Genomic DNA, 125,038 nt, shown 5'->3' with positions numbered 1-125,038 from the left:
GAAACTAAATAACGTGTAAGTTTAGATGAAAAATTATTATTTTGCCATTATATCAATAATTCATTCTTTGGCTACTTCTTAGGAGGAATTTTGTATCTGAAAATGAATCCACAAAAGTATATTATTACCACAGGGACATGATAGACTTCCATGTGTCCTGCACAACCAATTCAGACACCCTCCTATCAGTGGGTTCCTTTGCTGAGATTACATTCATTCCAAGTGTGTCTGTTTTTAAAACACCCAGCATGTCCTTTCTCCCTTTTCTTGTTGTGGAGCCTCCTCCCAAAGCTGTGCTGCTGTGAATCTTTGGCCTCCCTCCTCTGTCAGACTGCACAAAAGGTGGCAATTCCTGAGCTTCCTGGACTGGTAAGAATAGGGGCACAGTTCTGAAGCACTGGGAAGGAAATTTCCTCTTCTTTTTATGGAGAAATGAAATGCATCCCTCTTGTCCCCAGTCACTGATGGCCTCCTAACCTCGTGTCTGCAATCTGCAGGTGTGCTGCACACCAGTGCAGGTATTTGAGAGCAAACCTACAAGTCTGCACAGTAAGAGCTTTCCTTTTGAAATTCAGAGTCTGATTTAGAGTAGCTTACTTTTTTCTGGAGAAATTCTGGTAAATGATGGCAGCATGGTATTTAAAACTCTGAAATTAAACTGCTGTCAGAGGTGTTCTAAGCAGAGTAGCATTCATCAAATACATGCTACAGCTGTGTTTTCTGGGTTCTTACTTGAAATTACCTGTGTGAATCATCTGAGGCATGTCCTGACAATATCACAGAAATATTATCACCTCTAGGGGATGAAATAGGACTGAAGGAACTGGTGCCAAAGAATCCCCAAAGGAAAAGTTGCTTTGCTGGTGCATTGTCAGCAGTGGTAAAGGGAAGGTTACAAAACTACACCTCAGACATCCCATCACAGCCCTGGATTTCACAGGGAAGCAAGCAGGGAGACAGGAAGTAGCCTGTGTTAAATTTCTAATTGTTTATTCTAAGATGTGTTTCATTACCTTCTAATCTGGTTTCTATCCCAAACCCAGTGTAGCAGATCTAATTGCAATTGTGTTACTCCTTATTTGTATTAATATAAAACAAATTAGTCTGGTCAAAATTTATGCTGGTGGTGTTATAGGAGAATTCCAGCATTGTTTATTCTGATGCTGAGAAAGAAGGAAATCAGTTACCTCTGAATCTCCCAGGCTCAGAGCAGCTAACACAGAAATTCTAACACATGTATCTATAATTATTTGCTTGCTACCTGTCTGTGGCACTGAGTGGATCATAGCTCTGTGCAGATTTCATGCATTTCTTGCAAAACCCAGCTGCACACCAACTTGAGCTCTGTCTTTCTCTACAACTTCTTTTGTAACATCATAAACACATCAGATGCGGTGCCCCAGTAAGGCTTGCTGAGGAAACACCACTTTGTATTTTCTATATTTGAATTTTCAGATATACTGCAGCAGTTAGCAATCTCATGAGATGCATTTTAAGCTCTTGGATTTTCAAAAGGTAAAGAACACTGACTTTACTGCTATTATCAGGTGCATATTTTTTTATTGAGACTTTTTTCCCTCTTTTTAAAGAACAAGGTGTTTCATGGGTATTTTATAGCCTGCAGTGACACAACCTTCACACAAAAAGAAAGTGTCTCCTCAGTAACAGCTGCCAAGGGTAAGTTCTTTCTGATGCAGTGATGGTGTGGTGATTGATGTTTGAAAATGTGAGACTCAAACCATTTTAGGCAACAGAGGGGGGAAATTCACACTGCCAACATTCTGCTGCCTTCAAAGAGCACCAATATTTTCCATTTTCTCTCACCTCCCTCTGGTGGTCTTCTGTCCCTGTTTTAAGTGGAGTCAAGGGCTTTGAACCACTTTCAGAAGGGTTCATTTTTCTAGAGTAACTCAGGTTAGGTGTCCATATCCTTTTAGAGCCAAATAAAAAAAGTTCAAACAGTGGAAGAATTTCGTCTTCATGTTCATCTCACTCCCAAAGCAAAGTGGATCTTCGTGAAGTGGTTTTCTTTTGTCCTGCCCAAATTTGTTTTTAAAAGACTGGGGTAGCTTCTTCCTTTTACCCTGGAAATGTTTACCCTGACATGCCCAATGCCAGGCTGAATTACCTCCCTGTAGCTGTGAGAGCTGAAATGTCAGCATTCATTTGTGCTTTGCTGAGGCCAGGCCGAAGGGAAGGAGAGGTTTTGGATGTGTGTGGACAAACCTCTGATCACAAGAACAGCCCTGGGGCCAAGGGGGTTCAGATATTTCCTGAAATTTCAGATATTTTCATCACCCACCTTGGGAGGATGAGCACAACAAACTGAGCTTTGCTTAGCTCTGGGTTCAGAGCCAGGTAAGGGAGGTGAGGGAAGCAGACCCTGTGAGGTGGGATGATGCTTTTCACCACCTCAGTGTCCTCCCTTACACACCTGGCTCAGGTGTAAGTTAAACTCACCCTGGGGAAAGCATCAGGATATTCACATTCACACCTAGGCCAGCTTGAAAAAGCAATTTGTAGGAATGGAACTTTGAGGTTTCCTCCCAACTCAGCCCCACACTGGTGACTGCCAGGGCAAGAGATGGACCCTGAATATGAGACTTTAATGGGAACAGCAGCTGAGGTAAATGCTAACCAACCTACCTGCCTCTGCAAGGTATGGCTTGAATAAAACTGTGCCTGAGACACTGGCTTCAAATCCAAGTTCACATAAAGCAAACCAAAAAATAAAATGTGTTCTCTATAGAAACTCAATCCTCAGCAAAGATTTTCCTGGATGGAAAAAAAAGTGTTACTTGAAGAAACATCTTTTCCCTTGCCAGTGAATTGTGCTCCTCTGAGCAGGTGTCAAGATGGAGTTTAAGCAATTCCAAAAGGCCTGAAATCCTAAAATCCAGCCACTGTAGAGTGCAGCTGGACTCTATTCAGAAACCAATGGGAATCAAATCTACTAAAGCCCTGTAAAAAATAAGGCAAGCACTTTGAGATATTCTAGCAAGAGCAGTTTGCTTAGGAACATGTTTTATTCCACTCATAAGTGACATAATGTGTCTGGTTTGTCCAGAAATGTTGCAAAAACTGCAGAGAACACTTAGGAGACCTGTCTACTCCGGAAAGACTGAAAAAAAAATGCTTGCTAAGCCTGAGAAAGGGAAGTTGGAGACGAGAGAAGGAAAAAAAGGAGATAAACTTTGTGACAACTGGCAGTCAGTTGTTCTCATGAGCTGTGAAAGGCTCTGCTAACCAGAAAAGCTGCTGCAAGCTTGAGAAGGAGGAATTGGGGACTGAAGAACTCTCCTGCGGTACTTGGGCTGCTCAGTGCAGCTCAGTTCACAGGGTCAGCTGTCCTGTGACACAGAAGGGACCAAAAGGACACCTGGAAATGTTCTGGTTTGGGCATGACCCTTCTGAACTAACAGTGCCTTCAGGTACAGAGCTCTGCCAGTGAGCACACTGGGGCTGTGCCTGAGCTCACCAGTTTGGTGGAGACATTGGAGCTTAAGGTAAAGATGAAGCACATTAAAAGCACACCCTTTTGTTCCCATGATATTTTGTGAAAAATCCCTTTGCCAGGATTTCTTCTCCTGGGAAGATGAGAAGCCTCAGCTTCTCCATGTTTTGCTCCTCTGGAATGTGATTTGGAGAATTGTTTACCCAGCATGTGACCTGTTTTTAATTAATGGCCAATCACAGCCAGCTGTGTCAGACTCTCTGTCATGGGTTTTTATTCTTCATTCTTGTTTAGCCTTCTGATGTATCCCTTCTCTTTCTTTAGTATAGTTTTAATATATCATGACATGATAACATAACATAAACATAAACATAACATAACATAATCAATCAGCCTTCTGAGAACTTGGAGTCAATTCTCCTCTCTCACCACCTCGTCCTGGGGACCCTCCCAACACCACAGCACCCTTTAGTCTGGGCTGACTGCTCAAACCCTCTCCAGCTGTGCTGTCTAAAGCAGATTCCCTCCCCCAGCTCCAGGCCAGCCCGGGGAGAGCTGCCAGCACCTCGGCTCTGCAAGGCTCCAGTTGCCCCCGAGGCTTTTTTGCACCAGCCCAGCTCCCTTTTGCCGGAACAGCTCCTGCTCTGGCTCCCTCCTGTCCCCACTGCAGGATCGGGCTGTGCTGGGGAACCTCCCAGCCCCACTGGAAACCAGTCTGTGCCAGCTGCTGTCCCTGGGTGGAGGTGAATGCCCGAGGAATTCTCATTCCGTGCTTCCATAACATCCTTTCCATTTGCTTTGCCTTCTTTTGAGTTTTGGTAGAGTTTTTTGTTGGGTTTGGTTCGGGTTTTTTTGGGGTTTTTTTTGGTACAGGTTTATTTTAAAAACTCAAAATTGTTCTCTTTCAGCAATCATGCCGGAACAAAAGTTATGATTTTTGTTTCATTTAAGTTTTTTAAACAGAAGCATTTCAAGTACATCCAACTATTCTGACAGCTAAAGATATGATGATTATTTTAATTCAGCCTATTTTGCTATTTTAATCAAATGAACTATAGACAACCATAAGCAGCTTATTGGTTCTGATATTGTTTCTAAGTGATCTCCTTTTATTCAGTCAGGCAGTTGTTTTCTAAACAAAGCTACTTTGTAGCTTCAATTCTATAGAAACTTGCAGAATTTATACTGTAAACTGGTTGCCAAGGTGGGATTTTGGTCATTGTTGCAGTTGCAATGTTTCTGTCCATATACAAACTCAGAACTGGATTCTGATCCTAAGAGATTTCCAATTCTCTAAATATTTCAATAGCTTGCTGACCAGTAAGAAAAGCACTTGTGATTTTGCAATGCTGTGAAAAATAAAAAAGTTTCTACAGCTTTTCCACTAACATATACTCATTTCAGATCTTCTCAGGAAAAGATTTTGTCAGTCCTGAAAGTTTTCAAGAGTGAATTTCACAGACCAGAAAATACACAGGTGACTCGGAGAAAAAAAGCTGCTGCTAGCCAACATCATCTTGGGTATAGTTTTGGTTTTAATGTTAGTTTTGTTTTCAATCTTTATGTTCCTCTCTATGACTGGCTTAGAGTTTCCAAGGAGTCGAATTGTTGAACACCCCATGCTGTTCAACTTTTCATTGTTATGTTCAAGATAACATGAATAAGAGGTATTTTTTGCATTTTGCATATATTTTAAACTGCACACATGTATTGTACTATAAGTGGATGCAAGACAATTATTTTTATCCCCTGGCTCATGATGAAGGAGGGCTAGCACAGGCCAAAACTCCTTGTCCATCGGAGCAGTCCTGATCTGTCAGGGCTCTGACCTTGATCACATAACACACCTTCCCATTCACATACTGAATACCTGCAACTGCTGTTTTCCAGACAAATGGCAGAGGGCTGAAATGGATAAAAAGATATTAATGTTTTTCTCTTTCCTCTCCATCCAACGAGTAAAATATGAGATTGTGTAGGAGAGAAGATTCAGTCTCATTTTGCCATCTAGTGGCAACACCTTGGCTTGCTGAGATGCATCCCGGAAAAGCAGGCTGACGTTAGAGGTGGGAATGAGTTACTAATTCTTTGGAAAAATCAGTCATTTTTCTACTCAAAATACTAAGAAGCCTAGTTACATTTTATAGAAGCACTGCACAAATAGCCACACTGCTAGAGTGAGTTTCCATGTGCAGGTACTTGGGTGAGCAGAGCCTATTTCAGCAGCCCACTGTGTTCCATCATTTTTATGAATCTGGATCACTAGGAATTTTTTGCCTTGTGGATATGATTCATTAACTTCCCTTTCTACTTGGTCTTGGATTTTTACCAACTCAGTGGTATAGCCAAGCAGTTTATCTTAAGAAATATAAAGGACAGCTCAAGGCAGAGTGGCTGGATGAGCTACTTCTTCCTTCTTAAGGAGAAAAACAAAAACTTTAAAACTTTTTAAAAATCATTACAATTTTGTATTCAATTTATATTTCTTTGATGCAAGTTTTTGTGCATGTCTATATTTCAAGGTTTATAGTATTTTTCCCCCTTTCCCCACAGTTTTGTGAGATATTGGTCATTATCTGGACCTGCAAGATCCTATGGTGCTGCTTTGGGGCCTTATGGAATAAGTGAGTATAGCCTGGCACGTGACAATGCTGCAGAGGGTTGGAATTTTTCTTTGGGGTCTGGAACAGTGGGGCTGCTGAGCTGCCACAGCAGGAGTAACCAGAGTTCTGCTTAATAGACCCATTGGGGAGCATCCGAGGTGAAATGCCACTGAATGAGTGTTGTTTGTAAATAAAAATATGTAGGGTCTATCTTGGAGCCGTTTAGAAGCAGTGGAAAGCAGAGATGTGGCCACTGTGGTTGTTATCTATAGTAATGCAATAATATAAAAGCACAGGAATTACAGGTAAGAAAATGTGTGAGAAAGAAAGTGGAGGGAAGGATAAGAGTGGAAAGAGCTCATAACCTGTGGATCCAGTAGCCAGACTTGATTGAAGAGACCTGATTGTTGCAATTTGGATGTCTGGTGGTCGGAGGGATGGCCACAGTCTTGATCCATCAGGGGTGGGGGAAAGCCCGAGGAACACCAGGGCCAGTGGGTAAATGCACATTTAGGTTTAGATGGAACACGCAGGTACCTCCCCTGGGGAGGGGAATTTTACACTGTCTGAAGGGTCTGTGGTGGTTTGTGAGCCCTTTTAAGTCGTGACCCTGCCTCTCACTTCAGCAACGTTAAGCCAGTTATGCCCCACCGGAAGGGATGCGAGCCTTCAGCCCCAAGTGGGTGAATGTCCCTCACCCTTCCTTGCAGGCAGGGGAGCACACTGGCATGAAAACAAGCACTAAGGTCTGTCTGGCCTTCTCCCTAACCTGGCCCAAATCCCAGAGCCTCCGGTGCTGGGTGTGCACCCCCTCTGGCTCATGCAGATCGGGTTTCACCACCACGGCTCCAGAAGGTCTGGTCCTCACCCCGGAGCCGGCACAGCAGAGCACGGGGTGCCTCCACAAACGGAGGCAGGAGCCATGAACAGCTCAGAATCTCACACAGGTGCACTTCATAACACAGTGGAGATTTAGGCTGATGCACTCTCCTGGGCACCAGACATGGTTTGAAGGATTTTTTTCAGTAGATGTTTCTGACCGCCCTGTTAGGAAAATTAATCCACAAACACCAGAGGTTTATGTCCAAAAAGGAGACAGAGGAGTCCTTTCTGGCTTTATTCGAATAAGGGAGAGGCCATGGGGCATTCCCCTGGGGTCTCTCGAATTTTTGGAGGACACAGCCTCCTTTTTATCCCAATTTCCTGGCTGCATTTCCCTTCTCTCTTTCCTCACTGGCTGAGGTCCTTGAGAGGTGCAGACTCTCCGATACGCCTGATCCCAAAGATTTCCCTCTAATGTGTAACCCTCCCTTTTCATTTTTAATTCTTTCAGCATTTAGAGGTTTTTCTTCCTCGTTGTTTCTTTCATCCTTCAATGTCTAATTTCATTTATCAGCAAACCTAAAGTTTATTTGTAAAAGCAAATATCTTTTTCCATTCATCAATCAGTGAAATCCTTCCCATTGTTTCTTTTATCTCCCAGCGCTAGTTTTATCTACCAGCACACCCACAGCTTGTTTGGAAAGACAAATCCACTATTCCTCTCACCCCCAAAATTTGCCTTTGTGAGCAAGTATTGGAAAAAGCAGCACGAAGCTCTGCAAGTACGAATAGGTTCAAACCCGGCATATGTTTTCAGGACAGGTTTATCTGAGGTTTAATTACACTGATGATTGGACTAGGTGGTCTTGAAGGTCTCTTCCAACCTGACGCTTCTGTTATGAGAGTTTGGTGGTGCTCTCATAACAGAACCCCTTGCCTTCCCTCGCGTACAGGCGGACAAGCACAAGGAGAAGCAAAGCACGGCAAAGCACAGCAAGGCCAGACCCCCGCGGGTGCCGCCGAGGGTCCATCCGGGGTGGGGCGGTGTGGGGGGCGGTGCTGCCTCCCTTCCTCCCCCGGGCCGGACGGCAGGAGCGGCCAGAACGGCGGGAAAGGCGCGGGCAGGAGCGGCGGGATGGACGGGAAGGTGAGCGCTGTCGGGGCTGCGGGGAGCGCCGCTGCGGGCACGGCTCAGCTCGGGCGCCCTTCCCGCGGGGAACCGAGCCCCGGCCCCGGCTGGGAGTCAGGCAGGGCTGGTCACGGTCACGGTCCCGGCTGGGAGTCAGGCAGGGCCGGTCCCGGTCCCGGTCGGGAGCGCAGGCAGGGCCGGTCCCGGTCCTGGCCCCGGTCCCGGCTGGGAGCGCAGGCAGGGCCGGTCCCGGTCCCGGTCCCAGCCCCAGCGCGGAGGTGCCTCCCCGGGGTCAGCCGGGGCCGGGGTTGCTAACGGAGCCCCGTTAGCACTGTGGCTGTGCGAGCAGAGCCAGTCCTGCCTCTCCACACAGCCCCTCGGGCCGGTTCCCTGAGCTGGGACCCATCGCGGGAGCCGTCGGGCCGGGCCACGAGGCTCCGGGGAGGGAATGCGGCTGGGGTTTATCCCGCTCCGAGCACGTGTTTCCCCAGGCGGGATTCCTCACGCTCCTCCGAAGTTGGTTTTTAGTCGTCATGAAAGATGAAACCCCTTGGAGGTGGAGAGGTGCCGCCAACTCGTAGCATTCACTATTAGCTGGTGAACTTTTATCACTGTTTATCACCATTTATCACTATTTGCTGGTGATCTTTTATCTCCATCCTTTCCCGTTGAGGTATCTGATGAGGGCCATTGGCCAGTTCCTAATGCTGATAAGGAAGGTCGGAACGGATCTTTCAATTAGTATAAATCACTTGTTACTGAGTTTATTTTGTTTGCTAGGAGTCCAGCATCCACAGTACTTATTGCTCCCAGTTCTGTCCCCAGGACAGCTCCTACCCCGATGGTTTTGGAGGGATCGGGATCCTGCCATGCCACCCTGCCCACCACCGTGCACAGGACTAGAGAGAAATGGCAGGTTTAATTGCAGAGATATTAACCTGCATTGATAATTCCACTGCTTTGAGGACCGTGAAGGATTTAATAGCACTTGTTTTGGCTGGTGTATTTGACGGCACAGCGTCCAGTTTTAGGAATTTGTGGAGATAAGATTTCCCAGGAGCCTGGGAGGTAGTGGAGTGTATTGTGAGGTTTAAATTCGTTTTTGCTGTGCCAGTATGCATTACCCACTTACAGCTGTGGATACATTATATCTCCACCAAAACTTCCCTTTCATATTTTGTGTCAGTATTGGAAGCTGAGTAAATAAATTTCCTCCTTTTTGATTGAAATTTGTGCTTCACATATTACGGTTATATTTCCCTCTGCCAAATTCATGTTATTAGGCTGAGCTCCTAAATTCGTACAATTAGCAATGCAAATTGTACGAATTTAGGAGAATAATTATTCATTAGCAGTGGTCATCGAAATGCATTCAGGCTTAAGCATGATTACAGCCATTAGCACAGTGATCATTGCAGATGGAGAAAGTGAAGGTTTCCATCCGGTGGGTCAGGTTTGGTGATTTATGTGCTCAGTCTGCTTTATTCTGCTGCTGATTCCTTCTGCGAGGAGAGTAAACAGTCCTTCAATGGATAACTTGATTTTCAATAGAGGCATGCTGGCATCATTTCCAGTATCATGTTCTGAAAAAGTGAAATAATAGAAGTCTCGTCGGGTTTTGCCCGAACAGGTTAATTATCCCATTAAAAACAGGGATAATAGCCACGGTGCACTAATTCTGTTTTGTACTTTTTTGAGACACTGCTATCCAAGATTACCAAGTGAGTGTGCCTCGAGGTTTAGTTAGTCACAGACATTGTTCTGTGCTACTTTTACCGTAAAAATGTTAGGCTGCACCTGTATAAGCATTTAATGACTATGATAAATTATATGATTGTTTGGTAATTGGATATAATTATTGTTTAATCGTAACAAGAATCACGAGAAACGATGTTTGGGGGGTTTGATGGAAATTACAAAATCCATGCTTGGATGAAATCAATGTAATACAATAGAACAAAATAAGTTTAATAATTAATATGTAGTTATATAAGGATAAGGGTATAAAATGTGTTCATCCCAAACCCGTGGCAGAGTCAGATTTGGGTCTGTACCCCTGACACCCAGAGCTCCTCAATAAAAGCACCTGCATAGAATCATTCTGTGACTGTGCAGGTTCCTGAACGCTGTAAAGCTGTCAGATTCCCCTTGAATGGAAGGTGGAGCACCTCATTCAGGGTTTGCATAAAATGCCACAGTGATTATTTACCCCTGAGTATCTCCCCCAGCCTTGTGTGGCTTCGGGCTCTTTTTCAATAGGCCATTAGCCCAGTCTGTGCTTCCATTTGACTGGGGTAATATGGGCTATGGAAAACCCATTGAATTCTGCTTTTTGGCCCATTGTACCTACATATATGGAAAATGTGAGCTGTTTCACTGCTCAGACTAGAGATAAAAGTCGCTTTTCCAATTCAGAACATCTCTGTTCTGCCTCCTGAAATACAGTCGAGCAGTGAAGATGTCAGCGTTCAGCCTAACATTTTCCACTCTCCTTCCTTTCTAACTCCCCTGAATATTCCATGATTTTAGAAATATTTTATCCCTATCCTATCAAAGGTACCGTTGGTCAGGGCCAGTTTGAAGCAAGTTACATTTATGTGCCATGCTCAGAAAAAACCCATCCTGCTGTGACAGGATCGTGGGGTGTACTGTTCCTGTTGGAAATCATACAGCTTTTATATTTTCTTGCTAACTTTAGTCAGGGGTTTCTACAACTGTCATTTTTTGAATTCTTTAAAACAATGCTTGATTATATAATTCTTTCTACCTCTGTTTTCTCGATGGACAACCTGTAAATCCTAGCTCTTGGGAATGGTCAGTTAGTCTGACATTACATGTAGAATTCTTGGTATCACCATGAAAATTACCCCATCCCACATCTCACCCATATTACTGAGTTGTGGGATGGAATGAATTTCGTGGTGATACCAGAAATGCATGCAGTTAGTGTTGCACAGGTGGGGATTTCCCCATGTTCTAAAATTTTGGTAGCACTCCCGGGCAATTGTTCATTAAAGGCTGTGTCTTTTCTAATTTCATCTCGTTTTGTAACAAGGCCAAGGATTTTGCCAATCTTCAGGAAATGCAGTTAATTTTGTAATCTGCATCATGTCAGGAGCACTTGGACCCCATATAAGCATTAGCTAAACTTTTTCCTCCAACTTTTGTTTTCCTTTCTGTCCTCCTGTAACTGTCTCTGCAGCTGTTCTATTTTCAAGGACAGTAATAATAACTCAGCTACTTTCCTACTTTCCAGTTCAGTGGTCAGTTCTTGTTTCTCTTTAATATTACCTCTTCTGTACTGGCAGGCAGCCTTCCACTAGCCCAGGTTGCTCCAAGCCCCTTCCAACCGGGCCTTGAACACTTCCAGGGATGGGGCAGCCACAGCTTCTCTGGGCAACCTCTGCCAGTGCCTCACCACCTTCACAGGGATGATTTCCTTCCCAGTATTCAATGTAACCCACTGTCTTTCCCTTTAAAGCTGTCATGATGCAGTGGGTCACATTGGCTCTGTGCTCCAGCTCCCTCTTGCAGCACCAGGCAGCTGCTGTCTGTGTTTTGGCTTTGCAGGGCTGTAGAAAACTGTTGTTGGCTTTGGGATCTAACAGTTGGTGGACTTTGTGTCACATGGAGCAGGCTTGGACTGTCCTTGGGATGGGAGTGGTGAGAGGCTGCTCAGAGTCCCTGAGAGCAGAGGGGTTCGTTTGCCCCTCCACGTGCTGCCAGCAGTGGATATTGCAGTTCCCTCTAGAGGATGGGATGCTCCCAGCTGGGATGCTGAAAGCTCTTTGCTCACACAATCTCCTCCTTCAGACGTGGACCAACGGAATCAACGAGGCCAGTAAGATGGCCCTGCTCGCCTGGGAGAAGGAGATGGGCATCGAGCTGGTGCAAATCAACGGGCAGAGGCGCTACGGGGGGCCCCCCCCAGGTACGTCAGGAGTGGGGCCCTGGGAGGGGACAAACCCTTGACAAAAATAGGTTAGAAACCGTTGTAAAATAGTTGATAATTGTTAAGCATGTACTATAGTTTGGTTATTGTAAAAGGGGTTAAAAGGGTAGTTTTAAGAAATATGGTACTCAGCATTACACCTAAGCAAAGTGCACCAGCCTCCCAGTGAACCGAGCCAGCCTGGACAGAACTGTAATGGGCCAATCAAGCGTCTTAAACCATACAGAAACCAATCCAGGGGGACAAAAAACAGGATCAAAAGGGCCAACTGACTCGGGGAGGTGGGTGGCCTCAGTGGGAAGGAGGGTGCTGCTCCCCCTGGAACATCGGGGCCATCGCTGCTGAGCAGCCCCAGTGCCGGCACTGCAGCATCCTCGAGGGAACGCTCCTGCTCGGCACGCAGGCGCCCATGCTTTAGGCCTTGCTTTTATTGTAATAAATGCTGAAATCACTTTAGCACCGGGAGCGTGGCCCTGTTTTTAACAGCTGTGGTCCCCATGTCCCCGCAGGCTGGGTGGGCGGCCCGCCGCCGGCCGGCACCGAGGTGTACATCGCCAGGCTGCCGCAGGACATCTACGAGAACACGCTGATCCCGCTGTTCGGCAGCGCGGGGAGGCTCTACGAGTTCCGCCTCATGATGACCTTCAGCGGGCTGAACCGCGGCTTCGCCTACGCCAGGTACGCCTCCCGGCAGGACGCCCGCAGCGCCATCGCCGCCTTCCACCGCTTCCAGCTGCGCCGGGGCTGCGCCATCGTCGTCTGCTGGAGCACGCAGAAGCGCGAGCTCCTCGTCAGCGGCCTGGGCGCCTCGGTGAGCCAGCAGGAGCTGGAGGCCACGCTGCTGAGGGTCACCGAGGGCATCTGTAGCGTCACCTTGCACGCCAGCCCCTCCCAGAAACCGGCCAAGCTCGCCGTGCTGAAGTACAGGTCGCACGAGGCTGCTGCCCTGGCCAAGAAAGCCCTGATGGAAGGTTAGTGGTGCTGAGGGATGCTGCTTGGGCTGGGCTTCCCACCTCCAGACTTGGCTGCAAGGTGACTTCAGCCTTGAGACACCCCTGCTCTCTCCCCATGTCCTGTGGGATGCCAGCTGCCCATGGTGCAGTTGATTTCCAGCAGTCCTACTGGTGGTGGGGTGGAGAGGCTGCTGGAGGTCTCCAGGAAGCTGCCTGCTCAGAGCAGGAGCATCACCAGTTCAGGGCACCCAGAACAATAACCAAGTCATTAAACCTTTCCAGGGGAGCTGCCCAACCCCTCAGTGTCCCTTAAACACTCCTGATGGAGCTGCTCAGTCCCTCTGAGCTCTGTCCCATGACTGCAATGCCCTGATGGGACACACTTCCCAGACACCCAACCAGAACCTCCAGACTCCTGGTTTGTACCCATTCCTGCCCCAGCTGAGGAGCATTTGGCTTTGATAGTTGTTCACCTTGGCCCTAAAATCAAGCTGCCCCTAAAAGCATGGAGATGGATGGGATGGGATGGTGCTGGAGGGTAAGTGAGTATCTCCTGTCTCCTAGGGAACCTGAGGCTCGGGGATGCAAAGATGAGGGTGGAATGGCTGGACCCCCAACTGAAGCAGAAGCTGCAGCTGTGTGAGGAGGAGCCATCATCCAGCTGGGTGCAGGGAGGTGAGAGCCCAGCAGTGCCCCTGCCTCTGTCGCTGCAGAACGTGCTGGACTGCCTGAACACGCTGTGCTGGAAGCATCACCTGAGGACACCCCTGTTCATGACCAAATGTGTCCAGGTGAACCCCAATGGGTGGCAGCGGTTCTGGTACCAGGTGGCCATCCCGGGGTCCCACGTGCCCATCAGTGGCTTCATGTGGATCTCACCAGACAGGCAGGGCCAGAGCAAGCACGAGAAGGCCAAGGGGGTGGCAGCCCTGCATGTTCTCCGGGTGTTGGGTGAGTCCTTGCACAGCTAGCTCCCTGCCTCTCCCAAAGTCTTGGAGGGTCCCCTGGGAGGGTGGAGCTGTGGCACTTCTGGGCAGGGTGGGATGGGGCAGGGAGGGACCCAGGCTGGCTGGCAGGGCTGAAGCACTGTCAGCTCTGAGCTGAGGATTTCTGATTGGAAGCACAGGATGCATGAGAAGGGGGTTAGGGCTGAGGGCACAGCCTGACTCTTCCCTCTCCACTGCAGGGTGCCAGCTGAAGTAGGAGCTGCTCTGCCACAGCCGTGACTGAGCCTGAGCCTGAGCCCTGCTGGGCTCCCAGCCCTGTTCCAGCTTTCCTTGGAGTTGTTTACATCAGTTTTGAGAGCTGGATCTGGAGGATACAGGCTGCTGTCCTGGTCCACAGCAGCCACCCTGTCCCCAGGCAGCCCTTGAGTTGGTTCTAGTTTTGGGTTGTTGGTTTTCCTGTTGCCAAGTTTGGTTCTGTTAAGCTGGTTTGTGTTGCATTGGAGGGCAGATCCTGGAGAAGCAGCAGCAGCTCTTGGAGAGGCTGCCAGCACTGGATGCCAGTGTGGAGGGAATTCCTCCACTGGCATTCCTGGCTCCTGAGGAGCAGCCTCAGGGGAGGACAAGGCCACGCACAGGGGGTGTCCCAGTGGTCACAGACCTTCTGTGGGCTGGTGGAGCTGCTGTGTGGGGAGAGGAGTGCCTGACACCTGTTTGCATAGTGAGGAAGCAGCTGTGGAGTTGGCAGCTGTCCATGAATGATTCCTCAAGAGTGGCAGGTCCACGTGTTGTTCTTTTGGGATTAAAGAGTTCTGGAGAGCACCACCTGGGTCATCTTTTCCTCCTGCATCCTCAGCTCCCTGCCTGTCCAGTGCATCTCAGTGCTCTCCCCACACACCAGGAAAGGCAGAGCAAGGGACAGGGTGGGACCTGGAGCCTTTAGAGCCTGGTGAGCCCATTGTGTAGGAAGCAGCATTCCCTGACACCTTGATCTTTGTTGTTTTCTGCTCACTGGGCTCTTTCTCATCAGCTTTTGATACCCCTCAGGCTCCTCCAAGTGCCTCCTGATGTCCTCCCATGTCTTTTGGTGGTCCTCTGGGATATCTGGTAGCACCTTCTTGGAGGTTTTTCCTTTTCTTTTTCTCTGTCTTAGGGAATTTTCCCCTGTTTTTGTTGCTAAGGAGCAATAACCATTCCAAGGGAGGCTCCTGCCTTCCTTAGCAGACACCTGTCTTTCAAACCAGGACACCCCTTTGTGCTCTCCAGGGACTCCAGGTATCTCAGTTCCATAGATTGCCCACCCCCAGCTCCAGGAATGAACCCCTGGGCCAGCAGCACCTGGGGGCTGCAGCTGGTGCTCCGAGGGATCCCAGGCAGTGCTGGGGAGCCACAGCCGGAAGCAGAAATGCTGGAACTGCACCAGATCCTCCCCATTCCCCAGCAGGTGCAGGCCATGGCTGACACTGTTCCAGGCCCTGCTGCCCACTCTGCCCATCCCCAGGGAGGGACCCAACCCGGGAAGGATCCCTGCCCCTCTCCCCCTCCCTGCTCATGGCACTCTGACCAACCCAAGTCCCATCCCTCTTCTTTTGGAGATCCCTGGGATCCTCCAAGAGCTTTGGGGTGCACTCTTTAGGTTCTTTCTTCCACTCCCTGGAAGTCTGTATGTCCCTCCTGGGGCATACCAGGAGTCCTTGCCTCATGAGGATGAACCATCAGCACAAGGCACTGGGAAGTGAAAGGCACTGAGTTTATTTCTAACAGAGCTAAAGTCTTAATTAATTAATTAACAAAGGGTAATTGACCTGCTGGGACAGCACAGCAGGAAAGTGATGAACCTGTCTGCCCTGGCCAGACCCTCAGACCCCATGTCACCCCCTCACCCCTCCTGAGAAATGCCCTGCCTCCCCCCCATCCCAAAAAAACCCCAAAAAACCCCAAATTCACCAGCAAACCCCAGCATTACTCCCTCCCATCCCAGCACTGCATCCCCCACCAGAGCCCCCCAGCCATGTTCCCCCTTAGGTCAGAGCAGCCCTCTCATTCAGCAGAGCCCCCCAGCCATGTCCCCCCATAGCTCAGAGTCCCCCCCTCATCCACAGAGCCCCCCAGCCATGTCCCCCCATAGCTCAGAGCCCCTAGCCATGTCCCCCCATAGCTCAGAGTCCCCCCCTCACCCACAGGGCCCCCCAGCCATGTCCCCCCATAGCTCAGAGCCCCCCAGCCGTGTTCCCCCCCTCAGAGCCCCTCCCCGTCCCTCACGGAGCCCAGTCAGGGGCTGTTCCCAGTCCCTCTCGCCCCAGCCATGTGCCCCCAGCCCTAAAGGCCTCCCCCGCTCCAGGCCCCTCCGGCCGGACCCTCAGCCTCCCCAGCCTGTGCCCGCAGCCCGGGGCCACCCCCGGCTCCTCCCGCGGGGCTCCACACGCGCTGCCCCTTTAAGAGCGCGCCTACAGCCCAGCTTGAGTGGCAGCCCTAGGAGCCAATCAGAACGCCAGTGTCCAGCCTACTGGCAGTGGTAACATTGCGGTGAGGTCACGCCTTGTAGGCGGGCACTCTCAGCGGCTCGGCTCTGATTGGCCGCGCCCCGTGGGAAGGACGGGCAGAGCCCCGCCCCCGCGCCGGGCGGGGCGGCAGCGCTGAGGGGGCGGCGCCCCCGGCCCCGCGCGGCCTCTCACTCGCTGTCGCTGTCGCTGTCGCCGCTGTCACCGCCCGCCGCCGCCTCCGGCTCGGCCTCGTCCCGCAGGTCGGCGAAGAAATCCTCCCCGCTGCCCAGCGCCTTGCTGCTGAGGGCGCGCAGCGGCCCGCCTTTCTTCTTCTTCCGGCGGTAATCATCGACCACCATGGAGCCGAGCGCCGACACGTCCCAGAACTTCACCTTCTGGTCGTGGCCGCTGCTGGCCAGGAGCTTCCCGTCCGCAGCCACGGCCAGCTGCTCGATGGGCTCGCCCAGATGCTGCCCCACGCAGCCCAACACGCGGTTCGGCAGCACGTTCACCGCCCTGGGCACGGCACGGGGCACTGAGGGCCCTGCAGCGCCCGGGGACACTGCCTGCCCTCCTGTCCTGTGAACTGGGCAAGGCTGATCCCGTCCCACACCCTCCTCGTTCCACCCCAGCCCATCCCACACCTCCCCCTCAAAGGCCTCCCCATCCCATCTTCCACAATTCCCTGTCACCCCCTCCCCATCCTTCTCCAGCCCACTCTTCTCCCCTCCCTATCCCATCTCACCCCCCACAATCCCTCCAGATCCCATGCCCTTCCATCGCTCTCCAGTCCCCATCCCACAGCTCCCAGCACGGCTCTGACCTGATGACTCCGTCCAGGGACCCCACGCACACGATGCTGTCCGTGATAGGCACCATGCAGTCAATGGTCTCTGCCCTAAGCGCAAAGCGGTCGCTGGCAGCCCCGAAGCCGTCCCAGTTGAAGAGGTAGATGGTGCCTTCGCTGGAGCCACACGCCACCTTCCTCCCCCTCTAGGCATGAGGGAGGGCAGTGAGGCAGAGGCAGAACAAAAAACAGCGAGGACAGGGGGCTGTGGGATCCTGCTCCACGCTGGGGAGCGGTGCCAACCTTCATCAGCACCACAGAGGTCAGGTCGCCGTTCTGTGGCTCCGAGAGCAGCTCAAAGCGCCGTCTCTTCACGTTGTAGACGCCCAGGGTGCCATCACCACTGTGGGACGTGGAAGGGACACGCTGTGAGCGCGGGACGTGGCACAGGGCACTCCAGCCGTGAATGGACAAGGGGAGCCCGATCCCACGACGCCCCTCCAGTACCAGGCTGTCAGTAGGATCTTCCCGTTGCCATCCACAGCCATGGCGCTGATGTACTCCTCCTGCTGCCGTGCCTCCAGGATGGCACAGCCCTTGCGCAGGTCCCACACCTTCACTGCCCCGCCGTCGTCACCCGTGGCAAAGATGTGGTTGTCGATGGGCAGCACGCAGTTGAGAGCTGCTCTGCAGACAGCCCGGCCCACGGTCAGGGCTCCCGGAGCTGGGCTGCGGGCTCTCCCTACGGCCCAGGGCTGCGTGGCCGTGCCGCGGGAGGGAAGGAATGCCCCAGCCATTGTGCCCAGAATGAGCCGCCCGCACGGACTTACTCGTGGGCCTTGGGGAAGCGCGTTTCTAGCCGTCCCTCCTCCGCTGTCAGGATGTGGATGGACTTATCCTTGGAAACAGTGAAAAGCTCTGGAGAGCCGCGTTAGTGCCCCCCGCCCGGCGTCCCCGGTGCCGCCCCACGTTCCCCGCACTCACTCTGCCCGTCCTGGGAGAACGCCACGTCCCGGCACGACTTGAGGTGATGTCCCGAGGACCAGAGCTGCCGGTTCTCCCCCTCGGTGCAGGAGTACGAGTACCTGTCGGCAGCGGGAGCGCTCGCCGGGACCCGCGGGCGGCCGGGGAGTCCCGCCCAGTGTGTCCCAGAGGCGGGTCCCCTCCCCAGCCCCGGCCCCACTCACAGGTACACATCGCCGTCCACGTCCCCCGCGGCCAGCAGCGGCCGCGCCGGGTGCAGCGCGATGGCGTTGGCCGTGGCCTCCAGACAAATGTCCTCGGGGGTGTCCCGCACCCGCGGCTCCCGCTCCGCCGGCTCCGGGGACTCCTGGGGCTCCTGGGGACAGCGGGGCCGTGGGACCGGGGCCGGGGGCTCCCGGTTCCCGCAACCGCACGCGTGCTCACCTCCTCCATGGCGGCCGCCATAGCTCCCTGCTGATTTACATGGCCACGCCATTATTTACATATACCACGCCCCGCTTTTTACATGGCACCGCCCGCCCGCGCCTCTCTAGCGCTGCGGGACCGGCCCGGCTGCGGAGCTCCAGCGCCACGGGCTTCCAGCGCCTCGGGGCTCAGCGCCACGGGGCTCCAGCGCCACGGGGCTCCGGCTCCACGGGACTCCAGGCCTTCGGGCTCCAGGGCTCCAGTGCCACGGGGCTCCAGTGCCACTGGGGCTCTAGGGCTCCAGCACCTCCGGGCTCCAGCACCTCGGGGCTCAGCGCCACAGGACTCCAGGGCTCCAGCGCCTCCGGGCGCTAGCCTACCGGCGCCCCCAGACCCCATTTCACCAGGTCGCTCCCTGCCCGCCTCATGTGTTCCTGTTCTTCAGCGCTTCACCATTGGGAGCTCCACAGGCTTCCTAATTCACACCATCATCTCCTCTTTCTGATCCCAAGGGAGGGGGTGGCCAGGGACCAGGTGCCACTATGGCCCCTTGTAAGGTCTGTGGGCTGTAGGCCCCCCCCTAAAGACCCCAGCCCTGCCAGGGACCACCAGCAGCACCCCTGCCTGAGGGGCCATCCCAGCTCCCTGCTGGCCCTGCCCTGAGGGAATGAGCTTTGCCTGGTGCTAGCCCCATCATACCCTTTGCTAGCACTTAGAGCAGCTTGCACCTCCTCTGCTTCAGGTCATTGCTCTTGCTGTACCCAAGCTCAGGCTCCCATTTCTTCCTCCCATCCTGAGGCACATAATGCTCAAGCAGGATTACTGCCCTCAAATTTGTTAATTTTGGTAGGGATGCTGCCCGTAGCCCAGAAGGCTCTCACAATAAATACACTGAGCAACGGTTTACCCTGTCAGCCCCAACCGTGCCTGGTAAGTAGAAGAAGAGTCCTAGCACCCCTGCTGCTCCAAAGGAGGGCAGAATGTGCCCAGGGCCCTCCTCTCTGCACACACAGATGCTCACGCACAAATTTAATGAGGTTTTATTAAGACTACAACATTTACACAGCACAGGCTCTACAGCAAAGAACAGAGGGAGGGAAGAGCCCCCAGCCCTGAGCAGAGAGTGGATGGTGTGTGAAGCAAGGACAGCACACCAGCAGGCTCCAGGAAGGCAGCTCCCAGCAGGCCAGGATTCCAGGAGAGGGAGGAAGAAACTCAGGAGAAATCAGTACTTGGGACGTTTCACCTCAACCCTGCAAGACAGAGAGGGGCAGGAGAGTGGTGAGGATGCAGGGCAGGCAGCTGCACCCCTCCCATCCAGAGCTCAGCACTGACATCCACACTTTCACACCACAGATGGTGGGAGGAGCCCAGCAGGGACCACTGCACTTACCCATCAGCCTCCAACTTCTTCCTTTTCTCAATGATCTGCAGAGAAAGCACAAAGTCCTGTTACCCTCAGGGCATCTGGCTGCTCACAGCTAGAAGAGGGGCTGGAGGGTGCCAGATACACCTGGGGAGAGGTGCAGCCAGGCCAGAGCGAGCTGAGGTGAGCTACAGCTGGAGAAGCTTGGCCTGTTCACCCTTTGCTCCTTTCTGGCCACTACAGATCATTTGTTCTCACCTTCCCCAGCCCATCCAACACTGCTCACCCTGGCAGGACAACCCCCAGCTCTGCCAGCTGGCAAACAGGGAGCCACTAAACATGTCCTGTCCCCTACAATCCCCTTTGGATGGCTCCAAACTAATGGTTTTGGACACATTCATCTGCTGCACAGCCCAGAGCCAAAAGCCCCAGTCTGGGGCTGCTCCCACGACAAGGGTTCCAAACAGAGCTCCATCCACCTCTGCAATACTGAAGCCCCAAGTATTTGGCTGATGCTCTTGGCAAGGAGCAAATGCAGCTGGTAGAGAGCCAGCCCTGGTGCTCACACACCCACTGGCCATGCCAGGACAGCGAGGACAGGGCTGGGTGGCAGCTCCTGGCACAGCAGCCCCAGCCCAGCCGGGCACTCACCGCGCTGATCTTCTTCCACTGGCGGTCCAGCTCCGCCTTGTCGTTGGTCTCCTTGAAGCGGCGCGTCTTGCGCCCCTCAGACATCTTGATGCCGTACTGGAAGGCTGCCCTGGAGAAGGAGCAAGACGTGGCTCAGCACTCACAGGGGATCCACAGCCTGCCACATGTCTCCCCAGCCACGAGCACATGCTCCAGAGCTGGCCTGAGCCCCCAAAAGCAGCAGCTGGGCCAGAGTCCTCAAGAGTGACACTAAGAACAAAAGCAAACCACCAGGCCCAAGACCCACAGCTCCTCCTCAGGTTCTCACAAGGGAGCCCCCAGCTTGCTTTAAGCTGTCCCAGCACGCAGGCTTGGCCAGCATAGCCATCCCACCCAGAACCCTCGCTTGGCCCTTCCTGAGGGCTGCACTCACTTGGGCAGAGCCTCTTTGTTGTTCATGTACTCGCTGTACTCCTCCTGCGTGTCAAAGTCCCAGCGGCCCAGAGGCCCCTTCTTGTTACCCTGCAGGGAGAGAACGACTCAGAGCAGCTCCTCAGTTGCTGGGAGGGCTTCTCACAGCCCTGCACACCCAGCCACGAGGCTCCATCTCCCACCAGCCCCAGATCAATGGCCTTGGTTCCAGATCCCCTCTCCAAGAAGTTCCAGACAGATTTTGTGGAAGAGGAAGTCAGGACAGAGTAGCATGCCTGTCAACATCTCTGGGTCAAGTGCCAGTGACACCTGTGTGCTCCGTGACACCACAGGGAGCAGATCAGCAAACCCCAAAGCTCACTCAGCACCCGGCTCCAGTGCTGCTTTTTCCCCATGGGATCCTCTCAGCTGGCACTGGTGCCTACTTTGCTGGCTGCTCCTCAAGGCTGCTGCCAACATACCTGATCCATTTTGCTGTAGTCCACCTCCTCATCGCTGTCCACAGCCATATCATCCATTCTGGGGAGAAAAAAAGCAAGGAAAGGGTTCAGAGTGGGTCCATGAGATGGATCAGGACCTTGGAGCTGGTGGGAGTCATGTCTCATGGCCTAGGACCAAACACAGTCAGTTCCTGGGCCAGAGGGAAGTGGCCTCAGCTGTAAGCCCTGCAGGTGCCCTGTACCACTGGGCATCCAAGCTTGGAAATGCTTCCAGGATGAAAGATGTTCCCATCCCACTGAGGGAGGCCAGAGCTTCACAAGCACATGGATTAACTGGGAATGCAGCCTCCCCCTGGCTCTGAGGAGCAGCAGGCTCCAGGCAGCCACCTACAGCAGAGAGCAGCTATGAAGAGCCTGAAGCACGGGCTTGGGACGGTTTTCCCAGTCAACTGTTGCCACAGACAAGGCCAGGCCAGCTCCCCAACAAGCAGTGGGGCTGATGTTCAAGTTCTTACTGCCAGAGAATAGCAGCCCCTTGGCAGAGCCTGCTCCCACCCCACAGCTTCCCGCTGCTCCTTACGTGGCAGGATAGCACTCAGCATAGCTGTTGGACATGCCAAAGAAGTCTCCCAGCTGCTTCTTGTCTTCTGGCTTCTTCAAAGTGGCAGCAGTTAAGGAAAGCACCACATGAGCTGAGCCTTACAGCTGCAGGCTGGGCACAGCCAGCTGAAAACTCCCTCCTGCCCCAACACAACCAAACCAGGGGGTGCAGAGCTTTTGTTTGGTGTGGGAGAAGCATTTCCCTGCTACCAGGTGAAGCAGGACAGCCCCCCAGATGTGCTTGTGCCTGCAAGGGCAGCCCAGGCCCACAGGCTGGCACAGACAGTAAAGGATATGCCTCTGTTCCCTCCCAGCCAGCAGCTCCAGCAAACTTCTCATTGATGGACTTGATGAGCTCCTTGGCTGAGCCGGGTCCTGGGGTAAGAAAGCAGCAGGTTACATTTGGGCAGAACAGGTCACTGCAGAGCACTGGGGCTGGGCAGAATCCCTTTGGGACACAGTTAACAGGCAGCATAAGCTGCCTCACATTAGGTACAAGAGGAGGAGCAAACCAGTTTGGCAGTGACGGGATGGGCTGATCCCAGGAGACCTGGAATCTTTACAACAGTTTGTGTTGGAAGGGATCTTGAAGCCTGTCTTGTTCCAACGCCCTGCCACAGCAGGAACATCTTCCACTAGCCCAGGGTGCTCCAAGCCCTGTCCAACCTGGCCTTGACACTTCCAGGGATGGAGCAGCCACAGCTTCTCTGGGCAACCTCTGCCAGGGCCTCCCCATGCTCACAGAGAAGAATTCCTTCCTAGTATCTAATCTACATTTCTCCTCTTTTAGCTTAAAACCATTCTCCCTTGTCCCACCCCTCTCAAGTACCCACACCACTTGACTCACCTTTGTCGATGTCTGTGGGCTGCAAAGAAGAGGGAGAGACAGTGTCAATCACACAGAGCTGAACCACAAACCCAGCAGGCTGGTACTAGTGCTGCCTCACTTGCTGAGGGACAGGACAAGCAACCTGCCAGCTCTGGGGACAGGCAGAGCTCAGCAGGAGCTGGCACTGGCACGTGCAGGGGCACAACCAGAGATACCCAAAGCCCCACAGTCCTTGTGAAGGACTGCCCTTTGTGGGAGATCTCAGGTGGGACAGTCCTTCACGAGCAGAGACTCACCTCATCATCAGCCTTGGGCTTCTCAAAGTAGCTGTGCCTCTTCTTCTCCTCCTCACGCTCCCGGTCCCGCTCCCGGTCCCTCTCGCGCTCCCGGTCCCGCTCTCGCTCCCGATCCCGGTCCCGCTCCCGCTCTCTCTCCCGGTACCTCTCCCGTTCCTTGTCCCGTGGCATCTTGGCAGTGGAGGGCACATAATCCCCAATGTCTTCAAAGATGCTACAAGTGCAAAAGAGCCTGGAGTTACATGTGCTGCAGGAAGAGAGGCCATAACCACCTCCTTGTCACCAGGAGCTAAGGACACCAGATATGGAAGTGGTTTCCACATCTGTCAGAGGTATCACTGCATCTCTGCTCCCTTCTGCTGCAGAACCTGAGTTTTGTGGTCCAGGGCAACAGTGAGCCTGCACCTACCTGCCTCAAGCCTGAAATCCAAACCAGAGCTTGGGTCCAGCTTTACCCTACAAACTGCAGGTCCAGCAGCTCCAAACTCAGCCCTCTCTAAATGTGGTGGGCCAAAAAGCCATTCCCTAAGGGACAGAGCTGTGACCCCATAGCCTGAGGGCAAAGAGGCACTTACTTCATATCAGCTTCAGGAGGCTTCTTCTCATCCAGCTTCCCTGCAAGGACACAACAGCAGTGAGAGGCACATCATCCACTCTGCCCCCTGCGCTTCCCCCCATCCCTGTCCAGGTTCCAAGCTGCAGGAATGGCAAGCCTGGAGGATGTCACATCATACCCAGTCCCCCCAGGAAGCCATTGTGCCCCTCCCCAAGAGGGGGAATTTCCCCAAGGAACTGGGCCCTCATCAGGAAGAGCAGAGCCCCACGAGGTACCCTCCCTCATAGCTCTAATTTCCCAGCAGCCTGTCCAATGTGCTCCTGCCTTCAGGACTCAGCACTTAGGAAATCACTGTTCTCCAAGCCCACTGTCTCATGGCACAGAGAAATACCACTAACCAAAACACATCCCATTCCCTTGGGATTTGCTCCAAGCACTAAAATCCTCTTACTTGGTTCCTTTCACCTCCTACCTTTATCTTTCTTCTTGAGCTTCTTGTTGCGGGTGCCTTGCCTGAGATAGGAGAGGATCTGCGTGAGCTTGCTGATGACGATGTCGTTGGTGGTCAGCGTGGTCTGGGCCTGAAAGGGAAATCCATGAGGAAACATCCCGCTCCCTTGACAGGGAACCCCTCCCAGAACAACCTGCTCTGGCCAATTCAGAGCAGTGAGGTGAAGCAGGTGCAGGCCAGCTGGGTACCTCCATGGTGGGGCAGTCAGCCTTGCTGCGGATCAGCGTGGTGGGGATGTCGGTGTCGGCATACTCATCATCCAGATCCACCACGTAGGCCATCCTGCCCGGCAGGAACAGCTCGTTCCGCTCGTAGGTCTTGTTCTTGAACAGGATGCGGTAAATGTTGCGGCCTGGGCAAAAGGAAAAGCATGGGAAAGCGGACGACAAGCCCAGAGTGAACCATCTTTATTATTTCCCAGCAATGAGATCACTCCTAAGTGCACACTTCCTTCAGTCCTCAAATTCAGGAATCTCCCCCTCCAATGGTTTTCATTCCTACATTCCCTCTCCAGGATTTCTCCCACATTCACAGCACAGACAAGGTGGGGAACAGCCACATCAACACGGTCTTACCCAGACGGGTCTTAAATTCAATTTTGTTCTCAGGATCTTCATCTTTCCTAAACAGAAACAGAAACCAGAACTATTAGAGCCAAGCGAATGGCTCCTCTGCATCCTCCTTTCTGGCAAGCAGCTGCACTCAGGAATGCCAAATGCTCAACCACTCACTTAGTTTCTTTCTGGGGCTTCTCCATCATTTCCTCCTCTTCCTTCTCCTTGCTGGCAATCTCAGCCCGTACCTGGATGCAGAGTAAATCCATACATTACAGCCCAACCCATGCCACTGCTGCCCATCTGTGAGCCCCATCAGATCCCCAGCCCTGAAGCAACCCTTCCCAGGAAGGGAAATCCACGCTGCCAGGACCAAGTAGTAACACCCAGCCTGTGTGTCTGTGGGAGAAGTCAGGCCAAGAGCAGCACTGTGATATCTGCACTCACCTTCTGCAACAGCGCAAAGTCCAGACCCTTCACCAAGTGAGTGTGCTCCATGTCACCACCCAAGAACTTGGACTCCTGGATCAACTGTCTCCTCTTCTCTGCAGCAGATTTATCCCTGTGCAATGAGAACAGAGGCAGGTGAGGGCCGGCCCCCCCAGAGCAGCCCGGCCAGCCCAGGCCCCAGCACAGCCCACGTACGCCTCGGCCGTGGGCCCCACAGCCCTGTAGTTGGCAGTGGTGCTGATCAGCTCTGTCTCCTCGTAGTCCTTGTTCACTCCATCCCTCCTCTCCTTGGCTCGGTCCCGGTACTTCTCGGCCAGCTCCCTCTCGCGCTCGATCTCCTGCTGCCGCAGCTTGGCGTAGTAACTGCGGGTGGGACACAGCTCAGGGTTAACAGCGACCTGCTCACGTCTTTGAGGTCAGGTAACAGCCCCTGAGGCCTCACACACACCCACTCTGCTCCCAATTCCTTCCTAGAAATGCACTACAGCACCATGGGACACAACAGGCCTGGAGGAAACTGCTGTACTGAGGAGCCCCGTCCTCCCTTCCAAAGGGAAGGAGTCCAGTGCAGTCCTGCTGTGCAGACATGTCCCAAAGCACACAGGGATCAGTGCAGGGTCCCACCACTGCCCTGCTCTCCCAGACACCCACAGGGCCTCTCCTGCTTCTTCTGGAGGTGAAGCTTCAGCCCCATCCTACTGCTGCCCTCCCACAGCTGTTCCCACAAGCAGTGACAGTTCCTCAGCCTGAGCTCTTCTCCAAAGCTCTGGAATAATACACTCAAGGCACTCTTTGGGAGCACAAGAGATCAGAACTGCTTCCACGGGCAGGACACGACATATAATGACAAGTCCTGCTGCATCTCTTTCCCCACTTACCTTTTCTTCTTCCTCCTGCGAGCAGCTGGATCTTCATCCTCATTGTACTCCCGGGGCATCCTGGAAAAGGGTGAAAAAACACACGTACAGTCTGCAGAGTGACAGGTGCACACAACAGTCCCTCAGACACAGCAGAGCACTGAGGTGCTCAGAGATGGAACAGAACAGTCTCTCTCCCTTAATTTCCCCCTAATTCTATACTGTCAGCAGAGAGAGGAAGGGAAAAGACAGATTTTTACTGAACCAAATCTGCCTCCTGCACAAAGTGTCTTAACAGCCACAAAGCCTCACCCTTTTCTTTACAGCAGCCCTGAACCACCTGCTTCCCCACTTCCCACACTCACTGGCAAAACCCCTTGTAGCTATTTCCCGGCAGAGTGCATGGGAGAGGGTCAGCTGGGCTCAGAGCCCCAGAGGGAAAGGGGGCATGGACTGTCCCATGGACCTGTGAAACAGAGCCCTACTCACTCATGGTGGCGAGATTTGGAGGGTGGTGCAGATGTTGGCGCAGCCCGCGGGGTCATGAGAAGCTTCCTGAAGTCTTCATTGGTCAGCTTGGACCTGCAAGGGAGGGAAGGAACAGCAACCATCACTCCCAAAGAGCTCTGGAGGAGGAGCAGGTCCTGTGTGACCGAGATGGGCACCAGGTACCCGTGGTGGGGGCCCGAAGGCTGGAGTGCAGCAGTGACTTCCAAGGGAACTGTTCTGGGGTCCCTGAGTGCTGCCCCAGCCCCAGCCCAGGGCCCCAGGGCTGTACTCACTGGTGGAAGGAGTGCGAGTCGTCCACATCGTGGCCCTCGGGGGCCAGGGGGTTGGAGAACGGCTCATCTGGGGGACAGGAGAGAGAGCTCAGGCACTGCTTGCACACCTTCACACCCTGCCAGGAGCCACGAAGGGAACAGTGTCCGCCTGTGGCTCCGAGCTGGCTCCCAGCCCGAACTCACCCGGGCCGGCCTCGCCTGCCCGCACAGGACACGGGGGTCCCGGTGCCACTGCCAGACCCACCGCCCCAAGCCCCGCGACTCTGTACCTTCTAGGGGATATCCCAGAGCGCCCCGCCCCGGGACTGTCCCGTCCCCCGCACGCCGGGACTGCCCCTGCATCCTCTCAAGGGCCCGAAACACGGCACGGCCCCACTCCCTGGATGCCCCCGGTGCCAATCCCCGCGCTGAGGCCCAGCCCCGCCGCACCCCCGCCTAGCTCCTGCCCGCCGGGCTGCCGAAGGGTCCCGCGAGGTCCCTGCCCGGCCTCGCGGGCTGTGGCCGCAGCCCGTCCCCCCGCGGAGCTGTCCCTCGCACCGGGCCGGCGATCCCGGGGGTCCCCCCGCTCCCCAGCGCAGGCTGGGCCTACACCGCCCCCCCACCGGGCCGCTGCCACCCGCCCCGGCACAGGCGCTGCGCCAGCCCCGCGCGGGCCCCGGGGGTGTCCGGGAATGCCCCGTGTGCCGTGTCCCTGTCCCCGGTCCCCAGGCTCACTGTCGCGGTCCGGCATCGCTGCGCTCCCAGCTCCGCTGCGCGACCCTTCCGCTCTGCGCGACCCTCCCAGCGCACCCCGCGGCCGGCGCTCCCATTGGCGGGTGCGATCAGGGCGGGCGCTCCCATTGGCGGGTGGGATCACGGCGGGCGTTCCCATTGGTGGACGGGCCGCAGCGGGCGCTGCGATTGGCGGAGGCGCCGCGGTCCCACCCCCGCTGTTGTCCGGGCAAGGAAGATGGCGGCGGCCGCTGTGAAGAGCATCGGGGGCAGCCTGGGTGTGCGGCTGAGGGAGCTCCGCATCCACCTGTGCCAGCGCTCCGGCGGCAGCCGCGGCGTCAGGTCAGCGCGGGGATGGGCCGGGACGGGGCCGGGGGTGCTCCTCCAGGGGAGCGAGACACCCCCGAGCTGAGCTAGAGGGACCCGCCGCTCCTCCTTCCCTCCGCAGGGAATTTATCGAGCAGCACTATGTGACCCTGAAGAAGGCAAATCCCGACTTCCCCATCCTGATCCGCGAGTGCTCCGGTATCCAGCCCAAGCTCTGGGCTCGGTACGGTAAGTAGGGGGTGCCTGGCGGGAAACACCACGGAATTATCAGGGCAGGGTTGGGGCTGGAAGGGAGCCCAGGGACCGTCAGTGTTTATGGGGAGGATCGAGGGAGGTGCGTGGGGAAAGGAAGGGCACGGGAGAACGGGGATGGGGAGAATCACAGGCTCTCCGGTTAGAAGTGATTGTAAATCTCCTCCGCTGCCCCCTCCTGCCAGGGCAGGCACAGCTTCCACCGGAGCCGCCTGCTGCCAGCCCCGTCCGGCCGGGACACCGCGGGGCTGGGGCAGCCGCAGCTGCTCCGGGCCGGGGCCTGTCCCCCCCGGGAGGGAGCGCAGCAGCACGGCCGTGCTGGGGCTGCAGGAGGGAGGGCGGGGGAGAGGGAGCAGCTGCCCTCAGCACAGGCTCTGGGGTCACTGCAGGGAAGGGACCCAGGGGAGACACAGCAGGGCCTTTCCAGCCTCTGGATCTGGCTCATCTCCCACCCCCACACCAGTCACTACACAGAAATGTGGCTGTTCCTCCTTTATTTTCACTGCCCTCTCAGGGAAACAGCAAGAAGAGAGCAGAAAAGCCCCTCTGGAAAGGATTCATTTTCTTCAAAAGTCATCTGGGCTGGAAAAAATTAATTTAGGACCTGTTGAAAGGATGCAGTGACTCTTTAAGCACAGCCCAGGGGAGTCTCGTGTGTCTGGGTGGGATTGGCAGGGAGATGGAGCCCAGGATCAGCCCAGGCCAGGGCAGCTGTAGGAACAGAATTTTCAGGCTGCTTTCCTGAGGGGAGCACCTTGCTGGGATGAGGCTGAAAGCCACAGGGTTGCTCTTGGATGTGTTTCTGCCCAGCCAGAGCTAACAAAAGGAGACTGGGAAAGGTGTTGAGCTGCTTTGAGTTCTTTCCAAGGGAAAGGAGGAGAATAGGAAGGTGGAAATGTTAACTTGGGCACATGGGGAACACTGGGACGTGGTGATGGGCTGTGACATCAGTGCCTTGCACCAGGAAAGGACCCACACACCTGCCCCCTCTCACCCTGCCTGTTTTCCCACAGAGTTTGGGAAGGAGAAGAGCATCCCACTGAACAACCTGAGTGTGGATGAAGTGGGCAAGGCCCTGGAGAGCGTTGTGAAAGGCCACGCGTGACGGCAGACAGGAAGTACACACCTGCTGGAGACCCGACTGATTATCTTTAATGTCAAAGATGTATCTTTAATTTATCAATTCATAAACACAATGTGCTTACCTTGAGCTTGGTGGTGGCTGAGGAGCCCAAGGAACGGCTGGTGCAGCCATTCAGCTCTCCCTGGCACAGGAGAGTCTGCCTGGGCTGCAGCTCAGCTCTGCCCCTGCTCCAGGCTCTGGGGGGCACCGGGCTGGTGACAAGGACCAGCCCCCCGTGCAGCCAGCACTGGGCACATCAGAGCCCTGAGCAGCCCTTGGCAAGCTGGGCACTGGGGTGAGCAGTTTATTCCTCCCCTGGCAGTTCAGGCCTAGGAGGAGGCAGCCAGTGTGGCCTGGCAGGCACTGGGGGCTCCTGGGAGCTGCCTGACCATGTCCAGCAGTGCCTGTGCCCTCTCCTGCAGCTCTGGGGTGCTCTGGTGCTGCTCCAGGGCTTGGTGCCCACCTTGCCTGGTGAAATCAGCAGCAGCCTGTGTGAGAGGAGAGGGTGAGAGCTGGCTGGGTGCTACAGCTGATCATCTCTGCCCAAGCCACCACATCCCAGGGAATGGGGCTGAAGGAATTCCCCAGAGCTGCATTCCCAATCCAGGGAAATCCCACCATGCTGGGGGTTGGCTGGGAAGGACTTTACAGCCCATCCCATTCCCACCCCCTGCCATGGGCAGGGACACCTTCCACCAGGTGCTCCAGGCCTCATCCTGCCTGGCCTTGGACATCCAGGGATCCAGGGCCTGCCCACCTCACAGAGAATTCATTCCTGTGAGCTGCAGCAAGTGGAGCAACCTCAGCAGGAGCAATAGAAAACTTGGGGTAGAAACAGCCTGCCCCAACACCAGTCCTTGCCAATAAGAAAGGAACTCTGCAGACACAACAAAGGACATCCACCCACCCTGAGCATCAGTGTTCCCTTGGGCAGGGGCCTGGCTGCTGGGGGTTGGAGGGTACATGGCAGTCACTGAGGGCACTGTGACTCAGGTAACAATAATCCCCCTCTACAACAACCCCCACAGTAATCATTGCCCACCCCCTTTCCAATCCTGCCCCCTGAGCTCTCACCTCAGGGCAGTGCAGGAAGAGGAGGTGCAGCAGCTCCAGGCACTGCCCCACGGCCTCGGGGTCAGGCAGTGTGAGCAGGGGCAGGAGCTGGGCCAGGAGGGGCTGCTGGAGCAGCTGCTGGCACTGGAACTGTCCCTTCTCTGCCATGTTGCACAGCACAGTCAGGACCTGTGGGAGGACCAGTGAATGCTCCATGGGGACAGGCTTGGGAGGGCTCCCAACCACTGCCCATGTCACAGAGCTGTGGAATGGCTTGAGTTAGAAGGGACCTTAAAGCTCATCCAGTCCAACCCCTGCCATGGCCAGGAACACCTTCCACTATCCCAGGCTGCTCCAAGCCCCAGCCCTTCTCTGGGCAACCTGTGCCAGGGCCTCACCACTCTGACAGGAAAGAGTTCTTCCCAATGTCCCATCTAACCCTGCCCTCTCAGTGTGAAACCATTCCCTCTGTCTTGTCACTCATGCCCTTCCCCAAGGTCCCTCTCCACCTTTTTGTCTTGTCCTGCCACAGCCAAGTGCCCACCAAACCACTGGATTTAGGAAGCCTTCTCCACACCCACCCCAAGGCGCTGTTCATCCCCGTGCCAGGCAGACCCAGCCACTCCTGGCAGGGTCCCCCATCTCCTAAAGCTTTGGGATCCTTCAAAGCAAAGGCAGGAGCCTTCCCAGCCTGCTCTGAGGTGGCCCCAAGCTAACATCTCCCTTGGGACCGCTCTTCTGGTGGCACAAGGCTCTGCCAAGGGCACACACAGCTGGAGTGGCCTCAGGGGAGGTGGCTGGTGACTGCCACCACAGGAGACCTCCTGCAAAGCTGTCACTGCTGCCCCATCCAGCCCCCAGCCCCAGCACTGTCAGTGTGGGATGTGTGTTCCTGAAACTCCAGCTCCCCCAGCACTCCCCGTGCTCGGGGCAGGGTTTACCAGCACTGTGCCCATCTGGGAACACGTCAGGAGCTGCAGCAGGGCTGGCAGCAGGTCCAGGGAGAGCAGAGCAGAGCAGAACGAGGGATCATCCGCTGGGTGGGCAGAGAAGGAACGTGTGAACAAAACCAGGGCAGTGGCAGCTGTGCCCAGCTGTGCCAGCAGCCGTGGGACACCCACCTGTGAGGTTGTTGAGCAGCCACAGGCACTCGTGGCCCAGGAAGGGGTGCTGCTGCAGGAAGCACTGCAGGATGAGGAAGAGGGCGATGAGCAGGCGCCCGTCCGGGCCCTGGCAGCCGCTCTGCGCCAGCAGGTTACTGAGACACCGCAGCACGGGGCACACCAGCTGTGACACAGGGACACACCGGGGCTTTGGCTGAGCAGTGTCCCCGGTGTGAGCCTGAGAACAGCCAGCACCCTGCCCAGCTCTCACCAGCTCCAGGCCCTTGGGAGCATCCTGGGGGATTTGGGCAGCCAGGTCGAGCAGGAGCGAGGTGAACGCGGGGACAGCCCCCAGCGCCAGCAGCAGCTCGTTGTCTTTGTGCCTGCAAAGGGAGGGACAGTGCAGTGCCTTGGAGCTTGGAGAGGGGAAACTGCCACATCCCCTCACCAAACAACAGGGCCTGGAAATTCAGAGTGCTCTTCTGAACCACCACAGGGCTTATTTCATGTTGGAACAGTGGCTTCTTTTGCATTGGAATAGCAGGTTTTTTCCTGAGCTTATGAGAAAATTTAAAAGCCCAGAAGAACAGATTCACTGGAATTATCTGTGTGGGTCCAGGAACGGCAGCCCTGACCCTTGAGTATCACTCATTCCCTGGCCCCAGTGGCAGGCAGGGATTGCTGGCACAGCCCAGATGGGTGGCACTGGGCCAACCCCACAAGCGTGAGGATTCAGGGAGCTTGCCTTGGGAAGTGTGGGGGACAACTCCAGGCATGGGGAAGCAATTTGGGGGCATTTCAGACAACTAGAAACAGAGAGCTGGGACACCCAGGCTGGCTGGGGAATTCTTTCCCAAGGGAAAAGGGGAGGCAATCCAGATCCCCTCGCAGGACCATGAGCCTTTGTGCCTCTGGCTGCCCCCAGGGAACTCAAAATGAGAAGGAAACTGCATTTACCTACAAATGATGTAGTGGAGACACCAGGCAAACTCTACAGCTGCTCCCATGGCAGCCTTGAGGCCGGAGCAGACCAGCTGGAGCATGTGCTGGGGGAGAGCCGAGTCCAGGACCAGCCTGGGGACAGAGAGCAGAGTTAATGGAGGCACGGGCTGGAGCACAGGCAGGACACCAACAGGGAGACACAAACCCTGAGCAGGGAGCTGCTGTACCCATCCTGGGGGCCACAGGGTCCAAACACACCTGGAAGGGACTCTGAGCCAAGGGCTGCAGCCTTGGGCTCTCCCTGCCCATGGCAGGGCCTGGGGACACCCGGGACACTCTGACTGGGGTCACATTTTTGGCACTGGGGGCCGTCAAGTGGATCTTTTCCTTCGCAAGAGGAACACAGCCAGAATTCCCTGCGAGCTTCCCTGCTCCATGCTGGCCTTTACTGAAATACCAGAGCTGTCTGCTCAGATGAGGCTGAGGGAAAGGAGCCAAGCCCTGCTCCCTGATCTGCATCAAAACTTGCACAGCTCTGGCAGGACTGTGCCCTGAACTATGAATGTCACTGGGATGGGGAAGGCCTCGTGTCCCCAGCACACAAATACCACTGGAGGCTCCAGTCCTGGTGCAGGGTTCAGAGGCTCAGACTCACGGGATGATCTCTGTGGGTGCTTCCTTGGCCTGGAGGAGCTGTGAGAGGACATAGCCCACACCTTCCAGCACAGCCTCATGAGGAGACTGCAACAAAGAGAACAGAGCTGATCCCTCCTGACAGAGCCAGCCCCGGGCTGCCAAACAAACCCAGCTGAGTGGCACAGCCCTGCTGTGCTTGGAGAAGAGGGGGCACACAGGAGGGACACAGGAACCTGTGGCCAGCCCAGAGCTGAGCTGTTCCCCTCCCCACATTCACTGGGCTTAGCCCAAACACAGCAAAAGTCCTGCTTTGAGCATTTGGACCTGCAAACCACAGCCCTGCTGGACCCAGGCCAGGCAGAAGGAACAGGGCTCCCTGTGCTGCAGACTGCACCAGGCAGCCACTGGATGAGGGGATTCAGCTGGAGAAGAGCACAAGGTGCTGAGCTGAGCCCTGAGAATGAGCACAGGGAGCCCACAAGTGACCCTCAGGCTCATGGAACAGCTCTCTGCAGAGCTTCCCCACAGCTGGAAGGAGGGCTGGTGACTCAGGGCTGTCAGCCAGAAAAGTCCCTCCAGGGCACAGCAGAAATGTGGCTGAGCTGTTTCACCCACCTGGATGCAGGATGCCAGCACTGGAATAATGCCCTGAGGCAGCAGCTGCTTCCTCACAGCCTCACTTTCTACCACGAGGTTCCCCAGTGTGTACAAACACAGCTCCTGCAAGGACACAGCAGGGCAGGAGGTGAGCCCTGGGCAGCCAGCACAGCCCCAGGTCCCACAGCCTGCCCTGAGCAGGGCAGGAGCTGCCCTTGCAGGGGCAAACACAGGTGGATGCTGCTGGACTCTCCAGCCACTCCATTCCCAGCTCAATCAGCTTCAGTTTGTTCTTTTTCTGTCTGGCTGAAGCTGGGATCTGATCACTCCCACTGTGGAGGTTTTCCAGGGTGACATTTCCCTGGCACTCCTGGAGCCTGCCTGTGTGCTGCACTCAAATGGGATCAGCAGTGGAGTCACTGCCCACCTCACTCCTTAGCTCTGAGCCTGTCTGCTCCCCCATGGAGCAGCTGGAAAACCCCTAGCCATGCCAGAGCTACTCCAGCTGTCTGCCCCTTCCCAGATCAAGCTGCACAGCGTGGAGCCACAGGCACTCTATCTACTCTTATCCTTTCTTTCTTTTCCTTACATATTTTCTTAAGTGAAATCTTTGTACTTTTATATCATGTCACTTCTATAGATAACAACCAAAATGGTTACATAGCTCCTTTCTATTGAAAACTGCTCTAACATAAACCTACCATATATATATATAAACACACACACATATGTACATAAACATGGGTCACTCAGTGTGGTTCCACTCTAATCCAATCCAAGGGATCTGTGGTGAACAAGAACTCAGTTACCCCAGCTCAGGGCAGGTTGTAACACCTGGGCACTGGGAACAGTCCTGCTCCAGGGGCAAGGCTGTGATGCCAAAAGATTTTTGCTTCCAGAGGCTTCCAGAGGGCTCCTCCTGAGCAGCTCCCAGGTAAGCCACGTGTGAGCAGCAGATGCCAACACCAAGCACACCACAGGACTCGCAGGTGCACATGGATCTCACATGGACCTCACCGTGAGCTCCAGGCTGTGTCCTGACAGGTAGGTGAGCAGGTAGGAGGTGACAGGCAGGCACGCCTCGGCCACAGCAGGGACACTGGAGTGGGACAGCTCGTGCAGACAGCGGGCAGCCTCCAGCTGCAGCTCAGCCAGGCTGCTGGTGAAGAGCCCCGTGAGCGTCCGGATGCTGCCGTCCAGCCTGGGGACCCAAAGGCTGCTGTCACCTCCCCGCTGAGCCACCCAAGCACAGGGACACGGGGCCCTCAGGACATGTCCCTGGTAAGAGGCACAGCAGGCCTGGGCTGACCTGACAAACTTCTGCTGAGTCTCCTCGTTCTGCAGAGCCCAGCGGAGGCGGCCGAGCCATCGCTTCCTGTCCTCCGAACCCCTCTGCACACCCCTGAGCAGCTCCAGGACCTGGCCAGGGAATTCAGAGGTGGGTGAGCTTCCAGCACTGCCAGCATTAAGATTTCACCCCCTTAACCCTCGAGGCAAAGGAGCCCAGGGCATAAATGTGGGCACAAGGAGCCTTAACTGTGCCTGGCAGTGAACCAGAACCATTCCCAAACCCAGCCCTGCCCAGCCTCCTTCGCATGCTGAGTCAGGGGAAGACCCCCAGGACCCCCACTGCCATGGAGAACGAACGTCAGGTTCTTCACCTCATCCTCTGAGAGCGGGTCTGGCACGACGTCTGCTCCATCCTGTGCCCCCTCCTGGGCCGCGCTGTCCTCCCGCAGGAGCCGCTTGCTGACCAGCTGCTCCTGCCGCCGGGCCCTCCTGAGAGCTGCAGGGCACGGCACCGTCACACCGGCCCGGGCAGGACCTCCTCCAGCCCCCCGAGGGCATCACTCCTCCCTTAATCCAGCTGGGAACCGCCCATTCCTCCCTGTGCCAGCCTGGAAGGGATGCACGGGCGGGGCTGCGCTGGGAGCTGGGCTGAGGGTCGGGCACGCAAAGTGTGAAGGCACTGCTGGGATAATGGGCAGGAACAGGGGCCAGCTGGAGGGACTTGAGGCTGGATTTCACACAGGACCAGAAAATCATTAAAGTTGGAAATGACGTGCAGGATCATCAACTCCAGCCTTCAACTGAACACCCCCATGGCCACTAAGCCATGCCCCAAGGGTCCTATCTAGTGGAGAGCGCCTCCAGGAATGGTCACTCCGCCTGCTCCAATGCCTCACCACCCTTCTGATGAAGAAATTTTCCTTAATATCCAACCTGAACCTCCCCAGCCCAGCCTGAGTCCCTTCCTCTCCCCCTGTCCCTGCTCCCTGGAGCACAGCCCGATCCCCCCCGGCTGTCCCCTCCTGTCAGGAGCTCTGCAGAGCCACAGGGTCCCCCCTGAGCCTCCTTTGCTCCAGGCTAAGACCTAGGCGAGACCTTGGAAAACCCAAACAGTGGGGGGGCTGTGGAAGAAACGGAGAATTCATGGCAGAAACGGAGAATTCATGGCAGAAACCCCAAGGGTTAAAACCCGAAGCTGTAAAACGCTTCCCCGGGCGGGCAGCGCCGCCGCTCACCCCGCGCATCCCGCGGGGCGGGGATGGGGATGGCAAGGGCCGAGCTGGGGGGTCCCTCCCACCCCCGGGGGACCCCGCACAGCCCCGGCTGTCCCCGCTGTCCCCGGCCGGACCTGCCTCTCGCTCCCGCCGCCGCGCCCGCAGCTCCTCCGCGCTGCGCCCGCCGCGCCGGCCCCGCCGCCGGCCCCACATGGCGGAGCGGGAGCGGCGGGGGAGGAGGAGGAGCAGGAGGAGGAAAAGGCCGTCCCGGGGCGGGGAAAACATGATCCCGGCCCGCCTTCGCATGCGGAGCATCCCGGCCGCTCCGGGCATGGGCGGCTGTGCCCCCGCAGGGATGGGATGGGATGGGATGGGCGCTGGTTGTGCTGAGGGCAAAAAAAGCCCCCAAAAATTCACCAGAAATGCAGAACAAGGCGGCTCCCTGCCCAGGGACCTTCCGCCGGGGTGATGGGGACCGAGGGGCAGAGCAGTTCCCCAGCGAGGTGTTTGGGGAGTTTGCAGCTGGAGGGCAGAAATTGAAGGTAGCAGCCCGGGCAGAGCTGCCGGGCTCGTCAGAAGGGGCCGGGAGGAGAACTCAGAGGGCGGCTGTGACTTTTCCATCATCACTCAGTAGCAGTTTCATGGAATTCCAGACCCTTTTGGGTAGAAGAGACCTTAAAGCTCATCCATTTCCAACCCCTCCACCATGGGCAGGGACACCTTCCACTATCCCAGACTGCTGCAAGCCCTGTCCAGCCTGCCCTTTGGTACTTCCAGGGATGGGGCAGCCACTCTGGACAGCCTCTGCCAGGGGCTCCCACCCTCACAGGAAGAATTCCTTCCCAATCTCCCTCTGGCAGTGGGAGCCATTCCCTGTGTCCTGTCCCTCCATCCCTTGTCCCCAGTCCCTCTCCTGGAGCCCCTTTAGGCCCTGACAGGGGCTCTGAGGTCTCCCCTGAGCCTCCTCCAGGCTGAAGATCCCCCTCTCCCAGCCTGTCCACACAGCAGATGCTGTGCCCAGCCCTTGGAGCATTTCTGCTGTCTCCTCTGGACTCGCTGCAGCAGCTCCATGTCCTTGTGCTGAGGAATTCCATGTAAGCCAAGGATGTAGAGGAGGAATCACAGAATTGCTGAGCACCTCTGCACAAGAGTCCCAGAGAGCGAGGGACCCCAGCCCAGCTGTGGTGCCACATCACCCACAGCAAACTGGGAGCTGCCTTGTCCAGCCCTGACGTTTGATTGTTGCAACCCTGGATGCTGAGAATTTTAAATTTTCTCTGCTGGAAGGCACAGACCCACAAGAGAACTCTGCATTTGACCTGGGGCTGTGGAGAAAGCTTCCAAAATTGATTAAAGCACTGGGATTAGGGATGTGGAGTTGGTTAGAAGTGTGATCTGACAGGGTGAAAACACTCAGATTTGGAGTTTTAGTATATGGTGATATATGGGAGCCAAGTTGGAGAATTTGGGGTGTGGGTTAGTTGTCTCTTTTGCACCTTCTGCCTCCTTCTTCACAAATCTGGGTGGTTTTCTCTAATTGGATGAAGGATGTCCACATTGCAGGTTTTGGGTGATCATAATCGGGTTAAAAGCATGAATAATATAGATGTCAGCTGTTTATTGGGTGTTTGGGACTTAAATAGCCTTGAACAGGCACCATTTCAGCTCACTTTCCTGACTTGTTGGAGAGAGCTCACATCTCATGAGTTTGTAATGGATAAGGATAATAAACTTCAGAGTGAGATGTGACAGGGATCACAGGAGTCCCGGGATGAGGGAAGAGATGAGAAAGTTGACTCCATGTTCAGAAGGCTTGGTTTATTATTTTATGATATATATTACATTAAAAACTACACTAAGAGAATAGAAGGAAGGACTTGATCAGAAGGCTGGCTAAGAATAGAATAGGAATGAATAACAAAGGTTTGTCTCTGACTGAGACAGTCTGAGACAGCTGGACTGTGATTGGCCATTAATTAGAAACAACCACACGAGACCAATCCCAGATCCACCTGCTGCATTCCACAATAGCAAACAATCCTTGTTTACATTTTGTTCCTGAGGCCTCTCGGCTTCTCAGGAGGAAAAATCCTAAGGAAAGGATTTTTTATAGAGAGACTTCAAAAACAACATCTGAGTTTTATTCACCCTTACCTTGGAGCAAGAAAGAACCTGGTATTCCAACATTACATTACTTTTCTGAAGCCCTTTCTGAATCTAACATAGGCAGAGAAATCTCTGGGAAAGAAAAAAATTCCTGACAGCTCATAGAATCACAGAACCTTTTAGGCTGGAAAAGATCTCCAAGATCATCAAGTCCAACCTTTGATCACCACCTTGTCAGCCAGACCAGAGCACTCAGTGCCACATCCAGCACTTCAGGAGCACTTCTGGCTCCTTCTGGTGCAGGGGTGCCCTGTGCAGCTTTGGGTGCCTGGACAATGGATGGGAATTGTGCCATCCCCATCCCACATGGAACCCCTTGGCATGGTCTGAGTGAGAAACAGCTACTCACTCTTCATAGTTTAGGAACTTTTATTAAACTTTATCAAAAATACAACAGAAGAGTGAATAAAGAAAAAGGGTTATGGCGCTGGGAGCAAAAGATTTTCCCCACCATGTGCTCAGCCCCCGCACAATGCAGGTTTTTCCCTTTTTAACCCTTTAACCCCTCCCAAAGTTCTGTCCATCAACTCCTTCTTCACTGTCTAGTGGTGGAGATCTCTTCCTCACATCCTGATTGGAGCTCAGATGTTCCACAGTGACAGGCAGCCCTCCCAGATGTCGCAACCCCGGCTGTCCCTTGATAACCCCGCGAGGGGGGTACAACATAACTATAAACCTATAAACTTTTCTTAACCTACATACACGATATTTGTCCATTAATTGTGAGTCAATCATGGCATTACTCATCTGTCACAGTCTGGATGCCAGGTGTGACAGTCCTGTACCCTCCTGCATTGCCTGCAGGGTGCCCAGCGCCCGGGGAGCCCTGAGGCACAGCAGCACCGTCCCGAGGGTGCATTTGGGGAACCTTGCCACGCTCTGTGCCCTCCCCTTTCCTAGGAAAGCCGGGGGTGCTGCCGCTCCGGCCGCCGCCTTTCCCAGCCCGCAGCTGGGAAGCCAAGCAGAAGTGGCTCGGGTGGCTCTGTCCTCTCAGGAAGTCACTGCGGGAGCGAGGGCTGTGCCCGGGAGGGGTCTGCCAGCCCCGGCCCGGGCAGCTGCACACAGCTGGAGCACAGCTGCAAACAGCTGCACATAGCTGGAGCACAGCTGCAAACAGCTGGAGCGCTGCTGCATACAGCTGCACACAGCTGGAGCACTGCTGCACACAGCTGCACACAGCTGGAGCACTGCTGCACACATCTGGAGCACTGCTGCACACAGCTGCACACATCTGGAGCACTGCCGCACACAGCTGGAGCACTGCTGCACACAGCTGCACACAGCTGGAGCACTGCTGCACACAGCTGGAGCACAGCTGGAGCCCCGAGGGCTCCTCCGGCCGCAGCGGGTGCCGGACGGGGCTGAGCTGAGCGCTCGGAGCCTTTGGCACCTCCGCGCGGGGTTTGGCAGCCGCTGGAGGAAGGAGCGGAGCGGGAGGCGCTCGGGTGTGAGCTGGCCGTGAGTCACTGCAGAGAGCCACAAACCCACCCGGTGCGGCTGCTGCCCGCTGCCGGGGGCGCTGCTGCGGGTGCCGGGCACGGCGGCGGCTCGGGAGGGCGGTGCGGCCTCGGGATGGCACGGACAGGTAGGGAGAGCTCCGTCCTGGGTGGGATTTGGGATGTGGCTCAGGAAAGCTGCGCCTGATCAGGGCTGGTGCCGGCGACCGAACTGCTCGGAGCAGGGGGCTGGGCTGGGACCCCCGAAGACCCCCTTGGAGCTGAGTCAGCACAGGTTTAGGAGTCTTTAATCTATGCTTGCTGCTTCTTTTGCAAACCTGGTGATCAGAGATCAGACTGTGTCAGCTGACCAGCTTCTGGTGCTGACAGGGATGTGTTCACACCTTCAGGGGTCATTTTCTATCGCCCCTCTGGGGGCTGCTGATGAATCAAATCGCTGGGTGAGGAAGGAGAAAACATGAAGCCGTCTGTTGCAATTTCCTGCCCCAGATTACAGAGGAACAAACAGAGCTGGGGCTCTCCCTGGTCACACGGATACAACTGGCTTCGCTGTCTGTAACTTCATTTGTAATTTCTGCAGGCATTTCCTGCTGGTTCAGGAGCGGGAGCCTGCAGCAAGGCAGGACAGCCAGAGCCTCGGGAGGCTCCTGGGGCGGGCAGGGTGGCACAGGTGGCACAGGTGCATTCCTGGGCGTTTGGCTCTGGCCCGAGCGCTGCCCGAGGCACGGCAGTGCAGGAGGGACGAGGGAGGTGCCCTGTCCCCCAGGGCTGGCTCTGCAGGGCTCACCTGCCCCAGCCATCCCTCCAGTCTGCGTCAGAGCAGTGCCCTCAGCTGCCATTCACCATTTCTCCTCCAGTTTTCAGGTTGTTCACCATGAGTGTGGCTGTGCTCCTGCTCCCGCTGCTGGGGCTGGGGCTGCGGGTGGCTGCAGAGGGCGGGAGGAACAGATGTTTCTTCAACCGCACCCAGGAGTCCTGTGTGTGCTACAACCTGTCCGAGGAGACGGCCAGCAGCATCATCCAGTGCCTCCCAGCTACTGTGGTGGAGTTTTGGGGTGGAGATGTGGAGAAATACGCAGCCTTCCCCATCAGGGACCTGGATGACTCCGTCATTGACACTCTGGGCTCCCTCATCATTCAGAAAATCATTATTGGGAATGTCCTGGTGCCTGAGATGCTCCTGGCCCGTGTGCTGAGGTTCTTCTCCTACACCCACGTGCAGGAGCTGGCCTTTGAGAGCTGCGTTTTCCAGGGCGCAGGCGACTGGAGCGACATGGATGGGCAGGACTTGCCCATTCTGTCCCTGAGCTTCCACAACGTGACCTGTGCCCCCCTGACAGGCCGTGAGCCCGCCTTCTCCAGCCTGGGCAGGTGGCTGGGGGCCCTGGAGGAGCTGGCTGTCACCGGCTCCCGTGTCACCAGCCTGCCCTGTGCCATTGGGAGGCTGCTCGGAGCCCTGCGCTCCCTGAGCCTGGCACACAACAGCCTTGGGGACGGGAGCCTGGCCCCTGCCTTCTGCCAGGGAGCTTTCCCTCAGCTCCAGCAGCTGAGTCTGCGCCACAACAACCTGAGCTCCTACCACGGCGTGTGCGAGGCCGTGGGGCTGCTGCCACAGCTCCGGCACCTGGATCTCAGCCACAACGAGCTGCTGGCAGACCCATCCTCCTCCTGCCAGTGGCCACCATCCCTCCAGCACTTGAACCTGTCCAACACCGGCTTGGATGAAGTGCCAGCCCCGCTGCCTCCCCACCTGGAGGTGCTGGACATGAGCCACAACCACCTCCACGCTGTAGACATCTCCCTCAGCTCCATGAAGAAGCTCTTCCTGAACCAAAACCTGCTGCAGGCCGTCCCCTCCATCAGGAATTACCCCGTGCTTGACACCCTCCACCTGGACAACAACTCCATTTCGGAGCTGCCCAGGGCTGAGCTGAAGCTCCTGGGGCACCTGCAGGACGTGGCTGTGGCTGGGAACCCCTTCAGCTGCTCCTGCTCCGGGGCCGGGGGGCTGCAGGCGCTGGCGGCCGCGGGGCTCCTGGGGCAGGGCTGGCCCGGGGGCTACAGGTGCCACTCCCCAGAGCGGTACCAGGGCTGGCAGGTGGCACAGGTGCCCGTGTCCGTGCTGCACTGTGACCCTGCCGCCGTGGTGGCCCCGCTGTGCGTGGCCCTGGCGCTGCTGGCGGTGGCTGGGGCCGTGTGCCTGGCCAGGAGCAGGTCCTGCCGCAGAGCCTGAGCGGCGCCGGGACCCTGCCCAGCAGCGCTGCCCCACGGGGCTCCCGGCAGGCCCACAGCTCCCCTTCTGCTGAGGGGCTCTTGCTGTGCCCACAGGGGCAGCGGGGCTGTCCACAGGGTTTTCCTGCTGTGCCTCTATCGTAGCAGAGAGCCCCTGAGTGCTGGGGAATGATGAGCATTGACTCCATGATTGCAGAAGGCTGATCAATCACTTTATTCTACTGTACTGTGCTATACTAACAGGAAAACCCCCATCGCCCTTGCAGACAATCTGATATAGCTTTGACTTAATTGGTCAGTTAATCCAAACACCATCACCAGTGGCCAGTTAAGGATTCACCCTTTGGTAAACAATCTCCATAACCACGTTCCACACGTGCACGATGACAGGTGCAGCAAGGGGAGATAAGAATTTTTTCTCTGAGCTTTCTCACAGCTTCCCAGGAGAGTCCTGAGAGAGCTACGTCTCTCTCTGTTAGAGGATATGTAATTACCACATGCCTGTGCCCAGCAGGTCCTGGGGCACCCCTCACCTCCAGCCCTGTGCCATGCTGTCACCCACAGCCACCCCCTCCCACTGGGGATGTCCCTGTGGCCAAGTCCAGCTCCCCAAGCCCCAGCACGCCCCGCTGTCCCTGCCATGCCACCTGCCCTGACAAGAGGAGCTCAGCTCCATCAGATCCCAGGGGCAGCACTCAGATGTCCCCAGTCTTGCTGGGCTCTGCTGGTGCCTCCCCTGAGCCCCCCTGGTCCTTTCAGCCCCTGCAGTCCAGGCATCCTTGGAGCCTCCATGGCCCCTGTGCTGATCCTCCCTCTCCTCAGTCTGGCCAGGATGTCAGGCTTGGCAGGATGCTGCTTGGCTGCTCTCATGCCTAAGGGGAAAACCCAAAACCCGTGAAAAAGAGGAAAATGACTAAATGAAACCCTGCACACGAATGCTAATGAGCTGGAGCAGGTCCTTACTCCTCAACCTGAGGCACTGGAGGAGGATGGGTCCAAGTGGGACCTTGAGGAGGTTCAACCAGAAACTTTTTAAGTGATAAAAAGAAAATTAATTTGTTCTGGGAAAATGGAGATTATGGGGATGCCGGACTGGGGAATATTCAAAGGAAAGGGGTGGGTGGGGAAGGGACAGGTCTGGGAAAGTGGGGCTTCAGGAAAATCATAGAATCACAGGGTAGTTTCACTGAAAGGTACTTTAAAGCTCATCTCATTTTACCCCCTGCCATGTGCAGGGACACCTCCCACTGTCCCAGGCTGCTCCCAGCCCCATCCAGCCTGGCCTTGGGCACTGCCAGGGATCCAGGGGCAGCCACAGCTGCTCTGGGCACCCTGTGCCAGGGCCTGCCCCCCCTCCCAGGGAGGAATTCCTTCCAATATCCCACCCAGCCCTGCCTCTGGCAGTGTGAAGCCATCCCCCCCTGTCCTGTCACTCTGTGTCCTTGTGAGAAGAAGGGGCTGGTGGGTGGCAGGCACTGCTCACCTGGCCAGCCCTGCTCCTCTCCCCAGGGCCTGTCCTGTCCCTGCATTAAAGTCTGTGCCTGGGTGTTCCCTGTGTCCCTCCCTGTCTCTGTTTGGGCACAGGTCACACATGCCCTGCAGGCAAACACGGCCTGGGCTGGAGCTGGGGAGCTCCAGGGGGGTCCGGGTGTGGCTTGGGAGGGACTCGGGCTGTGCCCGTGTGCAGGGTGTGCCCTGCCCGGGTGGAGGGGCTGTGCCATGGCCCTGGCAGCCCCGGGGAGGATGGGCAGTGCCCTGGGCTGTGGGAGGGGGCTGGGGGCTCAGGGTGCTGTGAAGGCTCTGCTGGTGCACCCCAGGGCGTCCCTGCACCTTGGGAGTGCTGGCCTGGCTGGACATGGAACAGGGAGCAGCAGCTGCTGCTGATGGATGAGGAAAGAGAAATAAATCCCTTTGCTCTGGCTTTGCTATGCCTGGGGAGCGCCCACACGGGGCCACCTGCCTGGCCAGAGCAGGAAGGGGGTGTGTGACCCTTCCCACCAGTGCTGCCCAGGAAGGCTCACAGGACCCCCAAGGGCTCTTGGAGGCCCCAGTCTGGGCTCCCCTCTGGAGCTGGGCCTTCCCCCAGCTTTATCCCACTGTGGCTTTGCCCAGCCAAGTGCAGGGGAGCCCCTCACAGCCCTGTGCCCTGCTCTGTCCCAGGGCTCCCCCCTGCCAAGGAGGTTTCCTTCTGGCCTCCTGCAACTCCCCAAGCCCCAGCTTGTCCCTGTTGTCCCTGCCATGTCAGCTGCCTGCTGCTGCTGGAGCCCCCAGTGCTGCTCTATCTGTGCCCAGCTGGCATCAGGCTCACACCTGAGGCACAGGTGAGGGAGTTTTGGGGGGCAGGGGCATTGCTCTCACTGTCCACAGGGAACAGGCAGGCACAGGGACTCGTGGGCATCTGCTCCTCCTGGTCCTGCCCACAGCAGGGCAGGGGCTGCCCTGGCCCTCTGCCCTGGTGCCCACCACCTGCACAGGGGGCACCCTCAGCACTGGCATTTCCTTCTGTGCTCTCTCGCTGTGACTGCTCTCCAGGGGCTCTGTGCTTTGTGGTCCCTTGTGACACCCTGTATGGCAGCCCAGGGTCCCTCATCTCCCAGCCATGGCTGAGATGTCCCTCTTGGAGCTGGGAGCACCCCAGTGGTGTGAGTGCCCCAGGCACCACCTGCTCTCTGTGTTCCCGCTGCTCCTTGGCCAGCAGGGCTCAGCCCTGGAGCAGGGTGTCTCCAGGCTGCCTCTGGCTCTGCCCACATCCATCAATAATGCAGGAGAACCAGATCCCCAAGTAACCCCATCCCAGTCCTGGCCAGACAGCAGCTCAGGGGCACTGCTGCCACCCTGCCCATGGACCAGGTGAGTGCTGTGCTGGGGGACAGCCCAGCTTGGCTTGCAGGGATCTGCCAGAGGCTGCCCAGCTCCCTGGGGTCTCCTCCAGCTCCTGCTGCTGCTGAGTGTGTGGCTCCTTCCCCCTCTGTGCCTGCAGGCTGAGCAGGATGTCAGCGTGCGAGCAGCCCTGGGACTGCAGCAGGCAGCAGGTAGAGCTCAGGGCATGCCAGAGCCTTCCCCTGGACACCAGGCAACGAGGGAACGGGCTGGCACCACAGCTGTGGTGGCCCTGGGACCAAGCACTGGGCAGTGCTGACAGGGACGGGGTGTCCTCCCCATCCTGGTGGCTCTGAGTCATACCAGGAGGGCTCGGGAATGAGGTGAAGCCCTGGGATGTGGCTCCAGCCTGCAGGGGGGCAGGACAGGGCTGGGACAGGGGGTGACCCCCCACACCATCCCACACTCGGTGTTTGCAGGGCCAGGAGAAAGCTGGGTGGATGGCAGCAAGGACCCCCTCCAGCTCCTCCTGGCTGGGAAGGAGCCCCAGGTGAGAGCTGCAGGCAGGGACAGCCAGGGTATGAGGGTCCCTGGGGGAGAGGAGGGAGCAGGGCTCTGTGCCACCCCCTGGGACACACACCTGATGGGAGCTGGGGTCCTGGGCTGACCCTGCCCTACAGCCCATGGGCCCCTCCCTTGTAGGGACTCCTGGGGGCTCCTGAGAGCAGGGGAGGGAAGGGGGTCTCTCCTCAGCCCTGCCCCTGCCAGGCCCTCTGTGCCACCCCTGCCATCCCCACCCCAGCATGCCCAGTCCCTCCTTTGCCCTGCCCTGGTCACGCTGGGACAGGGGAAAGCTGAACATTATCCCTCTCCCTGCACCAGGAGAGCTCCCTGACTGTCGATGGTGTTTTCCACTTGGATGAAGGACAGGTACCCAGAGCCCCAAGTCCTTACCTGTACCCTGTCCCCAGCCACATGGGCCAGGGCCATCTGCACCATGCTGCCCATGCCATGGTGTGCCATGCTGGCTGTGCCATGCTGTGCCATGCTGTGCCATGCTGGCTGTGCCATGCTGTGCCATGCTGTGCCATGCTGGCTGTGCCATGCTGTGCCATGCTGTGCCATGCCACGCTGACTGTGCCATGCTGCCCCTGCCCTGCTGGATATGTTTCTCCTACCAGGAGAAGGTCCTGGAGTTGGCAAGGCCCCAGCTGGCCCTGGTTCCCCTTGGCTACAGCGTGTCCCTGCTGCTGTGGGACCCCCATGGCCCTGGGACACAGCTGCCCTTCCAGAATGTCATCTGGCAGGTGAGGACACAGGGGACAGCTGGCAGGGAGAGGGGACAGCATAAATGTGCAGTGCTGGGCTCCGGGTCACCCATCAGACCCAAATCCCACCGGGACAGGGATGAGATCCAGCCATGGATCTGGGAACCAACAGCTCCCAGTCTGTCCACAGGTGATTGACACCGTCTTCCAAGAACTGGAGGCCTTGGGGGATGACACACAGAGCCTGCAGATGGTCAGCCTGGTCCAGGTAGGGCAGGAGCAGGGCAGGATGGCCTGGGATGAGGGTCCCATTCCCTCTCTGCCGCTGCCCAGCCCCTGCTCTGCCAAGAGCACATGCCCTGTGCTGGCATCCAGTCCTCTCATCCAGAGGGTGACCAGGGATTGGGGACCTGTGGATCCCAGGTGTTCTCACCTCTTCCCAGGACTTCCCAGATGTGGGAAGCCTTAGCTGCCCACAGAGCACCTCCTGAGCTCCAGCAGCACAGTGGGACCAGGATCCCCCTCTAACCCCTTCCTGCTCCCATCACAGCTGGGCTCTCCAGGCCGGTCACTGCTCCCTGGGGCCTGAAGGTCCCTCCAGTGTGGCCTTGATTCGCACAGGAGCGGTGCCAGCTCCTGCCACTGGGCTGGCTCCTGCCCTTTGGCTCTGGGATGCTGCCAGGGGGCCGATAAGCTCCACACAGGGCTCGGGCGTTCCCAGGGCTCTGCCCTTCCCTGGTGCCGGGGCTGGGAAAGCTGGGAGTTACCCCAAAGTGAGCCTTTCTCAACCCTCACCTGTGCATGGCCACAAGCAGTCCAGGCCCCTGGTGAGCGTGGGATGCCAGCAGCCCCATTTCCTGCCCCTGCCTAATGCAGCCCCCTCATTCCAGGTCAGCAGCCAGGACAAAGCCTGGGACCTGCTCCGTCCCGACGGCCGAGCCCTGCAGGTGGTGGATGTGGCACCCCTGGGCCTGTAGGTACCTGATGCCCCAGGGCTGAGCAGATGCTCCTGGGGGCTGTACCCCACCATCAGGGTGGGCTGGGCAGGGAGCATGGTGCCCAGCCACAGCATGGCCAGGGGTGTTCCTCAGCGAGTGCAGGGTGTGGGTGGGACCCTCCTCGCTCGGTCTTGTCTCCCTCTGCTTCCAGGATGGTGGAGGAGGCAACAGAAGTGGCTGTGCCCGATGCCCAGGCTGCCATCAGTGCCTATGCCAGGGGGCTGGGTGCCATCCCAGCCCTGTTCCAGGGGTGTGCTCAGCATTCCCTCCCAGACGGGCGCTCAGCTGTGCAGGGGTGAGGGATTTGGCCCAGATCCCACAGGTTGGGAAGGGTTGGGCCATGGGGCACTGGGGCTGGCTCTGCTGCAGCTCCACTCCCACACCAGCCTCTCCCCAGGGCCGGCAGCCTCTTCACTCTCACCGTGGAGCGAGAGCTGGCGGGTGGCAGGCGCCAGCGCTCGGCCCTCAGGATCCTGGTGTCCCCAGGGGCCAGCGGGCCCTGCCCCCGGCTGTACGTACAGGGCTGAGCTCTGCTCCCCCTCCAGCACTCCCTGTGCCTGCTGTGGGCCAGGGAATTCCATCCCTGGAGGTGAAGCAGGAGGGACACCCCAGGGGGAGCCGTGGCTGGGAGCTGAGGGGGTGTCCCTGCTCCTTGGGGACATGGGCTTGGGGATATGTGGGGCCAGCCCATCCTGGGGTCCCTGTGGGTCAGCTTCAGCCCCACTCTCCTGGGGTGTCCCTCCCCACGTGCAGGGAGTGCAGAGAACCTGGAGCCGTCTGCCTGCCCTGGATTGTGGAGCAGCTGCTGGAGGGGAACAGCCTGACCTTCCTGCTGCTGTGTGTGTCACTGCCAGGTAGCCCCTGGGACTGGGACACACTCTGGGTGCCCCCTCCCTGAGGATTCCCCCCATCCTGTCCCACACCTGGCACTCAGCCCCTGCTGCTGCCTGGGGACACCTGCAGTCACTGGAAGCTGGACACAGCTCCACTCATCTCCCCCCATGGCCCCTGCCCAGGGCTCGCTGTTCTCACAGACACCTCCAGAGAGGAGATCCTGGGAGCTCTGGGACTGGCTGAGAGGGTGAAGGGGCTGGCCAAGACCATCTCTGCCACACTCTGGGACCCTGAGGAGGAGATCGCGGCACGCCGGAGGGAGATCCGAGGGCTGCGCATGGAGCTGCTGGCTGGGCCTGGCCGCCCTGAGTGGAGAGCAGCTGTGGCCCAGCTGAAGAGAGCCCTGAGGGAGCTGCAGGTGGGAATGCCCCTGGATACACAGGACTGGCATGGCACTCGTTCCCTGGGCTGGGTAAGGTGCAGGCTCTTGACCCATCCTGGTGTCAAGGCCCTTGTCCAGCACTGAGGGCAGGGCTGAAGCTGCCCCACGGGTGAGAAGTGTCCCTGGAGCAATACCAGGACTGGAGGTCTGAAACATCCCAACAAGAACCTCCAGTTCCTCTTTTTCAGGTGCTGAAGAGTCAAAGGTGGGAGGAAAAGCAGGCAGTGGCCGAGGTGCTCAGGACAAGTGAGATGCACCAGCCCAGTGCTGAGGTGGGCAGGGGTCAGGCCAGGCCCCCTCACCCAGGAACAGTGGGGTGGAGGAAAAGCCCTGAATCCCAGCTGTGTCCCTGTGTCCTTCTCTGACAGAACCAGGTCTCTGCAGGGAATACAGCTCCAGGCCAGCAGCCTGGGACCCAGACACCCCTGCCCAGTGCCAGCCTGGAGCCAGCAGAGCCGGAGCGTGGGACCAGGCGTGCATCCCGCAAATGGGTGGAAGATATGTGGGCACAGAGCATGGCTGTACACGGTGGGAAAGGCCTCACTCTCCATCTGAACGTCCTTCATCAGACCCCATGTCACACTCATCCTCCTCCCCTGTCCCCCCATTGCAGGGCGGGGTGACAGAAGATGCCAGGGAGGGGACAGCCGAGCTCTGGCCAGTGCAGGGCAGGGGCTGCTGGAGGAGCCATCCCAGAGCAAAGTGTCACAGCCACAGGCACGGCCCGGGTGTGGCAGGGTGAGTGGGAGCCCACGGGGTCCCTGCACAGGGCCAGCTCTGCTGCCAGCACTAGCTCCTGGTGCCACCCGAGCCCGCTCTGCTCTCCTGCAGGCAGGGAGCCGGTGCCAGCCATGCCTGTCCTCGGAGGTGCAGCGGGCCCTGGCCAGGGCACAGCGGCAGCGGCTGCGGGCTCAGCACTGCCGGCAGCTGCAGCGAGAGCTCAGGGCCAGCACTGTGCCAGCCCGGGAGCACAGCGGGGAGGTGAGCACAGGCAGAGTCCAGCCCTGCGAGCTCCTGCCTCTCCTCCCCTGCCACTGCTCTGCCAAGCGCAGCCCAAGGGAGCAGGGACACCCTGGAGCTGCCCTGACCGTGTCCCTGTCCCCACAGTGGGACACAGAGCACTGGCAGCGGGAGGTGACCGCGCTGGCCCTGAGCCTGGAGGCAGCACTGCGGGAGCGGGAGGCGGCCGAGTGGGACCTGGAGGCCCTGCTGCACAATCACCACCAGGAGATGCAGGGCTGCAGGCAGCACCTGCTGCAGGTGGGCAGGCAGGGCTGGGGACACCTCTCGCGGCTGTGCCGGGCTGTGCCAGACCGCCCCGGGCATCCCGCAGGTGCTCCGGGACCAGCAGCGCCTGGCGGAGGAGCAGCGGGCGGCCCTGGAGCGCCGGCACCGCGCGCTGCTGCAGGAGGCGCTGCGGAACTCGCCGAGCACAACCAGCGCCTGCGGGACACCCGACGGGCAGGCACGGCCGGTGCCACCTCACAGACCCCCCGAGCCACGGCCGGGGCGTGGGGACAGCTGGCCTGGCAGGACTGGGTCCCTGCACTGAGTCACCAGCGATACCAGGAGACTGGGCAGCGCCAGCCACACGAGTTATCCCAGGCCTCCAGCTGCTCCCGAGGGAAAAGCCTGCTCTGTGCTGGGAACCTGCCAGGCTCAGCCTGCTGGGAGTGCTGCCAGCCCGCAGCTGTAGCCACATGGAATAAAGTGGGTGCTCCTCAACCAGCGTTGTCAGGCTCAGACACACCCCTGGCCCCCAAACCTGTCCCAGGGGCACAGCCACCATCCCTCAGGGCAGGCAGACACAGGACAGACACACGGATGCTGTTGAACCACAGCTTTAATACCCTGGGTGGCCTCTGCCGGCCAGAAACTTGGTACAAATTTGGGGGGCATCCCCCTTTTGGGGAGCAGGTGAAGGTTCCCTCATGCCCCAGTCCCTGGCTGCTCTGCAGAGACACAGTGCCCAGGAAGGGGAAATGGGGCCTGAGGACAGCAGGGCTCCAGGCAGGGCTACACTGGAAAACCGTGGAGGTGGGAGAGGCCCAAGGAAGCAGCACCAGGAATGGCAGGGATCAAGCAGCATCCATGGGAGCTGAAACAGCACCAGTCCCATGCTGGGCTGGCAGGAGGTACAGCAGGGCCAACACTGCCAGGGCCCTCCCAGGCCACTGTGGTGCGGGGAAGCAGCTTGAGGACAAGAGACACAGAGTCCCAGAAGCATTTATGTTGGAAAAGACCTCTGGGATCATGGAGTCAAACCTGTAACCCAACATCAGCCTATCACCTAGACCATGACAGTAAGTGCCATGCCCAGTCCTTAAGCCCCTCCAGTGATGGTGACTGCACCACCTTCCTGGGCAGCCCCTTCCAATGTTTAATCACCCCTTCTGTGAAGAAATTACTCCTAATGTCCAACCTGAACCTCCCCTGGCACATCTTGAGACTATGAGACATGCACAAGGGGTTCAGGACCCCCCTAAGGCTGGGCATGCCTGATCCCATGGGAGCCCCATGGCACAGAGCCTGGCTGGACTGGAGCAGGGCAGTTTTCCTGTGGAAGCAGGGGCAGGGTGCTCTCCCACTCAGCACTCCTCCCCAGGGGATCCTTGGAGCTGTGCAGGCTCCCACCAGGAAAGATTCCAGCCCTGAGGAAAGGCTGGGGCTGCCCAGACACGTGGGAGGAAGGCAGTGACTACGTGACTCCGTAGTACAGATGCACAGCCAGGCCAATGCACGCCACGGCCACGAAGAAGAGGAGGGTGAGCTGCAGGTTGAAGAGGGCAACAGAGAGGAGAGCATTGACCAGGATGGAGCAGGAGATGACGAACAGCCTGGTGATGTTGCTGCTGTGCTTCATCACCACGGACATGATGAGGCCATTCAGAGCCTGGCTGAGCACGACCAGCAGCACCCACGGGGAGAAGCCCTCCAGGAACCCGCCCTCCGCGCTGCTCCACACGGAGCCCATCAGGTTGAGGAGCACCCCAAAGAAGTACAGGAAGATGTTCTGGAGGCTGAGGGGCAGCGCCTGGCTTTTCAGGATGGCTTCGGTGTAGACAGCAGAGAGGCCGGAGATGAGGCAGTACACGGAGAGCAGCAGCAGCCCCACGGGGGTGACGTGCAGGCGCGTCCCTCGGGGGTCCCCGTGTCCCCGCAGCCCCCCGCAGCTGTAGGCGACGCCGGCGGCCAGCAGCAGCAGCAGGGCCAGCCAGCGGCGCGCGCCCAGGCGCCGGCGCAGCAGGAGGCTGTAGAGCAGCGCTGTGCTGACGATCTTCAGGTTACTGAGCACCTGGAAGGTGCTGGGGTCCATGAAGAGCTGCATGTGCACCACCAGGTTGTTGTTGGCAGCGTAGAGCAGGGCGGAGAGGGCGAAGGGCGCGGCGTGACGCCAGGACAGCGCCACCGGCAGCGGCTCCCGCGCCCCCGGCAGCAGGAACAGCAGTGACAGCGTCAGCTTGGTCAGCTCCACCAGGACCACCACGGACGTGGAACTGAAGGGAATGGCCCCGTCCACCTTGCAGAGGGTCAGGAGGGGGGCGTGGGAGCCGTAGATGGCCACAGAGAGCAGCAGCATCAGTGCCCACAGCCCCCTGTGGAGCAGCCTGTTGGCAGAGCCAGCAGCGTTCCCAAAGATCCCCATTTCGGGTGAGAGCCAGCACGGGTGAGCTGCTGCCAGTGCAGAGAGGCCACACAGACTCTCACCCTGCAACAAGGAAGAGACCAAATACCAAGAATTTAATGAACCTGATTCAAGCAGGATGTTCCCTGCGACATTCGTGATGCAGCAGGAGAGCAGGGTGTTGTCTCTGGTTAGGAGGAGAACTACAAGCCTTCCTGAGAAGCCACACAAAGCACATTGCCAGGGCACACGGGTGAGTGGGCACAGCAGCCCCTCAGTCCACAGGGGCACAGGGAAAGGTAAGGGGAAAAGGCAGCTGGCAGCCCCTCAGTGCTCTCAAGCTGCTGTGGGTTAGTGCAGTGATCACTGCTGCCATGATGCCCAACAAACACCCATCACCAGCCCCCTGACGTGTGGCAGTGATGTGGTGCAAAACCTTTTCCAGGAAAAATTAGGGTGCAGGTTATGTGCCTCCCAAAGGCCTAGGGGTGCTCTGTGCCTGCTACCTAAGGAGCACCGTTCCTGCAGTCCCTGCTGCCTCCGGGCTCCTCCTCGCTAGTCCCGACCTTTTTTCAGGGAATTCACATAGTCCCGAATCGTCTTCTCAACGTTGGGCACGGCATAGTTCTGGGCGGCGTAAATCCCAGTGCAGGTGCCGGCCACGAAGCCCAGGACGGCGGAGAAGCGGAGCTTGGCTACCAGGTATCCCGCCAGGAAGCCTTTGAGTAAGGGCGATGCCAGCAGCGATCCGTCCTGAGGGGAGTGCACAGTGAGGCACCGGGAGGCATCGGGGAGGGAGCGACACAGGACATGCCCGAGGGATGAGCTGTGGGCTGTTTTTACCCTGGGATTTGTTCTTCCCCCCACACCAGTCCCTCTGAGAGGGGGCGGCAGGCCCGCCCTGAGCCCGCACGTTACCTGCCCCACGCCGGCCTGCACCTCGTCCTCCACCCTGCGCTGCAGGCTCTCCAGCTGCCCTTTCAGGAAGGCGAGGTCCTTCAGCTTAGGCAGCGAGTCCTGCGGGAGACACGGAGGTGATTTTCGCCTCCCGTCCCGCAGGAGGAACCGGCACGGCCGCCCCTCAACCCCGGCGGCCCCTCAGCCCCGGCCCGGCCCGCTCACCTTATCGTCCGCCATCTTGGCGCCGCCGCCGCCCGCCGCTGATTGGCTGGCGGGGAGGCACGTGACACATCCGCCGCCAGGCCGCCGCTGATTGGCTGTCCTGGGGGCAGCGACTCCTCCCGCGTGTCCCTTCCCGCCACGGAGGCGGCACCTGACGCTGATTGGGTGGAACGGACTCACGTGACAGCCCCTGCTCCCTCACGCCGCCCGGCCGCCGCCATCTTGCGGGGGCGGTGTTCCCTCTTGAGGTGCGGCCCGGTCTCGGCGCGATACCGGCCCCGCGGGGCACCGGCATCTCCGGGACAGGCTGACAGAGCTCATGGCCGCCCCTCAGCGCCGTCAGGGCTTCCAGCACCCAGCCACGTTGTCGCCCCTCGGGGCAGCATGGATGGGGGTCTCAAGCTCCACACTTTCCCTGGGCTCTTTCTCCGTGAGGAGTCTGGTCCAGTCCCAGGCTTGGTCAGTGGTTTATGTCTAAAGCTCTGCAACTGAGCCTTTATATGACTTTGTCCTTCAGGGTTAAGGATGGCAACCCAAAAATATTTCTATAAAAAAAAAATTAAATTAATGATTGTAGGGATTGCGCTAAAAATCTTATTCAGAATTCTTTACCACAGTGTAGGTAGCTCTAGCTACTCAAGGACTGCAGTATTTTTGAAGCAATACTGATAATAAGCTATATTAAAGGTAGTAAAGTGATTACTGAACAATTACTGATGCTTTTCACCTATCTCAGTGCCTGCGGTAGTCCCTCTGATGGGCGCTCCTCAGCTCCAGGGAGGAATTTCCATATACCCTCCCAGAAATAACAGAATAAGGAAAGAACAAAAATTACTTCGGAGTTCTTTTCCAACCCAAACGATTCTGCGATCATCCAATCCAACCATCAAACCCTGCCAAGCCAAAAAATCATTAAAAAGCTGCCACAAGCCACACCCAGCCATATTTGGAACACTTCAGGGACAGTGACTCCAGCACGGCCCGGGCACGGGGCTCAACCCTCTCAGTGAAGAATTTCTCCTCAATATCCAGTCCCTGGCACAGTGCTCAACCCTTTCAGTGAAGAACTCCTCCTCAATATCCAGTCCCTGGCACAGCCTGGGGCTGTTGCCCCTCAGTGTGAGCCCAGAGCCCCACGGAGCTGTGCTGGGGCCACACTCCAGCTGACACAGCTGCTAAAGGTGTCAGTGAAACCCCGACTGCAGCACTTCCAGCTCGGAAAACAGGCAGTGCAGAACTGCAGGCACGACTGAGCAGCTGTGGGGAATGTTGGTTTCAGGGGCTTGGCACAATTTAATTAAAGCCTGTGGTGCTGGGGGTTATGTGTGTGATACTCTCGTGGGTGCTACGCCAGCACAGAGGCAGCTCCATGAAGCCTTCTGGGCTGTGGGGCTGCTGCTCTCCAAGTTAATTTAGATACATTCCCAGTGTATGTTACACTGCTCCCCCTGAGCACTGGGAAAAGGAAAGGAAAGGGAGGAAGTGGCAGGTGCAGCCCAAAGAAGAAGCATTAATATTGTTATTAATATTAATAGCCAATTTAAATCCCAACATTGCTGAAGGCTGAGCTGCTGTTTCCTTGCTTTGCAGGATTCCAAACTTTACCCAGAGGCAGGTGTGGATTTAGTGAACCTGACATTTTCCTCAGCCATTTCAAACCAGCTGCTTTTCAAGCAGGATTTTTACTTCATGAAAGAATAAAATAAAATAAAATAAAATAAAATAAAATAAAATAAAATAAAATAAAATAAAATAAAATAAAATAAAATAAAATAAAATAAAATAAAATAAAATAAAATAAAATAAAATAAAATAAAATAAAATAACTATGTGAGTGAGTATAAGGGCTTTTCTTGGAACACAATCACAACACTTGAAAAGTGCCACTTAGTGCAAGGCTGACTTGGAAAATTTGGGTGTTGGTAAAAAACATGTGAGGGCAGCAGAGCCCTGTGATCAGTCACTGCTGTCACCTCCAGAGAGGTGAACCCGGTGCCAGCCTCACCAGCTGCAGGACGACATGGCAGAGAGGAGGTTTATATTGGCTACTGAGAAGGAATTCCTCCCTGTGAGGGTGGGCAGGCCCTGGCACAGGTGCCCAGAGATGCTGAGGCTGCCCCTGGATCCCTGGCAGTGTCCCAGGCCAGGCTGGAAGGGGCTGGGGGCAGCCTGGGATGGTGGAAGGTGTCCCTGACATGGCAGGGGTGGAATGAAATGAGCTTTAAGGTCACTTCCAAGACAACCCATTCTGTGATTCTTTGAAGATGAGTTTTTCTAGGTCCTGGTGGAAGCTGAGCACCTTGCCCTCAGAGGGTCTGTGAGGGAGCTCAGCTCTCAGCCCCCCCAGGTCACACACTAAGGCTCTGTGCTGCGTGGGGCAGCATGGATGGGTCACTGCTGGTGGTTCCTGGGATTTCTGGTGGGAAGGCAGCTGGGATGTGAGGGAGGGCTGGGAGAAGCCCTGTCCTTGCTGTGTCTAATCTGAGCCTGGCCCCAGCCCTGGCTGGAGGGAGGATGCAGCCATTCTGTGCCTTGCTCAGCAGGATCCTGGCTGTGAACCTCCCTCCCTGCTGCACCTGGGACCTGCTGGATTGTGGTGGCCCCCGGAGCCGCTCAGCTCCCCTTGCTGAGGTGTGGTGGCATTGCTGCTCCCCATGGGCCAGGATGGGTCTGCCTCCAAGCAGAGAGCCCTGAGTCTGAGTCAGACCTGCTGTGGGATGCTGTGATTAGCACTAAAACTGAGCTATTTGTGCTGTTGGAGAGCTCAAGGGGAAACTGGTTATCCTGTGTTTGCCAGCTTAGCAGCAAGCTGCCACTTCTGAGGTTTGATTTTCCTGCCTCTGATCCAGCCCTGCCTCCAGTTCCCACTGCCAACAAAGGCTTTCACCTTGGCCCTGGCTGTGCCCTTGAGCGGTGGCAGGAGCTGAGCCTTTGGCTGGCAGCACGGCTGCTGCTGGAACAAGGTTGTGCTGTCAGATTTCCTCTGGGCTTGTGCCTGCCTTTCAACCTGTCCCCTTCTAATATGGCCTGAGCTTATCAGCATCTCCAGCCCAGCCTGGCTGCAGTGATGGGCAAGATAAGAAGCTTCCACGTGAGGAGGGAGCAGGGCATTAAGGAGGACACAGAGCTGTGCCCCACAAGGAGGGGGTTGAAGGTGTGAGCCCTCCGGGGCTGCAGTGGCTTTGCTGCTCACACATCTGCTGCTGGCTGTTCCTGTGTTGCTGAGCTCAACCCTGACACATTTCCCTTGCGTCTCAGCAGGTGCCCACAGCATTTGCTCTGTGCTCTTGGGAGTGCTGCTCAGGTGACCAGGACCCACGTCCTGCCCACACCCCAGGGCCAGACCCCCAGTCAGCTCCCTGCCCTTAGGGTGTCTCCTACCAGGTCCCTCACCTGCTCCAGACAGTCCAGCACCAGGCACTTGGCACGTCCTGGAGGCCTCAGCAAAGATTCCTTTTACCTCTGCAAACCAGCTGCCTCTTTGCAGTGGCCTTTGCTGTCCCAACCCTCCCTTCACAGCCCTTTCATCTGTCGTTTTTGCCATTTTTGCACAGATGCAGTACCCAGAGATTAGGCTGCAGATTAAGGTTTTACTGCATCCTGAAATGGGTTCCAATTCCCAGTCCCAGCAGGACCAACATGCAGCCAAATCTCTCCTGAAAGCTTACTGGGCTGGAGCTGGGGAGAGATCTCCCACCATGTTCTCCCATGTGCATGAAAGGTGGAGTCCTACATATATAACCCAGGTGAGGCACCTGGAATTCTGTGTCCAGTTCTTGGCCCCTTTTGACAAGAAAGACATTGAGGGGCTGCAGTATGTCCAGAGAATGGAGCTGGGGAAAGGTCTAGAGCAGAAGATGAGGAGCAGCTGAGGGAGCTGAGGTGAGGGCTCAGCCTGGAGAAAAGGAGGCTCAGGCGACACCATCTCCCTCTCTACAACTCCTTAACAGCCAGGTGAGGCTCTGCTCCCAAAAAACAAGGCACAGCACCAGAGGAAAAGACCTCAAACTGCTCCAGGGGAAGTTCAGTTTGCACATCAGGAAGAATTTATTCACTGAAGGTGTTGGAATACGCTGTGCAGGACAGTCATTGTCCCCTGGAAATATTAAAAACCACATGGATGTGGCACCTGGGGACACAGGTTAGTGGTGGCCTTGGCAGTGCTGGGTTAACGGTTGGATTTGATGACCTTAGAGGGCCTTGCCAGCCTTAGTGATTCCAGGGTTCTGTGATTCTAAAAGGAGCTGGGCAGCCCAGGGCAGGAGCAAGGCTGTTATGTCAGCTCCATCAGCTCCAGCCTGCGCCTGCCCAACATCTCCCCATCCTGGGTGAGCCTGCTCTGCCACCAACACTTTTGGTCAGGCTGGAGGCTCCCCTGCAAGTCCTGCACAGGCTCCCTGTGCCTGCAGAACTGCCCCATGGATCCAGCCACATGGGCTGGGTGTGTTTGTCCCAGCACACACAGGCACACTTGTGGCTGGCATTTCCAAAGCCCCATCCAAGAAATATCCTGGGCTGGAAGGGACCCACAAGGATCATCCAGGCCAACTCCTGGGCCCTGCAAAGACACCCCACAATCCTACCCTGTCCCTGACAGCATCACCCAAGTGCTCCTGGAGCTCTGGCAGCCTTAGAGACCATTCCCTGTTTAGTGCCCAACCACTTTCTGAGGGAAAAACCTTTTCCTATCCCACACAGGGCAGACTGCACATTGTGTCCAAAATTTAGGATACTGCAACTTATCCCAGAGAGGAAAGTGCTTTATATGACACAAATTAAAACAGATAAAAAACCAATACACCCACAGAAGAACATCAGAGCTGTACATAACAAAGAAAATGGGAAGCATGTCACAGGGCTGTGGGCTGAGTCAGCTGCTCCAGTAACCGTGGTGCACAGGAGGTTTGGATGGGAGCTGGGGGTTGTAGCCATGGATAGCACGTGCTCCAGGAGGAAGGGGGCTGGGGAAGGGTGAGCCAAGCCCCAAGGGGCAGTGAGGGGCTGTGTCAGAAGCCATCAGTGCGCAGGGGCTGTGGCAGGTCTGACACACTGATCTGCAGGTTGAGCTCTGCCGAGTCCAGGGCCGTGGATGGGCTGGGCGGGTGGCTCCCCTCGAGCACGGCGATCTCCTCGTGATGCTCCTGCCGCAAGTGCCACACAATCTCTCTGGACAAAAAGTGGGTCTCTGCTTCTTCTGGCTCTGGAACAGAAGAAAGACAAACCTTCCTTCACTGGTTGTCCTGAGGCAGAGCTCTGGGCAGGGAGCAAAGTCTCTGTGAGATGCCCCCAAATATGCACTATTTCCTTCACAGTCAAAATACAGCTTTTACTTCCCACTTTCTGCATGGTAGAGGGGAAAAGTTCAAACACAAAGTGAAGGGAGGAGTGTAAAATTACAGGCACTATGTGCTGGATTCCCAGTAGTGCTTGTGATGGGAACTGCCTCGCTGCATGGAAATGCTTCTCCCCATCAGGGAGAGTTTCCTCTGAAAAAACCGACATTCATTAAAGCAAGATGCTGATTTCATCTGGTGGAGGTGAGGAGATGGGAGATGAAAAGATGATGGGAATGAGGGAGAGCCTCACTCCCTCCCCATTCCCTGTCAGCAGGAATGGCACCGAGCCAGCACACACTCATCCCACTGCTGGGGAGGGCGTGACAGCCCCAGCAACTTCTTCCAGGAACATCAACAGTGAGGGGAGTGGCTGCTTGCCCTGGATGCCTGCTGTTACACTTAATGCTTGCAGCAGACAGCTTGTCTGGGGTCCCCTTGGGGGCTTCAGCTGGGACAACCAGTGCTGCCACCACCTTCCCTGCTCCTCAGACCCACAGCAAGAAGTCCTTAGAATTATGGAATCATGGAATACCCTGAGCTGGAAGAGATCCACAAGGATCATCCAGTCTGACTCCTGGCCCTGCACAGACACTGTGTCCCAAAGCTTTGTCCAAACACTCCTGGAGCTCTGGCAGTCCTGGGGCTGGGACCATTCCCTGGGGAGCCTGGGCAGTGCCTGACCACCCTCTGGGGGAAGAACCTTTTCCCGATATTCACACTAAATCCCCCTGACACAGCTCCAGCTGTTCCCTCGGGTCCTGTCCCTGGTCCCAGGGAGAAGAGATTGGAGACGCCCCTCAGGAGGAGCTGCAGCTTCCAGTGAGGTCTGACCTCAGTCTCCTGTGCTCCAACTGGACAGGCCAAGTGCCCTCAGCAGCTCCTCTGCGCCCTTCATGTCCCTCTTTCGGGCACTCCCTAATAGCCTTAGATCTTTCTCATATTGTGGTGCCCAGACCTGCCCCAGGGCTCGAGGTGAGGCTGCCCCAGCCCAGAGCAGAGTAGGACAATGCCCTCCCTCACCCAGCCAGGGATGCCAGGCTTAGTGACATTCCTATTTCATGGGGGAATGCAGCCCCTCCCTTCCTCCCGTGGCAGCAGGGTTCACCATGGCCCCCTGACTGGGCACATCAGCCGAGCCCTGCACAGACACTGGTCCAGGTCACTCGGGGCTACAAGAGCACAGCCACTGTCCTGGGCACCCCAGCCCCTTTCCCCTCACTCACCCTCGTAGGCAATGAGCCTGTATGTATCTGCACACTCCTTGGAGCCTTTCAGGATCTCCTCCAAGGTCCTGTAGAAAAGCTTGGCCTGCTCCAGGCGCTCCTCCCGGCTGAAGGCAGCACACTCATCCTGGGACATGGCATAGAGGGTCTGCAGCGGGGTGGCATATTCCACAGCACAGTGCCAGAGCTGCAGGGGTGGAAGGACAAGACATGGGGACAGGAGGACTGGCAAAGGGCTGCTGGGAGACCCTGGCGCTGGGCACAGCACTCAGGACCTCTTGGCAGCTCCTTGGCCTGCCTTGCACTGGGAACACTGGGACAGGGATACTGGGTCTGGCCCCTGTGTCCCCCTGCCTCCTGCAGAGCAGGGAAAGGGTAACTGGCCTGACAGGTCCAGGTGTCTCCTCTGCCAGGTGGGCTCATGGGGGGGCAGCCACTGGCTTGTCAGTGCTCCCAAAAGCAGCCTGGAGGGTGATCTTCCCCATGGAATTTGGTCCTCTAGGGGGACATCCCTCCCCTGTGATCACACCTTCTTGGTGGCTTTCTGCTATACAAAGGAAAGTGGAGGGACGGCACCAATCTTTGCTCTTTGTGACCAATGACCACTCTTTGCTCTCTGTGACCAGTGACAGGACCCAGGGAACGGCTGGAGCTGTGTCAGGGCAGGGTTAGGTTGGATATCAGGGAAAGGTTCTTCCCCCGGAGGATACAGGGGGGCACTGAACAGGGAATGGTCACAGCCCCCAGGCTGCCAGAGCCCCAGGAGCTCTTGGACAGTGCTCCCAGGCACAGGGTGGGATTGTTGGGGTGTCTGTGCAGAACCAGGCATTGGACTTGATAATCTTTGTGGGTCCCTTCCAACCCAGCATATTTTGTGATTCCATTATTCTAAGTCTGAGCATCCTAACAGAGAGCTGGAGGGCAGAGCATAAACATTGTGGAGGCACAGCTGGAAGGAGGCTGAACAAAGAAACCAAGAGAAATCTGATAAAGCCATAAGCATGCCAAGGAGGAGTGGTGTTACCAGTAAGTCTTACACTGGGTAAACTGGAAAGTTTAATGGAGTGAATTAGAAGTAAAAGGGATGTGATCCCAGGTAAATGCAGAGAAGCAGGAAGTTCCCAGCCTTGGCAGGCAGTTACTGCTCTGCCCTGGGGCAGGTGCCTTCCACGGGCCCTGCTCACTGTGAGGACTGGGCAGGAAGCTGAGGGGCAAATATTACTGGAAGGCCAGGTCCAGGCTCAGAGCTGCTGGAGCTCCCAGGGAGCAGAGTGACTCAGCAGGAGCCTGGCAGAAGGAACACAGCACCAGTGTGTGCAGCACAGCAGGAAAAACCCGAAGCCGACTGTGCCTCCCCCAGAGCAGGGCAGGAGAGGCAGGCTGCAGGCTTTAAAAACTGCAGCTCAGAGCTCAGCCACTGCCAAAGGGCAAACCAGGGGAGCCAGGTGAGGAGCAGAGCTCTGCCAATGTCTCCATGCACAGCACCACGGTGTTGCCTCCTCCAAGGGGAGGCAGAGATGCCCAGAGATGGGGGAGGAGATGAATGCAGTGTGAGCTGAAGAGATTTCAGGCAGACCAGCCTAGAAAAGGGTGACTGGGGGAAAGGAGGGAGTCAAATAATGACTCACACAGACATCTTTGAGCACCTCTTCGCAACACAAGGAAACATTCATCCTATGGGAAGTGATGCTCTGTAGCCCACATCTGCTTTTTTCTGCTCAGTTTTCTACTGTTTTCTGGACTTCATTCAGCTCCAGGAGGGGTTAAGCAAGCCCACCATCCCTGCAGCTCAGCCTGGGAGGAGGCAGCCAGCAGAAAGGGGTACAGGAATGGGATCTGTCCATCTCATGGAAGCCTGGTGAAAGCTGGGAGTATCTAACAGGAGAGGCGACAGTCTCCTGCCCTTAAAGCCACTTCTTGGGCCAGCAAGGCTTTTGGGATGATGCTCCCAATGCTGCTCTCAGCATACCTGGTTTTCTTCATCTGTGATTGCATAGAGGCTGTGTTTGTAGACCCTCTTTTTGATGCCAGCTCGGGCCAGAGTGGTTTCAGTGAGCTCTGTCACGTACTGGATATTGCTGTCAGCTTTCTCCAGGTCATCATAGACCTCACAGCTCAGAGGGACCAAGATGTGGAGCTTCCAGGTCTTCCTGCATGCTGGCAGGTTGGGATTGGCTCTGCTGAATTCCTCCATGGACCTTTTCACCCCTGGTGGAAGAGAGCATCAGGCAGAGGTGCCTGGTGTGAGTACAGCTGCATTCTGCCTTGCTCCCATTTTCCTGCTAACACTGTAAAAGTGGGAGGATTGTTATTAGGAGCTATTTCTATCTGGAGGCATGGGAATGCAGGGAAACAGCTACGTACGTGGCAGGACTATTTTTAGGTACCCAACATAAAAGGACCAGGCAAGCCCATGAGCAACGTTCTGCTTGGACCTCTCGGACATCTCAGACATCTCCACTGCTGAGGGCTTCTGTAGAGGGAAGGACAGACAGACCAGGTGATGACAGCTGCCACCTGGGCCCTTCTGCAACAGTCAGTTCTCCACAGGGATTGGAGAACTCCGAAGAGAGCTGGAGAGTGAACAATGCCACCAGCCCCTTCCCCCACCGTGCAGGGCAGAGCCCCCACAGCCCCTACAGAGGAGGGAACTGGGGCTGGAGTGAGCCAGGCATTTCCCTGGCTGCACCTTCCACTGGGATCCTGCGTCCCAGTGCAACTTGTGCATCTGCCCTGTGCTTCCAGCATGGGAGAGGAGGCACCCCAGTGCCTGATGGTGAGATTCCCAGTGGCCTCTGCCAGCTCTGTGTGTGCATTTAGGTGGAGATGGGTGTCCTGTCCCACAGGCACCTGACAGAAGCACCTTCTGCAGCCTGTGGGACTGTTCCAGCACCGCTGGGGCACAGCAGAGCCCTCCCACTGCTGCAGAGGCACCTGGGGCTTGGCTCTGCCCCCACACCACACTGAGAATTGAGAACACACAGACTCAGCTTTCCCCTCAAACACCAGCTTGACTGACAGATTTAAAATACCCCTGTTTTTCGTGTCAGGGGGGGCATGCCATCCCCCTGGAATGGTTGTGCTCATTAGGGGGCAGCCAGGCCCCCCTGGAAGCTCTCCTGGCAGCCCAGGGCCAGGGAGATCAGCTCTGCAGGGCTGAGCTGAGAGTGCTTCTGCCAGGCTGACTCTGGGCAGGCTGGACATGCAGAGGCCATGTGGTGCTGGCTACATGCCCCCATGGCTGCTCAGGGCTGAAGGGTTCCCCAGGCAGCCAGCCAGACTGGGGGTGTGGGAACCTTACCCGGAGCCCCAGGGCAAGGAGGAGGAGCTGGCACAGACTGGCCAGGATGAGGTGGAGGCCAAGTTGCTGCCCATCACCAAAGAGAGCCACGTAGGCTGAGCCACAGACGAGCAGCATGGGCCCATGCCAGTGTGGGGGGAAGCAGGTGCTCAGGGCCCTCCAGAAGCTGCCGAGGTGCCTGGGTGGGAGAGGGAGACAGGAGTCAGGCTGGTGGCCACCTACCCACCCTCAGCAGCCATGGCCAGGCCTGCTCCCATCTCCTGGGGGCCACCAGCCTTCAAGAGCACTACAGGGTTGTGTGGGACCCTGCCCAGCACACTCCAGTGCCCCCAGCCAGGAGAGAGCTTGGGGGTCTTGGCGTACCCGTGGGACTCAGAGGGAACAGATGGAATGTCACCCTGGACAGCAAAGGGAGACAACAGCCCCCTGCCCTCCAGCACTGGGTAGTGGGGAAAGGCTAGAGGACAAGATCTGTTCCCCAGGGAAAGGACAGAGGGAGAGGAGACATCCATGGACATCTAGGGGAGCTGGGCAGGTAGGACAGGGAGCAAGAGATGATAGGGAGAGGCGGGTGACACAGGGGAGCATGTGCTGCTGGGCACTGCACATCATTGCCACAGAGGGCACATGTGGGCACAGAGACCGGGAGCAAACCCCATCACATCCCGAGGGTGCAATGCCCTTATCCTCCAGGTGGTGCCAGGAGCACCCAGGCAGGCAGCCAGCCCCGCTGGCTCACCTGGAGTCGAGGTGGAAGATCTCCTCGGCCAGGTAGCAGGCGCCCTTGAGCAGCTCCCCCATCTGCAGGGTGGCGAAATGGAAGGCGAGGCTGCGGGCGGTGGGCACGAGGGGCTGCCCGGCGAGGAGCAGAGCGCCGGCACAGAGCCCCAGCAGCACGAACACGGCGCGCTGCGCCCGCCCGCCGCGGGCCTGCGGGATCCGCGGGGCACAGCGCTGCCGCGGCCGCCGCGGCTCCCGGGACATCTGCGGCGGACAGGGGCCTCAGCAGCAGCTTGTCCCCGGCGCCCACGGCAGCAGCTCGTCCTCAGCACCCACGGCAGCACTGCGGGAGCGGATAAGAGCAGATCAGGGGATGCGCGCGCCCAGCGCTCACTGAGCATCCCAAAGCGCACAATTCTTTGGGGAGGCTCCTCTGCGCTTCCCGCCTTAGGGCGGTCCCCTGTGCCCAGATGGGCTCGGCAGGACACAGCCTGGCTGGTCACCCCGCTCCCAGACGGATGCCAGCCCGCCCTGCTCCGCAGCCACTGCTCTGGCCGCACTCACCGGAGCAGTTTCCAGCCGCCAGCCCCGAGTTCCCGAGCTCTGCGCTCCCGCCTGGGCAGCTGGGGCTCCTTCCAGAGGCTGCTGCGGACACACACCCGGAGCCTCCGCCACGGACGGGCTTCTGGAGCGCGGGTGGAGCTGCAGAAAAGCGCGCAGAAAAGTGAAAATGAAAGAAGCTCTGTCAGCAGCGGGCAGCCTGTAGAGTGCCAGAGCTCTCCCACACAGGGCATCCATGAGACCTCTCAGCCCGCAGGAAATCCAGGCACTGGTGGCTGTACCAGGTTTCGATATCCATGAGCTTGCACATCCTGGAAAGTCCCAAGGCTGCCAGGGCATGGTCTGAGGGGAACTGGAATGAGGAAGGAAACCAGAATTTATTGAGATCTCATCTGCCAAGGCCAGTAGATTTCAAAGATTGCATTGATTCAGCTCAGCAGGCTGCCGGGGGCAAAACAGACTCAAGTTCCCTCTAGCAGAAGGTGACTCTCAGTGCCCTGGATCCTCCTACCCCACACATTTCCAGGAGATGCCAGGCTGGGAAGCAGTGCCCATGAGTGCTGGCAACACAGCAGGGGCTTCCTGCAGCCAGGCTCCTGGTGCCCAGTGAGGCCCTCAAGACTTCCAGTTCCTTGTTCCAAGCAGTGGAGAGGTATTTCCATCCTGCAAGAACATGGACTAGGGGACACATACACAAGCCCATAGGAGCAGGTGGGGTGCACTCAAGGATGCTGAGGGAGATGGATGATGCCCTGGCAAGGTTCCTCTCTGATGGCTTTGGAATGTTGTAGCAATCAGGAGGTTCCTGGTGAGTGGGACAAGGAAATGTCACAGCCAGCTTTGAGGAGGTGAACTACAGCCTGCTCAATGCTCTGACCCTGGGAAAGTGATGGAGCAAATCTTCCCAGCAGTCCCTGCCAAACACCTGAAGGATGGGACAGGAATCAGGGATTTCACACCACATCTGATGGACCAAGCTACCTGGAATGGCAAGAAAACTGGCTGTAGGGATGAGAGGAGAACCTTCACTTCAGCAAAGCTCTCAGCATGGTCACCCATGGCCTCTGTGGAGCCAAACTAGGTAGATACAGGCTGGGAAAGGGAGTGACTGTCCAGAACACACTCAGGGTCCCATTGCTTTCTGACCAGGAATGCCCTTGGGTTCCAGGAGACCCTGACAGTCCCCACAGACCCACAAAGATTATCAAGCCCAGCTCCTGACAGCCCCAGGAATCCCACCCAGTGCCTGAGAGCATTGTGCAAATGCTCCTTGCACAACCCTCTTGTCCCAGCATTCAGCTGTGGGACAAAGGAGGTGGCAGCCAAGGGGGCCAGGGAGGTGTCCTGGCCCAAGGAGTTTCCCCCTTGGCCTCCAGATTCTGCAGGGCCCTGACTGTGGCTCACAGAGCCCACAAAGGGATGTGCTGCCTTCCCAGGAATGTGCCCAGCCTGGCAGATGCTTTGCCTCACCCTGACCCCAGCCTGGAGCCCTCAGCAATGATGTTTGAAATCCTGGTGGCAGAGTGGAGCCTCCCTCGATCCCTGGGGCTGCTCTGAATGCTGCACGCCCCTCGCCCACTGAGGTTCTGCCTTCTTTTGGAGCACCAGAACCTTCCCAGGAGAAAGAGACTTTGAATTTAATAGCTGTCAGTGGATCAATCTGTGATTTCTGAGTCTGTCAGCTGCCAGCACCCACAGGGAATTGTGGCACTGATTCCCCACTTACACGTCGGGTGGTAAAATAATTTTTACTCATTTTGGAGCTGTCACAGGCTGGCATTAGAACGTGATAAGCTTCCAGTCCCTTCCAACCCAAACCATTCCATGATTCCATGACTGGGGTGCTACTGCTGGGCAGAGCACCTTTGGGACAGAGGCTCCTCCTGGTCCTTTTTTTTCTGTGAGTTTTCACTTTTCTTTGAATGTTGCCCAACATTGGAGGTTTCTCCTTTTCCAGTTGTGTCTCTCCTCCTTTAGAATGACTTTTTTGCACCCTCTAACCAAGGCCTCATAAGTTATCAAAGCCTGAACTAACTAGATTTAACCAGGTTGGCTGGGAAGTTTCTATTCCTTTAAATCCTTGTACCTTCCCCTAAGCCCTTCAAAAGTTTTTTTCCCCTAATACAGCACTGCAACTTGACCCTGCAGAGCCCATCAGAAGGAGATGGTGAAGGAAAGGCACATGGAGACAGGAGCCACCTGAAGACAAGGCAGGGCTCAGAGAACTCCTGCAGTGATGCTCGGGTGTTTGGGAGCTGGAGATGTTGGCATGGGATGGTGCTGGCAGGTGCAGACAGCAGATTCCTCAGTACCTCCCTTTGGAGCTCAGGGCACAGCAGTGTCCCCAGGATGGGGACAGCCACACCCACAGGGGCTGCAGGAGCACAGAAGGGAGGAAGCTGCAGGTGGAATCTCCTCAAAAAGCAGGGGCTGCCCCTGGATCCCTGGAAGTGTCCCAGGCCAGGCTGGGCAGGGCTTGGAGCACCCAGGGACAGTGTCCCTGCCCTGGGTAGGGGTGGGACTGGGATGATCTTTAAGATCTCATCCAAGCCAAGCCAGTCTGTGACTCTGAGATTCTATGAAATGTTGTTCCTGGATGTCTTGGCTCTTACCTTGTGAAAAACCATGATGAGAATAACTTTCCTGCTTCCATTTCTTATCTGGTGGAGCAGTTTGCATCCAGCTGGCAGCAAACAGCAGATCTTCATTATCCCTGCTACCAAAAGCACAACCAAACCATTTTTCTATCTCCTCCTGGGGACAGAATCCAACAGTTCTCCTGTGAATGCTAGAAAAAGGTTACTTTCATCTTGGCTGACTAAAGTCCTTAGAGCTGTGATTTGAGGGTACTTGGAAAACTGCCTCAGAAACAGGAAAAGGTTCCAGAGATGTTCCCAAGGGGTGGGAAGCCTGTTGTGCCCTGGAACATGCCCCAGCCATAATGTTTGCCCAGGCAGGTTTGAGCCAGGGGCTGTGCTGCCCTCAGGGGCCACAGGAACATCTCCCACAAAAGGAATCTGGGATGTCACTTCCAGTGATGGGGATCAGGCATTGGCTGGGCCATAGAAAAGGAAAGCAGAAAATGCTGGAAGAAAAGCAGCTTTACCCCAACCCAGCATTGGCTTTAAGAGACAGGAGTGCTTGGGATTAGTGTCTGAGCTTTCCCAGTTCTGTGGCCAGGATGGTGTGTACCTTGTCATCGGATCAATGACTTCTGCTGGATGTCTGGAATTTGGCAATCAAGGGGTGCCCAAAATGAAAAGGAAAGGAAGAAAAGAGCAAGAAGCCACAAAACAAACCGAAGTAGGTACCAAAAAACAAAACAAACAAAAAAAAACCAAAACCAAACCAAAACACAAAAAAACAACAACCCACCCAGAGAGCCATTTTTATGAATTTTTGGTTTATTTTCTCTGTAACAAATGTAGAGGGAGAAGAAATTAATTCAAAATACACCCTGTGCTACAGCCTTCAGAAATGCTGAAGTCTCGCAGAAGGCTGGCAAAGTGTCCAAAGCAAAGGCAGCATGAGAGCAGCCCACCATGGCCCAGAGGCAGCACCAGGGACCCTCAACTCCACCTGGGCACAGGAATGAGCAAGGACACCGTGTCACCAGCGAGGCGTTCAGTGCCATTCAACGTGAGTTGTGCTTCCCAGGGCCACCCAAGGCCCCCAGGCTCGATTAGGACTAGCCCGTCACCCCTGCGGCCCCTCAAGTGCTTCAGGAGGGCCCTGCCTGCCCCAAGTGCGCTCCCGGCCTGCCCGGCACAGCACCTGGGGGCCTCCGCGCTGGGGCCGAACACCGTCACGGGGGCGAGGAGTGCGGCAGCTCCACAAGGGGCCGAGGGTGGAGAACTCCCGCCGGGGCTGCCGGGGTCCCGGGGCTGCCGGGCTCTCCTCAGGCCGCTCCCGTCCCCGCGGCCTCGGGCCCGGCTCGGCCGGGACTTTTTCCCGTCCCGTCTTCTCGCGAGAGAACGCGCTGTGGCGTCACGCGCCGCGGCGGCCGCCTCGCGCGCGCGCTCGCTCTCACGCCGCCGCCGTATCCTTCCGCGCGCTCCCCCTCCCCCTTCTGGAGAGTTCTGCACGGCGGCCGGCACGACAAATAGTCCCCGCGGCTCCCCTCCCGCTCCTCCTCCTCCCGCTCCTTCTCCTCCCGCCGCTCCTGTCCCGGCTTCTCCCTTCCTTCCCCTCCGCGCCACGGCGGTGTCTCCGCCCCGGGAACCGGAGCGGTGCCCGGGGGCAGCGGCGGCGGCGGCGTGGCGGAGTGATCCGCTGCGGACGGCGCGGAGGCAGCGCATAAAGCGGCGGCGGCGGAGGGAACGGAGGAGCTGCGGCAGCGCTGAGCCCGCGGCCGCCACCGCCCGACATCGGCCAGGCCTCGGCCCCGCCGCCCCGGGGGGCCCCGGTCCCCTCCCGCCCCTCCGCTCGCTTCGTCCCTCCCCGTCTCCTCCCCGCGCAGCCGCCACCTCCGCGCTCCTCCTCCTCCCCCCCTCCCCTCGCAAATAGTCCCGCGGGCCGCCCCCTCCCTCCGCCCGCGCCCCTCCTGCCGCCGCCTCGCGCACACAATGGCGCTGAAGAGAATCCACAAGGTAAGGGCCGAACCGGCCCGGCCCCGCACGGCCCCGCTCCCCCCGGCCCGTTCGCCTTATATAACCCGGCACGGCCCCGGGCCTGCAGTGGGGGGGGGGCGGGCAGGCCAGGCCGGGCCGGGCCCGCCCGGGGTTCCCCCCCGCGGGGCTCGGGCCGAGCGGCAGCGCAGGGGCCGCTCCCGGGGGCCGCGGCCGCTTTGTTCGAGGGGGGCCAGGCCGGGCCTGCCCGCGGGGCTGCACCGCGGCCGGGCCCCTCCGGAGCAACGTGGCCCCCGGGCCGGAGCCGCGAGGGGGCGCCGGCGGCGGGGCCGGGCCGGAGGTGGCGGCGGCCCCGGCAGCTGCTGCGGCTCCGCGGGGGCCCGGCCCGGCCGGAGGAAGGCGCCCCGAGGAGCGCAGCGTGGCCCGCGCTGGAAGTTCCGGCGTGGCTCCTCTCGGAGCCCCGTGTCCAAGGTCTCCTCTGCCTACTCCAGCAGCGACAAGGATCGGGGTGTTGGGCAGCTGAGCGCAGTAAACCTGTCACACAGTAGTGTGGTTTGCTCTTTTAATGGAGCCAGCGCTGTTCTACAGCCTGAGTCATCCCTCAGGCTTGTAGGGAAAGCTGCGAGCTTGCAACGGGAGCTGCGCCGTGCTCAGTGCCGTGGCTTTTTGGAAAAACACTGCTGCCCAGTCCATTGCTGTCTTAGGAAAACGTCTGCTTGATCATCAGTGTCTTTTACCGGGAAAAAAAAACCCTCGACGGTAATTGCAGTCCACTTGTATTACCTTGGTGACTCAGGCAGGGAGTTAGTATCCTTTCCCCTGCAAAATGTGTAGCTGTCAGTTTGGAGTCTGTACAATGTTCAGGTGTAGCAAACAGCCCTTCCATAGTGTTTCTCCTCTTGTTTGCTATGTAAATTGTTTTTTACCTAGAACCAGCTGTAAACCCTCCACCTCATAGCTCACTCTGTAGCCCTGTTTGGTTTTGTGTGTAGTGTTGGGTCTGTGTTAACATCTCTGCTTTGGTTGTAGGTTACCTTGGAGGCTTTGTGAAGCTTCATGTGTCCTACTGATCAGGTTAAAGCTCAGGTGGAGAAGAAAATGGAAGAGAGCTTGAAGCCTTACTTATGCTTGTGGAATTGGTAGCCCTGGGAAGGGAGGTGTTCGCAGTGTGATTTTAGACTGTTGGATTTTCCAGCTGTGGATCTGGTAGTGACTTATATAAGGAGGTTTAGTTACAGCAGAATCTTTCCTCTCTGCAAGTGTTCTGTCCCTTTCTTTAGTGGTCCTCAGGACATTGTGGAGACTCTTCCACAGTGTCTGTGGGCCCACAGATGCTTTGGAAGAGCTCTTACTCCTCAGCAGTGGATGCTGAACAGGGTAAATGTGGCTGTGGGGGGCTGGGCATAGGCAGTGTAGGGCTGTTGTGGGGAGGGTGAATCTTGGGTGAGGTAAGTCAGGAAAGTTGCTTGGTTGTAGTTCACTGCATGCCTAGGGTCAAGAGTCAAGACTCTGAGAGCACTTGCATTTCCAGGCTGGTTTGTGACAGGAGAAAAGCTGGATGTGTGGAGTCTTTGTTAACGTTGAGTTCTTGTGGACTGAGTCTTCATGTTGCTTTTCAAAAGTAAAGAACCCTGAGAGATAATGGGGACTGTGTAGGGCTGTGAGAGTCTTCAAAGCCTTGGGAAGTAGCAAGAGCCTTGGGAAGTACCAAAGCAGTTCTGTGTGAGCTCTGCAAAGAGAGTTTCAGTGGAGTGAGTGTGGTGGCTGTGGAGGAGAGGGAGATGATGGGGTTGGAGGCAGCATTTCCACAAAACAGTGTATGGGGAGGGAGATAAATCTGCCTGTTGTAGCAGCCCAGATGCTTTGGAAGTTGGATGGGCGTGAAGCTACAGGCTGGAAGGAGCACTCGGAGCTGCTGTGGGTGTCTCAGTGTAACTGCTTCAGTAATCATGGCTGGCTGTTTACGCTCGGGCTATTTTAAACCCCCTGCAGAGCACTCCTATCATCATCTCCGCGTTGTTGTGGTCTCTGGGAGGGTGCAGTGGCCGTCCCTGTCAGGATAACGAGGGGACAGCCAGTTTCTGACCTTTGCTGCTGCAGCTTGTGGCAGGAGCAGAAGCCTGCAGAATGTGGATTGAGTAGGAATAATCCCAGTGGACTCGAGCACAGAGACACGATGGCAGAGAAAACTGCTGCTTTGGCTTTTTTTTAAGGGTGTTATCAGTCATGGTATATCAGTGTGCACGGCTCAGTCTGGCCACTGGTTCTTGCTCTTGGCAGTCGGGGTTTTTACTGAGCCACAAAGGTTTTCTATGAAATTTTTGTCAAAATTTTTGTGTCCTCGGATAACACAGGGCTGAGAACTTGGAAAGGAAAAAATCCCAAGGGTGAAGGTTTGATACAGTGTTACCTGAAATGGCCTCTTGTATGATGAACTCGTCTGGGCTGGGAGGGGGCAGAACAAGCAGTGAGCCTGTGTTGTTGCTGGCGTGTGAGGCAGCACATGAACCTGCGGGGCCCGTCCCAGTTTGTCACTGGTGGCACAGTTGCTCTTGGGATTGTGCAGAGGCTCAGACTGGGGTAACATGTGTGCACACAGCAGCAGCTGTTCTATAAGCAGATGCTCCAAAAGAGCTCAGGCTGGGTGAGACCTGCTCTCAGATTGCTGCCTGTGTTACTCACCACAGTATTTCGGGCACTGAGGCTCCAGATTCGTGTTTGGGTGCTTTTATTGGATCATGGGTCTGAAACTTGAAATCTTTTCTTGTGAGAAGCGTTTGGGGTGTAAGTGATACTGCCAGGCAGAGTCCTTCCAGTCAGTAACACTGAAGGATAGTAATAGAATTGGTATTTTTATATATATGTTAAAATGGTCTATTTTATTCTAGATGTATTTTATAAGAAAAGCAGTGTGAAGCAATCCAAGGGCAGGATGGGAGGGATGTACAGGAGGGCCTTCCATTTTAAGGTTTAAGCCAAAACCCTTTGGATTCAGCCACATCCCCCATCTGTGTTGTTTGTCTTTAGGGAATGCAATACCTATAAGTGGATAACTAGGGCACCGTTTGCAGTTCTTTGAATGGGAAAGCAAGGAAAAGGTTAGCTCATTGTCTTGCGCGGGTTCCCCTGTGTGATGGGCGGGTGAGGGGGAAGGGAAAGCAGCAGCTGTGCTCGAGCCCTGCTCAACTAAAACACTTTCTGTAGCAGAGGAATTGGGCATTACTATTGCTGATAATGTATAGACCCGAAAACCAGGCAGCAGAACTGAATTCCATACTGCTGTTCCTGTGTAGCTGTGGAAGAGAGGGGTAGTACTTGCTGTAGTCCTGCAGTCCAGAGAGGCTTAGGCATCGCTTCTGCCCAAAGGAGCAGTGCCTGTGGGTGGGATGTGTGAGGAAAGGGTGCAGACCAGCCTGGGTGGTCAGAGTCGTCTTTGTGCTACCTGTGCTGAGCAGACCTGGTGTTATTTCTGTGCTGCCAGTTCTGTACAGCAGCCAGTGGGAGCAACTGGGTTCTTCCGCTGGGCCTCTCGCTGCGTGCGTGGAGCTGCCAGCACAGCCCATCTGTGTTGGAGAGCTTGTGTACAGAGAATGCTGCTGCAGCTTCTGTTAGCTAGAGAGGTGTTTTGATACTCAGATTCTACACCAGGAGGAAGTTACACATTGCTTTGGTCTTCTTCCTGTTCAGGCTTTGGAAAAAAAAAATAAAAAAGAAAGGTGACAGTTACATCAGAGCTTGTTTATAACATGTACTTTGGCTGTAGCTGTGTTTCATGACTTCTCATGCTGCTCACTTGCCTTCTGACTTTTGCAGAGTCTTGTGAGGAGTCAGAGGTGGGGGATCTGAGCGGCTTCAAGCATTGCGAAAGCAGTTTTTGTCGAAAGCATTAAAATGCTTCTGTGAATTGTAGTGGCAGATACTGTGGAATGACAGTCCTGTGGGTGGGAGAGCACCTATGGAGACTGTAGGGAATTGTTGGTCTGACCTCGGTGCACGTGTGTGACACTGCCTGCTGCTCAGTGCTGCTGGGCAGGTGGAGAGCAGGGCTGAGGGAAATGCCTCTGGATACAGCTCTGGCACCTGGCAGGGAGATGCTGCTGGCCCAGGGAAGGGGCACAGGCTCTTCCCACTCTCCTGCCCTGCTGGCCCTGCACAGGGAGCTGGCAGCTCCTCTGTTGCCGTGGTCCTGAGGTGAGGCAGGGTGTGATCAATTCGACTTTGGCCCTCATTCCCCATTGCTTGGCTTTACTTTGTTGGGAGCTGGGAACAATTCCTGGCTAAAGTGGCTATGAGTTCCTTTTTGGTTACATAAGTCAGGATTTTGTAACATCTCCCTACACTGCCTGTTGCTGAAGGGTTCAGGGGCTTCAGGCAAATGAACTTGCTAAAGGGAGATGAAAAGCTTATTTCACTTACAGCAGGAACCTGAGGCAGAAATTAGGTTTATAATCAAGCTAATGTGGTCTCTCAGTAAAGTACAATGTAAAAGCAGCTCAGACTGGAGCAGAGTGGAAAGCCCATGGAGTTCAAGCTAAGAGGACTTTGGATAATCCAGAGGAATACATACAGTGTGTTGGAGTGGATTTGAGGAGCTCTGCTGTATACCAAGGCTTAGTGAAATTGCTGGAGCTGGCTTGTAAAAAAAGAAAAAAAAAGGCATGCTGGCTTTTTACTTGCCTGATTGGCTTCTTGATGTTGCCAGTTATGTTGGTTATTCTTAGTGAAGGCTGTATTAGCATTAACCTAATCCTTAAAACTAGTCCTATCTTTTGGCCAGAGCAGGTTTTACCAGGAGTGTGTTAGGCTGGGGAGGGATTTGTTGTCTAGAGGAGTAATTGGAACTTCAACTAGCAAATGTCTTTGGAGTTGATAATTATAACTTGAAACATGTGCAAGGTTAAATTTATAAGACTTAAACCGTTTGAGTTTTTTGAAAGCTTCTTGTGCAGTTTGTGGATGCCTGCATTGAGGTATGTTTTAAAGACACTGTACCAGCTCCTGGGAATAGAACAGGAGGAGGAGGGTAGGGCTGAGGGTGGTGTGGGGCTGAGCAAGGCTGGTAGCACTGCTTTACCTGTGAGCCTCAAGGCCTCACTGGCAGCTGATGCCTGTCATGACTTGGGAAGCACAGCTGGGGGATCTGTGGAATAAGCACATTCCATCTTCCTTAAAAAGCTTTCCTGGAACCCCTGAGTAGGGATTGGTTTGTTGGGAGCTTAAGATCCTGATTAAATTGGGTTTTGGAGCCTAAATGTCAGTTTCTTGTGAGATTTTTGTAGCTTTTAGGGTATCTCCTGTGTGGATTTAATAGTAGTAGTTTCATTCAACTTGGCCTTTAGGCAGGACACCTTGAACCTTGCTTTGTGATGTTCTTCCACTTCCTCATTTTTGCTAAGGAACTCATTAAGAGTTCTGAGATGGGTCAGGTTAATGGTAGGATTCACAGCAGTGGGCCCAGCCCCAGGGGTATTTTGCTTAGGGGAGATGGCAGAAACTTTAAATTTTGTAAGATGCCTTCAGCTGGAAAGGCAGCTCAGGGTGAGGCAGCCCTGGGAGCTGAGTAACTCAAACTGGAACTTGATCTAAAGGCTGCTTGTAAATTCCTGAAGCAAAAACTGCATGTGCTTAAGGATCAAAAACTGTCTGGAGTGGAAACTGCAATGGCTTTCTTCAGGTTTTGGTTTAATATCAGTGTGGTCAAGGTCAGTCTTGATTGTGGACCAACGAGACTTCCTGGATCACAGGGCAAAACAGTGGGCTTTGCAACTTGGGATCCAGTTGTAGATACCAAACTGTAACTGAATCCTCCATGTGTTATGAGTTCCAGTTTTATGGGAACTCCAGAGTCATTTGTTCTGAGCTACAGAAACCAGCTGGTTCTCAGAGTCCCTCAGCAGCAGGTGGAAGCCAGGACCTTGCTGGGTCTGGTGTCACGCTCATGATACCTCAGGAACTGCGCAGGAGCCTGCAGAAGGCAGAGCAGCCTCTGGCACAGGTGCCTGGCTCTGAGCAGCAGCTGGGGGTGCTCCTCTCTGTGCTACCTCTGCTACCTGTCATGAGCTGCTCCTTTCCTGTTCCTGAACTTGGCTCTGCAGGTGTGGAGGGAGATTTAGAGCAGCTGGAAGGGAATGGCATGGCATGTTAAAGGGCTTACCTGTGCCCTGCCATGAAATCCAAGGCTGTGTTTGCCTCTCCTGTAGGCAGAAGCAGCTGATGGCTGCACTCCAGAGGAGTCTTGAGGGGTGAAGGAGAGGAGCTGAACTCGTTGTCCAAGCTTTTCTACAAAATTTGGGAAGTTTTGTGCTGCAGGGGATTGAATTGAGAGTTGGTGCAATACTTAAAGCACAAGGAACTTACACACTGGTTTTTACATACACCTTTTAAATCTGTGATGTTTCACTCTGTGAATTTATGGAGCAGAACCTGAAATGCCACCTTGTCACTGAGACAAGTGGTACAAGTGGTTGTTGTTGTAAGTCATCACTTTCTACTGAGATAATACCCAGGGCTTCAGAAAACTCAGAAATCTCCCTGGAACGGAATATGTAGAGAATGAAGTAGTATTTTGATGAGAAACTGCTACTACCTGAACTTCACTGCTGCCTCTGTGGCTCTTGGGGAGTTAGCTTGCGGTCCCTCTGTTATGTGCAGTTTGAAGTGGTTGCTGCATTTGGGCAGCAGGATGTAGGGGGAGTGTCAGGGCAGCTCTGGAGCTGTGTATTCTACGAACTGGTAGAATGTGTGCCCAAGCTCATGTTTGTAACTATTTCCCTTTTACAGCAGGGAAGGTGCATGTTGTGTGTTGATCAATATCATCCATGGTAGGTTGTGGTCATGTGTGGAAAACATGGATTCTTACAGTTGTACCTTCTGGGTCATGTGGATGTATAGTATTGATGCATAAAATGGGATGAAAAGTGCTAAGGAGTTTTTTTGGTTTTTTTAATTCTGTGTTCAGGATTTTGAATTAAATATAGCATTAAATATTTTTTTCCAGAAAATCAGAGTCCAGTGTTGTTTGGAAGTGGACTGTACTCCATACACCTTTAGGCAGAGTAGATACATTGCTGTTTTAAAATTTTCCTGCCTGTTGTGCATAGACTCAGTTCATTCTTTGTGGCCATGACTAGACTGCCCCTGAGGAAGGTGTGTGTGGGTTTCTGCATGTTCCTTTGCTGCCCTGGTGGTTCAGAGTGTTGAAGCCACTCATTCCAAAGAGCTTTGTGCCTTTGGAGGACACTTGGTGATGCTCTCTCCTCCTCCAGGAGGGAGTAAGCTCTTCAGCAGGTGCCGCATGCTCAGTGTCTGTTCATGTCCATGCTGAACACCAAGTGGAAAAAGCCCAGCAGGAGCACTAGAAAAGCTTCCATAGTCTGGTGTCAAGTCAAGGAGGCTTCCAGCAGGGCTCTCTAGAAGCTGCTGAGGGTAAAACCTAAACGTGTGTGTGTCAGGGCCTGTGAGGTTTTCTGGGGCACTGCATCTGGAGGGGGAAATCCAGAAATTTAGATGTTTGATGTGAGGCAGCACTTGTCTTGTGGGTTTGGTTAGTGGTGGCCTCCCAGTTCCTGGGAAGTAGAAGCTGGAACTCCCAGAGATCATCTGTTCAAAAGCTTAGTCACTGCCTGTAAATAACAAAAGGCCATTAAATGGCAGATTTTCTTCCATTCCTGCAATCAGCTTGTCTTAATCATTGTACTTACATGTTTTGTCTGCCAAAAGCCTGGTATGGAGACTCCAGTTTGGACTGTTCTGGGAGGTGAAAAGCTGAACACACAAAGGACCAGGGACAGCATGGGAGTGTTTCCTGAGCACTAGATAATAGTTGTAATCCTTATCTGGTGTGTGTTCAGCTTTCTAGACTGAGTTCACAGACAAAAATGGTGATATGTTCAGGCCTATCATGCAAAGCAGGTCAGTGACTGAGCCAGAAATGGAGCAGGTAAAGTTTGACTTCAAAGTTTGTTTGCACTTTCCACCAGACATCCACTCCTGAGCAAATGGCTGATGTGAATTACTGGTAACAGTAACTCTCTGAACTGTGCTGAAATTTTGCTTCAAGTTGAAGCGAAATAGTATAGTTCAGGTATGCTGTGAGTTGCTCTGTTCAGACTCATTACAGGATTTCTTCAGAGGAGAATATGACTGACACAGCCACTGAAAAGTGGGGGATTTCAGGGATTTCAGTGAGCTGTGTGACTATGGAAGGCCTTGTGTTTTATTGCATTCCACCCATGGTCACTGATGTGTACGTGTGGAGGTGAAACAGCCCCAGGTTATGGGATCTGTGTGTGCTGCAGGCTGGCTGTGAAGGTGATAAACTGGATCCTTATAGCTGGAGCAGCACTGGAACTGTTACAACTGAGGGAATAAAATAAGGCTGACACTGAGAGTTGTTGGATTGAGGCCATCTTATCTCTCTGTGACCCGGGGCTGGTGGAAGATGCAGTACCTTGGTAATGCTTGGGACCAGTGCAGGCAGACCTGGCAACCCCTGTGACCTGAAGATTGCTGTGACTCAGGGCTCTGGTGCCTGGACAGGTCACTGAGGCCTGTGCTACGTATGACTCCTGGGTTTAAGATGCAACTTGACTTTCCAGAGTCCTGGTTATTAGTACTGTGGTGCTGCCAGAGTGCCCCTAGCAGCCTTTGAGCAATGACATGGTTGTTTTTGAAATGAAGTGAAACAAACTCTTCCTGTTTTTTAGGAGTTGAACGACCTGGCACGTGATCCTCCAGCACAGTGTTCAGCAGGGCCTGTCGGGGATGACAGTAAGTATCTGCTCTCAGTGAGCACCTGCCCTCTGCCACGTTTTTCCTTTTCCTTCTGAAATGGGATGTTCAGTTCCTCAGCAGGGAGAATCCTTCTGTTTCTTTTAGAGTACTAGATAATACTCCACCTCCTGTTCTTAAATTTGCTGCTCTTCTGTATCTCTTACACCTTCCTTGTGTGCCAGTGGTGTTATTCCCACTCTATTGATTGAGCAACTCAATGCACATCTTAAATTACACTTTTAAAATTAACTGTTCTGGAATTCTCCTGGGGGATGGTGTTAGAAAACCTCAGTAGATATGTGGTCAAACCAGCAAGCAGCTGCCCACAGCCTTCTGACCTCAGATATCTTAACTATACATGGTGCCTGAAAACTGGGCTCAAATCAGCATGCCCTGCCAGGTCCTGTGTAAGGGACAGCCTCAGACAATCTTCTTGGCCTTGCTGTTCAAGTCTGTTCACCTGGGGAGTGACTGGGAGTTGCTGCTCTGTGTGCTCACGTTCTTTTCTGTAGCAGCTCTGACAGTGGAAAAGGCTCCTAGAGAACCCCTGGCAGCTGTGACTGCAATGCCTCCTAAACAGCACACACTGAATTTGCTGTGCAGTGTGGTCTGACAAGTGATGTCAGCAAAGCATCCATGCTCCTGAGAGAGGGGAGAGGGAAGCAGGGAAACCCTACTTCTCTGTGCTGAGAGCTCTCAGGTATCCTTTCTAAAATGAAAAAAATGCTGCCAAGATCTTTCTGAATCATTTCTGAGCTACTCAGCAGTGCTGAAGTGTACAGAAAGTTACACATTCCTGCAGAAATGTAGGGCTACATTAAAAAAAAAAACAAAAAAACACTTGAAACCTGAGGGTGAAACTACTGAATTTAGTGGGAATGTTCCTATTCAGCAGCTCTTTCAAATGAGTGGAAGCCCGGCTTGGTTTTGAGGGTGTTCAGCAGTAGTTACTTCACAACCTATTTCTGCTTTCCAAATAGTATTTCAAAGAGGTTTGTAGTTTCATAGACAAGAAATGACTAAGATGGAGAGCCAGTCAGAGGCTTTTATTCCCTTAAATTAGCAAGTGTGATTTGTGCCATGATAAACTACTTTGTGTTTCCAAAGCCTTATCAAAGGTGATGACGATTGTCTGGCAGAGGAGGTGGTAACTGAAGTTGGTGAAGGCTGAGAATGGAAAGTTACTACTGATACAGAAAGCTTTAAAGAACTATTCAGTTCTCCTGGTGCCACCTTTCTGAAAGACCTCTAATGAAAGCCTTTTGTTCTTGAGAGCCACAATTTGGATGTGTGTAAGTGGATAGCAGTGGCAGCAACAGAAAGGTGGCTTCTCCCAGGTCCCTGTGCTCCAGGTCTGCTGCAGCTGCCTTGTCAGAGCGACATTTCCCAGAGTTCAGGACATGCTGTGCTTGCAAAATGCTGTCCTGTGGCTGTTCCAGCTGATACAGACTGTCCCCAGGTATAAGCTTCTTATTCTTGGGGTTCATGAACCTCAGAAAGTGAAGGGCTATTCCTGCCTTGTGAACTGGGACGGGATTTTCTTGGCAGTGTAGTTTTAGCTTTCTTTCACCCGCCTCTGGCTTGTGTTTTGGAAATGTGCTGGGGACTGGATGATGTTGGTATGCTTCCAGTAGCTTAGCCTTTTCCAAACATATACCTGTGCTTACCTACTGAAAGCCAACAGCCCCCTGCCTTTGTAAATACCTCTGTTTGGCTGATTGCAAAGGAAAGAATCAGATGGAATAAGCTCTGCATGACAAATCCATCTCTGCATTCACCAGACTTGTCCTGGATGTTACCAGGATTTAAAGCTTAGGTTAAACAAGCAGCCAAGTCTGGGGTGGGCATTGAGTGGGAGGAAACACAAACCTTCCTTCTAGCTTTCAAAAAGTTGAGATTGCCTGTGGATATGTTTTTATTTCTGGGGTGGTTTTTTTGGTTTAAGGGAATTGTTGTTATTTGAGGTTCTCTTTTCAGTGGTGACTCTGCAGAGCAATCACAGTGAGTCTCATCAGGGTCTGTGAGATTTTTACTGGTTTTGTTGGGATTGGCTGCAATCTCCTGTGGGATTTCTGCTGCCCCTTTGTCCTCTCCTCCATGTTTCTCCTTGTCCTGCTGCAGGTGACAGGGAGCTCCTGGGAAACTGACTGAACCCCTTGAAGATAGGTGAATGCTATATGTGAGCTGCTGTCTTGGTTTCCTAATTCTCCATTGGATGCACAGTTTCTCAAAGCCAGGCTCCTGAGAGAGTGAATATTTAAGTAGTGAAATCCTCTCTCTCTGTTAGAGCTGAGAACTCTAAGCTCAGGTATCCTTTTTAAAAGGAAAAAATGAGCTGCTAAGGTCTTTCTGAATCATTTCTGAGCTACTCAGCAGTGCTGAAGTGTACAGAAAGTTACACATTCCTGTAGAAATGTAGGAGTAGATTAAAACAAACCTGTTCCAACCCAACAGTCTTCTCCCCTGGCCTTGCAGAGCTACTCCCACTCTGCTTTTTTCCTCCTTCCTTGTATGAGATCATTCTGAGCTGTAGTGCCTGTACCACGTGTAATTAAAAACTGCTTGTGCTAGATGAGAACAGGTAGTACCACTCCTGCTTTTGGCCCAGGTAGTCCTGACAGCTGGGGACACCAGGTGCCAGCAAGGCACAGACACTTCCACGTGGCTTCGACTCCTGTCTTGAGAACTTCCTTCTTTCCTGCCATCACCTACAACTCCCCAGTTCTGAAGGTGCTGTATAGGTGACATCCATGCTGAGGGAAGCTTCCATAGTCTTAACTCACAAATAATTTCCTAGGCTGGTGCTCTTTGCACAGGCACTGAAGCCTGTGGAGACACAGGAACCCTGAGAGCTCCCCAGTGTGCCTCCTATAGATTATCAGCTTTCAGCTTTGACTGTGTTCCTTTCCAGCACAGCAACATTCTTCACAGATCCTCTGTGTTACCAGGTGAGAGGTCTCCTGGGCAGATGCATACAAGTGAGGATTAACTTCTGCCCCTTTAACCTGAAGTGTGTCCTGGCACATCCTGCTCCAAGTATGGGGCAGACTATCATTCCTGCATTCTCTTAGGACAGTTCTTTCTGCTGCTTTAGTGAAATCTTGAGGCCTCTGTGGAAATGATGCTTGAATGTTGTGAGGACACCACTGGTTTGGTTCACACAGAGCCTGGGCTTCCCCTCTGTGTATCACAGGTCTGAGTAGAAGAGCAGGTTGAGTTCATCCTGGAGCTTTGCTGCAGCTGGCTTGAAGAGGGCAGTCATGGGTGCTGATTCATTAGAAATGACAAAGTTTAAACTCATCATTTTGAGCTTGAGAAGGTGTGGATTTTTATTGTAGTGGGATTTTTTGCAGGACATGTGTGTGGTACCACAGAAGTCCTGGAGTGCTTCACTCTGTCTCTCTTTAATTCCTTGGCTCGCTTCCCTGCTGCTTTTCACAAGGCTTTGTTTTTAAAATAGACTTTTCTTTTCTGTGCTGCTTTGTCTGGAAGAAAGTAGATCATTACTTGAGCTTCTCCAAACTGAAGTAAATCTCTCTCTTTTTCAGTGTTCCATTGGCAAGCTACAATAATGGGACCAGTAAGTATGAGAGAATTGATGTTCATGGCTTTTTTGACTGGTGGTCTTGTAGTAACTCCTCAAGCTGCAATGATTCTTTTTCATTAACAGAACGACAGTCCCTATCAAGGTGGAGTATTTTTCTTGACAATTCACTTCCCGACAGATTATCCCTTCAAACCACCTAAGGTGAGTGGCTTCTGCCATAAATCTGTCCTTTACCATGTGGTGTGATGTATATTTGTGAGCCTACACTGACATTTTCTTTCTTCTGCAGGTTGCATTTACAACAAGAATCTATCATCCAAATATTAACAGTAATGGCAGCATTTGTCTTGATATTCTACGATCACAGTGGTCCCCAGCACTAACTATTTCAAAAGGTACCTCCAATGCTTATTTCATTTTACTCTGCTAAAATGAAGTACTGATTTGGGATGTAAAAACTGCTGCATTCCTGCTGGAATCCACTATTTCTGTGGGCACTGCTTCTGTCCTGTGACTCTACATGGAGCTTGCAGCCAATTCCTGAGCACAGCATGCTCAGGACATCCAGCTTCCCTGTGGCCATGGGGAGACTCCTCAGCTTTGCCAGTGGATCAGATAAGTCTTACTGCACTGAGTACATAACCCTGCCATCTCACCTCAGAACACTTCAACTAAAAATAGATATAAATATATATAAAATAAACCCTAGTGTGTGACAATGGAAGACTTTAATGTTCAAGATATGCCCAGAGTAAAATATGTAAGGGAGCAGCAGGTGTGGCTTTTAAAAAACAGGGAAATTGCTAATTCTTTATCATATTAAAAAAACTTTCTCTTTCAAGGGAGCATCAGAACTTCATGTTGGTAATTTTTTAACAGAACTTCCAGTGGTGTAGACTACTGAAATGTGGTTTAGAACTTGCCCAGATTGAACAATCTAAAATAATTAGCTAATAGCATCTTGGTCCCTGTGAACTGTGTTAGCTTGTGGGGCACTGGAATTTAGCCTTTGCCTGGTAAAGCAGTATTCATATTTAATATAAATAGGAGTCTTTAAACATCTTGAAAGAAGACACTGGCTGGATTTTTTTATTTGGCTGTTGAAATTGTAGATTTGCAAACTGTGGATCAAGCTTGTAGGTCTGGCCATGGCTATTTAGGAATATTTGGAGTCTACCCTGTGCATGATCATGTCTTGACCCTTCTGTTCTGTAGCTTCACACTGTCCTTGTAATCAAATGCTGCAGTTGTCACATTGATTACATTGTCCTTCACAGTGTCCCTGCTCTGAGGCTCTCCTGTTCCCTGTCCTTCTCTCCAACTACATGTGATGTTCCCAGGCACTTTCTGGTTCAGACAGGTGATCCTGGTACATCCCTTGGACATCATCAGTGTCTGCCTTTCCCTGAACCCTCAGAAGTTCTTACCTTCTCTGTCCAGCTAAAGGCATTTGCAGAAGCAGATGGAAAGGCAAAGCAGTATCTCCTTGTCGTCTCTTGTCAGAAATGAATCTGCTTGGGCACAAGCCTCAATGTCTTGAGAGAACTGAAAAAATGGTGTCAGTGAAGAAAAAATGATTGTCAGGTTGCTGCAGTTTCCTTACAAGTTACTCTCAGTCAGTACTGGCTGCTCTTAGAAGCACCAAATTAGCCCCAAGCACTGATGTCTGGTCTAGTTTGATTTAATTGCTGCCTAACTGGAGCAAATGCTGTATTGTTTTAGGGAATCTGAAGTGACCAGATGGGTGGTGGGGTGATAGACAGCATGATTGAAAATACTGCATGATAGATTGGAATTAGGACAATTGGGAGAAGATGGGGCAAGAATTTAAGAGGCTGGTGCAGGCTGTCAGCTTTAATCACTCAGAAAATACATCCTGGTGTTAATTTTACTGCCCAAATGCATTTGCAATATCCTTTAACATCTCAATCTCCCTCTCTGTTCTGCTTTGAACTCTTTTTTTTCTTATCCTTTTCAAACTATATCCTTGTGACTCAGCTGGAATGAGCCATGGGATCAGGGTGGCTGTTCTGGGCCACCTGCCCCTTCCAGTGCCCCTCTCCCTCCCTCGTGGGTTTAGGGGTCTGTAGTGCTGATCACTTGTCACTGCTAAACAGTTCAGCTGAATGCCCACCCTGTGCTGCACACAGCACAACATCCACACTGCTCTAACCTGGGAGAAAACCTTCTTCCAGCTCCCTTGGGCTGCATTTACTGAAGGAATTAAAACAACAAAGCAAATTCATTCCTAGGGGTGGCTTTATAGGAATACTTGCCTCAGAATCACAAGGATGCCCAGTCAAAAGGCAGACTTAAACTTCAGAAGCAGAGAGCTGATACTTGGGGAGGTGTTCCCATCTTGAACACATGGAAATAAAGTCCACAAAGGCAACTTGCATTTTTGGGGTTGAAATCTTGTGTCAGTCAGATTAGAGTGTGTTGTGACAGACTTCAGGGATGTTCTAGCTTTTTAGTAACTGATCAGCCTTATCAAAGAATGCATGTGTTGTTAGTAGAAAAAAATGTTGGATTAGGTAATTTGGGGTGAATAATAAGACTTAAAACATTCAGCATTAAGTTCACACCTCCTCCAAAGCATCAATTTATTATTTGTAGTATAGATTTCTGAGAGTATTTCCTAAATTTGGCCACCCTTTAAATTGGATGCTACTGGGAGCAAGCTGTTTGAATTTAAATTCTGTAAGCAGAGAGCACAGCTATGAAAAAATGTACTTCCTACTGATTGAGAAATCTGGGAAGAGTAGAAACAGTCCTTGTAGGAAAGAGCTTATCATGCACAGCTTCCTCCTGAGGCAGCTGGGAGGCAGCACTATCAGCAGCTCACAGTTAATGTGTGGTACATGGAGATGTTTTTCACCTTAACCTGCAAGGAGAGAGGGGACGGGGTGTGCACTGACTTCCTGTGGGTTAAGAGTGCTACTTTCTGGTGGAAAGACTGAAAAATCATACCAGTGCTACTTAATTATTCCAGTTCAGTGGTAAAGGTAGGGGTCTTGGCTCCTCACTCTCTGGAGCTAGCCCTCTGTAAGCAATTTAATAAAAATTGTGGTTATGATAGAGGTGATTGGCATTTTGGGGTTTGGTTCTGTCCCTCCTACAATTGTTAAAACTTGATGGAACAGCAGTGACTGTCTCAGTACAACAGCTGACTTGCTTATATTAGTAATTCTGAACTCAGTGTTCCCTCAAGAATACATACTGGAGAATAAATAACCTCAAAATACAGTCTTAACCACACCGTGGTGGGTAATTTGAACTCCAAGGCTTAGGCAGAATGTGTAGGCTTAAATTAAAAACATTATCTCCAAGTCTGCATAAATAAGAATGCCTGTTGCCTGAAACAGGAGAATATGAAGTGTTTTAACATTATTACAGCTATTCTCAGCCATTTTGGGGGGGGGAAACACTCTTTCTCTTTAATTTGGCAAGTTGCTGTGCAAGAGTTAATCCTGAACTAAAGCACTCGTGCAGTTAAGGTTGGACTAATTTTCTGTCTTGTCCCACTTGTCCCCATGTTTTGGAAGGAATAAATCATGGAGCTTGTGTGAGTGTGCTGGAGGGCCCTGCCTGGGAGGGCAGTGAGTAACCTCAGCCTCATTCCTGCAGGACTTCAGCTCCCACTGTCCAGACTTCTTTGCCTGGTGCAGTGAGGATTTTCTGTGATGTTGCTCTTCATGAATCACTTCACTAAGACTTGTTGGAAGTAATAATACTGACAGATTTAATTGGACATTCACAGTACCATTTTCAAAATAAGGAAGTTGGGTTCTGATCATCTTGGCTTTTAGTTTGCCCACTGCAGCTTTACCCACATAACTGGGGGTGGCTTTGTCACAGAGCATGGGTCAGTGTCTCCAGTTGTGCTGAGCTGGGGTTCTGAGGGAAATGCCCACTTTTATGTTTCAACTCTCACAACTGTAACTGAGCCACTTGTGCAGCTTCCCAGGAGCTGTCCTTGCTCCAGAGAGGGCTGTGCTAGGAGGAGTGGTGCCAGCAGAGCTGTGATCCTTTGCTCTGTTGGGCACTACTGAAGCTGTGCCTGGAGCATTGTCCAGTGTGGGCTCCCAGCAAAGGAGAGTGTGGATGTACAGGAGAGAGCCCAGTGAGGGGCCAGGATTGCCATGGAGGGACTGGAGCATCTCCCCTTGTGAGCACAGCCTGAGAGTTGGGACTCTTCAGCCTGGAGAAGAGGAGGTTCAGGGGGATCTTATCAGTCTCTGTAAATACTTGTAGGGAGGATGTGGAGATGACAGAGCCAGACTCTTCTCAGTGGTGCCCAGTGACTGGACAAGAGGCAGTGGGCACAAGCTGAAGCACAGGGTGTCTCTGAACAGCAGGAAACACTTGATGTAGTTTTACTGTGAGGATGCTGAGCACCAGCACAGGTTGCCTTGGGAGGCTGTGGGCTGTCCCACCTCAGAGATACTTCAAAGCCCCTGGACATTGTCATGGACAGCCTGTCTTACGTGACTCTGTTTGGGACAAGATGATTTCCAGAGGTCCCTTCCAACCTCAACCAGTCTGGGATACACTGGGCAACGTTTAACTTTTCTTCTTTTGTCACCAGAAATTGTTCAACTGACTCAGCAGGAATGCAAGTTGCTTTGAAGGCATAAGTTTAAACTGCTCAGATTTAAAGGTACACTTCCTGTAAGGCTGGGGAAGATGGCTGGAGGAGTTGGAAATGGGGTTGTGGTTAAGAAATAGAAGATTTAACTCAAGCAGAGGCCAGAGTTCCTTTCATTTATTTGGATGCATCTTGCCTGTTCACAGTCAGGAGCCAGGCATTTGAACCTGTTGCTCAGTGGTGTTTCCAGTGCTGAATGCTGCAAGCTTAGCATCTGTCAGGACTTATAAAGCTTTGACAACTGCCCGTCTCAAGTTTGAAGGGTTTGGGGCCTGAGACTCAAAACCAGTGATTGTGTAGGAGAATATTCCTCAAAATCAGCAAAAAGCCAGGCTCCTGTAAGGAGCAGAGAGGGAAGTAGCAGTGAACCTTGATGTGGAGGCTGCCAGGCTGGTGATGAATAAAGGAGCCCTCGCTGGTGAGAGAAGCAGGACAGCTGGATAAACCCTTTAGAATGGAATTAAGAATTCCTCAGCAACATGGCATGTCCAAAGCTCCCATTTCTGCTGGCAGAGGTGTCTCCCAGCCTACCAGGCTCAGTCAAACCTGAGCTGACAAATGGTTAATTTTACACTCAGAAACTGGTCTGGTCTTCAGGAGGGGACAAATCACTTTCCATGGAAAGCTGGGGCACAGTGTTTGTCATTCACCAGGACAGAGCAGGTGGGGTGGACTGCTGCCTTTGCTGTGAACTCATGATGGCCAGGGATTGATGCTTCCCTGTTTTATCCAACTGCTCTGTGTCACTGCCTGAACTTTTCCATGATCAGGTGCTCCTGACACTCTGGTGTGACTCCAGCCAGGCTGGAGAGCTGAGTGTCATCCTGCTGTCCTGACAGCACCTTCTTGATGCTGTAACAAACATTTTGTTGGTGCAGTCTCTTAGAGTGCCTGCTTAGAGATGGACCTTTACTCCTGGATGGATTCAAAATTGGTTCCTTTTAGAGAGCAGTAACTGCACCAAACAGCATTTGGATCACAACACACCAGCTGTTTCTTCTGGGAAGCTCATTACTTTGGAAATAGAAGTGCCATTTATCTCCCTTCTGTGAATTCAGCTGGAGATTGCATGGCTCCTCAGCTGCTTTTCCTTACTCTGAAGTGCCCCATGGATGAGTGCTTTACTGGAGCAAGTTTGTTTGGAATTCCAGCTAGGCTTAAGCAGCAGCATGTGTGGTGTTTGGTGCCCTGTGTCAAGGGAGTGGCTGGAGTGGTGGGTGTTAGACCAGTCAGGCTTTGCAGACAAAGTGAATGATTTGGGGTTTGTGTTTTGGAAGATGAGGATCAGCTTCTTTTAAGAGTGTCTTCACCTCTTGAGTTCCAGGAGATTTTACACACCTAGATTTGGATGTTCCACTAGCCAGATGGGCTTTAAATTGTGTTCTGCACTGCTCATTTGGCTAGTGCTGGAAGGACCTGTGGAGAGCTGACACCATGGGTTGTCCTGACTAATGGCTGAGCTGCTTCACAGCAGAGGAAGCCCAGCCATGAAATTTACCAATGGAATTTGCATCCACCTCTGCTCAGTGTGAGGTGGGGCAGAAGCAGGAAGGTGCAGTTGCCCATGGAGGCTGGTGGGCTGACCTTGGTGGTGTGAGAGCACAGCAGGGCAGCTGCTGAGGTGGACTGTGCAGTGGGGAACTGGAGCTGCTCCTGTTAACGAGCTGTCAGTGGATTTTCTGCACAGAGGAGCTGCCTGGAGAAAGATTGCCCATGAATTTCAGTGTTAGATGCTTTGTAAAGGAAAGTCTTGCAGAAGGAACCTGGATCTCAGTTGTGCAGTGTTACACTGGTGGGCCTTATTTTGCATGGTACTTAAGCAGTCTTAAGTGTTCAGTGATCATTGTGCCTGGTGAGAATGCATTTCTGTCATTGCTCTGTGGGGAAGCTAAGCCCATTTTCTAGAAGCACTTTGTTAGCAGCCCTTCTGCTTGATGAGTTTGGTTCTCCCAGCTCCTTGGTGTTGAGGAGACTCTGCTAGTCCATGGCAGCAGGAAGCACACAGAAGAGTAAATTCTCCCTGTTGTCTGCAGAGATAGATGGGGAGTGTAGTTTGAAGGGTTGGAGGTCAGTAGGCTGCCTGCTTGGTGAAATAAAACAAAGCAAAACCAATTTTGGAGTGAAAAGGAGCTTAAAAGTGACAGTGGTTTAAGTTGCTTAGTGGCTGGACAGCTCTGACAGCTAAGAGTTATGAGAAATAATTCTGTACAGAGTTATTTCAAGGGACGAATCCCTTGAGTCAGTGGCAAGTAAAATTTATTTTGCTGTTACTGAGAAGAATCCAGACTTGAATTCAAAGAGTGCACACTTGAGGTACATCCCTGCCAGTGAGGGACTTGAAGGGATTCTGCCAAGCTGATAATGCTTTGCCCATGGCCATGCAGGATGTTCAGGTGTGAAGTGTCACTTACCTGCCTTGTGTAATTATTCAGCCTGATTCTGTGGTTCCAACTTTTTTTGGGGAATTCTCTTTTTGTCTGGTACTAATGTAGTCGTTTGACCAGAAAATGTCAAGGCTTTGCTGTGGAATTCATTGCAGTAGTACTTGATTGCAGAGAGAGGGGGCCTGGTGAGTCTCTTATCCCATGGTGCTGGTTTAACTCATTAGCTGATACATCAAAGGACTCTGATACACAGCTGACATCTGTAAGGGTTGCTTCCCTTTCCCCTTGCACTTGAAACTTTGAGGTGGTGCCTTTTCCAAGGGATTTTTCTATATGTGCCTGTGCAGTGTTCTAGTGGAAAGCCTTGGGAGAACCTTGCAGAATTGATTTTGGACAAACAGCTGGGTGCAGCAGGATATTAAAATTAAACCAGTTTGGCTAAAAATGCTTTTTTTTGCTGGGTCTGTACAGATAAAAGGGGAATGATGTGAAGTCACCAGCAAGAGTGAGTGTAATGAGAATAATTTGGAATAATGAAGACTTAGAAAAATAAATCAAAGGAGATGAATGTGGCAGTGCAGCTTGAAGCCAAATGATTGTGTCCATTTTTATTCAGTGTTTTTGAGGTGATACTGAAAAGTGAACTGCTGGGTGTTAGGAGAAGGGGTGTGAGGGTGGGCAGAGAGCAGTGCACAGACCTGCAGTGTGGTTCTGCTGACGAAGGCTGAGCCACTGTGTTCAAAAAAGTCCTTGGGGTTTTAAAGGACATTGATAAGATAAAACTTGAGGGAGTAGTTAAGAACAGTTGACCAGAAAACTTTTGATTGGATTTCCTGTGTCTTCTGGTGAGGGCAGGGGACAGATTTGAGCTGCCTTGCTCATCCCACAGCTTAAGAAACTTCAGTGACCAGAGCAGTGGAGTCTGACAGAAAGAAATGAGCTGCAGGAAAACTGCTGCAGAAACAGCTGTTTTCAAACTGCACTGACTGAGCAGTGGGAGGTGGCAGAGATGTTCCCATTGAAAACTAATGTGGGCTTTACTTGATTTATGGGGGAAAAGAGCTGGTGCTGGATCTGTGCTACAGGTGCTAAGTGTGCTGCCTTGCTGAGGGACAGCACTGCAGCAGCAGTGGCTTCTGCAGACCTCCTGCACACTGTGAGCTGAGAGAGGCAGCTCAGTAAATGGGCCCTGTGTCAGCTGATGGTGGAGAAACATTAAGCTCTTAACTCTCACAAGTGCACTGTGAAAAACTGGGAAAAGGGAGAAGAGGTTTGCAAGGGAGAAGAGGTTTGCTCCTTTTTCTAGAAGCAGAAATATGTTCTCCCAAACCAAGCCTGGTTTATTACCAAACTTGTTTTAGAAGCTTTGAACTGGAATTGATAATTCCTTAGTGAAGGGTTTACAGAAGCAGGTGGGAAAACTGAACCAAGTGGCTTCATGGGTTCTTTGTGCTCACAACACTGAGCAGCTTGTGCAGTTCAGACTTTAGGGAGGCTTTCACTCTTGTCCCACTTGGAAAAAAGCTGAGTATCACACCTGTTTCCATCTTCTCTCTGTAGTGTGTTGAGGCCCTGGCACAGGCTGTCCAGAGCAACTGTGGCTGCCCCATCCTTGTGTCCAAGGCCAGGCTAGACAGGCCTTGGAGCGACCTGGGCTAGTGGAAGGTGTCCCTGCCCATGGCAGAGGGGTGGAATGAGATGGACTTTGAAGGGCCTTCCAGCCCAAGCCATTCTGTGATCTGTTTTGTGGCCCTCTTTTAACCTATCTTAATGCCTTTGTTGTTTTTATGGGCTGCATGTTGTTTCCTCTCATTTTTCATAGATAGCTCTGCCTCCTGCAAGTGATGGGAATTGGAGCAGATTCGTGTTTAGTGTCTTCAAACTCCTCACTCTTGTCATCTGCACCTTGCCTGGAGGCTGCACTGTGACAACTGCTTTGCTGCAATTGGTGAAGGGACATATGGAGTGGCACTGTTTGATCCAAACAGGCTGAGAGAAGGGAATGTTTGGCATTTTCAGGAGTGGGGCAAGATGTCCCTGCCATGCCTGGTGTAGTGTTGTCCCAATATGTTTGCTTATAACTTCCTGCCTTCTCCTCCCTTCTCCTGTGCAGTGAGTGTAGGAATGTCCATGTGCTATTTGTGGCTTTGCAGCAGTGTCCTGGCTCCTTGTATGGATGAGGGCTGTCACTCTGCCTTCTGGGATACATCCACTCTGTATTTATAGTGAAACACTCACATTCTGGGCTCTGTGATCCATAGAAGTGCAAGGAGCTGGGCATTCTTGGGTCATTCTGGATGCTGTTCTACACCAAAATCCATCTCGGCTTTCTTTGTGCTTGGAAAATAATTAAGCCTTTCAATTAACTGCAAGACCAGCTTATTTTTAAACAGATCTTCAGGGCCAGGTTGGATGGGGCCTGGAGCAACCTGTGCTGGTAGAAGGTGCCCCTGCCCATGGCAGGGGTTTGAACAAGATGAGCTTCAAGGTCCCTCCCAGTTCAAACCATTCTGTGATTCTTAAATAGTTGTGAACAGCCCTTGCTTCCTTCATTTCAGCTGGACTTGTCTGCTGTTTGACTTTTGTTTGCTTCTCCAAGTCATCCAACAGTGAGGTGGCTGCTTCAGGGAACAGTTGAATTTTGGGTGCAAAAGCAAGGATGTTTTCCCAGAGCATTCTCAGGTACCAGGCTCAGGCAGAACACTTGTGATTTAAGGCTGCTGCTGGATAGACCTATGCAGGAGGTTACTCACTACAATACTGTGCTTCTGAAAAGTTGTGTAGTTCACTGGTAAAAGGAGTTGGTTCAGAATCCCTCAGCTGAATTACATGGGATTGGTGCTCCTGGCAAACTTCAATAAATGCTGCTGATGCTGCTGGCTGGAGGGGAAGGAAGTGCATGGGCTGACTGGTGCAGGTGTCCTCAGCTGTCCTGGAACTAATTCAGTGTCTCTTTTCTCTCCTTAGTACTTTTGTCCATCTGTTCTCTGTTGTGTGATCCCAATCCAGATGATCCTTTAGTGCCTGAGATTGCACGGATCTACAAAACAGATAGAGAAAAGTGAGTATGGAAGCCAAACCCCATGGGATTTGACAGGGAGAATGCACACTTACACAGTGAAGGGGAACTGAGAAGAACTGCTTCTTGGAAAGGAGTGAGAGTGAAAAAAGGTCGTCTTAGGGATTTTTTTGTTTTTTTTTTTTTTTCCCTCTGGGATCTTTCCACATCTGAGCTGCTTTAATCCCATGTAACCACCAGAGGGAGAGCAAGTTTCTCCAACGGGAGAATATTCCATGGCAGCTCTGGGTCTGGAGTCATACAAAGAAATAAGAAACTCCCTATTTTACCTTCATTCAACACAAGGGAAAAACCAGTGGTGTAGAAGTGGGGCAGGAGGACTCTCCAGCAAGCATAGAGAAATTTCAGTGCTAACAAGCACTTGAACAGTTGAGTGTTGTAAATACTTCCTACCTCACTGTTCCCTTCCAGACCTGATCAGGGAAGCGAAAATAGTCCAGAGATTTGCTTCCTCTACTACATACTTGAGGAGCAGTGTTAGAGAAGTTTATGCATCCTGGTTTTGAGAGCTGCAAGACCAGCAGCACATATTTGGAGACACAGTCAACAATGATTATCTGCACTTTTAAGTGTGCAGAAATCCTTTCGATTTTTTCTGAAAAGAGGGAAATAAATTTTGATTTTAAACATAAGGACTTGTTCCTTGGGTAATTTCTGAGCAGTGATATGAAGGAGAGAGTTAGTTGGGAGTGGTTTGTCAGATTATTTAAGCTAAAGAACATTGTCTACAGACTAAATTCCAGCACCAAACCAACTTGGTGTACATAACTATAGGGAACTTCAGGCCGTGTCTTACTCTGCAAATTCTGTAGAACATGAACAACTTGCCTTCTGTTGTCAGAGAGAAGCTTTCAGCAGTGCAGTTAATCACACAACTGCTTTGTTTACACAAGCATCCTGAGCTTCCTCTGGCTGTAAAGCTACAGATTTGTTGGGAATTGAATTTTATTGTGCCTTTAGAATAAAAAGATTCTGATGGACACATCATTGGTCCTGACAGTCACCAAATGTGTAGGAAGAAATGAGGCTGTTGGGGTTTAGCAGATGAGTTGTGGCAGATACTGGGCTTAACTTTTCAGGGAAGCAGGAGATGGGGGAACATGTTAATCTGTTTTCCAGAATGACCAAGGGAAACCCTACAGTAAGAGTTTCCCCAGGGACACAGCAGATGGGGCTGGGGGAAGCACAGATAAAGCCTTCCTGAAAATCCTTTCCCCTCAGCCCTGTTGTGGCTCCATTTTGTCTCCAATCACAAAGATCTCATGTTCCTGTTGTAAATACCACCAAGTACTTCTTTTCCATGAAGCTTTTTTTCCCCTGTTTGCTTAATGTTTAATTTTGCTCTTAAATTTTACAAACTGATGATAGTACTGTGATTTCATGCCATGTGTAGACTAGAGTGCTGGAGCTGAAATACTGTGCAGATGCCATGTTAAATAAATCCTCTTTTTATACATACAGGTACAACAGAATAGCTCGGGAATGGACTCAGAAGTATGCGATGTAATTAAAGAAATTATTGGATAACCTCTACAAATAAAGATAGGGGAACTCTGAAAGAGAAAGTCCTTTTGATTTCCATTTGACTGCTTTCTATGAGCCCACGCCTCATCTTCCCCTGTGCACATGTTTACCTGATACAGCAGTGCTGCGTGTTGTACATACTTGGAACAACAAACTAGAAATACTGTATTTCCCCGTACCAACATTGACTCCTAGCAGAGAAGTGTGTGTGTGAAAAGCTGGTTCTTCAGTCATAACTTTGTGAGCCTAAAAGCATTCCTTGCTGAGTTAAATTGGGAAATCAAATGGGAATGGGGAGAGTTCTGGTGGGTTTCAGATTTTCTAGGGACAGTGTTGCTGATCCATGAAGGATTTTAAGTGGAATCCTTTTAAACTCATAACAGTTATGAAAAGCAAGGTGAAGAACTTGAAGCTGTTTCTGTATTCATTTTATTCTGAAGGACCTACACCTTAGGTAAATGTTATGACCAATGAGAAACTGTACCCACATCCTGTGTTTAAGGTCTAAGTTTAACCGGTCACCATTTAAATGGATTGGAGCTATTAGTGCATCAAGTGATGTTGATTTGTTTCAACTCTCTCCCTCCCTTCATACTTTTTTTGGTTTGTATGTGGTTTCTCAGTTAATACCTAGCTAATAGCTCTTATTTTTCCTAAGTTTTTTAACTGCTTAGGTCTTTCTGGATGTAAGGGTTAAAAAAAAAAATCCATATGACAGAAAACTTGTGTGTATTTAAAGACCCAACTGCTCCCCTGGAGCTTGTACGTTCAAGAATGAATTAATCTGTGTAATAAACTGATTACTACAGTCATTACATATAACTTTGTGTGAATAGGCTTTTAATTTTCAGAGCAGTTTGTTACAGGCTTAAACTAACGGTGGATTTCTCTTAAAAAACTTTTTGGGCTGAAGTCGTGAAGCAGTTTGGTTTGCATCACACAAGGCACCTGAAGAGGCAAACAGGAGCTTGAGCACTTAGATGAAATCAGGATGTGTAGTGTGCCAGGAACTTGACTGTTAAACCAAATAAGCAGTTTACTAAATGCGAATCAGAGTGACATTTTACAAAGCCTGATGGTATTACTCCCACTTGCATGGGACCTAACACAATGCATATGTACTGTAGGTAAGTGAAACCTTATGTAACTAAAAAAATGGATGTAAAAGGGTAAAAAAAAGAAAAAAACCTACCAAACACATCAGCACAAACTTTCATAAAATGTAGCTTTTACATAATTACTTTGCACTAAACATTTGCAAATGTTCATACAGTTTTAAATTGTACTTGTATGTGTCTTTTTTTTTCTTTTTTTTTTTTTTTTTTTTGGAACAAAGTCTTCACTTGAATCTAGTGAAAAAAATGTAGTTTGAAACTTTTCTTTGTATACAAGTGTATTTGCCAGCATCGTTGGTGTGACAGTAGGTGAGTCTGCAAGTTTATCTCCTCTTAGTAGAATTGTAACCCAAGCCATCGGGCAGGAGAGGCTGGAGCCGCTGGCTCTCCAGCCACAGGGTCTGTCCCAGCCATTCCCAAATGCATCTTGACACTCTTGCACAAACGAGGAATAAATGTCCACTGCTTTTGGTCTAAATCTGTTCCTCTTGTCTCATCTCTCTGGTGCTGGGCAGGCGTGAGCCCTCCTGCAGGGAGCTGTGTCCCTCTGCTGCCCTGGGGACAGTGCAGCTCCAGGCCAGAGCAGAGCTGCTCTGGAGAAGGAAGGGAGCACACTGTAGGGTCACAGGGGAAGGGGAGAGATTGGGGTGCAGGGCTGCAAACTCGGGTTGGGTCACCTGGAACTGTGTTATCCCCAGGGTGTCGGTGTCTGGATGTCTGGGAAGCAGCCTGTGGCCCTAGATAACACCTGTGGCACCAAAACTGGAGTGTAAGCCTGTGGCTGCTGGTGTGGCTGGGGCTTGTGCCAGCCTGGATCCATGGCCTTGCCTTTCCTGACCTGTTGTGCTCCTGCTGCACTCTCCAATGCACCTTGGCCATGGTGGAGTTGCCCTCCCCTCCCGTGGTTTTCCTTGGGGTCACTGAGAAGTGCAGGGAAGGGCTGCAGTGATTGTCAACAGTTCGGGGGGATGCTCTTTAGCTGCTCTGCTACTGAGCCACCCTAGAATGATTTCTGTGGCAGATCTGGCTGCCTTTGGAAATTGGCAGTTACTGGAAGAGATCAGAGACCGTATGGGAGAGGAGACAGAGAGGAGGCAGCAGTGACAGCTGAGGGAGCTGAGGAGGAGGATGGTTTCTCTCTCTGGTGGGCCAGGAGCCATGAACATGAGATGACAGGACATGAATGAGCTACACATGCCCTGAAGCAGTCCTGAACCTGTAACAGCTTCAGCTTGGAGGATGCATTAACACATCTGCTCCTGTTGGGATGAGCCCATTTGCAGTGAGGTGTTTGAGCAGTTCTGACCTTTCTGCTGATGCCATGACCACGGTTGTGGTGTGCTGAAAGCAGGTGTGGTGGTGTTTGAGATGGGAGGAGGTGCTCTTTATGCCTCCTGTGGGTTGGCCATTTGTTGTTGAGGATTGTACTGTGCACTAGATGGAGGAGCCTTTAGCATTTAACTGAAAACCTGACCCAGCTTAGCTATTTTTGGGACTAGAATCTTGCTCCTTTGAAACTGTGCATTGAGTATGTTGTAACGTCAAACAGCACATGAGGCCAGGGGCTCTGGTCACTACCTTTCTAGGAATCCTGAGCTTGTCATGTCATCAACCTTTTCCATCCCTGTGCAGTTTTTTACCTTGATTTAGTAATTTAAGTTGCCTGAGTCCCTTTGCTTGCCTTTCTTTGTGCCAGGCCTTCTGTGGATGTAGATTTTTCATGCAATTCCCTTTTTTCCTGTCATGTGCTAAGTGTGTTTTATTTAAAGATAGTGCTGGGCTGCTTAGAACCCCCCAGCTCTGGCAGCAAAGCTGGAACACTGTGCCTGGATGCATTCCTTGTGCTCATCAGTGCCTGTCCACTGCTCAGAGTGACCCAGAGGAGGAATGTGATCCCTGTGTTTTGGAACCTCTCTTGGCTCAGCACTGAGCAGCCGCTTGTCAGTGTGCAGGAGGTGGCTTAAACATTCCCATGGCTCAAAGCCCAACCTCCAAGGACCTGCAGAGTGAGATGGAGCTGACCCTGGCAAGTGCTGGAGACCTGATTACTGTGCTTCCAGCACCCAGCTTGTCCTGTGGTGGGATGTGCTGCTGCATTTCTGTCATAGCTTTTGGGCAAGGCAAGAGGGATTTTTTAATTCAGTTATTACCGTGTTATCCCAGTGCTTCCACCTAAGCTGCATCCCAAAGTGTCCTCAGACTGTTCTGTTCAGTCTGCATTGATCAGATGATGTGGGAAAACCAGCAGGGCTAAGTTGGATAAGATCTTGTGTCCTTAGAGGGTGTAGCAGACTGTTGCCTGTCCAGGCCTCTGAAGGCCTGCTCTTCCCTGCTGTTTGGCAGCTGTGCCTGCAGACAGCAATGCCTGGCTCTGTATTTACAGTCTTGGTCATCTTCAGCAGCAAAACATCTCTGGAGCTGCTCTTGTTCCCAGATCTGATGTGCAGAAGATGAGGATCCCGAGGGAAGCTGTGCCCAGTGACAGGGGCATTTCTTGGTGCCTGAGCAGCTCTTTGTTGGGGGAGCCAGGCAGGGGCCCTGGGGTGTGGGAGGTGGCTGAAACTGCTCGATGTAGTGAATGTGTCACCTTGCTCTGAAGAACCAGGACAGCAAACCACCTCTGAATGCGCTCAGCACTCCCTTTCCAGGTGGAGGAGCCCTTGGCTTAAGCTCCAGGCATGCCAGTGCATCCAGACAGAGTTTGGAAGTCACCTCCTGGGAGAAAAAAGCCTGGAGGTGTCTCTGAGTGGCAGGAAGGCTGTCCCCATTAAATACAGAACCTCAGCAAAGTCTTCTCATCCTTGCAGCATCAGGGAAGCCTCCCTCCCTCTCCTACAACTGAAATGGAGCTTCATCCCCACAGTTCCTTCTCCTCCATGGCTCTTTGGGTAGGCTTGGAGCAAAAGCTGCAGATCTCAGTTGTTGGGGTTTGGCAAATGTGGTTTCCTACAGGGAATGCAGAGGGACATGAGCATTGAGGGTGTCTGGAAGGTTCAAAGCAGGACAGATCCTGTGCGGCTCTGGGGAGGCATGGAAACCAACCCCTGTGGGAGCAACTGCACTGGGAGCTCTGGGAGGGATCCCTGCAGCCTGTCCTCGCTGCCCCTCCCTCACCTGGAAGTGTGTGTGACTAGATCCATGCTAACACTGTCTGTACTCTTGTATTGTGTTGCAATTTGATCACCATTAAATAATTCCCTTAAACTCTCTGGCTTGAGTGCCTTTTTTTTGTTTGTTTGTTTTGTTTTTGTTTTACCTGTGCCTTTTGCCCATTTATTTTGGCTCACGTTGCTTCCTTTCCTCTTGTGGCTGCTCTGTCCCTTCTCCCTGAGGCTCCAGTCTTGCACTGTCCCTCTATCAACCATCTCCAGTCACCTTCATCTTGTTTTTTAAGCTTCCTGCAAAGCCTGGCTTGCTCTGACCACAGGCAGTGCTTTCTGGGTGAGTTGGAGTGGCAGAAATCCCTATGTTCTCACAAAGTCCTACACTGTCCCCTTCCTTTTTGGAAGCTGTGATTTGCTAGAAGTTTGTTGGTGCTCTGATTTCATCATGAGCTGTTTGCAGCACCCCAGTCCCTGATGCCGTGGGGTCACTTGAGAAAAGCTGGGATCAGCTCTGGAGCCAGAGCCCAAGGCACAGGGGGTGCTGGGAAAGCTGGAGCTGCTGGTTCCCACAGCTCATGGCTTTCTCTAACCTGGATTTGGCACCCACAGGTTCTATTTTATTGTGTTCCTGCCTCTCTGTGTCCACCCCCTCCTTCCCTGGGTGAGAAGATTTAGTTTTTATTGTTGTCTAGTCAGGTGAAACCACCTCGGGGTGAGTGTGGGTTGGTTGTATTTACCATTCTCCTCCTTTCCTCGGCAAATCTGATTGTTGCTCAACTCTAAACATTTCTTTGGGTTGAAAGAGCTGCTTGTTGGGGTATAGGTAAAAATGGCATTTTGAATAAGAAGAGAATTGGTATCCTGAAGCCACAGGCACCATACCCCAAACTTTCTCTCCCCAGTGTCTGTGGTCCCTGTGTCCAGCAGAAGCTGTGTGCTCCTGCCCTTGCCCAGCCCCAGCTGCTGGAGGTGCCTGGGGAGACACATCCTGCTGTGCTGGTGGCACTGGAGGGGGCATCTGAGCTGGCCAGGCTGGGAGAAAGGAGCCAGCTGGCCGTGGGCTGCCACAGCTGGGAGCAAGTGCCAGTGGCTGTGTTCTGAAGGGGGGAGCATTCATTCCTTGTTCTGATGGAGCAAAGGCAGCCACGGAGTGCCTGCTGCAGAGCTTTCTGCCTGCCTTCAGCAGAACTGGTGGCTTCTGTCTAAACCCTCTCTGCTCCCCCTGAGGTGCCCGAGGCAGTTGTGCTGTTTGGGAGGTTTGATTCCCCCCTGCCTTGTGGCTATTCTTGGGTCGGTGTTTAGCAAGTTTTTATGGAAACAACCTCCCCTACAGCTTGGGCTGGTGATTATTAGTCTGCCCCCTGCCCTGGAGCTGCAGGGCTGCTGTCTGGGGCTCCCTGGGAGGTCTGTGCGTGGCCAGTTCAGCGTGGGGAGCAGGAATTCTGCAGGGCATCAGGCAGACAGAGTCAGTGGGGTTGGAAAACCCCATAAGAACGAGTCCAATGCTTCCCCCAGCACTGCCGAGGTCACCACTAAGCCATGTCCCAAAGTGCCACATCCGTAGATTTTTTTTAGCACCTGCAGGGATGGTGACTCCACCACATCCCTGGGTGGTGTGTGCCAATGCCCAGCCACCTTTCAGTGAAGATCTTGGATGGTGACTCCACCACATCCCTGGCTGGTGTGTGCCAATGCCCAGCCACCTTTCAGTGAAGATCTTTTCTCTAACATCCAACCTGAACCTCTCCTGACACAACTTGAGGCTGTTTCCTCCTGTCCTGTTACTTGGGAGAAAAGGCTGACCCCACATGGTTCAAACCTCTGCCAGGAGTTGCAGGGAGCAGAGGAGTAACTTGGTGTCACCAGAGCTCCAGGAAAGGATCATTGTACTCAAAAATCACCCTTGGCTGTCACCTGCACAGCTGCAGGAAGGATGTCCCAACATTTCTGATCCCCTGATTGACCCTGTGCACAGCTTCTCTGCTTTGTCCCCTCTTTTTTATCCCTGTTGCTTGGCACTGTGTGGGATAAGAGCTCTGATTTTCAGGAAAACAAGCAGAATGGAGCAGTGGGTGAGCAAGAGTGAGCGGGGTGACCCGGGACAGTGAGGTGACAGCAGTTCCTGGATGTTCTTGTGTCCAAGCAGGTGCATGTGGGGACTCACCTGCAGAGATAAAGGTGTATGTGAGATAAAGCCCAGCTGTGGCACCTTGGGCCAGGTGAGTTTCAGCTGCATGTTGATCCTGTTGAGTCAGAGATGGGATTGACCCTGCTGGATTTACCACTTCCATAAAGCTCTGTGGGAGTTTTCTCCTGCTGTAACCCTGAGTGCCAACAGAAAGCCCTCAGTGCTCCAGCTTGTGATGCTTTCTTGGAAAAGCTGTAGGAACTTCTCCAGATCCATGGTGGACATTTCATGGGAGGATGGGGTTTTGTCAAGTAGGTTTTATTGGGTTTGTTGTGGAGTAACTGTTGAAATCAGAGAATCATGTAGGCTGGAAAAGACCTCAGAGATCATCGAGTGCAAATGCTGCAGTCTGAGCTGACTCAGGACAGGTAAGCACAGACTCTCTGTATTTAAGTGCTAAAATCTTCCCTTATGCCAAATCCTGCCTTGGGCAAGTAACTCCATTAAAAAATGCCGTGTTGGCCTCTGTAAGGCACCCACCAGGAATGCCCAAATCCTTGGCCAGAGGCTTTTTGGGAAGGGGTGATGGATGACAGAGCCCCAGCCCAGCCCCAGGGAGGAGCAGATGGGGCAGGACTGGGAGCACCTCCTGTGGCAGTGCCTGGAGCCAGGGCTGAGGGAAGTGTCCTGTGTGGGAATGACATGGGATGAGCCTCAGGAAAGTGTTGGTGAGGCCCTTCTGGTACAAAACTAAAGGGGCTTTGAAGTGGGATTGAACCTCCCCTGCTTTGAGTCCTCTCATGCATTCTGTGCCCTGGGGGGTGACTTGCATCTCCATGAGCTGAATGAAAATTCCTACTGTTCAGCCCATTCCTCTGCTTTCCTGTTTTCTTCTCCCTTTTTCTCCTGGCAAAGTTGTCTCTCTGCCAGGCCATGTCTGTCCCAGCCCTGGCCTGAGCTGCATTAGTAGCATTTGAGCACTGAATCCTCTTGGTTAAGCCCTTGGCTGTGTAGCCACTGTAAACCACTGTGTGTTTATAGGTTTGGTTTTGTTTTTTTTTTTTTTTTTCCCTAGCTCTGCCTTCCAGCCTGTGTCATTCCCTTTGGTTGCAGAATTTTTAAATTTTTTTTTTTTGTGGAAGAAGAACTGGAGCTGGTGCTGAGACCCAAAGCCCCCAAACCTCTCAGTGTAAATAAGGGATCTGCTGATCCTACCCTCAAGCCCAAGCCAAGCCTGCCCCTGAAACCACCAGATCCAGAAACTTTTCAAAGAAAATCCATCCCTCCTGCCTTTGGGAACTACTGGAAGCTCCAGGAGTTCTTCAGGAAGCAGGAAGCATGGAGCCATGGCAAGGCAGGGTCTGAGGCAGAGCTGCTGGGAGAGCTGGGGCTGGGATCCCACCAGGCACGGTCCTGTGCTGGCCCTGGAGCTCACAGCCCCCTCCAGCTCCCTCAGACCCCTGCCAGGCTGGAGTGTTGTGTCCTGGCTGCCTTTTTCCAGGAGGAGGAGGAGGGATGCTGGGGGATCTGATTGCAGGCAGGGCAGGGCAGGGCAGGGCAGGGATGCTGCTCCAAGCTGGGATGTGGCACTCTGGGCACTGCTGTACCTTCAGAGAGGGCTGTGGGGAGGCTACGAGGGAGCCCTGGAGTGCTGGGGGGGTCACAGGGCAGAATTCCCCCTGTAGATATGCTGTTGGGAAAACAAGGATGTGGGAATTGTAGTCACAGACTGGTTTGAGTTGGAAGGGACCTTAAAGCTCCCCGTGGAAGGGGTGAGCTGGGCTGGCCAGGGGACAGGCAGCTGGACCTCCGTGGGGAAGCGTTTCTCATTCAGGTGTGGATTGCAAGGACAGCTTTGGGTGCCCAGCTGGGGGGGAGCTGGGCAGGAGGAGAATCCCAGCCGGGAGCAGGGGGAAGGTGAGGACAAGCGGAAGGGGGCTGAGGGACAGCGGGGTCCCCTCTATTCCTTCCTTCAGTCTGGGTGAAAAAATCCAGCTGAAAAGAGGAAATATCCCCCGGGAAGGGCCCGAATTAGGAAATAGCCGCAGCTGGGGGGTCCCTGCTCCCGCTCCGCTCCCCGCGGCCGGGCGAGGGCAGCAGAGGCCGGGAAGCGGCGGGGCCGGGCCGGGGATCCCCCGTTCCCCCGCGCTGCCAGCGGGGCAGGCACCGCCAGCACGGGCATTTAGGAACCTGCTCTCGTTAGCCGCAATAAAAGTAGTTGTTGTTTATATTTTTTATTTTTATTGTTGAAAGCCCGTGAACGCCGAGTAGAGCAGATGTGCTTTGCGACGCTCCAGCCCCCAAATCCTCCCCCAAGTGTCTCCTGCAGACACAAAGGGCTTGTCCTGCTGCTGTGTCTGCTCAGCATCCTCTGCGAAAGCCACGGAGCGGGACGGGGCAGGCTGGGGGTGCGTCCAGCACAGGGGGCATGGGACATCACCTTACTGCTGTCCCCTCTTGCGGACTCAGGACCAGGATGGGAGATGCTGGACGTGCCCTCACCCCCCGTCTGGCAGGGGCACCCACAGCCTGGCCACCCCCTCCCTCCAGCGGCCCTCCCTGGTGCCAGCCGCCCACCTGGAGGAGGCACCTCGGGGCTGCCCGGTGCCAGGCTGGGGCTCACCCCCGGGACCCTCACAGCTCCACCGAGGAGCTCCGGGGTGTCCCAGCCCCGGCTGTCCCGGTGCCCCACAGCCGGGCCGATCTCGGGGTGCCCCCCGCCCCAGCTCCCCCCTCCCGGCCTGGCTCGCTCCGTGCCCTGCCATCTTGCGCCTGTGAATAATTCACCGTCGCTGTCCCCGTTGTTTCCTTGCAGGTATTTATAGCCCGTGCTCACGTCTCCTTGGAGGCAGCTCGCTCCGCCGCCGTGTAAATTTAGCTCCCGTCGTCTCTCACATGTCATGCCCTCCAGCCCTTCCATGTGGCTCCTTCCTGGCAGGGCCCGGAGCCCGCACGTTCCCCTCCATCGCTGCCCCATGGCCGGGCAGGGTGCTGGCCGTGCCGTGCCGTGCCGTGCCGTGCCGTGCCCGGTGTGCCCTGGAGGCCGGGCCAGCTCAGCTTCCCTCCGGCAGCTGCGCGGGGCCACCGAGCCCTTCAGCTGCCGCGGCACGGGGGATGCTCTGGGATTCCTGGGCCGCCATCTGTGCTGTGCAGATCCCCAGTCTGAGGGCTGCGTGTGGACCCGCTTGCGGACCCTGAGCTGGAGCTGTTGTCATCCCGCTCCTGCTCCCGGCGCCACGTTCGGAGGGGCACAAACATCCCCCCCTTCTCCTGCCTCCCTCGGCACCCAGCCCTCTGCTCTGCCCCGCTGGGCCGTGAGGAGGGGACGGGGCAGCTCTGGGCTCGGGGGATGGAGGCTTCTTCCACCTCCAGTCCCCAGGGTGCTGGGCCTGGCTGCCGGTGTCACGGTACCCCTGTCCACGCCGAGAAATGGAGCCGGGGCTGCAGCACACGGGCCGGCTGTGCTGGGCACGGCTGGGCTCTGAGGATGGCACCAGTGGGGACAGAGCCAGTGAGGCACTGGGACAGCGGCAGGAGCGGTGCCGGTGCCCCGAGCACAGCAGTGCCCGTGTCCCGTCCCCCTCAGGGCCGGGCTGCTCCCACAGGACCCCACCCCAGGGACCCCGTCCCCAGCCTGGGGCCTGACGAGCCACCCGCAGACACAAGCAGGCAGAAGCGAGCCCCCTCCCCTGCTCCCTGTTCCCCACCCTGCTGCCGGCGTGCAGATACCCCCTGAGCTGCCCCAGCTTCTCCCCAAATCCACCGGGGCGGTGCTGGGGGCTGAGGCTGCACCCACGGGTGCCGAGGCGGCGGCGAGGGGCCCCCATGGCCACACAGCCCCTGCTCGGTGCTCTTTAATCGCCGATCCGGTGGGGAGGTGGCAGCGGCTCCCTGGGGTGGCGAGGGAGGCGGGGGGCACGCTGGAGGTAATTAATGAGCATCCTGCGTTCTCCCCGCTGTGCCTCCATCCATCCCCCAGGACCCAGGCGGGCACCGCCTGCTCCTGCCGGCGCTGGGGGCCGGGGGACCTGGCGGCACGGGGCCTCGTTAATATTTTAGGAGCTCTTTTGTCCGCAGGGGATGGGGAGGCTCGTTCGCAATCGCCTTTCATCTCCGTGAGGCCTCCGAGCGGCTCCAGCCTCTTATCTGCCGCCTCCTCGCTGCTTCGCTACAGCTTGTTATGGGGCTTGGCTTGTTGGGGTTTTTTTTTTGTTTTTGTTTTTGTTTTTGTTTTTTTTTTCTGGGAAGGGTTGGAAAAAAAGCCTGGCTGCTCCTGGCCAAAGGGCATCCGCCAGCCGTGCTGGCGGCAGCTGCTGGAGCATCCCCGCACGGCTCCTGCCTGCCTGCTGCCGTCCCTCCGCCGCCTGCTCGGGGCTGCAGCCCTGCCCGGGCTGGGCTGTGCCAAGGGCTGGGGCTGCCGTGTCCCTGCTGGTCCTGGGGAGGGCTCGGAGCCCCTGTGGCGGCAGGGAGAGGGGGTTTGTGTGTGTGTGTGTGTGTGTGTGTGTGTGCACTGCCTGCCTGTGCCACCTGTGAAACTGGAGACCCCCAAGGGCTGTGCCAAGGGGTCCATGGATCCACTAAAACCCCGTTCCCTGGCGGGGATGCCCAGGGGGAACATGAAAAATCAGCCCTGTGCCTCCTGGCTGGCTGAGAAGGGGCAGAGCCAAGGTGTAGAGCTGGGCTGGTTCGAGGAGGAAGAGGGTGATGAAGGAGGAAGTACCTGGAGGGGGAAATGGGAGCTGAGCTGCATTCCTGCTACCCCTCTGAGCTGGGGAATGTCAGCAAAGCTGTGAGAGCAGAGGGTGTCCTGGGAAGAGGTCTGGCTTAACATCCCCATGGACAATTGTCTCTAGGCCCTCCCTCCGACCTCTCCTACATCCTCCCCTTTCTCCTCTTGACATCTTGGCAATCCCTCACTGTCCCCAGGTCCCAAACTCACAGTCTTGGCCCCTCTTGTCCCTCCTGGGCTGTGTTACTCATGATGTCCCTTCTCCAGTGATGGTCCCAGCTGACTGAGACTGTGTGTTGTGGGGTTCTTGGGGGTCTCCAGGTGACCCCCATGCACACAGAGGCTCTCCTGAGGACTGTGCTGCCTTTCTCTTTCATTCTGTCCATCCGCTGTGCCACAAAGGCAACAGCACTTACCTTGTCCTGGAAAAAGCCCAGCCCCATGCCTGGCCACCTCCCCGTGCGGGCACGGCCCTGGCCAGGGCAGGACAAGCCAGTGCCACCAGAGCTGAGCCCATCTGTCTGTCCCTTTGCCCAAGCAGGATCTTGGATCCCCAGAGGAAATCTGGCTGAAGGCCTTCAGGAGACTTTTGCAGCTGTGTTCTGCCAAGGCTGACAGCTTCTTCCCATGGGAAGGTCCTTCCCCATCAGCCAGTGATGCACAACAGGCTTCAAACTCCCTCCCGGCACAGCCCAGCTGCAGGCACACCCACACCGCCGGGGTCTGCTGCTGTCCCTGGGGAGGTGGCATCCTCCTGGCACTGGCACCGCTGCCAGGTCACCCCAGCTGGCACTCCAGGCCTGGGCACCTCGGGGAGGGCTGGCGCCTGCGCTCAGGAAGGCGGTGAGCTCACGGGTTTCATTTTCTCAAGGCTTCCTTGGCTCTGACATGTGATCCTCTCTACAGGAAGGATGCGGCGAACGCGTCGTCCCCCGGGGCTGCCTGCCTCGACCTTGTGGGAAGAGGTAAGAGCACAGCATGGCTTTTCCGCCCCACTGGTGTCGCTTCCAGCAGCAATTTAATATCTCCCTGATAACCCAGGCCAAGTTTCAGGCACTGCAAAAAAAAAAAAAAAAAAAAAAAGAGCATCTCCTGGTAGAAGTCGATGTCCTCAGATGAAATCCCCGGTGTGGGTCTGCATGGCTGGCCCCACACTGCAGCTGTCCACTGCCAGCTCCACACTTGTCCTTGTCCTCTGGCAGGGCCCTGATGCCCTCCTGGAGAGGACTGGGGATGCCCAGTGTGGGGACTGGCACCCCTGGGCTCTGTGCCCAGAGGAGGGGGAACGTTCACCAGCCCCATCTGGGACACAGTGGGGCTGTGGCAGCTCCATCCCACCCCGTGGCAAAGCTGCCATCACTGCCCCCCTTCCCTCCCAGCGTTCCAGACATTCCCACATGGTGCCACCCATGGGGCAGATGTGCCAGGGCTTTCCCCGGCCAAGGGAAGGTCTGGGGTGCTCCCTTTGGGTGTGCACAGCCCCCTCACTGTGCCCCAGCAGGGCTGCAGGGATTGGGGCTCCCTTTGGATGCAGCAGGCCTGGGGATGGGCTCAGCCCAGGCGTGACCCTCAGGGCTGCTCTGGCCGTGCACCTTTCTCCAGGTCCAGGTCTCTGCTCCTGGCTCTGGGCTCACTTTTCTGGTTCCACTTGCTGAGCTCGGTTTCCCCAACTCGATTTCCCAGGCCCCTTCCCGTGGGCTCAATTCCCTGTGCTCACCTCTGTGAGCTCTCCAGCACCTCCAGAACGGAGGTTCCTTGGGCCTGGCTTGCTCGGCATGGATCTGCGGGCTCGGTTCTCCAGGCACACCTTGCCGGAGGTGTCTCCCAGGCTCGATGCCTCGCTGGTGGTTCCCAGCTGCTTCCCGGGGCTCTCCCCATCAGCCCGGTGCCAGCAGAGGGCCTCCCTTACCAGCACAGCGCCGTCTGGAAATTATAAAACACATTATCTATTTGGCAAAACTTTGTGCAAGGATCAGGAAAAGGGCTGGAATCCGTTCTCCTCCAGGAGACCGGAGACAGCGTGTCCCCCCCGGCTTCTGTTTTCAATGCCAGCACTCAGCCGCGTTAAAGCCGTGGGAGCGTTCGTCATTAAAATGGCAATTGTGGAGCCAGGCAATAAATTTAACATCATAAAAGGCGCTGGGAGGGTCTCGCTCATCTGTTGCTCTTCAAAGAAAAGTGTTAGTTGCTTCCGAGAAAAAAAAAAAAAAAGGGAAGAAGCAGGTGAGAAGGGACGGGGTGGCCGCTCTCCCCGACTGCCGGGGCGCTGCGGGCAGCGTGGCCGGGCACAGGGGACCTTTTGGGGTGCCCATGGGGCTGGGGGTGCGGTGGAGAGGGCGCTGGGGCTCTGTCCAGGTGATGAGGCTTCCCCTCTGCGTGTGTCAGCGGGACGAGCAGGGGCGAGGGGCTGTGTGAGAACACCTCCCCTTCTGCTGCGGGGGTGCTCTGTCCCCCGTCCCCAGGGAATGAGGGACACCCGGCAGGCAGGGTGACATCGGCCAGGGCTCCCTGCTCTGCCCTGCACCCCTGCGGCGCCGCGGGCCCCCCCGGGCTGGGAGCGCCCCGGGCTGGGAGCCCCCGCTCCGCCGCCAGCCCCGCCGATAGCCATCATCTCCCAACGCCAGGCTCCGGCCGCCGGCGTCTGCCGGCAGAATTAGCCGTCGGATTGGAACCGTTCGCTAAATAATTCACGAGATTTCTTCCCTTTTTTTTTTTCCTCTCTCTTTTTTTTTTTTTTTTTTTTTTTTTTTCTCGAGAAAGCTGTTTTCTTTCCATTTATTTTTTTCCCCCCTTTAAGGTCGGAGTATTTTCCAGGCTGGGTTTCCATCGAGGGGGTGCGGACACGCTCAGGCAATACCGCCATGTGTTTACAGCTCAGCTCCCGGCGTTATTTAGGGATTGTAAAACCACAGCAGCTCGCTCGCTCGCTCCCCCCCGCTCGCCGCAGCCAATTTTTTTCCTCCATGCGGCTCTCGTTGCAGCGGCAAAGGTCAACCCCGCTCCTTTGAAAGCAGCACCCCCCTCCCTTATCAGATTTAGGAATCCTTGGGGGAGGTTGAAGCCGAAATGCAGGCAAAGCCAGCTGGCCGCGCTCCGGCCGGGGGGGCGGTGGGGCTGCAGGGTGGGAAGGAAGGATGGAGGTGGCTGCCGGCGAGGAGGAGGAGGAGGAGGAGGGCGGTGGGATGAGCCCCCGCGCCCGGGCGGGGCAGCACCGACAGCAGGAGCGGAGAAGGATGGGGGCGCAGATAATCCAGCTGATTAGCGGCCGCGCCGGGCTCGGGCTGGGCGAATTTGATGTGACGAGAAAATCGCACCGGGGTGAAGCCAGCGCGGCTCGGGGTGGCTGGGGAGCCCCTCGGAGCAGGAATGGGGGTCACAGCCCAGCAGAGAAGGGTTGGGGGGCACCGGGATGGGAGGAGGATGGGGTGATGGGAGCAGGGTGAGCTCCATGGAAGAGGGGTGAGGGTTGTGCAGAGGGTGAGCCCGTGGAACTGGACTGGGGGGGGTCACAGTGATGGGGTGAGCCCCGTGGCAGAGGCATGGGGGTCACAGTGAGGGGACAGTGCCCGTGGCAAATGTCTGGGGTCTATGGCAGGGCCTGGGAATGAATGGGATATTATCCCCTGGGATAATCTGCACCCCCAAACTGGGCAGCCATGGGGAACCTGAGTGAGGCTGAGCATGGGAAGAGCTCGAAGGGGTCACGGCCATCGATGGGGTGACCTAGCGATGGCAGAGCGTGGCATTGGGGTCCCTGGGGAGAGGGGAGGAGGCAGGAGGGAGCCGGGGAAGAGAGGCGAGGACGGAGCCCGGGCGTGGGGCGGAGCTGGGACAGGAGGCCCGGTCAGTGCCGCCCCAGCCCCGGTGCCGGTCGCTCCCCTGGGGACGCTCCCTGCTGCTCTTGTCCTGGCCCAGGCACCGCTCACGCCATCAAACTTTGCCAGCGGATGGTTTTTAATTAAAACCAGAAGATGCTGCTCTGCGTCCCGGCCCTTCAGGGATGACCACTGCTCACATCCTCTGCCTTTGGTCTTCCTGGCTGCACAGCTTGACACGGGGAGATGAAAGTCCCTCCCTGCCAAAAAAGCACCAGAAAAAAAGGGCACTCATAGAATCACGCCGCCAAGATGTCCCCAGCCGAGGGTCCGGTGGGGTCTGGCCGACCAGGGGACATGGCCAGAGCCGAGCAGCAGCCTGGGGAGTGGGGCTGCTGCCTTCAGCCCTTCTAAAAATAACAGCTCCGAGCGCAGCGAGCGCCGGGCGCCTAACTGGAACCAGCTTTCCAAACTCCCAGCTGGAAGCAGCTTTAGGAGCCTGCACCAGCCTTTCTGGGAAAGAGCAATTAAAAATAGCGAGCGATTGAAAGCGCCGTCCCTGCTGCCCGTGCTGCCCCTGCGTGGGGAGGACACGGCAGCCAGGTTGGGAGGGCAGGTGTTTCCCTCTGCTCAGCTTGGAGAGACCAACAGCTCCCAGAGAGGGAGCTGGAAGGATGTCATGGGGGGATTCAGCCCTCCTGATCCCAGGAGAAAGGGGGCAGTGGGCTCAGAGCCCCCCAAGGAGAGCAGCTGGGGCTGTTCCAGCATTGTCACCTGCTGGTTGTGGGTGCTGGAGCTGGAGCTGGCATGGAGCTGGGGCCACATCCAGGCTGGAGCCTGGAAGGGCAAAGGCCAGGCTGTCCCAGGGAGGTGTGGATAGAACAACATCCTACAGCAGGGATGGGAGGGGGATTCTAGGGACAGGTGAGGGACTCAGAGTATCCCACATGGGCTTCAGCTCATCCACTCACCCAGGATCCAACCCATCCATCCCCACAGCTCCACCCCACCCACTGACATGGGATCCAACACATCCACCCTCACCAGCTCCAACTCTGTGGATACATGCTCTCCATCCCACCCCCTTTGTGGCTCAGCCCCATCACTCCTGAGGGTGCCCATGGCTGTGATGGGTGCTGGAGCCCTGCCCACACCGAGCCTGGAGATGGCCCCGTGCAGGTTTAGCTGGTGGCATGTGCCTGATGTCCGGTGTGAGGCTGATCAGCTCTGTGTCCAACGCTCTGTTCCATGGCATAGAGCCTGCACCCCTGTGTGCTGCTGCTTCCACTTCTGATCCCATTGCTCCCACTGATCCCACTGTTCCTGCTGATCCCACTGCTCCCACTGGTCCTGCTGATCCCACTGATCCCATTGCTGCCACTGATCCTGCTGCTCCCACTGCTCCCACTGCTCCTGCTGATCCCACTGCTCCTGCTGCTCCTGCTGATCCCACTGCTCCTGCTGATCCCACTGCTCCCACTGCTCCTGCTGATCCCACTGCTCCTGCTGCTCCTGCTGATCCCACTGCTCCCCAGCTCCCACTGCTCCCCAGCTCCCCACTCACCCCCTTTCCCCACCACCAGCCTGCTGGCTTGGCTTGTGGGGTGCCCTGGTTGTCCCTTGGCTGGGCATTCTCCAGGCTGCTCCAGGCATCCGCATGGTCACGCTTCCCCCCAGCCATGGTCGCCTGCCAGCGCCTGCCTGCTCCTCCTTCCCCCTCCCTAATGAGAGCAAGCAGGGCCAGGGCAGAGCCCCCAAGCTCCCCCAGCGGCGGCTCCCCGGGCGCTGTTTCCTCTCTGCTGCCTTGGTCTGGTTACGTCCTAATTCCCTCACGAAGGGCCATGGGAGAGGAAGTCTTGCGGAAGCCGGTCCTGGCAGCCGCCTTCCTGCTGCCAGCCCCGGCTCCGGCACAACGGGATTTCCTCGGGACTGGACAAGACCTAATTCATGGTTTTGGTCTGGCACAAACCATGCTGCTCTCTGCCCCTCTTGCTCAGTCAGGGTCCCCCGTTGTCCTTCCCATTTTGTATTTATCCAGGTGACGAGCAAGGATGTCCCACACCCTCCTGGAAAGCACCAGCTCCTGTTTTCCCGTGCCACCAGAGTGCTGTGGATTCCCAGGTGTCTCCAAGCATCCTGAGTGCTCCGTGTGTGCCTCCAGCTGAGTGGCTGCTGCTGGTACCCCTGTCCAGATGATGGGAAAGCTGATGTTTTGGGACTGTCTTGGGACAGCAGCTCAACAGCTGTTGTGTGCCAGCGGGTTCTGAGCACAAATGGGAATATCCACCATTCTCCTTAGCAATGCACTAATGCCTCTCATCACCTATTCTTTGTCATTGCTATGTTAAAACCTTCTCCCTTTTCCTTTCCTTCCGTGTTTCAGGGAGTTCCTGTATCCTTTAGCTTCCCTCACCACCTCCCTCCATCCCCTTCAGACCCCTTTCCCCCCTCACTTGTCTCAAGAGCTGCCAGCCCCATGAGAGGCAGGACAATGGTCCCTGAGTGCAGCTGTGTGAGCCCTCGGGGCTGGGACACGGCGCTGGAGCGAGGACAGAGGAATGGTCACCACTGAGGGTGGCCAGCCCTGCCACCCCAGCCAACGGATGTGCCCCCACTTCTGCAGGATAAAACCCTTCCTCCTCACGGAGATGCACAACCAGGGGCTGTACTGGGGTTTTGTTTTCTTTTAGAGCCCCAGCAGCGACACGGGGACCCCGGGCAGAGAGCAGTGCCACAGGACTGTTGTGCTGGCAGGGATGGATGCAGATGGGAGGTTGCACTGCATGTGAATAAGGATTCTAACAGCCTAGAGGGGTCCTTTGGGGACCCTTTGGGGACATGGAGGAAAAAGAAAAGTGGCACACCAGGGTGTCTGCTGCCTCAGTGCCACCCTGTGATGCTCCCAGCTCAGGGAGCTTGGCAAAGCCCAGGAGAGCACAGGAATTTGTCTCTGCACTCTTTTCTGAGGAAGTTTTGCTCCTGCCAAGGGGAGTTCATTCTAGAGGATTCCCCGAGGGGATGCTCACAGAGTGGTTGATGGGGAAGATGGGCAGCTCACTCAAGGCTCCACCAGGCAGGTGAAGAGCAGCTCTGGAGGGATCACAAGGGGAGATGAGGCTTCTCCCACCTCTTTTGTGCTCGGCCCCACCAGGTGAAGGCAGGAAGGCATCAGGCAGCGCAGCAGGGCTGGTGGGAGTAGCATGGTGGGGGGCCCAGCTGGTGCGTGGGCCCACGGAGAGGCTGCACAGAGACAGGAGAAAAGGGAAAATGGCTTCTGTAAACCCCCAGGTGCCATGGGAAGGCAGGCACGGGGTGAGGCAGGGAGGGCAGAGCTCGAGGGGAGCCCCTGCCTCTGGACAGGAGGGGATGGAGAGCCAGTGTTGTGGCAGGGAGCCAGCAGGAGGAAGGCAGAGCCTGTGAGGTGGATGAAGCAACAGTGACTGAGCTGCACCACTGACCACGGGCACTGCCAAAGGCACTGCTGGATCAGGAGCAGCGTTTTCCCAGGAGCCTCCAAACCCTACCAAAGCTTGGTCCCCAGGAGCCACCAACACACAGAACAGGCCACTGCATCCCCCAGCCCGAGTGGGGTCCTGGGGCTGAGGTGCAGGAGGAACCTTTTCTCCTGGAGCCACCGTCCTGCCCTGCCCAGGGAGCTGCTGGGACCTGCCCAAGGCTGTGACACCCGGGTGCCCCCACCCTGGGACATCCAGCACTGAGGAGACAGCCAGCAGATCTGGGACATGGAACGAGTCTCTCCACATGATGAGTGCTGCATGATACCTGTGTGTCCCCAGAGTTCCCCACATGGCTCCTCAAGTGTGTCACCTCGCTTGTCTTGCTCCAAGGGCTCCTCCGTGGCTTTCTGCCCAGGTCATGTCCTGGCCAGCCACTTCTCAGGATGGCATCTCCTCTGGGCAGCTGATGGAGGGGGATCAAGGCCATAAGCTGAGCTTAACCAAAAGGGATCATTTCCATGAGGTGCAGGGAGAAATGAATCCTCTGGCCATGGGAGAGGCCAGGAAAGGGCTGTGGAGGAATGGCAAGGGAGAAGGCGGCACCCGGAGAGGTGGCAGTGGGAGGTTAGAGGGGTGAAGGTACCACAAGGTGTGTTTAATTCCTGGAATGGCTTCAGCAAAGGACGCCCTGACAGCACAGCTCAGTTCCTCCCAGCTGTGCTTGTCTGCAAAACAGCCATCCCTGCTTCCCCAAAATACTTGGGAGGGCTGGAGTAGGCCAACTCCACCACCCTCATGGATGCTGCAGGGAGCCTATTTTAAGCCTTGCTAACGTAGGAGGATTAAATTTGGCTGGCTGAGACACGTCCTGCTCCCAGCTGTCCCCCAGCCTCCCCTGAGGTTGGCAGCTCTGCTGCAGGCACGGCTCACGAGGCAGGAGGCTGCCCTGGACCTCCAGGGTCGGCTGCTCTGCACAAGGGGAACCCAAAACTGGGGCATCTCCTTGGATGCAGAGGCACTCAGCCCGGGCTGAGGGCAAAAGTTCTTCCAGGCATTGGTGTCAACAGGTTGACGCACAGGAATGTGGTGGGAAGCGCCGTGGGATGAGCTCTCGTGGTGTGGATGGGTTTGGAGCGAGCCGGGGTCTCCAGCCCCATGGTCCCCTCCAGAGTGCCCTTACCCAGAGGAGCTGAGTGATGGGAGAGCCTTCTGCACTCCTGGCATGCCCCTGCCTGCACAGCCAGGGATGTCTGTGCCCAGAGAGTCCTGTTGAGACCCACAGACCGATTTGCCCCTTCCCATGGGGCACAGACTCCTCTCCCATGCCCTGGCTCCCTGCACTCCCCCAGAGATCCCCACCGAGCTCATTGTTGTATTAATTGACAGAGCACTCATTGCTGGAGGTCTTGCCGAAGAACCTCATGGAAAATTGTGAGTTGCCTGCCTGGAATTCCCTGCCTGGTGCCAAAACGGTGTATATTTAAAGGAGTGTCACACCCGGCCATCGAGGGCTGCATCGCCAGCACAGCCCAGGGCAAACGCTTGGCCGGAGGAAATGAGGCAAGAGCTGGTTTACACCTACTGGGATGGGATGGACCACCACTGACCTCCATCGCCGATCCCCGCCGCCACGGGGAGCATCACTCCGCTGCTCTTCCTCCCCTTGCTCATTTGGAAGACGGGGGTAATAATCCCCGTCACCTATTTGCGAGGCTGTTGTGAATTTTCATGAGCTCCCATCTGAACGGGGCTTTGAGCAGGAAAACTGCTGTATCAGCTCTAGGCAATGATAAACAATACTCAGCATTTACATATTCAAAGCACTTTGATTAACTCTTGGGGTTTAAGGACTTGAGTCGATTCCCACCCGACCGTAATGGCAGCTGGACGGGGCGAGGGGCGGCGCTGGGGGAGAGCTGAGGGGAGAGCTGGGGGTTCACTCCGCCGGGCAGGGCCGGGAGTAACCCCCGACAAAGTCACGCAAAGCACCTCCTGCCTTAAATCCCTGCCGGGAACGGAGGAAAAATAAATCCGGCTGGTCCCCGCCTGCGGGAAGGGGCAGATCCCGCCATGCGGAGCGGGTGCTGAGCTGGAGCATCATCGGTTCTGCCGCAGACGCTGTAACCAGGTGTTAAATAGCTGTGAAATGCTAACTCGATTCATGCAGGAGTTGCCAAAGAAAGGAATTTTTCTTTTCTTTTAAGAAAAAATAAATAAATTAGGGAAGGATGGGCCCACGCCTGCCCTGATGCACAGCGCCGTGACCTCCTCCCCAGACGCCTGCTAATTCCACGGGGGCAAAAAGCCGCGGAGAGCAAATTCAGGAGCGCGATTTCGCATTTTATTCAGCCGGTTATTTATTTTTTTATTTATTTCTTATCCAGTTTTCACAATCTCCTGGATTTAAATGCCGCCCCTCCCCAGGGGATGCTCAGCCCCCCGGGGCTCCTGCTGCCACAGAAGCCTCAATTTCATTATTATTGAAATCACTGTCAAACAAGAGCAAAACCTGGCGAAACTTTGGTGCCGCCCTCACCCAACGACTTCAGACGCGGCAGCGGTCGGGGCTGCCTGCTCTGGGCAGGGGGTATCCGTGCGGAACTGCCAGCTCCAGGGCTAAACTCCTTCCTGAGCGCCGCCGAGCCGCCCGCTCAGCTCCTTCTGCCATTAATTAACGGCAATCTCGGAAAAGTGGCTCTCCCTGCTCCAGCATCGGGGGCCACTCATCCCGCACCGCAGGATCCCGGCGTGTCCCCAGCCCGGGGCGGGAGCGATGCTGCTGCCGTGTCCGCCGCGGTCCAGCCAGCACCGCGTCCCTGGCCCTGACAATCCGGCGTCGGCTGGGAAAGATAAAGGGCAGGGACACGGCCATCCCTGCGGGCGGCTGGGAGCGGTGAGCTGCCCGCCACGCATGAGCACTGCGAGGCCGCCGCTCTGCTTCCCTATATTAAAAAAGGTTTTCCTGCTGCTAGAAAGGAAACTTTGGGCACCGGCGCCTGTGCGGCAGCCCGGCAGCAGCAGCCGGAGCAAAGCCCTCGCCAGCTCCGGGCGCGGAAGATGCTCGGGGCTGCTGGGGGTGCGGGCAGCGTGCGGGTCGGTGCGGGCACAGCCCCTCGGCCGTGTCCCAGCGCCGCTGGCCGGTCCTGGAGCTCTTTGTACCCGGTGCTGGGGACAAGCGGACGGAGCTGACCATGGAGCGGGGCCACTGGGAAGGACAGGTCCAGCTCCAGAACTTGCGGGGAAAGACCGCAAGTGAGGTGTCCCAGCTGCTCCCTTCGGCAGGAGGAAGGACCGGGAGGGCGAAGGGGTGGCCCTGGGGTTGGGTACGGGGCTGACGCCGCCTGTCCCCGTCCCACCGGCTCACAAGGACACGGGGACCGGGCAGCATCACCCGGCAAAACTCCCGGAGTCCCGAGCACCCCCCAGGCGGGTCCTCCCGGTGCCGGCAGAACACCCCGGGGACGGGCTCCTGCCGTCACCCCCTGCCCGGTCCCGCTCTCGGGGGGCTGCGCATCCGCCGGGGGGCTGCGGGGCGGCGCGGAGCGGGGCCACCGGGGTGCCGGTGCCGTGCGGTGCCGCGCCGGGGCCGTGCCGTGCGGTGCCGCCCGCGCCGCGATCGATCGGCATCGACCGTCCCCGCCGCGCTGCTCCAGTTTCCAGCCAATGTCGGGCGGCGGCGGCCCGGGGACCCGCCGGTGGCACCGCGCACCCGCCTGGCGCCGCCCGCGCCGCGCTGCCCCGAAGAGCCGGCCTGGACCGCGCCGGCCGCGGAGCCGCTCGGCCGGGGGGCGGCGGCGGGAGGGCACCGAGCAGGGCGAACAGCCGGGCACCGGGGCGGGCACTGAGCGGGCACTGCCCAGGGCAGACAGCCGGGCACCGGAGCGGGCACTGAGCAGGGCAAACAGCCGGGCACCGGGCACTGAGCAGGGAAAACAGCCGGGCACCGGGCACTGAGCAGGGAAAACAGCCGGGCACCGGAGCAGGCACTGAGCGGGCACTGCCCAGGGCAAACAGCCGGGCACCAGAGCGGGCACTGAGCAGGGCAAACAGCCGGGCACCGAGCACTGAGCAGGGCACTGAGCAGGGAAAACAGCTGAGCGGTGCCCAGGGCAAACAGCCGGGCACTGAGCAGGGCACTGGAGCAGGCAAACAGCCAGGCACTGAGCAGGGCACCAGACTGAGCACTGGACTTGGAAGCAGACCAGGCAAACAACCAAGGAATGGGCTGGGAAAGCAATGGGGCAAACAACCTGGTACCAGGCAAGGCAAACAATTGTGCACTGAACTGGCATTGAACCAGGTACCAGGCTGGGTAAGCAACCAGACACTGGAGCAGATAGGGAACCAAGCTCAGAACCAGGCACTGAACCAGGGACCAGATTGGGCACTGGACTGGGCAAACAAGTGGGCATGGAACCAGGCACAGACCTGGGCACTATGCCAGGCACTGCTGCAGTGAGCATGGAACTGGGTACCAAACCAGGCAAAGAAATGGGCACCAGGCTGGGCCGTGCTGCAGTGGGCACTGACTGGGAACTGCTGCCCTGGGTACTGCACCAGGCACCAAATGAGACATGAACTGGGCAAAGAACCAGGCAGTGCTGCAGGCAGTGCTGGCCTGGCCACCACACCAGGCAGAGCTATGATGACACCGAACCAGACACTTAAGCAGGCACAAAACCACACTGGGCACCATTCTGGGCAGCACCGTGGCTGCACCCAGTTGGGTATTGCCACACCAGGCACTGAACGAGGTGTTGAGGAGGCACAGTGTCACTGAGCACCACCCCAGCACCAAACTGGGCAGTGCCCTGCAGGGCACCGGGTGCTGCCCTGCAGGACTGTGCCAGGCTGTCCTGTGCCACAGCACTGCCCTGCCCCCCACACCACTGCTGCCACCCAGCACCCCCAACACCACGAACCCCTGCTGCCCTGGGAAGGGGCACGTGTCCCTTCAGGACACTGCAGCCCCTTTGGGACCCACCCAGCACTGCCACCCTGAGACCCTGTCCCTTAGGGTAAAAGTGACACTCACTGCCATGGCTAGCCAAGTGCAGCAGCAAGAGGTCTGCCAGCCCTGGGCTGCCAGGAGCCCCAGCAGAATCCTGCAACGCCTTTGGATTTTTGGGAAGAGGAGCGACCCACGGAGCTGGGGGCTTCTTTTGGCTTTATGCCAGCACGGCCAGGCCTGCGGTCCGCCCAGGTGCCCGTGGGAGGGTGCCCCGGTGGCCGTGCAGCTGCAGGAGGAGCGAGGCTCGCGTTCTTTCCGCGATGGTGCCGAAATGTGCGCAAACACTGCCTCCATTATCCGCTCCGGGCTCTCTGCACAAGCGGCAGAGTGACCCCGGCGTGTTTTGAAACGCAGCCCCTGCGCTAGGTACACAACCCAGCGGCTCCTCTTACCACGGAAACGCTCGGCCCGGCTGGATAGAGCAGCTTTTGATTGTGTGGGTGTCGCTCCCGGAACCCTCCCACTGCTGCCTCAACCGCCTCGCAACCGGCAGCGCTGCGAGGGGAAAACACGGGCGGGCAGAGCCCGCGTGAAATCGGCTCCTCAGGAGGGACCTGCTGGAGGAGCCACGCTGTGGCCGGCTGTTAACTGTTCTGATGATGTGGGCTTTGAGGCATTCGGGGAAAACCCAGGGAAAGGGGATTTTTAGGTGTCTAATGCTGTGGCATTGAGGACTTCAGAGGGTGGTTTTAAAGAGAAGTGAGATAACGCTCTCAGGAACATGGTGGGGTTGCTGCAGTGTCCTGTACAGGGCCAGGCGCTGGACTGGATGATCCTTGTGGGTTTCTTCCAACTCTGCATATTCCATGATTCCATGAATAGTTGGAAGGACCAAGGGGGAAGAAGAAGTGTTGGGAGCAGCAGGAAGGGTGAAGGGCTGGGTGCTCTGGGATGGGTTCAGAGCTATGCAGTCTGTCCCCAGCAGCACAACCCTGGGATGGCATCACTCATCTCATGGCTGTCCTGTGCCACTCCCCAGGGCCAACAGTGCCCCTCCAGTCCTGGGGCAGGCTGGGCAGGCTGGCATGTGCCGACTGTCCATGTGGGCCTTGCCAGTGCCCTGGCAGTGGGGTGTCCTGTGGGTGACATTTTGGCTAATGCTGTGTGTGACCTCTCTGCTCAGTGAGGAGGCAATGGGTGACAGCCAGGGCAGGCAGTGAGAGGGGCTGGAGGGTCCCAAGGGCGGGTGGAACCAGCCCAGCAATGCCATTGTCACACGTGCTGGGGGAGCTGAGGCCAGGAGCTCGGGGTGCCTGGGGAGGTGACTCAGTTTCCCCCACGGGGGTGGGCAGGGAGGCCGGGGGCAGTGGTGGCAGTGGTGGCAGGGGTGGCAGGGGTGGCAGGGGTGGCCGTTGGGCTGGCAGCAGGCGGTTGCAGAGGCTTCCTGTTCCTGCAGGATCCGGCTGGCATTGTGCCGCACAGCGAGGGGGGCAGAGCCTCTTCTTGCACCTGCCCAGAGCATCTGCTAGGGAGAAAATCTCCATGGCAACTCTGCAGCTCCTCCATCCCTGTTCCACAGGGGACAGGGCGCTCTGCCTCTGCCTGCCCCCACACAGCTGGGGTGTCCCCATGGTGGGGACAGGCCACTGGAGCCCTGGGAGATGGGCTCTGGGCAGGACAGCTTTGCTGGGAGCCTGCTCATCCCTCCCCTTGGGGCTCCAGGCCTCAGACTGACCACCAGCCAAGGGAAGTGAGATCTGGACTCACCAAACTGAGGAGGTGGTTCCCCACTTTGCTCCCAGTTTCAGAGAAGGCAGGTGGTTTTCCATCTTCCCTGCCACATCCCATCAGGACACACAGAACCTTCCTGTGCCTCAGCTGCTCTCCAGACCTTTGCCCTTTCCAAAGTGGGGAGGGGGGAATTTTGGGGAGGTGAAACGAGGTCCAGTGGGATCAGGGCTCCTGAGCCTGGAGCCAGCAGTGAGCCTGGCCATGGAGTGCAGGCTGCACACTGTTCACTGGGCATCCTGCCCTGCATGGGGGTTGCCTGCTGCCAGCCTGAGCCCCAGCATCTCCCCTCTCCCTGGGAAGGATGGAGCTGCTTTCCTGGGCACTGCCTGCCTGGTGTCCCTCGGGAGGCTGAGCAGAGGCAGCCCCAGCCCAGGAACCCTGCACACCCATCCCTGCTCTGCCCCTCCTGGAACCCTGGGTCTGCACTCCACGTGGGCTCTGGAAGGGGCCAAGAAGGAGGTGGAGAAGATTTCCAGTGAGACTGGAGAGGAAAGGGATGGAAATGATGCAACTGGAAGCAGCACTTGTGAGGGCTGTGGAGGCTCCTCACATCCTCTGGCCCTGCCATTGATCCTGGCACTGTGGGGCTTTTGGGGCTGGAGGGACTCAGTGCCTCCAGAGCTCTCCTGCTCCCAGGAGTGTGTGGGATGCTGCAGGATAACCTCACCTCTTCAAAGGCCACCAGTCCCTCCTGTAGGCACAGAGGTTGTGGTGATTGGGGTGGGGCTGGCCCAGCCCATCCCCATGGGCACAGCTGTGAGCAGCAGGTGAGCAGCACTGACAGCAATGAGCCATGGAGAGCCCAGGGGCACTGAGCAACCACCAAGGGAGCAGAGGGCACACAGGGGCAGGGCATCAACAGGAGGGGATAAAGGGCTGGGCTGAGGAACAGGAAGGGCAGATGCTTGAAGCCTTCTGAAGTGGCCTGATGTTACTCTGTGTGGGTTGGAGTTTTTTTGATACTCTGTGGTGACACCCTGTGTATGACGGCCACCTCAGCTGTGACACCTCCAGGCTCCTGCTACCCCTGCACCCCAGCCTGGCTGGTGGTGCCTTCTCTCCTCTTTCCTTCTGAGCTCCTTGCTCCATTCCTGGCCTCACTGAGCTCCTTCTGAAATCAGGGCATTCAGGCAAGCCCTCAGCTCCTGGAAACCCACAGTCTGCACTTTTAAAAGGGGAAAGCAAACTGCTGTGCCAAGAAATGGAATGAGGGGAGCCCGGCCCTCACTCTGTGTGAGGGCAGGAGCATCCCAGCTGCAGACAGATAGATCCCTCAGCTGCAGCAGGATACCCAAAAACTTCATTTCTGCAGCCAGGATGCAGCCAGTCCCCAAGAGGGGACTGACCCAGAGGGTTTCCAGAGGGAGGATACAGAGTGGGACAACCCCAGGAATGGCCTCTCTGCTATATAAAGGTGGGAAACTGAGGCACGGGATGATTTAGGGACTCAGTGAAGCCATGTGTGACAGGATGCAGATGGCCCAAATCCCAGGCTTTTCTCTGAATTGCTGCTGAATTCTCCCAGAGGCAAAAAATAGCAATTTTTGATTGCCTCTGAAGCACCCGTGGAGGATGCTGAGCCCTCAGGAAGGAGGGAGCTGTTAGTGGAGAGGATCCCAGGACACCAACTGGAGCGTGGGGACATGGTCCAGCCAGGGGGGAGCAGGGCACAGAGGTGATGAAAGGACAAGGGGGAGCAGTTTTAAACTAAAAGCTGAAAGCTTTAGAATGAATATTAGGCAGAAATTCCTCCCTGTGAGGGTGGGGAGCCCTGGCACAGGTTGCCCAGAGAAGCTGTGGCTGCCCCATCCTGGAAGTGGCCAAGGCCAGGCAGGATGGGAGCGAAACCAACACACACTTGTTCTAGTGGAAGGTTCCTTGCCTGTGGAAGTGGAGGACTTTTAAAGTCTCTTCCTACCCAAACCATTCTGTAGTTCAGTGATGTCCTCCTCAGGACCACGTTGGAGATGGATATTTGGGGAGATCCAGGAGCTGCAGTGAGTGTCTGCAGTGAGATCTCTGTGGAGCACCTGCCAGTCTCTGTGTCCCTGCCCAGACTGGCCCGGCAGTGTGCAGTGCCAAGGCAGCACCAGAGCACCGCTGTTGGGATGAGCACCTGGCCGCCCTGGGAGCCATAAATCAGACTCACAGCCAAAGCTTTGCCTGAAGGAACCTGGCTTCCACCTCTGCTCAGTGATTTTCCCTCCTTGGGACCTGCTGCTGGGCTCAAGCTGGCTCCTGGGGACCAGGTGTGGCTTCTCCTGGATGCCTTTGGGACACATGCACTCTCAGCCTGCCTTTCTCCCTACCCCAGCCTGTGTGCCAGCTGGTGAAAGAGTTTGGCCTTTGCTGCTTGCTGAGAGCTGCCCATGTGTGAAGATCAAACAGAGGGAATGTCACGTCCTGGCGCTGCCGTCTCCAGGAGCGGCCGAGGGGCTGGGACAGGCTGGAGGTCAGCACGAGGAGCTCGGATGGGCTGAGCTCACCAACTTCACCCCTCAGACATCACCTGTGTGCTGTGTGCAGGGCAGCAGGATCCCAGGGCTGTCTGAACCCCAAACCCCCTTTTGCAGGATTGTGTCCTCCTGCCCCACTGTGCCTGCTCAGCAGTGGAGGTCCCCAGCAGGTACTGGACCCTTCAGGTGGGTCTGAACTGGGGTGGAAGGGACCTTGAAAGGTTCCACGAGCTGCCCCACGGTGCTGTGGCACTGGCACCCACGGGCTGTTCCCACTGGAGCTGGGACAGGGCTCCAGGCTGGGAGAAGCTGGGATGCTTGGGGACCTGGGCAGAGGCTGGACAAAGTGTGCTCATCACCCTGATTTGGACCGGAATCTGCTATTCTGGGCTCTGTGACCTCATGCTCTGTAGGTGCCTTTGAAAACAGCCGGAGGGCGGCTGCAGGGGCCGGGTTTCAGCAGTGATCCCAAACCTGAGCTGCAATGGAGCAGCCCCACAGCCCCACAAACCAGGGCAGCTCAGCAGAGACACCCCAGAACTGAATCTGCTCGATGTGGAGCGAGGCAAAACATTTGATCTGGAGAATGCCAGAGCTCCAGGTCACTGCAGAACATGAGAACAGGAAAAGGTGGCAGAGTCCGAAGGGACGATGCTGAAGTCATCAGTGGTAAAAATGGCACCAAAATCAGCCTCTTCCTGTGAAATAATTTGGCTGGAATGAAATTGTTTTTCCTGATGGCAGCCAGCCCCTTTAGGGGTTAACTGCAGCCCTGCTGAGAGAACTGTAAAAGGTGTTTCCGAAATATTTCCACTGCCCTGTTGGTTTTATGGCTAGGAAAGGCAGGGCAGTCCCTGCAGATGGAAACCAGGCTTGGAACAGCCAGCAGGGATTCCAGGCTGGACATCAGCAAAGTCACCCAGTGGTGCAGAGGGGTGAGGGAAGGGACCCCCACTGATCCACGCCCAAAGCTGTGGGGACGGTGACAGTCTGCCCTGGCCTGGGGGACAGGCAGAGCTGATGGGGTCACTTTCACATTGGGTAATGGAGGCTCTGGGGTAGGGATGGGGTCTGGGGTCGGGGGGTCACATTCAGTCAGGCGAATCCCCCCCTCTTGCCCAGCTAATGGCTGGGACCTCTGCAGGTCTCAAACACAGAGAGGATGGAGAGACACCTCACCCTGCTGGGGGAGGTCCTCAGGGGCACAGGGGGAGGGACACACAGGTTTGCAGGCCACAGGAGATGCCGTGATGCTGCCTGGGTGTTCCGTGTGCCCTGGGGTATTTGACTTCATCCATGTGCCCTTGGATCAGGCTTGGACACAGGGAATCATGGAATCACTAAGGCTGGAAAAGCCCTCTAGGATCACTGAGTCCAACCATTAACCCAGCACTGCCAAGGCCACCACTAAGCTGTGTCCCCAAGTGCCACATCCACATGGCTTTCCAACATTTCCAGGGGCAGTGATTCCACCACTTCCCTAGGCAGCCTGTTCCAATGCCTGACCACCCCTTCTGTGAAGAATTTTCCCTTAATATCCAATCTAAACTTTTCCCAACACAACTTGAGGCCATTTCCTCTTGTCCCACTGCCAGCTGCCAGGGAGCAGATCCTGGCCCCCACCTGGCTGCACCCTCCTGTCAGGGGCTTGTGGAGAGGGAGAAGATCCCCCCTGAACCTCCTTTTCTCCAGGCTGAGCCTCCCACTTCCTTCAGCTGCTCCTAATCCTGTGCTCCAGACCCTTCCCCAGCTCCTTTCTTTCTCTGGACACACTCCAGCCCCTCCATGTCTTTCTTGTCAAGAGTGGCTCTGAATCAGAACTGAACAAGAGGGACACAGAGAGTGCTGGACATTGGTGTGCTGGACACCCCAAAACTCATCCCAAAAAGCCCACTGCATGGAGTGTGGCCAGCAGCAAGCTTTGCTTTCACCCATGATGAGCATCTCAGAGGTTCCTCCTGCCCGATCCCTCCCCTCAGACACCCCCAGCACTCGTGCTCACACCATCTGTGCTCCCTCTGGCTCCCCCGTGCAAGTCCTGGCTCCCCTCTTCCCTGTGCTTCCAGGTCACGTTTCCATGTGCTTTATGCTTAAGCTCAGGCCCAAAAATTTGTGTCCAGGATGCAGTAAAGAAGCAGCAGCCAAGTGTGATTTGGGTAAAATGCAGACTGAATTCTCTGATCTGTGCAGGCAGGACAAGAAACAGGAAAGGGGCCAGGAAGTCACCTCTCCAAAGCATCCCTGTATTTGTGGGGGGATCCTGGGCAGCCCACCTGGGCTGGTGGCTCTGATCACCTCTGTACCTGGGAATGGGCATCCCATGGTTAAGGATAAGGGAAGGAAAGATGTTTTTTGCTGGGGTTTCTGTGGCTGTGTGTCACGGCAGGGCCCAGCTCACAGCTGTGTGCAAGAGTGGCTGGAGGGAGCCAGCACTCAGGGGCCAGGCTGGTCTGGCTGAACTGGGGGGAATTTCTATTTTCACTCTGTGCCTTTTATCGCTCTCAGAAGTAATGAAATGCAGGAGCCAGCATTAATGCACCATTAAAACTGCAAATTTCAGCACGAAGCCATCAGGAAATGCAAATACTCGGCTCCACTGTCAGCGCTACCTCTGCCGTGGCAGCGCAGGAAGGGGCTGGCACACGGCTGACCTTTGCCACTCGGAAAAAATCTCCAGTGATGCTCAGCTTCTGGCTCTTGTCTCCCTCCCTGAGCCCTTCATCCCTCCCATCTACAGCTGGGCTCACGCCCCTGCCAGCACTGGGGGCACCAGGGGTGTCACCAGGGGAAGGGGTGGCACCAGGAGGAGTTTGGCCTCGGCTGTGCCTGTCCATAGAGGGTCTCACGCTCCTACCCGAGGTTTGGGATGCTCCCAGGGGACTCAGGGTGGAAAGTGTGATGGGGGGGGACAAACTGTGCTTTGTCTGTGCAGGGATGTGCCTGTCCCCAGGCTGCTGAGGGTGACAGCCTGAGGAAGAGGAAGAGAGAGGCTGCAGGAGCCCTTGCTGCAGCTGGCGAGCACTGCCTGTTCCACCTCACAATTGTGCTGTGCCTCGCTGGCAGGGACCTGCTTTTCCATAAATTTGGGTGGAAGGGAGAGCTTGGCAGAGCCCTGGGCTGCAGGGAAGGATTTACAGCTGCTCTGGCTGCTCTGTGTTCTCCTTGCAGGGCTGGGGCTCCTGCAGAAATGCCCTGAGGGAGGAGGAGGGGATGGAGGAGGGAACCCGTGCTGGCATCCATCCAGGGAGCAGGGTCCCAGCCAGTGCTGGATCAGGGGAGCTGGAGGAGGCAGCATGAGCAGGACATCCCCGGTTCACCCACGGGTCTGAGGCAATCCCAGGGCTGGGAAAGCTGGGGCATGGACAGTGGGGTGACCCCCATGCTGGGCAGGAGGTGGGGGATTCTGTCACGGGCACAGCTAGACTCTGAGATTTCCAGCAGTGGGGAATTGGTGGGGAGACACCTTGTCTATCTCTGGGAAGGCGGTGACATCTCCCGATTCCAGCCAAGTGCTGTGAGCCTCTGCACATCTCAGCCTCTGGGGAACTTCTTGGAGAGCCTCATCCTGTGGAGCATCCCCAGGCACCTGGAGCACCTCATCCCTTGGGGTCACCTAGGGCACCTCCTCTCCTGGAGCCCCTCAAGGTTCCTAGGACACCTTCTTCCAGGGAGCACCTCACCCCCTGGAGTCCCTCAGGCAAGGCCACTGCCAGTCCCAGCGCTGAGCACCATCCTCCTGGAGCAGGTCTGCTGACAGGGAACACCTGCCCAGCACAGGCCATTGTCTCCTGCCTGCCTGGCAGGGGCCTCTGGGCAGTGTCCTCAGCTCGGGCAGTGCCCATCCCTGTATCCCTCCTGGAAGGCATTGAGCCCAGGAAGCGCCTGGGGGATGAAAACAAGCTCTGAAAGCTCCAGTTTGCTCTGGGTTATCCGAGGTGATGAGCTGTGCCGCCCCAGAGTGCTGGGAAAGGACCATTTTCCCTCTTTCCACTGAAGTTTGAGTTTTCCAGGCAGCCTTCAGCAGCGCTGGAGCTCTCCCAGAGATGCCTCGTGGCTCTTCATTCTTCCCCGCTCTCCTTCACTCACAACAAGAGCCGCTTGAGGAGCGAGATGCATCCCAAGCGTCCCTCCTCTCTCCTTTGCAACGAGCACAAAATAGGTATGGGCCCCTTTTCCAGATGGGAACGTGAGGCCTGAGGATGGATAAAGAGTTTTCTAAGGCTTGGGAGCAAGGTGTGGACAGCGCTGAGAATAGCATCGCGAAATCTCAACTGCCAAGCCCTTAGCCTAACCAGAAGGTTATTCTTCTTCCCTTATGCTCATACATATCCATTAGGATGAGACCATATGTGTGAGATGTAGATGAATTTCTTTCCTCTTGACAAGTCCAGTTGGTCTTCCTAGGTAAGGAGATGGTGGTCTGTTCCCATCCAACTCCAGGCTGGCTCTTTGCCGTGATTCCTTCGGTTGTGTTTGCCCCGGAAGAAATGGAGCTCCACGTCAGAGCTTCAGGCCTGACTCTCCTGCACACAGCCCTTGTGTCGATGCCACACGTCCCTGGGGGGCTGTGGAAGTGTCCCCAGAGCGTGGAGAGTGCAGGGAAGCTTCCAGCCAAGGAGAGCAAGCAGGTGGGATAGGGCAGGGGAAGGGCTGCTGGCCCGTCCCCAGCCAGGTCCCAGAAGGGTTCCTGGGGAAGAGGTGGCTTCTCTGAGGGCAGGAGCAGTGGGTGAGTGCAGCCCTGTGCTGCTGCCCTTCAGCTGGCTGCACAGGGTGTCTCCCAGAAGGCCTCAGTGGGAC

General features: G+C 55.3%; 10 protein-coding genes across 13 annotated transcripts; 4 read left to right on the top strand and 6 right to left on the bottom strand.

Annotated features, from left to right (window-relative positions):
• Positions 1–9,374: 9,374 nt before the first annotated feature.
• Positions 9,375–16,296, top strand: DND1 (DND microRNA-mediated repression inhibitor 1; the record flags this gene model as incomplete). The annotated part of the gene is made up of 6 exons (XM_084215578.1): positions 9,375–9,452; positions 11,822–11,939; positions 12,470–12,931; positions 13,478–13,864; positions 14,759–14,806; positions 16,199–16,296. 6 exons carry the CDS (start codon positions 9,375–9,377, stop codon positions 16,294–16,296), a joined length of 1,191 nt encoding a protein of 396 aa, XP_084071704.1.
• WDR55 (WD repeat domain 55) lies at positions 16,201–18,556 on the bottom strand. Its single transcript, XM_084215782.1, has 8 exons — positions 18,535–18,556; positions 18,315–18,466; positions 18,112–18,212; positions 17,958–18,045; positions 17,635–17,814; positions 17,431–17,530; positions 17,164–17,333; positions 16,201–16,856 (listed from the first exon to the last, which is right to left on the bottom strand). The coding sequence occupies exons 1-8, from the start codon at positions 18,553–18,555 to the stop codon at positions 16,529–16,531; spliced, it is 1,140 nt and encodes a 379-aa protein (XP_084071908.1). The 5' UTR covers position 18,556; the 3' UTR covers positions 16,201–16,528.
• A 984-nt stretch (positions 18,557–19,540) lies between these two features.
• IK (IK cytokine) lies at positions 19,541–27,624 on the bottom strand. The gene is made up of 20 exons (XM_084215710.1): positions 27,534–27,624; positions 26,820–26,886; positions 26,527–26,619; positions 26,059–26,118; positions 25,376–25,543; positions 25,178–25,292; positions 24,908–24,978; positions 24,752–24,798; positions 24,365–24,528; positions 24,138–24,246; positions 23,685–23,724; positions 23,110–23,323; positions 22,832–22,850; positions 22,282–22,359; positions 21,965–22,046; positions 21,406–21,463; positions 20,946–21,034; positions 20,534–20,642; positions 19,910–19,944; positions 19,541–19,769 (listed from the first exon to the last, which is right to left on the bottom strand). Exons 1-20 carry the CDS (start codon positions 27,547–27,549, stop codon positions 19,742–19,744), a joined length of 1,662 nt encoding a protein of 553 aa, XP_084071836.1. The 5' UTR covers positions 27,550–27,624; the 3' UTR covers positions 19,541–19,741.
• A 120-nt stretch (positions 27,625–27,744) lies between these two features.
• NDUFA2 (NADH:ubiquinone oxidoreductase subunit A2) lies at positions 27,745–29,319 on the top strand. Its single transcript, XM_084215616.1, has 3 exons — positions 27,745–27,872; positions 27,979–28,085; positions 29,123–29,319. Exons 1-3 carry the CDS (start codon positions 27,769–27,771, stop codon positions 29,212–29,214), a joined length of 303 nt encoding a protein of 100 aa, XP_084071742.1. The 5' UTR covers positions 27,745–27,768; the 3' UTR covers positions 29,215–29,319.
• TMCO6 (transmembrane and coiled-coil domains 6) lies at positions 29,247–36,305 on the bottom strand. Of its 2 annotated transcripts, none has more exons than XM_084215614.1 (12): positions 36,202–36,305; positions 35,225–35,349; positions 34,873–34,982; positions 34,581–34,764; positions 33,582–33,686; positions 32,986–33,071; positions 32,346–32,462; positions 31,660–31,771; positions 31,407–31,572; positions 31,227–31,321; positions 30,307–30,474; positions 29,247–29,700 (listed from the first exon to the last, which is right to left on the bottom strand). In XM_084215614.1, the coding sequence occupies exons 1-12, from the start codon at positions 36,278–36,280 to the stop codon at positions 29,365–29,367; spliced, it is 1,683 nt and encodes a 560-aa protein (XP_084071740.1). In that variant the 5' UTR covers positions 36,281–36,305; the 3' UTR covers positions 29,247–29,364. The 2 variants fall into 2 exon arrangements, with proteins under 2 accessions (XP_084071740.1, XP_084071741.1); XM_084215615.1 differs by having other exon boundaries at positions 29,428–29,720.
• Positions 36,306–39,606: 3,301 nt separating this feature from the next.
• On the top strand, positions 39,607–43,405 carry CD14 (CD14 molecule). Its single transcript, XM_084215790.1, has 2 exons — positions 39,607–39,818; positions 40,548–43,405. Exons 1-2 carry the CDS (start codon positions 39,806–39,808, stop codon positions 41,921–41,923), a joined length of 1,389 nt encoding a protein of 462 aa, XP_084071916.1. The 5' UTR covers positions 39,607–39,805; the 3' UTR covers positions 41,924–43,405.
• A 6,734-nt stretch (positions 43,406–50,139) lies between these two features.
• On the bottom strand, positions 50,140–52,585 carry SLC35A4 (solute carrier family 35 member A4). The gene is made up of 2 exons (XM_084215531.1): positions 52,476–52,585; positions 50,140–51,993 (listed from the first exon to the last, which is right to left on the bottom strand). Exon 2 carries the CDS (start codon positions 51,928–51,930, stop codon positions 50,983–50,985), a length of 948 nt encoding a protein of 315 aa, XP_084071657.1. The 5' UTR covers positions 51,931–51,993; positions 52,476–52,585; the 3' UTR covers positions 50,140–50,982.
• LOC311159440 (SLC35A4 upstream microprotein) lies at positions 51,856–53,060 on the bottom strand. 3 transcript variants are annotated; one of them, XM_084215533.1, is made up of 4 exons: positions 53,032–53,060; positions 52,828–52,926; positions 52,416–52,662; positions 51,856–51,993 (listed from the first exon to the last, which is right to left on the bottom strand). In XM_084215533.1, exons 1-3 carry the CDS (start codon positions 53,044–53,046, stop codon positions 52,465–52,467), a joined length of 312 nt encoding a protein of 103 aa, XP_084071659.1. In that variant the 5' UTR covers positions 53,047–53,060; the 3' UTR covers positions 51,856–51,993; positions 52,416–52,464. The 3 variants fall into 3 exon arrangements, with proteins under 3 accessions (XP_084071659.1, XP_084071660.1, XP_084071658.1); XM_084215534.1 differs by having other exon boundaries at positions 51,860–51,993; positions 52,476–52,662; XM_084215532.1 differs by having other exon boundaries at positions 51,942–52,662.
• A 4,817-nt stretch (positions 53,061–57,877) lies between these two features.
• Positions 57,878–63,875, bottom strand: STING1 (stimulator of interferon response cGAMP interactor 1; the record flags this gene model as incomplete). Its single annotated transcript, XM_084215802.1, has 6 exons — positions 57,878–58,231; positions 59,591–59,777; positions 61,560–61,798; positions 61,955–62,063; positions 62,892–63,069; positions 63,631–63,875. 6 exons carry the CDS (start codon positions 63,873–63,875, stop codon positions 58,038–58,040), a joined length of 1,152 nt encoding a protein of 383 aa, XP_084071928.1. The 3' UTR covers positions 57,878–58,037.
• A 4,683-nt stretch (positions 63,876–68,558) lies between these two features.
• UBE2D2 (ubiquitin conjugating enzyme E2 D2) lies at positions 68,559–93,432 on the top strand. Its single transcript, XM_084215745.1, has 7 exons — positions 68,559–68,761; positions 77,446–77,509; positions 81,061–81,092; positions 81,183–81,260; positions 81,349–81,454; positions 91,059–91,152; positions 92,632–93,432. The coding sequence occupies exons 1-7, from the start codon at positions 68,738–68,740 to the stop codon at positions 92,675–92,677; spliced, it is 444 nt and encodes a 147-aa protein (XP_084071871.1). The 5' UTR covers positions 68,559–68,737; the 3' UTR covers positions 92,678–93,432.
• The last annotated feature ends 31,606 nt before the right edge of the window (positions 93,433–125,038 follow it).

Source organism: Fringilla coelebs (assembly GCF_963513975.1).
Source record: "Fringilla coelebs genome assembly, chromosome: 15".
In the NCBI taxonomy this organism is placed as follows: domain Eukaryota; kingdom Metazoa; phylum Chordata; class Aves; order Passeriformes; family Fringillidae; genus Fringilla; species Fringilla coelebs.
The sequence above is the reverse complement of the archived record's forward strand: the minus strand, read 5'-3'. Positions and strand labels throughout refer to the sequence as shown.

What these genes read in the sequence shown, in the direction of transcription:
- WDR55 (XM_084215782.1), bottom strand. Translation starts at nt 18,555, where the DNA reads ATGGCGGCCGCCATGGAGGAG. An exon ending in TGGCGGCCGCCATGGAGGAG is followed by an intron (nt 18,467 to 18,534) that starts GTGAGCACGCGT and finishes CGCTGTCCCCAG; the next exon opens with GAGCCCCAGGAGTCCCCGGA. An exon ending in AAGATCCTACTGACAGCCTG is followed by an intron (nt 17,531 to 17,634) that starts GTACTGGAGGGG and finishes CACGTCCCACAG; the next exon opens with TGGTGATGGCACCCTGGGCG.
- IK (XM_084215710.1), bottom strand. An exon ending in GCTCAAGAAGAAAGATAAAG is followed by an intron (nt 23,725 to 24,137) that starts GTAGGAGGTGAA and finishes GTGTCCTTGCAG; the next exon opens with GGAAGCTGGATGAGAAGAAG. An exon ending in GCTGAGTGCTATCCTGCCAC is followed by an intron (nt 21,464 to 21,964) that starts GTAAGGAGCAGC and finishes TTTTCTCCCCAG; the next exon opens with AATGGATGATATGGCTGTGG.
- NDUFA2 (XM_084215616.1), top strand. Translation starts at nt 27,769, where the DNA reads ATGGCGGCGGCCGCTGTGAAGAGCATCGGGGGCAGCCTGGGTGTGCGG. An exon ending in GGCGGCAGCCGCGGCGTCAG is followed by an intron (nt 27,873 to 27,978) that starts GTCAGCGCGGGG and finishes TTCCCTCCGCAG; the next exon opens with GGAATTTATCGAGCAGCACT. An exon ending in CAAGCTCTGGGCTCGGTACG is followed by an intron (nt 28,086 to 29,122) that starts GTAAGTAGGGGG and finishes GTTTTCCCACAG; the next exon opens with AGTTTGGGAAGGAGAAGAGC.
- TMCO6 (XM_084215614.1), bottom strand. Translation starts at nt 36,280, where the DNA reads ATGTGGGGCCGGCGGCGGGGCCGGCGCGGCGGGCGCAGCGCGGAGGAG. An exon ending in ACCCGCTCTCAGAGGATGAG is followed by an intron (nt 34,983 to 35,224) that starts GTGAAGAACCTG and finishes TTCCCTGGCCAG; the next exon opens with GTCCTGGAGCTGCTCAGGGG. An exon ending in GCACCCACAGAGATCATCCC is followed by an intron (nt 32,463 to 32,985) that starts GTGAGTCTGAGC and finishes CTCTGTCCCCAG; the next exon opens with GCTGGTCCTGGACTCGGCTC.
- SLC35A4 (XM_084215531.1), bottom strand. Translation starts at nt 51,930, where the DNA reads ATGGGGATCTTTGGGAACGCTGCTGGCTCTGCCAACAGGCTGCTCCAC.
- LOC311159440 (XM_084215533.1), bottom strand. An exon ending in TGCAGGCCGGCGTGGGGCAG is followed by an intron (nt 52,663 to 52,827) that starts GTAACGTGCGGG and finishes CACTCCCCTCAG; the next exon opens with GACGGATCGCTGCTGGCATC.
- UBE2D2 (XM_084215745.1), top strand. Translation starts at nt 68,738, where the DNA reads ATGGCGCTGAAGAGAATCCACAAG. An exon ending in ATCCCTTCAAACCACCTAAG is followed by an intron (nt 81,261 to 81,348) that starts GTGAGTGGCTTC and finishes TTTCTTCTGCAG; the next exon opens with GTTGCATTTACAACAAGAAT. An exon ending in AGCACTAACTATTTCAAAAG is followed by an intron (nt 81,455 to 91,058) that starts GTACCTCCAATG and finishes TTCTCTCCTTAG; the next exon opens with TACTTTTGTCCATCTGTTCT.